Raw genomic sequence first — 144179 nt, forward strand, 5'->3', positions numbered from 1 at the left:
TGTGTCATGTCCCGCACAAAATCCCACTGCCCCAGCGCATATCTGGGGGTTTTATGAAAACACAGACCTCCCCTCTCATGCTCTAAAAATAACACAGAGTAAATGGCTTCTTGAGATTTTGTAAAAATTAAAAGAAACTATACCTGCTTAACCAGAGGTGAGAATTTTGTCCAACATTTCAAGGCTATACTTTCCTTTCATTAGGAGCTAGAAGGAAGCTGCAGTGTTTAAGGCAGGGAAGGAGAGTAAATTCCTCAGTGTCAAAGCAAGGTGATGCTGAGGTTTGGGAACCACTGTGTGCCCGCACAAACACAGGGGTTGGCATTCACCCTGGGCACATGCAGTCCCTACAGAGCAAATACCAGAGCCAGAGCCCTGGGGAAAGAGGCGAGGCACCAGAGCTAATGACTTGTGTGGTGGTTTCACCCAGTTCTAATGTACCAGGCACACTGTGAGACCAGCTGTGGCTTCAGTGTTAAAGGGAAATGTAGGAACTGCTGCTTTTTCTCAAGACGTGAGAAATAATGTCCAGAGTGGTGATTTGGTTTTGGGGAGGGCTATTTTTAGGCTGACAACAAGGAGTTCCACAGGGTGAGGTTGGGTAAGGGGGTGGAGGTGGCCTGAAGCCATCTCAGCTCTCTCCAAATGTGAGGCTGCCCTGGGGATGAAGCAGGGATGGAGGGAAGAAGGGAAGCATGGGTGGAGGGAGGGAGGCTGGACCTTTTCTCTCGCCCAGCCTGAGTGGGGGCCTATGGGAAACAGGACAGCAGTGCTTCAACCCTGGGCCATAGCACTGGTCCAGTTTTCTGGAGGAGCTCTTCCCCTCATCACCATTCCCTACCACCTCTGGGGACTTCTGCACAGAGGCTAGATACAGTTCTGCTAGGCTGGGAAGGGGATATCTTACAGCAGACACAAAAACCCATCACACTGGAAGGAAGAAATGCTTCTCTACCTTCTCCATCTCCACACTGTATTTTACTATTCTTTCCAAATGAAGCAAACATCATTATTTCCCGTTAGGTGTTCCTGGTGCAAGAGTATTTCATTGAAAAATTGTTCTTTAATGTTAATGGGAATTATACTCCTAGAGTGATTTATATTAATAAGGCATGTGCAGTTCCTTAGTACATTCAGACCCAGATGGGAAATGGATTTTTTTCACCATTCCACACAACATCTGATGAAGTGCTCCAAGTGTACAATTTAACAAGCTATTCTCCTCTGGCCCTACAGATGAAAAATAGTCCGTTGTGTCAACTCCTCAGATGCCTATTTTTACACCTTCTGTTTGTTCTTAGTTTGACGTTGTTAATCACGGTCCCACCAAAGCCCCATTGTTCAGCTCTTCAAGAAGAATGTTGTTATATTGACTGTTTGTGCGTCAGCCCAGCTCTCTCTGGAGCTGCACTTGGATGAAATTAGATAATTTCCATTAGGAGAACAGGCATTATTAGTCCCCAATGCCAAATTGAAAAGAGAGCCAAGATTACTATTTCTGGCCGTGTTCACCTCAGGAAGGAACCTTCTCAGCTTTAATGGGATTTTGCTATTGTTGGTTGCCTTCTGTTTGACACTGGGCCAGCAGGGTTGAAAATTGTTTAGAAAGCTGCATGAAATATAATAGAGCCCAAGCCATTTGCTGCAGCACATTCCAGCATGATGTTTATTTTGAAAAAGAAAAAAAAAAAGAGGAAAAAAATTATTGTCCTTGGCAGTGAAAAAAAATCCAACTAACTTGACTTGCAGAACATATGCTTCTTGTTGCTGTTGTGCTTTCACAACGTGCTGCCAGGATTGGCATGTTACACAGAGAAGTGATAAATCTAATATTATTTGTAATGATCTCCAGCACTTGTAGAAGCAGATCACAGGCACAGGCGGCAACTTTATGACAAGAAAACAAGGTGAGGGATGATACCAGGTCAGGCCCAAAGGAAGAAGTCAAGTCCCACATTAGGCAAGAAAACGTGTGTCCTTGTGTTCTGCTGCTCGGTTTTCCCATCTGTAAAATGGGGTCAACATCTCTCCCATAGGAAGAAATTAGGAGGACATGTGCTCCCTGAATGTTGCCTTAGTGGGTGCTGGAGGTCATCTGAGCCAGGCTCAGCTCCTCCCCAGCCTCAGGGGCACAGCTCTGCCCATCCCACTGCCTGCCTCTCCCCAGCAGTGGCCAGGCTCTGCTGTTGCTGCTATTGCTTGAAGGGTGACTCTTTTTTCTCCCCTGTGCCAAACCCCTCACCACCACCTCGTGTGAACACCTCTCCTGCATCTCAGGATGCCGATCCTTAACACCCAGTGTGACAGTGGGGATGGGGGCTGAACTCTCACTCAGCCCCGAATTCCTCATGGGCTTCTTTCTGCTCCCCATAGTAGTTTTGTTCTCTCAGTGCTGTCTTAAAATAATTATTAATGAAAGCAGAGTTGACTTTGGAGTGAAGGTTTCCAATTCCTTGGCATTTCCAATGTGTAAGCTATCTAAAGGTATTCAAATGGAAGACATTTCTGGGATGAGATCAGAATCCAAAAACACATATTCCCTCCAGGCCCCTTCAGAGCCAGACCCACCTTTGCCGCACTTTACCCCTCGTCTATTCAAGCCCTTACGAAGCTGTGCAAATAGAACAAAGCTATCCATCTTTAGAAAAATAAATAGAGCAAGCAATCTTCAAAGCCTTCAGATGAGGATCCACGCAACAATGCCGGCGTTATCCCTGGGCAATAAACCAGAGCACTCCTTTGTTTATATAACCTAGTGTTTACTTCTATTTTAACCAACAAACATTGACTGATTGCATAGTCTTGGCTTGAAACCATCTGACAAATAATTAAAAATACAATTAGGCTAAAAGGAAAAAAAAAAAAACCCAGCAGACGCCAGCCAACACATTTCCTCCACACAGAGCTGCCACTCGCCTGCGTGGAGCTGCTTGGACTCAGCCAGAGCACAGCAGTGATTGTCCCCAGCAGAACCGACTCCCAGGCCCCTGCCTTGACCCGGGGCATTGGCCACCCGCAGGACCTGCCCCCATGGAGGCTCTTGTGGAGCTGAGCTGACAGGTGCTGTTCAGATTTGGCAGATGCTGGGCTAGGATGGTCCATTTCTGTGCTTGCTCATTTCCCACACCAGCTGTCCAGTGGCACTGGCATTTTTAGGAGAGGTCTGAAGCTGACCTCAGGTTGTCCCTGCCCAGAGCATCCTTTGGCATTGATCTGACACAGCAGAGGTTTTGGGCAGGCTGTGGGAGATGTCACCCCTTCCCCACAAGGCTTGGCAGCTGGGCTCCTGCAGGAGGTTTGTCTCCCTGTAGCTCCAAGTGCCTCCACACAGGTCAGCCAATGGTTTTGTAGCCCAGTAGGGAACAAACTGGTCCCAGTGTGACCTGTTGAGGAAAGCCACCCCTGGTAGCTTGCAGAGATACCTCTCCCTGTCAGATCCCTTCATAATTGCCACCCCTGGCAACTACTGGCAGTGAGGTTCTTGGTATTTGGGTACACAAGTGTGAAGTTCATGGGTTCCAAATGGAAGTGTCCAGACATTGCTCAGGTCCCCATTTTCACCCCTCAATTAACAATGGAAGAGACTCAATGAGTGAAATGTCCAGAAACTGTGGGTCAGACCGAAAATAATCTGTGTTTACTAGGCTGGGGGATCTCATCTTCACCTTGGCTATCTCTTCACTTAGTGCATTTGTCTTCTCACCAACTTTTTTATTTTTTTTTCTCTTCATGCTGTGAAATGTTCATTGTCTCCCGCTAAGGAAAGTTTGATAAGGATCTTGCTGAGAGCGGCTTTTAGGAAAACCCATTGCTCCAAAAAGGAACCAACCATTGTAGAACCCAGCACTTCAAAGTTACAGCAGTATCTTGTTTTTTTGCACCAAATAAATAAATAAAATGAAGATGAACAATGTGTTTCCATTTAAGGAGGAGTGTGGGAAAATTCAGGTCTCATCAGACTGGGAAGCGGAGTGGTATATGCTGACTAAGAGACTGGAAATAGCACGGCTGTCTATTGAAGGAATTCAGGCTTGAATAATCACATCAGGCAGGCAATATCAGATGGGAACCATGGCCCCAAACCTGTCCATTTGAACCCCTTGGAATTCACATGAGGAATCACACATTGGCTCCACATGCTGCTTGTTCTTCCTGGGGAACCCAGTGCTGGGCTTTCCCTGCGCCAAGCCTACAGGAACACAGATCCACGCAGACACCCACCACAAATCTATGATTCCAGCACGGGAGAGCATGCAGATCATCTGTGCCACATTCTTTTGCAACCAAAGCTGATGCCAGCCCATCCAAAACCTCTTTCCTTGCCTTCAGAGAGCTTTGAGTGGGAGCTCACTGCCTTATTGTTCAACCTAATCATGCGCCCAGCACTTTTGTTTGTATTTGAGACCCAGACCCTGGGTGACAGAGGTCACTACCTTTGCCCTCACAAAGGCCTTTTCTGCTCTTCACCTGGTGTTGGTTGATGCATGCCCAGGCTCAGCTGGATGCCTCAGGTCTAAGAAAAGTGCAGGTTTTTTTGCAGCATGATCCATTGTCAGGATGGCAGCTGTTTCCTCTTCTCTCGTTTGCACCCCAGGGTGCTGCAACTTGTGCCATGTCTCCATCCTGCACTGCCAGTGCCCCCAGCTCAGCCCAGCCATCAAGGATGGTCCAAGCATCCCTCAGTGTTTTCTTTATTGTCTAATTAACCTTTTTTTTTTTTTTAATTAGCTGTTGAGGAAGGAAGAAAAGAGCAAGAGAGATCCCATCCTTTGGTGCAGTGGGACTTGGTGCTGTTTTAATAACAACAAAATACTGCAAAGGAAAAAAAATTGCAGTATATCAGCATGTTTTTAAGGTTGGTGGGAAAAAAAAGACCTCTAGTCCCAGCGGTATCAGCGAGGAAAATGTCCACTGGATTCTAGTTCTTAAAAAAAATATCTGAGTCATGCAGAAAGCACTGGGCTTGGGTAATGTGTGGTTACTGGAGCGCTCAGTGAGGAGGAAGGGAAACACACGGCCAGCCCAGAGCCTCATCACAGCCTCATGAAAATTAACACGTCTGTGTTCTCTAAGGAGGAGGGTGCTGCCTGCCCAGGGGAAAAGGGAAAAAGAGGGGGAGGAGAAGGACAGATGTTTCACTTCCATCTCACTCCAAGCTTGCTAAATTCAGCCCTTCATTTGCTGAAAAGAAGAACTGGAAATCCCACTCCACCTGGCAGGACAATTTTCCCCTTAGTCATCAAAGTCTGGAAAATGGGTGTCTGCACTGCAGGAATTTTTATGAATAGTGAATGACAGTTAAAACTTTATTCCCTTTCCCGCTATTTTATGGACACTTACATGAGTCTTACAATCTGTACCCACAAGGGAACCTGTTTTCCAATGGTGGGATCAGGCAGAGGCCTTCCATAGCTGCAGAGAGAGGGTGCTAAGTACATACACATGCACATACTTGAGCATGAGCAAAAGGCAGCACCACAACAGAGAGCTCAGAGCACCACACAATCACTTTGCTCGGAGGATGGATTCAGATACTTCACTCTTTTCTGGAAAGAGGCTTCTTTTAAGGTAGGAAAATCACAGAAAGAATCATAGAATCACAGAATCACAACCCACAGCCCCATCCCAGAGAACCAAGGGAAAGCAGCCTGAGCTCAGGGCAGCCTGTTGGTCCTTACAGACTTTTCAGATGGCATCTGGTTCTTCCTGTGGTTTAGGGTCCACCATAGCATAGCTTTTGGTTTGAGGGTTACATGAAAATATGGATTCCCCTGAAGTTGTATGATTTAGGAGCTCATTCCTAAGGTTCAGACTTACTGCTGGTGTCTTAATCCACCCTCCACTACAAGTGAGCTTCTTTATCAAAACCATCCAATTTTTCAGGTTTTCAGTAAAAAAAAAAAAAGGCTTTGTTAAATGTTGTCAAAAGGAAAACCTTTTCTTTTTTATCAACAGTTCCCAAGGACATGCATTTTCTCAACAGCTTCACAGACAAGACATGCCAGTGGGAAAGATATGGGTTTTAATCACTGTCCCTCAGCCATGCCAGGTGGAAGGAGGATGTGTTTTCTGTGGCTTAAACAAAGGTCTTATTTCCAAAAGGAGTTGGTGATCGTGGCTGCTTAGCTAAAGGCAACCCAAAGGGATCTCTCATCAAGGGACTGGGTCCTCCAACTTTCTGAAACATCAGAGCTTCAGGGCACGACAAAAATAACTACCCCAAAATGAACCACACAGAATCACAATCCCCTTAAAAAACCAACCAACCAGAACTAAATAAATGAGTAAGCTTTAGCCTGTCACCCGCATGCAGGCTGAGGAAGGAGTCCTCTGAGATCCAGATCAGCTTTACAACTCCCAGAATGAGCACAACTAGAATATCATGCTGGAAGCATCTCTCTAAACACAAATCCCTTCACTAAGAGAAACACTTTGTAATCCCTCTATTCATGACTGTCCCTCCAAATTTAAACATGCATTTAAAAAATAAATAGGGCAAGGGTGATGTAGAGGAACAGCTTGCTACTTTGCTTTTTTTTTTTTTTTTTTTAATCAATAAAACGGCCTTAAAGAGGCCCCCTTGAAAGAGTTCAGTTCATTTATTTTTCTTGGAAACTTCCAGTCTCCTTAACTCCTTTTAGACACATAAGAGGTGAATGATTAAGCTGAAACTATTATCTTTGCAAAGAACATCTCTGCTGGCTGCCGGCCAAAAGGAGAGGAAAAGTGAAATGAAATAAACAGGCTGGAGCTATTATGTCCCTGACTGGTCCCTGTGGTGAGGTGCTGGGAAGCTTGGAAAAGTTGAAAGGAGGTCCCTGGGTGGGGACTGCTAATGAGGCAGGGCACATTTTGGAAGAGTTTTCTCTGGCCAGAAATATGAGTGTGTGAATAACTTAACGTGAGACAGAGTCAGCCCTTGCATTAACAGGTGCCACTCGGAGCTGCAGCCTGCTGGTGGCCACTCCTGCCAGCTGTGGCTGCCAACTTCCCTTCCTCAGCCACCACTACAGAACATGAAAGCAAAACCTTTGCCAGTGAAGGGTATAGAGTGAATTCAGCTTTACAGTGCCCTACTTCATGAGCAGGCCTAATGTCCACCACTACTTGTGCTGTCTCTGCCCAGCTGCAGCGCTGTAGGCAGGGAGAGGGGCCCCTGCAGTGCTGGGCAGCAGCAAGGCGAGCAGCAGACATGTCCTTTGCCCCCAGATGTGTACCCACTGAACCATATGTGTACCAGATGTGTGCCTAGCTCTGCCACCAGTCAGTAACAGCCTGTGTGACCAGTTTCCAGCTGACAAGTGAGCTTTGGGCAGGCAATAGCAGGCGAGTTTGAGAAGAATGAAGGTCCTGTGCATAAAGGGATGAACAATCTTGGGGTCTGACTCCCGGGGCTCCAGTAGTTACCACTCCCTTTGGGACTCCAAGGCTGGCATGTAGCTCAAGGACAGCACCAAGGCACTGCTGTGCTGGCATCAAGGAAGCTCAAGGACACATCCAGCTTTTGCTGCAGGGAGACACAAGCTCCTGGGCTGCAGCTGTCTGGGGGGAAAATTTGCAGCCCTAGGATGACTTGGACACCAGGCTGCTCAGGGAAGGGGCTTGTGCCAAAGGACCAGTGTGCCAAGGGCCAGATTGCTGGCCTCACCATGGACCCAGAGGGAGATCAAACTTGATGGTCCACTGAGTTTATCCTCATAAAACACCCAGACAAGTGAGCATCTAGAAAGGTTACAAACACTTTGTAACGGCTCCAACTGATACAGCAGAAATTGTCTGATGTCCTTAAAAATGAGGTGATTTAAAAGACCTAAATAGTTAAAACCAGCTTTATTTCCAGACTTCAGGCCATGGATTTAACTTGTCTTGAGAAGAAATATGAGCTGGAAAACAAAGATTTATTACTATAAAGGGATTACAAGCAACATTTCAATACCTTGCTCACAACAGAGACATCAGTCAGTGGACAGAGCAGTGGGATTCATGAAGTCAATTACACAGGATACACATATTGAAGTTGCTCCAAAAATTCCTCTTACTTGCTAATTTTATTTTTAAAACTGGTTGCTAAGGTATTGCAAATTGCCCCTGGATCTGACTGACCTAAGGAAAAGCTTGAAATGACCACCATAGGCCCATGTGTCTCACATACCAGCTGACTTGCTTTAGAATCACCCTATAGGATTAGCAAAAAAAAAAAAAAAAAAAAAGGCACAAAAGGGCCAGAAGTAACATTTACGTCACAAGTCACATCTGCTCCTGTAATTGCTTTCCTGTCGTCTGTTTTCAGTGGAGAAGAAAACCGGTATCCAACAATGGATTACAATTCCCTTCCTTGAAATCTCCAAGTTTTCTTGAGGAAAACCATGGTGCACAGCTGACCCTCAGCGTGCTGCCGTGAGGACAACAGAAAAGTCAAATGCGTGGCTTTGACAGAACGTTTACAGATCCCTCGGCAGGAAAGGAAAACGCAGAAAATCTCCCCTGTGAACTTCTTACGTGCGTACGTAGCCCCACACGGCACAACAATGGCAAAGTCACCTGCCAGGCTGAGCTGCTGGAGGAGAGGAAAACCCATGAGAAAGTAACTGGGCTCATTGAGGCTCAATCTTCCAGCCACATGCAATCAAAAGACAAACAGCCCAGCAGCAATAGCGGCGATAGCACATGTGTGCGGAACAATAGCACAGCAGCCAGGACAAGCTGTTAAGAGTGTGGGTCATTTAGAAAAGAACAGAAAACCTGGCAGACTACAGAGAAAGGGAATAGAAGTTTACCTTAGTGCAAGCCATTTCCAAAGAAAACTTGAAATGTGCACAAATTGTCTTATAGGTGAGAAAGGGTGGGTTCTCTGCAAGAACAAAAGGGGGGCATGATGCAAAGACTCTTACTATGCAGCTTAGCTCAGACAAGCTAATAGATAACTTTCTTTGCCTCTTCCATACCAGAAAGAACAAGAGGGAGCATCTATTCAGTGCTACACCAGAGCCAGGATTTTCTTTGTTTGGATTTCAGAGCTTGATAGGTAAATCCTGAAGCATTTCAGCACTAAGGCACAGAAAATCCTTATTCCACTACTGCTGCAGCATATGCTAGCAGTGGTATAATCTTTCCAGACTGGATGCCCTCCTGCTGCTACAGCAGCATGTCTGGATACCAGGTGCTCTGCAGAGACGTCCTGAGCATGACCGAGCTCACACTGGATTTGCTCAGCCTGTCACCTCACTGCCACCACAGCAGTGATGTACCTCTGCACACTGGAAAAAGCAGTGTTTTCCTTCCCTGCACAGTGAGCATCACACAAGTCTTCAATGTTCAATATTTTTTATAGCATTTGGTCCTGACGGTGGTGGGCACCCACACCCCTTGCTGGCTCAGCCTGCCAGTAAGAAGTTTGGCTGCATCTCCATGTCAGCTGTTGGGAGAGAGCGGCCATGACTTTCCCAAGCAGATGGAAAAATGATCTGCCATGAGCACTGGATCCAGACATTCAGTATGACTGTTAACACCAAATCTGTAGGGACTGATTTCTGTGCTATGCCTGTCAAGCCCAGAGCATCAGTCCCATTTCATTCGTTTTCTTTCTTTTCTAAAAGAAAATCTAAAAATTATTCCAAAACTATTGTTTTAGCAGACATCTGATAAATCAGACATCATAAGAGGAGATCACCACTGTTCCCTGAACCAAACACATTCCCATATTTCCTGGCTGAGGATGGTGACTATCAGGACAAGCATTATGTTTCAGCTTTGCTTGAGCCTGAAGTCAGTGAACAGCAAGAGGGTCTCCATCTGGAGTCATTTTATAGCACTAGAGCAGTCCTCCTCCAGCAGCAGACACTGCCTGCTAATATAAAAATACTTGGGAGAAAAAGCAATACATTTTATTAGGTCGGTAGGAGCGGAAAAAAAGCTATATTCAAGACTTCCATTAACTTTTATGAATATCTCTAAAGACATTTATTTTTACAACAGCATTGAAGCAGAGGAATAAAACCCAAGTTTCTTGACACTCACAATTTCTCACTAGAGACAAGTCCATAGTGTCTGTGTCCAAGCCCTGCTCACATGAGGAGAAGCTCTGAAAGCCTGAGCCTGTGAAAGGAAAGGTGGCCCTGTGGCATATTCTTTGCTCATATTCTTGTGCTGCTGCAGGCTCCCTGATTGAGCTTCTCTGCATCACTGTTTTGTGCTGGGGATGTTCAGGTCTGCTCCTGGAGTCCCACCAAGCACTGAAATAACCTGTTCCTCTACAGACCCCAGCTTGTGATAAACAGAGGTCATTTTTCACCTGAAAGCTTAGTATTTCTACCCAATTAACACCATGTACCCTCTCTTGACTTCGGTAACTCTCAGCAGTTGCCCATCTTGCCGCCCATCCAAATTTCAGCCCTTTCTAAACCCACCACACTGCTGGCCTTTGCTGTCTCTGGAGGCAATGAGATCCTCAGCCTGGAACCACCTCATATAAAAAAAAAAACTTCCTCTGATCTGAATTTACCACCTTCTAACTTCATTGAATGCCCCTTTGTTCCAGTGTCCTAAGACACTGCCCCACTAATCTATTTTCTCTAGACTATTTATTATTTTCCTTCCCCTCTTAAAACCTAAAGTTACGTTACGGAAGGAGAAAAACAAAAAGAAAAGAAAAGCAAGAAAAAAGCTTCCCAGGAAATTGTTCTGATAAAAGCTGGTCATATTTTATGGTGTGGCCTTGCTGCTCTCTACAGCTGTTGCAAACAAAGCCGGTGTGACATTGGGCTGCCGGGACAGAGGCACAGGTGTGGTGCACTGGCATGGGAAGGGCAGGAGCCAGGGAGCAGAGAAATGGAGGCACTGTGCTCATGGGCACCAGCACCAGCAGCATCCTCAGCACTGCCAGCATCACAGCTGGGAATTTGCTTGGATTTGAGGCCGTGATAGGCAAACCCTGAGGCATTTCACCATTGCAGCTCCCACCCAGACACTGCTCCCAGAGAGGGGAAGGTCCCTCACTGCCCAAGCATGTTCTGATTCTCACGAGTTGTGCTTTCATCAACCCAATGGAAAATGATAAAAAAATCCCTTGGATGAGTAAAAGCTCCTCAGCAGGGAGCACTTTCCTAAAGAGACTTCCAACACCAGCTGGGAAGCAGCCAACTGGTTGGGGTGTCTGCAAGGCTACTGTGGCAGGTGGCTCCTGTCCTGTGCAGCTCTGGGGATGTGCTTTACAGTGCAGCCACTGCAAGATGTGAAGCAGAAGACCCTCAGCCCCCTCTGCAGACACAATTCCATCCTGCATCCTTTATGCTTTCAACTGCATTCTTAAAGCAGGTTCTGATTTGTCTGTGATGCACTGCCCAGCAGCTGTGCAGGTTCTACTGGGAAGGTCTGAGAAGCCCACAGAAGCTGAGTGACATGGGACCAGATTTAATTCTGGTGCAAGCAAAGTGGTCCCACTGGTCCCCTGCTGGGCTTTTACAGTCCAGGAGGATGAATGAACACTGCATGCTCAGCCTTGGCAGCAGACATTTGCCCCTGGGTTGGCCTTTGTCTTCTGCCTTCCTTTGAACCAGTTGAACAACAAAAGCTCTGATTCTGCCATGCAGCTTCTGGAGTCATTTCCCAAGAGACCCTTTCCAGTAACTCAAGCAGCTGCATCCTCCCATCACCCAGAGGCTCTCAAATACCTGAGCAAGAAGAAGACCTGATACCACAGGGGCTTATTATTCCCTGTGGAACAGCCCAGCTCTTGTGCCCAGTCTAGGGCCACAAAATACTGGGACAATGCAATAATCACAGCCCCTCTGACTGCTTCACCCAGCAAATCACCAAGCAGCTCTTGGAGAAGAAGGCTGGGGCACAAGGGGCAGAAACAGCAGCTTCTTACCCATCCCTGGCTAGAACAAGGAGCAGGGCTGGCTTTTCTTCAGGGCTCAAACCCAGAAACTTCAGCTCACCCTTCACTTGCTGGCACAAGGGGAGTCCAGCTTTGGCTTCTTATCCAGGCTGACATAATTTAGACCTTCCAAAGGTTCTAAGCAGCTCTGAAGGGTTCATAGTGCAACCACCCTGTTCAGGTACTTGTAATTTAGATGGAAAAAAACCCACAAATGCCTGAGGACATCATCCCCTAAAGTGAGATAAAGCTCCTTTTGCTGGAATGGCAGGCCCTCATGTTTTCCAGGGAAAGAGGCTCTGCCTCCTTGCTTTGCTTCCAGTGATCAATGTCCCAGGGGCAGGACACACCGTGCATGAGAACAGCACACTCTGCTCAGTGCACTGGGACTGTCCCTCATGGCAGGGAGGAAAACAGCTCAAGGCAGGCTCCATTTTAAACTTAAGAAAATTCCTATTTCAGCCAGGATAGTTTTTCAACTGGTTGCTGCATGTCTCTGCAGCTTCTGCTCCCAGTGCAGAGAAGCTCCATGTACTGTCAGCAAATTGTCCTGCTCCAGAGCAATATCAGAGTCTGGGTACAATGAATCCATCTCTCTTTTTCTCCACCTCAGGGAAGTTTATCTGGGGATAGGGGATGCTCTCCATCCCCAGGCCGGAGCAGCAGGCTCAGGCCGGAGCTGGGCTCCCAGCCCCGTGTGCAGTACCCGACTGCCCTCTACCTGAAAGCGTGGGATGCACAGCGCGCAGCTCCTCAGTAGCCGGCCCCTTCCCACCCCGCACAAAGCAACGCTGTTAGCTATAAAAAATTAGAATAAATGCATCCAGTCCTCAGGACATACCCTCTTTAATTTCTCAAGACTCATGCCACAGTGCCCCGAGTAAGGAAAATGTGCCATTGCAAATGTTTATAACATCTGATTTAATGTTACGCAGTTTCTCCCAGCCATAAACCAGAACAAATATTCCTAAGATTTATTACATCCTTCCCTCTAGGGCCTTAAGCAATTGTACTTGATTAATTCAGCAGTTAAACAGCACTGAGCAGAAGCATGATAATTTTGCATCCAGGATTCCTAAGACACACTGTTTTCCACAAGGATTTAAGTCTAAAACCAGAGAGATGAATCTTTACATATGTACTTATCCATATGCACGGGATAATATGCAATGGATGTTTCCGTCTTGCAGAGAGATGCTATGCTAAGTCTCTTCTTGCTCCCTGACATCAAGAGTTCACTTTTGGTAGCACTTTCTGTAGAAGCCACTTTTTGTAGCACTAAATACCTATTCCTCAGCTTACAATGTGAATAGGACAGATAGTTGCAAACTTGCCTTAGTGCAGTGTCATTTTGAGTGGAAGAAACATTTCTCCATTAACAGGAGTTAACAGGAGTTAACAAGTGGGGAGAACTTCTGGTGCATTTCTCCTGTAAACTTAAGCAGTGTGGAGAAACTTCCCTTTACCTGAACCCACACATAACCAAATTTGACTCAATTCTGCTTCCTTGCAAATCTATGAAAGAGTTTTGAAAGTTCACTGCTTCCTTTCTCTGCACGAAAGCCTGACAGCAAAGTCTCCACGAGGGAAGATTCCATTATGTTGGTAACACGCTGGTGTCAGAGTACAGTGACAGGTGGTTCTCCTCCATAAAGGCATTGGAAAAACAAAGGCCAAGAGTTTCTTATACGTTTCCTTGGGACCTCTCAGGGCATGTCTGTGCAGGTAACAGCTCTTCAAACACCAGCTAGGAAATATGAAAGGGAGCTAGAAGAAAGCAGAGAGCCTTTCTGCTTTTCAGCTTCTTCTAGAGTACCATTCTGCCCTGAGAGACCCAAGAAAGGGTGTAAGTGAAGGAACAAAGCCAACTTTTTGCATACAGTTAATTAATTTATGGAAGCAAAACCAGAACAGAGCACTTGTGGTCACTGTATTAGCCTCGAAGTTCTAGAGCAATTGAGAATAACAAACCTACTTTATATCATCACTGCAGTGGGTACTGGATAGGGTGTAATTCAGTTAACTATAATGTACAGAATTTGTTATAAATGAAAGTCTTTACTGTACAAGGCAATTTGCAAATACTGTCAGACTCCAAGGTTTTTTTACAGCTGATTTTTCAAGTATTGAAAAAACATTAAAACAATATTAATCGAATGCTCCCTATGCCCTTCCATATCCTCAAAGACATTTACACATCTTCAAATAATCAAGAAAAAACAGCCTAGATTGTTTGCATCTGATGGGCCATTACTGCTCTACAATACCCCCTGGAAAACCATGTTAACAGTGCTTTGACAATAATGTATTTGAAGCTACACAAAAAAAAATCATGGAGTGCATAGACTAGTGCTTCAAATTCATTTGAAATATAGCCTAGCATTTGTCTTGGCTGCATTAACAAGGTCTGTTTTACCAATACATTTGTATTTATGATGACTAAGGGCAGATTATAGCTGTTAAAATTTGTCCTCCTGACATGAAAACACTACTTTGTCATTAATACATTTTGTAGCATAAACTATGATGTCAGGTCAATGTAAAGGGTAAAAACTTTCCTAAAGTATGCACACATCATTTTTTTAAAGCTATTGAGCCTAATGGAATAACAAAGGTCATAATAACAAACCATTACAGCTTTGGTCTTGGCAACTATGTCCACAGAAGAATCCTCCAAGAAACAATCATCATTTCTCCAATGTTATGGCATTAGGACGACAGGAATGGTTCACAAATGAGTCATGTGAGCCCAGAAACGCAGTAGCTATGTGAAAGCTGAGCAATCAATTATTCATTTGTTTACTGAGAGCTTTCTCAGCTGACATTAACCAGAACTTCTTAAAAAAGAAGAACTTTACAGCTGTCCTTGGCTGTCCCACGAGGCTATGCTCAGAGGTTGGAAATTGCTTAATTTCTTTGTAAGTAATCTGGTATTTTTATTGAAATAAACAACAACATATGGGTTAATTAACCGGGTTCAACCCAAGACCCAGCAGGTGTCAAAATATCAGAGACCCACGGCTGGGTGGATGACAATATGGAAGAGCAGGGCAGGGAAGAGGACCTTCAAGCAATCAAAATTGAGCCCTTGCTCCAAATTCAGTACATGAAATCCCAAGTAAGTTTTCCTGTGTATGACATATTGAGGATACATATACACACCTTTGTGGTAATAATGCATGCAATTAATCTGCTCTGATTGAATTAAATTTTTCTCATTTCTTGTTTACCCTAGACCCTAACAAAGCTGTTAGACTGAAAAAATTTCAACAACAAATTGTTATGATTTAAAGAAGTTTAAATATCACACCTTCAACTCTCTTTAATCTATGTTCTCTTTGCCTTTTTTGGTATGAAAGACCCATCCCATCCAAACCAGGGAAAATTGCCACACAAAAGGAACTGAGAAAATTTGGACATAAACACAGTGCAATGAAATTCAAAGCAAGCTTATAAAAAGAGCTAATTTGAGAGGAACTAAAAAGTTGTTTGGGTTTGTTCATTTGGTTTTTTTTTTTTTTTTCAGTTTCCTCTACATGTAAAACTGATGAGGAACAGTAAAGATTAGGATAAATGCAGACTGCATTTCTGCAGACAGCAGAAAAATGTTTATACATGGGACTCCACCAAATTACATCTTAACTCTGTGAATATTTTAGATTAAGCCAAACTGATAAAGACCTGAAATAGTAATATCTTTCATGCTGACATTCCCGTTATGTTCAGGCTGAATTCTCAAGACGCTTGCTATCTGTGATACCAAAAAAAAAAACAACTATGGAATTGGAGATTTTGTTTTTTTCAAAATTGCCAATTAAAAAAAAAAATCCTACCGTGACCTTTTGGTATTTACCTCGATTAGTCAGCCTCAGTTTAATTCAGTGTTCTTTTCCAGAGTAAATGCAAAATATGTGTGCATATTTTAGGAGACATATCACCCTTTACATTGGCCTGCATCTACTTCTAGAAACAAGGGCAGTAAAAATGACACTGTTTTAACAGTTTAACTTATGGCTGGACTCGATGATCTTAAAGACCTTTTTCCAAGCTAAATGATCCTATGATTCTTTAAAAAGCCTGTAATATTTCTGGGGTTTGTAGAAATAATTCAGATTTTGGCAAGAAGAGAGTCCATCAGGATTTAAGAGGTGATGTGGTACTGCTTTGAGATCCACTTGCAGAAGAAAGAAGGGTCTCACTTTTCATATGTTTTTTTAGCATTTCTAGAGACTTTACCTACCCATCTCATGCATTTTTCCTCCATGGTTTATAAAAACAACTGAGTAAAACTGGCACTTACAGAAGAACAGCTGGGATCGCTGGAGTGCCTTGCCAGCCAGGGAAAGCTTGGAGGAGACCCAGGAGTCCTGTTTTTACTTCTTCCCCTGATCATGCCTAATGATGCTGACACTTCAGGCAGATAATTACTAAGCACAGTTCCATCTTCCTACTTTATGAGGAAAGCAAGTATCAGTCCACCCATGTCAGAGATAAAATACAGGAGGCTCAGAAAGGTTGCGCAGGGTCACGTTAGGCAGAGCTAGGAACAGAATCCCTGTCTAAACAAAAGTCTCATCCATTTCACTCCACCACTCTCCTCTAAATGATTATGCCAGTCCCGTGAGCTATAGGTGTCTGCACATAAAATACTCCCTGTCTACTTTCACTAACAGATAAATGAAGAGATAACCATTACCAAAACAAAGAGCAAATGAGAGAATTGGCTTTTCTGCATTAGACACTGCAAAGAGGAAATTCAGGAGAATTTAGGGAAATCCTAATTCCCATCATGCAGCTACAGCAAGAAAAGAGATAAAATGTGCACTACCACCCTTCCAATACAATTATCTCTATTATCACAGGCTTTTCAAGATACTTAATGATCTAATATAGAAACCTGCATAGAAGGAATCTGGTAATTGTTGCCTTTGATAGACATACCTTTAATCATCTTTTAAGTGTGTTACTCTTGTCTCAGGATTGTTTTGCTTTGTCTGGGGTTCTTTTGTGGCTGCACACATGAATTGGAGGATGGAGTTATACAGAACACGTACAACATAAAGACCAGGAGCTGACCAAAATGAAAGCCCATAACCTTAAGTAATGTATAAATAGACATCACAAAAAAATCTGATTTAAACAAAATTCTCAGCATTTCAGTTGGTTGGAGCTCTTATACATGAAATACATTGTAAATACAAACACTTAGTGGAAACACTATTCATTTGCACAAGGTCTGAGCTGCTTATTCAGATCAAAGAATGCAGCTGTCATTACAAAGTCTAAAAAGTATAAAAAGTGAGACCATGAAAAATGAGAATTTGAATATCTGAGTTACAGTCCTATTTTCAAATAGTATACCATTTTATGAAGTTATTTGGAAAACTGATCCCATATAGTAATTATTTTTCAATGGTAAAAATGACAGGACAATATTATTTCTATACAATTCTAGGTTAAGAAAGCAAATAATGAGTGTTATTAGGAAAGAGAGCCAGGGCAAGGAACCATGAACCTCATGAACACTCCTAAGTAAAGACAAAGTAAACTCACAAGGACAGATTAGCAAAGGGAGAGCAAGCAGGTGGTGAAGAAAGAAAATTAATAAAGACTACTCCAAAACAGATAATGGTGCTCATGGCTAAGTGACTTGCAACAGCTGTTTTACAGCATTCCTTCTGCTTGATAAGTTTTTCAGGTCACTGTCCAAGCTATAATTGCATAGAGAATAAAGCAAAACCATCTCATCCCTCTCATCTAACCTAAGTGCATTCTAGTTACATTGGTCTGTTAGAGAAAGTACAGTAAACAAGAACTGCCTTCCCTGTCACATTCCTTCTGTTTCCTTACTCTGCCAACCAGATAAAACATATGGTCTAAAATATAATTCTATTAATTTCAGGACTGTTGTTCTATTAGATGGAGTAAGCACACATTGTAAAGAAAACCTGAAGATCAAACATCAGTATATCACTTTGTGGCATGAGAGGAAAGAATAAATAAAGTTTAGCCAGTCACAGGATCTGTGTAATATTTTTCCAGAGGTCAATATGATGCAAAACACAACTCAGAAGGGATATGGGAGTGAGAGAGACAGAGAGAGAGAGAGAGAGAGAAAGAATCTTTCTTAAGCTCCCAGCCAAAAGAGTTGCATTTTCCAATATTACCAAACCACCTAAACAGCTAGAGGAGCAAAGTTCCCTGAAACATTCAACCAGGGGTGATCTGACCTCCAGTAATAGCAACAGAGCCCTGACAGGTGAGCAACAGAAACTCTATTCAAATATGAGTTTAAAGAGTATTTATACTTCATCTATGATATAAGATCCTAACTTCTGTATTTATTTAAAAAGCAGCAGCATTATCAAACAGCTGACAGTAAGAATAAAATACAGCTTTACTTCTTGAACATCTGGAAAAGGATAGGAGTAGGAGAAGAGTTTGCTGACAACTGTAGAGCTAGCACAGATTTAGGACACCGTGTTGCCAAATGCGAAGCTCCTTCAGGCATGAGTGAAGGATCCTCAGCTGGATCTGTTCTTTGGGATGCAAAGGATATCAGTCTCTCAAATTAATGATTCCCTTTCCTGGAAACCTACAATTTGTTGTAACTATGGGAGCCTAAAGTTCATGCACAGTCCTAAGACAGGCTAGAGAGGTCATGCTGAATTCTTTTATCTGGAAGAAGTTTATGAGTTTTGTAAGATGAGCAAAAATAGAGAGTTCGGTTTAGTTGCATTGAGGCCCATTATAGACAGAGTTCTCATTTAGCCTTACAGACATCATAGTGAGCAGGTACATGGCAGCAGAACACATCAGGACCTTTTGGACATAGACTTCAGCTGGAACAGGTCTCACAGAGGAAGTGCTGTTTCCAGTGCTGCATTTTTGTATATAAATAACATGGTAACACGAACAGGGATGCTCCAGTGTGATGAATTTATCAGGCTCATCAGCTCAGACAAAAAAAGCAAAAAACCAGAGCTCTGAAGGATGCAAGACAAACCTTTGCAGTTCCACAAAAACATCTTGAAGAAAGGGAAAGACAAAGATCACCTGTAGCACACTGAGATCTCAAGTCAAATCCTACTCACTGAGTAAGCTCAGGTGAAATGATTTTTCAGTTTCAGCTCTAGGTCTTGAAGATGCTGGATATATGGATTTTTAAGGCTTACAAACCCATACCTTTCACAGTTTAAAGGAGATAAGTAAAAAAAAAAGCCAGTGATTAAGGCTATGTGTATTCAAACAAGAGCTACTGAAATGTGAAACATGTCAGTAATCAAAAAAGGAACGAATAAGTCACCCTAAAAGCAATTTTCAGTGGAAATTGAGGGTAAAAAGATACCATATTGCACTGTGAGCTTTGACAAGTATATATAATAACTGAAGAGAAGCCACACAGGTTTGTTGTGCTCACTGGATAAGTGAGGCCAATTCAATGTGCCCACAGATTGCATACAATCTAGATTTTGTTTACTTTGTTTTGTTTTTCCCAGAAGGTGCAGGAAGAATTAAGAGCAATCAAAATTTCTTTTAGCCTGCCTATTTTTTCTATCCAAAGTTATCTATTGCACAATAGGCAGGAATTAGCATTTTTTTTTAATGATTTAAAATGCCATATCTATTATGCAAGTGCTTGAACCCATGGGCTAAAATGTTTTGAACACCTTTCTGCACTTTGACTTCTAGAAAGAATTTACAGAGTAAAGTAGCAATTAAAAAAAAAAAAACCAGCAAAAAAACTACCAAAAAACCCAATCAACCAACAAAAACACCAAAACAACACAACAAGGTGGTGGAAAAGACTGTGACTAACCATTCAATTTTAATCCCTGCTCTAAGGCAGGATCCACTACTCTATTACACAAGGTTTGTCCAACTAGTCCTTAAAAATCTCCACCAGCAAAGTCTCTCCTGATGCCTGCACAGCCTTGTCCACCTTCTCTTTCTCTTGAAAAGGAGGCTCAGGGACAACCTCATTGCTCTCTACAACTCCCTGAAAGGAGCTTGTATCCAAGTGGGGGCTGGTCTCTTCTCCCAGGTAACAAAAGACAAGACACGAGGAAATGACCTCAAGCTGTGCCAAGGGAGGTTCAGGGTGGAAATTAGGAAGGATTTCTTCACAGAAAGGGTTGTTAAACACTGGAATGGATTATCCAGGGAAGTGATGGAGTCATTGTCCCTGGAGACATTAAAGAAACAACTGGACGTGGCACTCGATACCATGGTCTACTTGACAAGGTAGTGTTTGGTCACAGCTTGGACTCAATCTCAGAGATTTTTTTCTAACATAAATGATTTTATCATTCCCCCTTTATCACTCCAGAAGGTTTTCCTAATGCCTAACCTGGACAAGCCCGCTGCTCAGCTATACACAAACTGAGGGCTACCATACATTCATGTCTCTTAAATCCTATCTGTTTATGAGAGCAGACTGTTTGGGCTGCTGTAAAGTTAAGGATACAGGATGCCCTGCAAAGAAACCATTCTGGTTTCTGTTTCAGCAGGAAACATTAAATCCTGAATGAGCCTTTTGCCCTTCCCCACATAGAAATGAAATGCACTTTTGCCACCACTGCAGCTGTGGATCAACACTGACTATCTGTGGTAGTAATACATGATTATCACCAGGCTTTGCTTCAGAAAGGGAGACAACCACAACCTGTACTGCAAGGGAAGAGGAGCTAAAAAGGCTCTGTACCCAAAAAGCCAAGGACAAGACAAATAGTCACCCCTGTAAGCACCAACCCAAGCTCCTCACAGCACAGTGGAGCAGCAAGCAGAGATAGCCCTCAAGCATAAGTTACCTCCATTCTGGATTCAACCTGGCAAAGCCCTGCTGGCTAGCTCTTAGTTCCTTGGCCTGCACCACCATGGGCTTCCAGACCCAGCTAATGTGCAGACTGCCTGCTGGCATACCAAAGGCTCCTGGATGCTGCCAGCTCACTGCAACTGCCCTGCACAGCACACACAGGCGCCTGCCTGTCTTTGAAAAATGCCTGGCACCCCTCCAGGAGCCACCACTTTCTGACTGCAAAATGCTGGCAGGGTCTGACTGTCATTATCAAAGCATTTTACCTCTCATGTTTCATTCTGCTGTTCTCCAAGAAAGAGAAGAGGATTATCCATTCCCCTTGGGGTTTGTAAGGAATCAGGTGAATTAACACACCTGAAGTGCTGCAAACCCTTCACGAGGTAAACAAAGAAGTATTTCACAAGTGACTCCTGGCTCTAATTCAGATATGGTTTCCTGCTCCTCCTCTTGGCTGCAGCAGCAATATTCAACCATGTTTTCACAAGCTTGAGAAAGAGGGTTTGGAGATTCTCGGTGCCCTCCACCACACATGGGTGCCACCTCCTTTGCATGGAGCTGATGCAGCACTGTTGAGCAGCAATGTGAAGCAGATTCCTGTGGCTGAATCACAGCATTCCAGTGCTCAGAGAAGGGATTTCCCCAGTGCTCTTCCAAAATATAGTGGAAATGTACCTGTTTTTTTTGTAATACATGAAAAGTGTTTTCTTCCATTTGTTCTGATCCATCAAAATGACATTAAAAGAATGTTGTTAAAATACCTTATTTTGGCCAAAATGAAAGGGAAAATGGGAGAGTGAGAGAAAGCAATGTGTGGTTTGGGGGAGGGGGCACTGAATTGAGGAGTACCATTCCTAAACCACAACACCACCTCAAAAGCTTCCCAGAGATTTCCTTTCCAGGTGATTGTTTTCCCACTTGTTTAGTCCCTGTTGCAGAATTTGCCAGAGCATCTTAAAGCAGAGAAGAGCAGCTTGCATGGTTTAGTTTAGCATAGTTATTCCTTCTCAGTGACTAACAGCATACACAGCATTTTCAAGAAGCTGATCTATGTCGAAACTTCACATCACCCATGTGTCCCTGCCTGGCATGAGCTTGTTCCATGCAATTTGTGGAAGGCTCCCTGCTATTCAGCCATATCACTGGCAGGGACTGGCCAGTCACATATGCAAATGAAACAAAAAAATATGCACAAAGTTTCACTTGGGACAAGTCTGAAGAGAGAATCTTGGTCAGTTATTTATTTCTTGGCACTGATGAGTGCCAAGACTTTTAATTTCCTTATGGGGTGAAGATTGAAAGCAGAACTTCTGACACCAATGGGATTAGACATAAATAAATTCACTCTAACCAAATCAGCCTGGGACGTCCTATATCCCAAATTGATTTTGCATCTTTCTTTCTTTCTCAGTATATCATCTTCAAGAGGTAGGTATTTGGCATGCAGGTGATGCATTAATCAAAAGCTTCTGTGACAGTACAGGCACAACCAAATGGAAAACCCCACACGTCCCAGCACAGTGCAAAAGACAGCAAAAGATTTACTGGAGTTTCAAAACCAAAATAAGTAACATTATTTTCCAGAGAAGGCCAGCAGCCTGCCCTCAGCAGAAGGGTCACAGCAAAAGCTAAAGCAGGCTGCAGCTGGTCACTGGCACACACAGGGCTGCTCTCCAGTTCCACTGGGGACCTCTGGGGATGCCACCCGGCACCATCCAGCATGTGGAGGCCTCTTTTACCAGGCTGTGAGATGTGCATACATCGGAGTAGGGGGAGGCTGCTGGGTCACCTCGTCACCTCTGTGCACAGTGTCCCCCCCAAGTGCCACTGGGACACCTCAAAGGTGCATAGGTCACCAGGCACCAGGGGTTGGCATTTTCAAGAGGGGACCCCATTTATGACCATACACTCTCCAGAAACCTGCCTGCCATACTGGGGTAAAACAGAAACCCAGGAGGAACAGTGAGGTTTCTATGTTGCCAGTAGAAGTTGCCCTTATCCAGTAGAAACTCATTTTTCATTGGGCTTTGGCAAACAAAAAACCCAAACTATTTTCCATTTTAATGAATTATGATAGTTGTTCTGCCTTTCCTTTCCCTGACCTCACCACAAGTTAAGGTGAGCAGAGAGTCCCAATGCAATCCTGACAGCCCCTTTCCATCTGGCTGCACTACACCCTGAATGGCTACATGGGCAAATGGACTAAGAGCCACTGTAGGTCTAGGAAAGATGTTCAACCTGCAGAAAAGGAGACTGAGCACTCAAAGGCACTAAGAGATGTATGACAGTGAGGGACTTAAAGTGCAGCAGGAAGCACTGAGGCTGGACATTTAGAAGAAACTTCCTTTAAGGTGCCTTACACCAGGTCATTTACCAGTCACTAAATACAGATGAGGAAAGGAGAAAGAAAACTAAGCCAAGAAAAATAATGGAAAGAAAAAAGACAAAAAAACCCTCCAAAACCCAACAACAAATCAATCAACTTTTAAAGCTTCAAAAGCTAATTATCACAACTTCATCTAGGGCTGGGACACTGTGTACCTTCCTGCTTTATTTCACTGATGCCAGGAGACTTTTAGTCCAGAGGATGTACCAAAAGCAATGCCTTTTTAGTGGAAACCTGCCAGGAAAGAAAACAAAAAAAAAAAAAAATCCATGCATGCATCTATAATAGGTTGTGGTGAGCATGAAACAAGAATAGCAAGTCAGGGAACCTTCACATTTTGCAGGAATGGAGCTTCCATTCCCTTCCACAAGTTAAACATGCTATCCCAAAAATATTTTCTCATGGGAAAAAATAAGCAATCAGGAATGGAAACAAACTGGTTAGAACTGATTATGTTGCTAACTCTGAGATGACTTCAGACATTTGTTTGGGGCAACCCTGGGGAACCTGACAAAACAAAGTATTTGAGTATAAGTGCAAAGCACACCATTTTGAAACCAAGGTTGATTTCTTAGATGTTTAACAATAAATATATATGCATGCATATATACACACAGGCACATACACCACAAACAGCTGACTACATTACAGGTTTAAGATGGAAAGAAAAAGATCCATATTGAATTACCTAATAAAAAAAGTGAGAGAGGACAGAAGGAATTGGTTTGCTTTTCAAAACCACATTTGTGTTGTATGATTTTTTTTGCGGTGAATTTCAAGATTTTGCAGTTTTTGGGAGAACATGCAGACTAAACATTGACTGTCCACAAGTAAACCCTAAATAAAACCAAAAGCATTATATGAAGTCTATTTTAAATAATGGACAATCACATTTTATTTTTTAAGAAGGATAAATAAGGTTGGTGTAAATGTGGTTGCTTTCAGACTCACCTGCAGGCATGAATGCACCAAATTTACAAATTTAAAATGGCCTTTAAATCCAGCTCCAAATCCACTTTGACAGCTTCACCTAGATGAACAGATAAAATACACTGACCTCTCCTTTAATTAACAGAGGATATGTTAAATAGCATCTGGGGAGGAGGCCCCTTCAGAACAGGCATGCAAGAGACACATACTCTATCCAAACCTACTCCATTTAAAAAGGGCAAACAATCCCAGGGGTATGGGGGAGGGCAGGAACTATCTGTGATACTGACTAATAGATTTAAATATAGTTTATTTTCTTCAAATGTATCTGATATCAAATGTCTTTCTGTACATAGGAGGTTCAGTGGGATAGGAACAGCTATTTTAGGGTTGAAGGAAGGTCAGCAGAACACAAGACAAACATCGGTGTTCCACGGTTCTCGTAAGGATGCTAAACTTGACAGGGCTTTTTAGGAGAATGCATTTTTTCTAAAGATATGCTGGTAGAGGACTTCATAATTATTAAATGCATTAAATGAAGGACTCCCTTTTTAATCAGCAACATGACTTTTCTACTGCTTGGAGCTGTGCTATCAGGAATCTTTTTCATAATAAGCAGCAGAAGAAAGGGATTTTTAGTTTTAGGGTTTGGAGGTTCTTCTTTCAGGGAGGGAGTATTTTTGGGTTTGTTTTGATTAAATGAAATAATATTTTAACATATTTTGCAAATAAGGTGATAATTTTCTTTTGAAAAGCAGACAAAAAAAAAAAAAAAGCTTTAAATGCAGTGATTTTTGTAGTCAAGCAAAGTAACTAAGGGTTCAGACACACTCTAAATTCCATAGGTGCAGGAGCTAATCTCTTCTGCTCCCCATGCAAGGAGACTATCCAGCCATGCCATCCATAGCTCTAGTTTCTCTACATCTGGTAAGTGCACTACTTACTGTGAAGGTGGTGAGGCCCTGGCACAGGATGCTCAGAGAAGCTGTGGATGTCCCATCCCTGGAAGTGTTCAAGGCCAGGTTGGATGGAGCTCTGAGCAACCTGATCTAGTGGAAGGTGTCCCTGCCCATGGAAGAGGGTTGGAACTATATCATCTTTTAAGTCCCTTCCAACCCAAATCATTCTGTGTTCCATACAGAATAAAAAAGGGGAAAAGCATACTATTTTTAAAAAATTATTTTAGCAGCTTTCCATTGTCTGCTGCACTGCCTGACTTCCCTCAGCTCCAGCTGCATATTCAAACTAAAGAAATCAGATAGATTTTGCTCTTGGCAATCTTAAAATAAGTATGTATGTCACTTACCCCTTCACGGCTGCACACCAGTGATGCCAGCACTGCTGTCACTGCTTTCCAAGAGAGGTTCCACAAGACCAACCTGAGTCCAGGTGATAAACTAAGCCAGGTTGTCAGCAGTGCCACAGAACTCCCAGCAAATTTAAATTTAATCTGCTCTCAGCATCCTCCCAGGGGCTCATAAGGCCCAGCAGCTTCCTGGAGCACAGTTGCTCCCATAATAGGTCCTCTGAAAGCACACAGCCAACACTGCCACTCTACTTAAAAAAGAAGAGTCTTGCTCTTGATCCCAGCTGACCACTTGGACAGGTGTTTGGGTAGCACAGCTCAGTAGAGTTTCTCCAACTAGAGAGCACTAATACACAGCGCTGTCTGCAAGCAAGGTGCAGCACAGACCTTCTGCTCCATCAGACCCAGTGCCCAAGAGCTGCTCTTATTTCAATTGGCTTTTGAAGGGACTCTAGTGTGCACCTTTCCATGTCAAGTAAACTCAACCTTTTCTTAAAGTCACTTCCAGGGCTGAGAAGATACTTTCAGAATTCCATGAAAAACAATGAGTTATTTTTCCAGACTTTTCACAAACAAACCCAAAAATAAACTTAGATTGATGGATTTGTCTTGCTGGTTCTCTTCAAGGATTAATTACACAGTAACCTGCAACCCTAATTAGGTTTGTGACTCACATTCTGAGCACATGTACATGAATTGGAAGAGATTCTGTTCTGCTAAAAGTCACATAGCACAGGATGTGGAAAACTATCATTGGACAGCTGTATTAAACAGAAATAAAGGACAACTGAGGGAAATTAAACTTCATGTTACCTGTTCCTTGAGGTAACGGCAAAGACAATATTCTGCTTTACCTTAAATAAACCCAAGAAATGGAGAGTGAATATGGACCATCAAACTGCACAACTGTAAACACAGTGGAACATAGTTTTTCAGTGAGTGAAGTCTTTATGTTTGAAAGAACCTAGGACATTGCTGGTACTCTTGATCTCTACCATGATATTCGTGCAGTCCAACTATCACCATGGCTTTTGATCTTTTACCAAAAATCTCAAGTTTTCAAAGGATGCAGGAAGTTGGCCCAGTGGTCCATGTTATGTGAAGAGATGATTCAAGTATTTTCCAAGTTGAATTTGATGTCTATTGCTTTGCTTTCTGCAGCCAGAGAAGACTGCATTCTTACCCATGTGTTTTAATTTTTTTAGTCATACATGTCTATGCATGAAATCTTGAAAAAATTAAGAGATTTAGCTGCCACTTTTAACTTACGCCAAAGGGCTTTAGATAGGTCTGCTAAAAATAACTGTCCATGACTTAGTAAAAGTAATTGTGGCTGCTATGACTGAGAAATTGTCATTCTACATAACCTCTCAAATACACACTTCAATTAAGAGTGAATGAAGCTGGTTTTTGGAACTCAACAGTAAAGAGGCTATGAGGGTTAGCACATCAGTGAAGCACAATAATTGTTTCACTGTGCTTATTATCTAGTGCCTAAAGAAAGTCAGAACACTCAGCTGTTAAAACAAACAGTGATAAGCTGTTAGAGCAATTTTGTACACTAGAGAAGATACAATTCTCTACAATACTGCCCCCGGAGGAAAGGCAAATTTCAACCAGCCTAGATGTCTCATGTGTAACAATCCAAGGGCAAAGGGCAAAAATGAGTGGCTCCCACTCAAACTCTTCACTGTGATGTACCACAGGCTGCTCCACATCCTTGTTCTGCACAGGTGGAAGATAGTCTCTACCTGATGTTTAGCTCAAGCTACAATTACCTGTGGTTTGATTTTATCAGTGTCCATAAGTACCCAAAGTGGGTATCAAGAGGAAGGATCCAGGCTCTTTTTGGTGGTGCCAAGCAATAGGACAAGAGGCAATAGGCAGCAGCTGATGCACAGATGTTCCATCTGAATATGAAGAACTTTTTTACTGTGCAGGTGACCATGCACTGGAATAGATTTCCTAGTGAGGCTGTGGAGTCTCCCTCACTGAGGATATTCATGAACCATCTGGACACAATCCTGTGCCCTGTGCCCCAGGGTTACCCTGCTTGAGCTGGGAGGTTGGACAAAATGACACTGTGGTCTCTTCCAGCCACTCTGTGATTTCCAGAAGTCGATGTGATGAGCTGCGGCCCACTGGGGAGAGTGGCATTCCTCAGGCCAGGTTATTGTTGAATACTGGGAATTGATGCTATTCCTCAACCAGGGCTAATTCTCAGTCCATCTGCACAGAAACACCTGGAGAACATGGAAGCACCCCGCATCTTGCCTTTGTTGACAGTCCCATCTCATGCAGCTCCAGCCCTAACACACACCCTCTACACACCTAACCCTTGCTCATCTTCTTTCCCCATCCAACCATTCCTGCTCCCTGGTAATGATGAGTAAGCAGATTTGTTACCAAAAAGGCCCAGTGTGTGAAACCCTTACTGAGTTTACCAATTTCTTCATATAAAATGCAAAGAATTACTAGTAACAGTGATATTCCAAGTTGAGACTGTTAACATTAACACAATAAAGATTAGATACAATATAAACATTTATGAGGTATGAATACTGCCTCTCTTCCAGCTTAAGACTGATACACATGTAGGCTTTATCCCTGCATCACTTTTTAGAATCTTCTGCCCAAAAGAAACAAAGACTTTGAATGTGTAATCCTCAGTCCTGTAGCTACCTAGCACAGGGAATTTCTTATGGATCTTGAATGACAAAAAGGCAATTTAAGTTGCTAGTATAGACCAAAAATCAACACCCTGTGGCAGCCCTTTTTGAAACTTTTGCCATTTGTAGAGGCAAGATCTGTGAATCTCTTGTCTTTTTACAGACCAGCAGAGTGATGCCTTTGGAAGGCTGTTTTTCTCCTTAGGATGCAGAAGCAGATCTTTTTCAGGTTTTCTTGGATGAAAATGTACCCACCACAAATCTTAAGCAATCCAGAAATTTCTGCTTTTAACAACTGTCATTCTCATACATAGTCTTCTGCAATAACTATTGGTACAATAAATGCTGTAAAAAATGTTTTGGTATTATACTCTATGATGTGGATTGACTACAGTAAACTCTCCTATTTTTAAACCCATATTCCCCTATTTTCATATATCTCTGGGGGAAAAAAAGTTAAGTCTGTAAATGTCTTCTTTTCTTCCTCCCTCCTCACCAAATATCAATTAATGCAAAACCAGCACATTTATCTAGATCATAAAGACTGCAAAACTGAGCCTGATGACCACTTAAATCTGATGGTTCTGCTGTCTTACACATATCCTGGTTAACTGCATATATTTCTGAATTCAGAGGTAGGATTAAAAAAGACAATCATCAGTATTAACTATATATGAGATCTTGCCAACAGTAGTCAAAATTAAATGCTGAAACAGAAAACAAAAAAAAATTTCACAAACAAATGTTACACCTTAAGAAAGTTGGATTCATTAGAAGTTTATACTTTTGTTTTCTTCTTCTAGAGTTTAAAAAAATAACAATTGTTTAAGTACACAATTTAAAAAACAGTGGCTTATGAGTGACACGTTTTCAGTCAATTGCCTAAACTGCTTAAACAAAATCAAATGCACTTCCTATAGTTACAGCAAATCAACAGCCATAAGAAGATATTTACAGTGCAATGTTCTAACTCATGTTCTCTAACTCATGCTTCACAAAATGGCCACATAATTGATTTAAGTGTCATCTGTGAACCATGTTGTACTCAGATTCAGACCTGTTTTAGGATTCCAGCCATATTCTGCTAAGAGGCTTAACAGAAGTAAATAGGGGGTTTAGATCTATGGCCTCTTCCAAACAGGGATGCAGATGGCAGTTTCTCCTTGTAAAGACAGCCCCATTTCCAAATCAGCCCAACTGACAGCAGCCTAATGAGAGGCAATGGGATCTATACCACACAATTTGTGTTATGTAAATGCTGATATGCTGCTAAAACAACAGTGGAAAAAAATGTTTGGCCAGAAGCAAAAAAAATGAGCTCTTTTCCCTTCCAGTTCTGTGACTTAATGAAGAGACACACTCTTAACTAATTGCTTTGGCAGGCCAGCAGGCTGCCTGTGCTTAATGACACCATTAGGAATTCCACAAGCTTTCAGCTTCTAACACTAAGAACTTTCAACATGTGCTTTTTAAGAGTGAACCTTGGAAATATTTTTCTTTATCAAATATGCTTTTTCTCTCACTTCTTCCCATTAGCTGCTGCATCAGGCATAACAATACACAAATATGCAACATGCACTTCAAACTGGGCACTTGTATGTCCCAGGAAAACTTAATACTTACAGAACAACCTGCTGACAAAATGGCATTCAGAGCAACTCTGAGTTCACAAATAATAGAAAACTACCTCCCAACACGATTGCTTCAGGCTTGCTACATACACCCACTTGCACTTCCTCAAAGCTCAACGGCTCTTCATTTTACAGGTCTGAGCTGTGAACATGCACCAAAACTCCTTTTTCATATTTACAACAGAAAATGAAGAATCTAAACATCAGATAGGATCATATTTGTCCTTCTTCACACTTAATTTGATTCCTTTTTTAAGCTAGGGCAACAATCTTTTCAAATTTAGAAATCCATAAAAAAGAACCAAGCAGACAAGCATTCAAAAGATGGCTGGCTTTTGTCCTGGAGGCTACTTTTTTTTTAAATAAAAATAATGTAACATTCAAAGAAAAGATAACATTGCTGTAATTCAACTAGTTTTCTCCCTTATTTGTTTTATGCAGTACAAGATATAATTATCAGCTTCCTACAAACAGCTGACATTTTGGTTAGATTGGAGCACGACTGGGGGACAACCAGAGATTTAAATGCAGATCCAGTAAGGATGCTAACATGCTCAAACTGCAGCTTCCCAAATATCTGCTTAGCAGCCTAACTGTCTACACAAAGGGATTCCCTGATCCAGAGAGGAGCTGTGCACAAGCCCTGCAATACTGGCCAGAACAGCAGCTTGAACAGGGCAGGCTCAACATCAGATCACCCCCTACAGCTTTTCTTTCCCTCCAGTGTCCACGAAGTCTGACACAGTGAACATCCAGTTCTTTCAGTCGAACTGGAAATTCTACTGCTATGTTAGCAAATGCACCACTACTCTACAACCTCAGTGTTATGGTATTGTTCACAGGATAAAAAATTGACAGTTCAAACTGTCAAGCAGAGGTCACAAACTAAAGAAGCCCACAGCCTTATACATCATTACCTGGCACCCCTACCTCTAGACCTGACTATTTAGTCAGCTCACAGTCCTCCTTCTGATAATGCTCCAATCTCAAGAGACAGTACACAATAACGGAATTATTTCCAGACAATCTTCAGGAAACAACTGCAAGGAAAGACACACCACTAAAAGCTACCTCTGGAAATAGACAGGACAAGATGATTAGGACCAAAGGAGGGAAGCAGAGCCCTGCCATCTGCACTCCATAATCACTTATAAAGGCAGCTCTGTGACAAATATGCTTTGTGCTTGACATGACTGTTTTTGTGATTCTTTATAGGCACTAAATGTATCTAACACATGATGCAAACTCTTGTACACAAATTTGGATTCCAATGTTGCAGATGACATGAAATTTTATGAGGTGTGATGCTCACAGTAGTGCTGTGAAGTCCGTCATGGATCAGTTTGTTCTACCACAGCCTCCTAAACCACCACAGGACAACTAAAGATGTGGTTTTTACAGGTATGACAGTAGATTCCGTGATCTGAAATGACTGGCACTTCACAGCGTCAAAGAACCTCCTGCACCTTAAAAAGCACAAAAAAATATTGCAAGGAAGAAGAAAAAGTTATGCTGGTGACTGTGTAAATGGAAAAACAATCTGCATATCAAAGTGTAAAAGCATCTTCTGATCAAAGTCTCCTTCATTCCCAGACCATCTTGTACACAGGATCTCCAACTTGAATTGTTCCAGTTTTGTCAACAGCAAAGTATTTCCCAAAGAGAGGGCTGGTTTTGTAAATGTGTTTCTCAGATGGGTCACATAAGCGGTAACTGCAAAGAGAAAGCCCTTCTTTAGAATAAGTGGTAGCAAAACCTACACATCAAAATATCAGTGGTGAAAGAGAAGACATGTAAATAATGATGCCTTGTTTTGGTCATCATACTAGGCTAAAAATGAAATAAATATTTTAGTTAAAAGACCCAAGCAGTTAAAATGGAGAGAAAAAAGCCTGACTGTATTCACATTATCATGTTTAATATATATAAAAAAAAATTTATAAAGAAAAGTCAAAGAACCAAAGTTAGACCTTTAGATACCTTAAATACCTGCTACCCCAAGCTTTCACTGTAGCAGATATGACAGAGACAGGGAATGCGGAGTTTGTAATAAAGAAGAGAACTTCCTGAATTTTCTTACCACATAGAATTGCAAGAAGTAGACTCAAAGCCAATATACACAGACCTTCACATTGCATTATTATGTCCCACACACACTTCAAACCACTTTTAAAACACTAGTCTAACATCTGTTGGAGTCTAGCCTAAATCCTCTCCCACAGTCTAAGAAACAGTGGTATTTTTATAACCTTTTCAATGTTTCCAAGGGCTCCTTCTTGTCGATGACCCCAGTGTCTGGATTAACGGTTGTTAAAATACACCTGCAATGACACACAGTGCCAAATCAGTCAGGGCTTCCTATCACAAACCTCTTTGTTCCTATGTGAAATAAAGGTCTCCAGTGTTTACCTGCCACAACACACGGTCCCTTTCATCTCCACATCACCAATAAGAATTTCCTCCCAGGTGTCCTGAGGGAAGTAAACATTAGGCACGTATTAGACACAAGCACATGTAATTACTTTTCCAGAAGTGGCACAGTCATTCACAAAAAGGTGCACCATTCCAAATGATCACCTTTAGTAGCACCTTCAAAATATGCATAGTTACACTACAGTACTGTAATGAAAACCCTACTGTCACTGCATTTATCCAATTCAGGACACACTAATAATTCTATCCAAAAGGAGAGACACACAAGTAATGAATCCTCTTCTGCAACATACACTTGTCTGAAGCACTGAACCTAAAGCAATTTGTTCTTGCTGTATGGGTGATAATCTGATCTGTGGCCTCTGGTAAATCTACAGTTTTGCAAAAAGGAAATTTTTAGGGGAAGTAAGTTTTTGCTTCTCATCTACACAAGCTTTCTATTGCAAATCCTCCTGGGAGATAAAAATCTATTCCTGCTTTAGGAGCTTCTTCAATTTGAGAAATAATCATCCATAGACCTGTGACCTCCATCAATGTTTCACATGCATTGATGTGAGCTGAAGCTTTATCTCTCTGGAACTGAGCTGTAAAAATCACAGAATAGCAGCTTTCCTTACCCTTGTTGGCACCATCACACAGGGCAACTGAGATATAAAGAAACGTAACAAAGCCTTCAAAAAGACATCTTAAGACAGTTATTTTACCTCCTCAAAAGCACTGCAGTCTGTTACAAAAATATTTGGCCTGAAGTTCTGTATCTTAGCTTTCTTTTCCAGCCTGGTATTTAAATCGTCCATTGAAGCTTCGGAGATGATCAAGACTGGGCTGCAGTCAGGATACGCAACCTACAGAAACAAGCACCACCAAATCCTAAGATTGCTGTAAGAGCATGGGAGGAAAGTCATTGCATGGCAAAAGACAGATATTGGAATCAGTGGCCTTTTAGGCTGCTCCATTCAAGTTTTGATTTTCCTGAAAGTAGGTTAATAAGGAAAACAACATGCTTTTTCCTATTTCAGTCACCATGGCAATTTTTGTGTGCTCAAATTGCCTTATCACAACACAAGAGGGAGTTCTACATCCAGAGCCCATACTCAATTACAGCTGTCCATTCATCAGTCTGGGATGCCTGGGCAGTGGGAGGGCCATATTAGCAAATAAGGCAAATGAACAGTATTTAAAAACCTCTAAACCTCCATGAAGTGGAGTTCTACAAAGGTGAGGGGAGAAAAAAAAGAAAGAGACATTTTGGTAAAAATTTTAGTATATAACCCTCCTGCCTTTCTCTTATATTATTCTTACTCCATTCTTGTATATGCCTTTCAACCACAAGATGATCGGTATCCAAGAAATTCTGCCTTTTCTTTCTTGCTACGATTTCAGAACATCACCCCTCCTTATCTGAGTGTCTTCTGCTGAAACATTGTGTTTGTATTGGTCTCAGTGCCCTTACATAAAAAAATGCATATCTATAGAAGTCTATAATTGAGTATACCTTCTTCTCTTTGTGCAACAACAAGCAAAACACTGAGGTCCTAGAGATAATAACATCACTAAACCAAGGCACTCGTACTTTTAATTTGTTTAAAAACCTTACGTTTGAAACAAGTCAAAGGATCTTCTTCACTTGAGAGAATTCTTCAGAAAAAAAGAAGGGCAGCAGTGGCTAAAATGATATAAGGATGTCTAAGCACAGCATCTCCTTTCCATGACACTTCTCTAATATCATACGTTCAAGCCTCTTCCACAGAAAGAGATAAAACGTCTCAAACTTCCTTGGAATTTTAATTCCTAGGCCCACAACTGTAACCAGCCCGTTTAAACATCATTCCTTTGAACAAAATACAAAGTAACACAACGTGTATCAGTATACTCCCAGACCTAACAAGGGATAGGGAGTGGAATCTTTCTGTGCAACACAGATTACACTAACAAAACATTATTAAAGATGTATTTTTTTTCTATTCACTGAGACACAAAAGGGTAGTGTATTCTGCAATGTAAAAGTTCCTCTTCAAGTATCAGTTTCAGACTCTTTAGCTGTGAATGGTCAATAGTTTAAAACCAATTTGAAGTAAAAAGTAAGCAAGTTGCCTCTTTATGGAAAATAATACTCATGTGGTTTTAGCACACAACTACACACCTTGCTAAACTGGGCTCAATCACCAAAGATGGAAGAGGCAGGTTCTGGTGGGTGGGTGGAAATGGTTAAAAGGACATACTTCTGAGAAAAAGCATTCATTTACCTCATCTGTGTTTCGGAAAAGGGCTATTGCATCCTTTGACTTTCTTGGCACCATGGAGGGCTCAAAATGCACCAGTCGACAGGGCTCTGAGTTCAAGAAGGTGGTGATCCACTGAGCCACTTCATCACCACAGTCTCTGCCTTGGATATCCTGTCCAAACACCCTGAAGAGTCACAACACATCAGCAAGTTAGCTGGAAACATGAAGGTTCAATGAAACTTCTTATTCAAAGGTAAAAAACATGTTTTAATAGTGGTAGCAATATACAGAAAACTAATAATTCCCAAAGGGCAATCTCCTTGTGGCCACTGTGTTTTGAAAGCTAAGGGACACAGACATGACCAGACAATACCAACTGGTGAAAGAATGAGCTCTGAAAGAGTGTTAATGTGCCCAGAGCTGAATGCCCCATCAGTGACAGTAACAAACCTACCTGCTCGCCCTACGTTGAGGGAAAAAGGGGGTGCTCCTGCATTTGCACATGACTGCTACACCAACGACTTCTACTGAGAAATCAGCTGAAAGGTAACTAATTTCAGAAAATGAATGATAGTTTGGAATTATGTGATTAGTTACCACAACTGATATGTACAAATGTTATTAATTAAAAGTGTCCCTAACTGTTAAGGAAACTTTCCTTCAGATACTAGTGCTGTCAAACTTTAGCCAGAGATGAGCGAGACTCTTCAGTTCAGACTTCACATACAAAATAGCTCAGTATTTTAAAGGAGGTTAAAGAGTTGTACTGGAAACAAAGTCCATGGGGCACAAAAAACCACTGCCAATAGAATACAAACAAGTTATGCAAGGAACATTTTCCTGGCAAGAAAAGCTAAACCTTGACTCAACTTTTCAATAAACTTTGACACCAGTCATTAGTAGTTTTGTTACACTTTTGAAGTAGCCATTTTGACCCAAACGCACTGCAGTTTCCTATCTGCAATCAAATCCTGGGCAGATTGAAGCATCGAGATGCCCGTGCAGTTCATCTAGAGTGAGCCCAGCTTCTAGGAGCCCTTCTTTACTCATCTGGGGGAGTGATGATTAGGGTGCTGGCATCAATATCCCTGCTCCATTTGCTGGGATTCCTGTGCCTACCCTGTGACACGGTCTGGAATTAAATGTCATTGCTCCAGACAGCATTCAACTGCCTTTCTCCTCCCTCCATCCCGCAGTTCCTGCATGCCTTCTGACTGGCAGGACAACAGAGGCAAGGCTCTTACAGCTTCCAACACTACTGCTTTCTATTCAGGAAGCAGGTCTATCCTAAGCACTCAGTGCTGCAGGGATCCATGGGAATAGATCACACAATTTAAATGTTACAACACACACTGACAAAGGGCACAGATGAACAGCAGGAGGTTTCTTAGCCACAGGGAAACACTCTAGCATTTGCAGAAGCAGAAAATGTACCTATACAATGGCTTTGGTCCTATATTTGACTCTCCCAAGCACAAGATTTTTAAATACCTATATAAAATTTGCAAGTGGACTTAGCAGTTTTCAAGATCAGCACATGCACAGCCCCATGCAGTCAGAGGGCTCTAAGGCATTGCTTTAGCTCCAGCTTATGGGGCATGAGCTCCCATGAGCACTCATCTGAAGGCAAATTTATTAAGAAAGGAAAAAAACCACCAAGCCAGAAGAACATATCCCTGAGCTCTAAAACTGGAAAATCCAAGAAATCCAAACTAACTTTTCATTACTGCAATGTATTAGGCTATTTGAATATTCTTCTAGTGACACAACTAATTTTAGAAAAATGACATCTCGCAAACTGCATGGTTTTGCAGTGCATGTGCCATTGGCCAACATACAGGCATTATGCACAGGTTTGTAAAAGCCTGTTCCATTTCTCCAGGAAAAATGCTACCATTTGGAACTTGCACCTGCCTTGTATAAACAGAGATACTGAGCTGTGCTGATCAAGGCTTTCCACAGCAACAGACTTATGCTAAAAGCAAGCAAATGCAGTTCCTTGCCAGCACTCTTTTAGTTACTATTACAGCAGCTGTGCATTAACTATCTCTGCTATCCAAAGAACAAACACTTACAGTATCTTTGTAGGGCCTTATGCCACTTACAGTTTCTAAACACTTACATATTAATTGACATTTTAGCAGAGAAAAGGTTTTCCTCTTCCTGCTGGCAGTTTTCCAGCATGGATTTCTATATATAGATAAAATAACTAGGCCTGCAGTCACACAACAAAACTCTAAGCACACAGCTAAATCATTGTTTGTAACCCATCCACCTGAAACTCCTTTGGGGCAGCACCTACAGGGAATGCCCTAAGTCCCTGGGATGCCAGTCTTTCCCCTGTGACCTCAGGGTGAGCCTTGGACTACTAAGTTTTTAACTGAGGCACCTCAGTTAAATGGCTAAAGACAGGGGCCAGTGAGTCTAAACTCCAACATCTCACCAGCTCTGAATGGCCAGCATGCATGCAAAAATACTGACGCACATAGTGATCAAGAAATACTCAAGTGCATGACTGAGGCTCCAAGATGCAGCTGCTCACCCAAGCAAGAACACAAACACTAGAAGTAAAAACAAATAAGCAAATACGACATTCTATAAAGACAGAAGATCACAGTTCATTTGGCAGACGTGTAATGCACATCTTTGATACTGTGTCATCTTTTCCTGAGACGTGTTTTCACCAGTGTTTAGCAGATTAAAAGTAGAGCTTTCGTTATGACAACAATTCCTGGCCTCCTGTGTAACACATAGCAGAGAATTTCACAGAATTACAGAACAGTCTGGATTAGAAGCAATCTTAAAAGACCACCTAGCACAACGCCCCTAGCACAAGCTGAGGCACCTTCCACTAGACCAAGGTGTTCAGAGCCTCATTCAAACTGACCTTGAACACTTTTAGGGATGTGGCACCCACATCTCCTCTGGGCAACCTGTGCCAGTGCCTCACCACCCACACTGTGAAGAATTTCTTCTTAATAGCTAATCTAAACCTACTGACACACTGTGCCTTGTCTTGTCAGTACAGGCTCTGGTTTGAAGTCTATCTCCCTTAAGCAGACAGTGAGAAATACCCACACAGAAAAGACATAGAGGTACTGAACTTTTACACCCCAATTTCTGTATAAGAAAATGCGAAGCATTTCATATTACATACACAATCCTGAAAAGAAAAGCACATGAGAAAGACAGCACTGAGAGAGAGGGAAGGGGGAAAGAAAAATCCTTCTTCAGTACCTGCAGTTGTGGACGGGATTTTTCTTGGGGAGCTTTACAGGCACGCTTATCTTCTCCATGTCCCCGGCCTCCAAGATCAAGTGCCCGTTTTCACAGTTGGCAGAAATAAGGACGAGCCGCGGCTCCTGGCGAGCTGTCACCATGTGCCCGTCCTCCCTGATCACGAGCCAGAACCTGCGGCGGGACGGGGCACAAAGGCGCCCAACAGCGTTAATGCCGGGCTCGGCAGCACCCGCACGGCAGGTGCTCCTCCCCAGGCCCTCAGGAAAACAAACACCCGTCAGCCGCGGAGCCAGCGGAGGCCCCAGGGCCCGGCCGGCCTACCTGTCCCGCATCTCCCCGCTGCGCAGGCCCATCGGCGTCACCTGCGCCCGCCGCACCGACACCCCCCGGCACGACTTCACCGGGTACACGAAGAGCCTGAGCACCGTCCCGACGCGCTGCAGGCGGCGGCGGCGGCGCGGGCCGGCCCAGCGCCAGGCCCCGAGCAGGGCGCCCAGCGCCAGCAGCGCCGCCGCCCCCCAGAGCCAGCCCTGCCGCGCCGGGCCCGCCGCGCCCCACGGGCCGCTCATGGCGGCTGGGCCCCGCTGCGCGCTCGGAGCGGCCGCGGGTGGGTGCGGCCCGGCCCGGCCCCCTCACACCGCCCCTCACACCGCCCCGGCCCCGTCCGGCCTTCCGGGCCCGCAACCTGCCCGGCGCTGCTGCGGGCCCGGAGCCGCGACCTTCGGTGCGAGAAAGGGGGCGGCGCAGCGGGGCAAATACACGGCTGAGCGTCCGGCTTGGCAAGCACCGGTGAATGATGTGTTCCGTCTGATATCCGTGCTTTTAGTGGAAGCAGCGCTACAGGAAGTGTGGGCCGTGTGGGAATACACAAGTGCGTCAAATTCATGCGTTGGGTTTGGCTCGGGGAAGAGGGGAACAGGTGGATGGAGGCATGGAGGGCAGCAAATGGGGTGTCCAGTGCTGTTCGGCTGCCTTGTGACATCTGCACACCCCAGCTGCCTGGTGCCAAACTCCTGAGACCCTTTCCGAGAGCTTCCTGTTTGTTGGCAGGGTCCCAGGGAAGTTGCTTTGTGGGATACCCAGTTGCAAGGCAAATGTGGCATCAAATAAAGGCTGGAGTGGCAAATGTCACTGTTGCCACAGGTCTGTTCTCACAGGCAAAGCAAGAGCTTTGGGATTTGATGGCCAAACTCACAAACTGAAATTTTTATGATAAGTGTGCTGAGAGCAAAGTCCCAGAATGCAGAAGATGGGGAAGCTCAGTGTTGGGCATTTCTGGGAGATTCAGACAGCCCAGCCTCAATGGATTACTGGAAGTACTCCATCAGCAGCATCCTGGTGGAGAGGGACATTGAAGATGAGGCTGTTGTGAACCTTTTTGATAATGGGTACGTACAGGCCAGGAGAGTTCCTCACGTTGACCTCAAGAATCACTTGATCACAGACCAGGATCGGAAAATGTTCCTGTCAGTGGGAATCACCGTAAATTGTAAAAAGTATGGGGGATTTGTGAAAATCTGGTGGATGAAGACAACGTGATGGATGTCAGAAGCAAAGGCAGTGACAGCAGATCTATCCCTACTGGCATGACCCCAAAACCTGATCTTCCTCATGGGCAAGAAGGGAGTTCACAGAGAAGTCCTTAATTGAAAGGACCAGGATATGACCGTGAGCAGGAAATCAAGACACAAATAATGCAAAAGAGACAGACAGCTGCCTGAGCACAGAGAAGGGAATTAAACCTGATTTTGTTGCAAATATCTTTGCCTGCTTCTTTCAGATGAGGGGTACTGGGCAGGCAGCAGTGCTGGGACACCAACAGTCCACCTGAGTAGGTGTGGTACAGAAGGGAATAATGTGTACATTCCTCATCAGGATGCTCTGAATTACTTTTGTGGTTTCCCAGCCATTTTGGGTAGTTGCTCCTTGTTATTCACATTTTACCAGTTGATATTGGGGTAAAGGTCCCTGGCAACATTAGCTTTGTGAAAGTACAAGAAGGAGGGAAGTGCCTTTGCCCTCTGGTTCACCCCTTTGCTGTTTAAACCATGCTCTGATTCCAGTCATGGGTTTGGGACCTTTCCCCTTCTACAAGTACACCACAACATGAAAGATAAACAGAACTTGTGTTTATTTTGAATCTGCCCCCTGAACAAACCCAGAACAGTTCTGGAGATTAACTACTGATCAGTAGAGCCTTATGCTGCTGTTGGATTGTGTGGGGGACATGCAGAGACAGCCTGCTGCCTGCTCACCTTCCATGTCACTTGAAACCCCTTCTTATGCTACTTTACTGGGACACCCTGTCCTCCATATCCCTGGGATCCCCACATTGCTCCAGGTAAATCATAGGTGTGAAACTGCTTAGTCTGGTAAAACCAGACCTGCCCCACCACCTTCAAATCATTGACCCACTGAGTAAAAAATGATTACTTGTGATTGCCTTTATGACTCCTCCACAAACACAAGAGAGGAGCTGACCCCGCTGAGTGGACTGAGAGCCCTTGCACTCTTTGGTAACCATTAATTTTCTGATTTAACATGGAGTCTATATTTTGTTGAATTTAATTGAATTCACACAGAGATCTTTAATCTGCACCTGCATCCACATGAGCAGAAAAATGCTATAAGGGGAACCAGGCATCTTATGTGTTAGCAAATGTTCAACAGAACTGCAGCAACTGTCTCATGTCTGCTAAGCAATGCTTGCAAGCAGGAACCAAAATATATTAACATAAGTACTAAAGAGATAAAAACACTAACTGGTTTTAGAATTTAACTAGGAAAGCAATGCATCATGTGAAGTAAGTGAAAAAACCAAACAAACTACTATATATGCTGGCCACTCCTGACAAACATTAATGCTTATTTTCACGAGCTTAAGGCAAAAATGAGTAACTAACTCCTGTGGTTTCTTGAGCACAGTATTCTCCACTGTGCAAACTGCAAAGTGCAGAACAAATTTGCTCTCCGAATTTCTGCCTATGAGGTATCAAAATAACAGAATTTAACAGAACTTTGAGATAATTTTTTCTGGAAAAAAAAAAAATAAAGGGTGATTTACTGCTTGCTAGCTTCTTCTGGGTGCCAGAGAAAATAGGTCTGAAGCACATATATACTCTACCAGCATGAGAATTTGGAGAAGTAGAGACCTTGATGGTTGTGAAAAGCTACAGCTCCTTCCTAGCTGCACATTACAGGCAGCACAGTGATGTACAGAACCAGATTCTTTTAGTTGGTATTACTTTTTAACTGAATTCAGAAATAGCTCACATTAGCTAACAATTGGGTATTAATTTAGAGAAAAAACATTTTTAAATCCAAGAAGGACCTTAAGCTTTCATTCCCTACATCTACTGACCCAAGAAGCCTAAGGAGATTTTATTTAGACCAGCCCTTCTGTTACATTCAGCCCTAACTTTTCTTGAAGAGTATGGTGAGAAGGAGCTTAAAGAAATAACAGAAGGCAGCAGCATCTGTATTATCTCTCTTCTCCTGCTATGAAACAAGGGACACAAAATCAGAAATAGCTGCAGACAGCACAATTGTGGCTAAATGTTTCAGGTCTGAGTCTGCAGGCTTTGAGGAAAGCCCTCTTCACCCACGCACCAGGTATCTCCCAAACAGCCTCCAGTAAACAGCCTGACCAGCAGGTTTGTTTCATCCTCCATCCCAGGCACACTGGTGCTTACCTAGGAGCCATCAGCTTCTTGTACTCTTAAGCAATGTGAATAGAGCCACTCAGACAAAATAGGTACTGGTTTTGTTGCAATCCAAACACAGCCTCTTGTGTGACAGAGCTGTTTGTTGTAGCCAGAGCAGGCACAGTATTCCTGCCCTTAAAAGCAAATAACCATGTTTTCAATTTAACATAACATCATCAAAGTTCGGGACAGTTGTGCTGACATTCTCTGCACCAGGGTCTTCCCTTGTTTCAGGCTTCCTTAAAATGTGTCTGATCACATGAAAAATTCACAGTGTCAGTCTTGCAGCAAACTGGGGCTGGGCTCCCTCAGTCACGAAAGTGGATGATGCTGACATATCTTTAAAAAGCATGGTGTTAACTCAGTAGCACAAGACAAATTTTCAGGTAAGAAAAAAAACTTATGGAGAACGTAAAAGGCATATCTGCCTTCAAATGTAGTGGGATATTTGAGATAATTCTAGAGACAAACCTAGATACTCTTGTAGCAGCAGCTCAATCAGAGGCCTAAGATGAATGATGAGGAAAGAGTTGAACAATTTTACTTGTTTCTTGTTTCTTTACTTGTTACCAAACAGCTGGGGATCTTCTAGGTCTTCAATATGTACACAGTGCTGTACTTTGGAAAGATATATATTACCACATTGAGGGGAGAGGTTTGAATGGACATTATGAAAAAAAACAGTGACAAAGACAGCAAAATGCTGGCCTCAATTACATGTCATTGTGTTAGGTTGGAACTAAATGTAGCCTGGGCTTGTCTCAGTAAAGGAATTAAATGCACACACCAGGGATATGGCAATTATTTTTTCAGTGACTTTCTGATAATTCAGCAAAAGGCAGGGATGAGGGGATAACATGGCCAAGTATTGATTTCAACAATCAGCCAAGTGCTGATTTCAACAAGATGTGATAAAAATCACATTATACTCACACACACAAAAAATATATCCTTTTTCCAAAGTTAGAACAAACAATAATTTCAAAAAATCCTTTCACAGAGAGGAGGAGAGGATAAAAGCATTGCTGTTTTCTCTTAAAATCTTGAAGGAAATCAGAGTTCAGTGAGTCATGCACTAGAAATGAGCTCATTGAAATTCATGTGGGGAAAAATCTCAGACAAGAAATTGGCAATGATAGAGTCATAAATAGAGTCATTAATGATAGATGCCTTTTAATGAAGCCAGAGCAAACAAATAAAAGGATCTCTCTTTTTTGATGAGGTTTTTCCTATACAGAGAATTATTTATACCCAAAACCTGGGCTGGTTGATCGGCTACTTTGGTAACTATCAGCTGTCATTCCAGACATATAGGAAGATTAATTAAAAAGTATCTTTTTCTTCCAGTCAAAAGCTAAACTTCAGTCTCTCTAAATGCATCAGGACAACACAGAAATTGTTTTTCCTGGCAAATGTTTGGCCCAGTATTAACTAACAGAGGCTGTTAACATTATGAGTTCTCCTAGTGTTCTGTAAATGTTATTTTCCATCTGAATATAACATCCATCGGCAGCTTCAGGAGTCTTCAGGGTAGAGCTGTGTGTCACCTGGGAGAGCAGGTAAGGACCAAAGGAGAGGCTTTGAGGGGACCAGGGCATTTGTTCTGCAGCACAAACATTAACACTTCTGCAGCTCTGGTTTGTCAGCCATCACAGGGCAGGATGGGATTCACCAAGGACAGGAAAGTCCCCACCCTAATTCAGCCACAGCTGAAAAAACAATCTGATGCTAGTTCAGTGTCCCAGGAAAGAAAGGAGCAAAGAATCCTTTAAGGGCAGCAGAAACAGGGGAATACAGAAAGCTTAAGGAGGCAACTACGTGTGGTTTGCTGGAGCTGGGGTCCAAGGCACTCCTGGGGGGGGTGGGTCTCATTCCAGTCTGCCAACCTCCTGTTCAAAATTACACATCCTCTTGTAGGCAGCTGTCATCTCTCCAGAAAAAGATGAGATTTAGAAACAAGAAGTGGCCATGGCTCATCCGCTCACCTCCAGTGAATCTTCCTTAAGGAATGTTTTTGAGATGCAGCAAGAACTTCAAGGCAAAGTGCAATGCATTTTTAGGTGTTGAAGGGAAAAAAAAAAAAAACTACACAAAAACAATGTTCCTATGGCTTTACATTTGAAACACTTGGACAGAGGAGGCTCAGGATTCCACTGGATAGGAAACACCGGTGTACAGAGATGCACATTACACTGCTGAGACCCCACATCCTGAGGATGGCTCTGGACAAACACGGAGGCCAGCCTAGGGAAAGGCAGGAAATCCCTGCAGGAGATGAGGCAGAACAACAGGGCAGGCTGGAAATCTGTGGGTTTTTTCCCAGGAGATGGCAGTAAAGGACAATCGCCTTTCAGCCAGCGGAACGCAGGGAAGTGGAAGCAGTGGTGGAAGCTGAGCTGCTCCTCAGCTTCGCTGCCACCCTCGGCAGCCGCTCCTTGTTACCAGGAGCAAAGCTTTATTCTTCGCGTCAGTGCTTCTAGCAAGGGTGAGGAGCTCAGTCTTCTACATTTCCATACAGTAGGTAAATTAAAAGCTTTCTGCTTACCATGGCAGGATCCCACTCTCAGCCTCATCCAGACTGGAAGAAGCCCAGGAGGTCTCTCCTCCAGCCTCCCGCTCACAGCAGGGTGAATGCTGCATTCGCATTGGGCTGCTTCCCACTTCGTACAGTCGTGCCTTGAGACACTCCACAGACAGACTTCAGCCTCCTGAAGTAACCTCTTCTTATGCTTAATGATCATATTACTGCTTTCCCTGACTTGGCTGAAAACTCCCCAGTTTGGATTTATGACCATGACCTCTTGCTGTCTGGCTCCTTCAGTAAGGAGCCCAGCCCCATCTTGTTGGAAACCCTTTCTTACGTATTGAAAAGTTGTTGTCAAGTTTCTCCTAAGTCTTCCCTCCTCCAGCTGAATGTCCAGAGCCCTGTGTCTCTCCTCATGCACCTTGCAGGATTCAGGAAAGTGCACCACCCTCTCTGAGCCCAGTCTAGACTTCACCCCAAAACAGGCCTGGCAGATTAATACTACTTCCTGAAAGGAGAAGAAAAGGAAGGATTTTATTCCTTTACTTTCTCTTAATTTAATTATCTCCATTAATCTACAAGTTCTTCAGGCTCTCTGCTTTTCCTTGTGTTATAAATGAAAAATGATCCAGCCGAATTAAAAAAATAAAAATAATTCATTTTAGCAATAGGGATCTAATTTAGCCAGCCACAAGGAAAAGGACAGTGCCGAGCCCGGGATCGGCGCTGGGTGCAAGACACAGAGATCAGCCTCAGCAGAGGTTTCACTCTATGCTCCCACACCACCATCCTGGTACAAGCGATTTGTATAGGGAAAATTTTGCCTGAAGCCAGGATTTCGGCATTGAGTCCTTTGTTTCATTCAGAGTCCCATAAGTTGATAAGATTTCCTTCTCGGCGACAAGGCAGAACAATTCGAAGTCTGGAGTTGTTGAAACCCTTGATGAAATTTATGGGAACACGGTATTCACCTGTATCAGCCCGGGGGATGTTCCTGATGTCCATCTCGGGTCGTTCACGCGATGATCAGCGCCTGGGTGTCTCCATATCGCTTCAGATAAGGCCCATCTCCTGGCGAGCCACATCCTTTTGCTTGTAAATCGGGTTTCAACATCCACCTGGTTTTGCCTGAGAAAGGGGGGAGGGCTTCTAATGCAAAAGGGTATATTCTAACAACTATTTAATATTATATATATATCATGCTAAAAATGGCGCGAATTATACCTGTTACATATAACACTTGAAGAAAAAGGGATTTCCAAAGCACACTCTGTACAGGTAACTGCAGCAACTTTGTGCATATTTTAGGATCAGTTTTGTCTCAGAAGAGGCCAGTGTTCAGCTAACAAGGGACTCGGGATACAGAAAAAGAGACAACTGGTTTTACTGCCCCCCAAAACAAAACCTGCCCCTTTCCCAGTCTTACAGACAGGCAGAGGTCAGAAAGGACATTCATTCCTGAAGTGATCTGTGACCTGGGAGGGGCAAAGATCTGGAATTGCCAAAGTGCTGTGGCATGGTACAGCTCCCCTCAATCGCTGCACTTCCAAAGCAAGCTGTGCAAGAGTGCTTCTTTACAGGACAAAGGACAATAGCTCTGAGTCCTCTGCCATTTCCTCAGAGCGTGTATGGTAAGCCAGAGGAGTAATTACTCTGGCAAAACCAGCAGAAATATGCTTTATTCTGCTCTGTGACTCATTGGACAGTTGCCAGGAATAGCTAGGAATTTAAAGTAAAAGTGACTTGCCAAGCTGTCTGGTAAGTGGAGTTTGTTTCTGAGAAAAGCATGGACAAGTTCACCATGTACTTCTTGCCACTCTTACATGTATTCAGCTTCCTGAACGTATTTATCCTGCCATTTGTTATGAAGCACAGTGAAAGGTGTATGGAAAGATGAAGGGAACCAGATAGGCCAGCATCACACCACTGAAGACAAACCTGGCAAATGAAACAATGGATAGAGGTTTCATGCAAGGGGCTGAAGAGAGGAACATATTTTGTCCAGCTCAAACATCAAATCAAACCTTCTCGTGTATTCATCATGGTATCCACTGCATCCCACATTGTTATGAGCGAGTCAAACATCTGTTTTGTTCCTCAGAGGCACTAGGAATTCAGCTGCAGACAAGCCTATTTTAATAAAAAAGCCTGTGTGCACCTGTGGGTTGAAAGCTGTCCCTGCTGGGGTGGCTTCTCCAAGGATCACCTTGCCAAGAATACGCAACATCTGTGCAGAAGCCAAGATTCAGTCCCAGACTGCCCTCATGGCTTGGCACCTGCCAGGGCTGGGAACCCAGGCTCTTCCCCAGTCCCAACCTCCTCCCCATCACCAACGTCTTGCTCTCCCTCATCTCACGTGCAGGCTTCCAGCATGGCAGTTCTGCTTCTGATGGAGGCTGCCCATTTTGTTGGCTGAGCAGATGACCTGCCAACCTGCGCTGAGAGGGTCAGGGAACATTTCCTCATCTCTCATGTCACCGAGACAACACTTAGCAACAGAGCTGCAGGACCTGCCCTGTTCCACCTGCTTGCATCACAGCTAAGCCAGACCTGGCCCAACAGAGATGCTGCCATGACTGACAGGAAGTACAGCCCTCTGTCATCCACCCAGCTGAGAAATGAACCTCACCCTCTGGATTCAGATTTTCTAAGCACTGCTTCCTGAGCTGGGCTAATGAAGAGAGTAGCAAACCCTGAGGCCAAGGCTTGGCCTCACAAGTTCCCTTCAGGAGCTGAGGAGTGAATCACTGCTCAAGGAGAACTGATAAGCAGCACTAATTGGTAACCTCAGTGAGAACCATCAGTTCATTTTGCAGAAGGAAAATGAATCATTAGCTGGCTTAGTGCAGCAGCACAGGTTACAGCTTTCTTTCTCTCTCCTCTTTGTTTTTGGTCTATTTTAGAAACATTGGCCAGCCAAAGTTGACTCACCAATATGCCCGAGGCTTTTCTTTTCTCAGACTCACACAGAAGCACCATGTACATGTCATTCAGGTTCTGTATGGATAGTAACCAGGTAATCCCTTAAAGTTGCACCAGGCTGGATGTCAGCAGGCAAAAGTCCATTGTGCTGAGCAGTTCAGGAGCTAAGGTTCATGTTTACCTGTGTAGAAGGTCTGAATGGGTTGGACTCTGTGTGTTGCAATGAGGGATCAGCCTTACTAGTCAGGGGACATACAGACAAATAGATGGGACACTCACTCCACACAGAAAAATGGAGACACAAATCTCTTCCTGCACGGCTTTAGTAATTTGAAAAAAAGTCTAATGGTTTATACTGTAAGAGCACTGTGAAACAGGGAGTCATGTAACAAAATCTGAAGTTAATCCCAAACTCCACAGGCTGGTGTGGCATGTGGGTGTTAGGACAGCCCTGTTCTTACTGCATTATCAACAGCCCTATGGCATGTTGGTGGGGCAAATAGGAGGGACAGGTCTGTCCCCACAAAAAAGCTCAAGAGAAACAACTGAAGGTATGAAATCAATGAGCAAAATCCCTTTGTGGCTATTCCAGCTTTTGCAACCTTAGATCCTCTGCAGCCTCATCTCCACACCTTGCTGTTCCTGAGCATTTCTACATGGTCTGGGCTACAATCATGTCCTACCAGGGCCAGGAGGCCACAGGCAAAACAACGTGGGGAAGTTTACACTGCAGCTTCCCCTCACTGGCTGGGCTGCTGCTGAGAAACTCCTCCTCTGTGCGCTTACTTATGTGTGTAGGTAAAAACAGACATGGATCTCGTGGCTTTTATTTACAGTCTAGTTAGAAAAGAGCATAACACCCTGCCCCACCCCCGCATCTGATTCATTTGCTGCATTTAAAAGAAATACGGTGTGGTTTGCCAAGACATACAAACTCCTTTGTTCAGAAAAGGCAAAGAAAACAAGTGAACAGCATTTTTTTTTTTCAGTTAAGTCAACTCCTTAATTACAAAAACACCATCAAAACTAGAAAGATATATAATACCAAGAAAGTGCTAGCAGGGAAGTAATTTATGACTACCACAAAAGACTGACAGAAACAAACAAACCCCACAAAATTTTTAAGGCACATCGACCACCTTGTCCTTGTGTCATCAATATACAATTTATGTCCCTGGAGGTGTGACATAGAAGCTGCTGCATCTGCAGCACTGAGCTATCTGATATTGACATCCTCTGTTTACAGCTTCCAGGTGCAGAAATGATGATGGAGCTGGCAGGTTATTTGGCCCTGTTCTCATACATCACACTTGTACATTCTTATACCAAACACTGTATGTATATTTTTTTCCTCAGATGCAGCTGGCAATTAATTGTTTTTCCCCTGGTGAACACCACAGAATTAGGCGTAAAATGGCCCAGCTTCCAGAATCAGGTATATCATACATAAACTCTGTTCCTAGTAAAAAAATATATGCAGATTTCACAGTAGCAGAGGAAAAGTTTAAAATGTTAATCATAGTGAGTCTTTAATCCCCCAAAATCACAAATACACACCTCATTTTGTTTCTGTATTTTTACATCTTTCTCATGATTATTTAAAGGCTCATTATGTCCAGGGTTTGAAATGAACAACTATGATGCAGCAAAGCTCTCCATGTCTCAGGCCACATTCCATTTATGTCCAAGTATATTTTTAAGTACACTCATAAACTTAACCCTTTCAGGTAAAAAAATACACCAAACTCAGAATCTCAGAAAACCAAAGACTTTCCTAATCCTCTGTCATCTGTTTCCTCCACTTCTTTGACATTTCCTCTCACTACCCAAACTCATCTCCATCTCCCCAGCTGCTCACCCATCCTCTGTTTTCCTTCATTTCTCTCTCCCTCAACTACTTGCTTTTCCATCCATCCTTGGCTTCCTTCCACACAGCAGGAAGCTCTGGAAAACCAACTCATGCCCGAAAACAAACTTCAGTTCAATTATTCAAAGATGATTTTCTCATCCTTACACTTCTTTGACCCGATCTGATTTTACAAAGCACTGGAATTTTTTTTCAGAGAAGAGCACTCAGTTTTGGAAAGGGTTTGGTGCAGGGGCTCAGGGCTTGGTCCAAGAGGTTTTTCAGATCCAGGTCTCAAGTTTAATCCTGAGAAAACAGCAATGGCCTCGTGTCCTCTCCCATGGGGCACAGGGAGCTGTGCTAGCGGACGAAGGATGCCACATGTGCTGACACTCCAAAGGGAGCAGAATAGGCTGCTGCTAATCCTTGCAGGCCGACCACCAAGTAGTGACAACCCTTCTGCAGAACCTTCCCGACATTCTGGGGAGAGAGATGAGAAAAAGGGATTAAAAAAAGACAAGGTGAAAGAAAATACCTTCACATAAAATCATTCCGACAGCCAGTGTCACAGCCCCAGAAAATGAAATTCTCCCACAGCTAACAAGGGCTGCAGAGTGGAAAAACATTTTACCATCTATTTTTATATAGGCATACACACCCACGGGGTATAGTTAAACTGAACGGATGCAGCCTCCACAGGAAGCCAGGCTTTTACATGTGATTCTATTCAAGAATAAAATTAGTTTAAATTCACCCTTGTTTGTAGAAGTACGTAATTCCCACATTACATGTTCTATGTTAGCAATTCCTAGAAGTTCATAACGTGCTAAAACTGGAGCTGAACAAGAAGGCAGTAATCACTGAGAATACTTTTATGGAAAGGTCACTGCTTTTTGTCAAAATATGATTTCTTTTGTCAAAATAAGAAAGTTTTGGTCCACATCAGTACACATTCAGGAACTCATCTATGTACTGTACTAGAGATAAACTTGCCATGGATTATTTAACTGAAAACCTTAATTTAATTTTAATTTCACTTTTGATAGTTTTTGCTTATGTGGCCGCTCTCAGCTGGGGAATTAATACAATGTAGTCAGATTTGGAGGAATATCAGAATTAATTGTTAGTAACTCCTAATGGTTGTGCAGGACTAAATTAAAGTGACCTCTTATAACAGGGAAAAAAAAGAATCTGAGTAAGTATTTTTAAATCATGAAATCCAGTCAATATCTATTATATTCTTATGATTTCTTAAAGCTGAATTACAGAGGTTGTGGCACATAAAAACCTTCAGTTGTCACGATGCTACTACACAGTTGAACTTTGCTGGTTTTACTCCCATGAAAACTTACTCAAAAGGACTTAAGATGCCAAAATAAAAAGGTGGCTCAAGCCTGGGGACAGACCCTGAGGCTGGAGGAGGAGATGCAGGGCCTTCCCTTCCCACATCCGCCCCTGACTAACTATGTCACAATGGAGTCTTCTTTCCCCCTTCCTGCCCTTCACTTACACAGACCTCACCTGTTCTTTCATGAGTTGTTCTTTATGCCAGAACCAAACTGGCAACGCTTCCCTGTGGGAATGTCATCTGACCAACACAAAAGGGAATACACAGTGCCCAAGAACTGGCCTGTGCTCTAAAGACCATTAAAGGCATCTTTATACCAACAGTACCACCAGCAAAGTGATGACCTGCTGCAACTATTCTCACAAAACTGCACCGTACAGATTAGGCCTACAGGCTTGAGACAGCTTCCTACAGCATGGGACCTGGAAAACACACACCTGGAAACGCAAAGAATCAAATTCTTTCAAATCAAATTCATCACAAAATAATGAAATATTCTGTTCGATTCTTTTTGAAATAATAGGATTTGAGAGGCAGCTCCTGACAATGTTGACATCTGTAAATTGAATTTCAAAAGTAACTTTGCCAGGCTAATGGCATTTTCTGCGTGTCAGACATAGCAAGCATATCTTTACCAAAATCATGATTTTTAATAGAATGCAGTAGAAAGTCAAGTCTCATGCTGACATCTGTAATCTCAGCAGCAGGAAAGGATTCCTGACAGCAGACAGGTTTCTCCTGCTAACACAGAAACTAGTTTTTGCTATGAACATCCAAGACATACCTGAGATGTACTTAAGTGACATGAACAAGAGAAAAAACAATAGAATTCTTCCACATGGCAGTTTTGTAACCAAAGGCACCCATCTTCCGGTGGGAGGAAAACCAAACCACCAGACTGTAGGACTTGTGACTTCCCATACAGGAAAGCAAAAGGACAATTTTGACCCAAAATTGTTGTTACAGATGAAGAACAAGCTGCTTTTTTTTTCCCCCTGTAACTCACAGCAGTGATTTCTAAGGGTCACCTTAGCCAAGGAATGTCCTGCAGTGTTGTTTACCGTTTCTTTCAGGCACTTCAGTGGAAGGGAGAAAAATGCAGGCCAATTAACTGGAAGTTTAAAGGAATAGTTTTTAAATTATGACGCCGAGGGAAACGCAGAACCAAGCGAGGCAAAGCACCCGTCACATGGATCAGCTCAGTGTCATTTTCACTTCGAACAGACAGATTTTGTGCTCTTTGATCCAGGCGACGGTCGGTGTCCGGCCCTCCCCAGCAGCACCAGCTCCTTCCCGGGCAGGTCCAGAGCAAGCCCTGACCCCACCTCGAAGTCGGGCGCTGGTCCTGAAATGCCTGCGGGATAAGGGGCATTCCAAGAGCCCCTCGGATCTCTCGGAGCCGCGGCCCCGCTGCCCTCTCGGCACCGCAGACCCCGTACCGGGGGTCCCCATGCCGAGGGTCCCCGTGTCGAGGGTCCCCGCTCCGGCCGTCCCGGGCGCGCTGTGCCCTCACCTTTCCATACTTCTTCAGGCGCTTCCCGTAGGGCCGCTTGCCGGGAGCCCGCGGCGGGCGCAGCGGCTCGTAGGAGCCGGGCAGGACGGCGAAGCGCACCTTCCTGCAGCCGGCGCCCTCCTCCTCCTCCTCCTCCTCCTCCTGCAGCGCCGCCGGCCGCGGGGCCCCCGCGCTGCCCCCGGCCCCCGCCGCCTCCTCCTCCTCGCCGGGCAGGATGGAGACCTGGTCGTCGCCGGGCCCGCGGCGGGAGAACCTGCCCCTCACCTTGGCGCCCAGCCGCGCACCCACCGTCATGGTGCCTTCAAGGCGCCAACCCGTCTGCGCCGACCTCGGGCGCTTCCTCCGCCGCAGCGCCACAGGTGTGGCCGGAGGCGGCCGCTGCCCCCTCCCCGGGGCGGGACGGCCACGGGAAGAGGCGCCCCGGCCCGGGGCAGGCGGGCGAGGGCTGGCGGTGCCCTCGGCTGCGGACCCTGGCCCCGCCGCCGCTCTGGTGCGGGAAGCCGGGAGCTGCTGTGGGAGCCCGCGACTGGAGCCCATCAGCTCAGCGGGGACAGGTGAGCGCGTATGGGGTGGCACAGCCCCGCACCGCGCCCGGGCTGCTTCGGCCTCAGCGCCGCGAGCGCCGGCGAGACCTTTGGAAGATCCTTCCGTGGCACCTCACGCACTGCCCCGGCCCACGGCAGCACCGCTGCAGAAGGTCACGCTCTTTCCCCGCCAGAGAAAAACGCCAAGCTCCTCGGACATCCCTCAGTTATAAGTGTTCCTACTAAAGCCACGGGTGAACGGCCTCTTCTGCGTCCTGAGCTGCGTTCGGCTACCTCTGGCCAAAGGGAAAGTGGCGAAGGTTCTCAGTGGCTTTTGCCCAGATGCTGGGGGAGGCTGCTAGCCCCACCTCCGCGGCTGGAGTGCTGCAGTGTAACAGCTGCCTCTCCTAAGCGGCGTTCCTCAGCTGGGGCACATCAAGAAACCCAAAATTGTACAGGGAGGATAGATACAATTTATTAAACCACTTGGTGTATTTATCAACATTTGATGTGCATATGAATGCTCTGGACACGGAGATGCAACACGGGGACAGACTAATCCTTTCGCCTGGATTTTTCTTACCGAGGAACAACCTGCATCTCCCCAAGATGTGTGTGTGATATTTGGAAAGTAAAGTGATTCACCACCTTCATAGCTTCAGAAAGCTGTGTAAAGAACAGTGGGGCCATGGAGGCCTGAAGGGTGGAAAGTGTGGGCTAAGTCTCAGGACTGTCTCTACAGGAGAAGTGCTCTATCCCAATAAATGAGAAGCTCTGAGGTAGATAATTTTTCCCTATCTTCCCAAGAGAGGCAGACCTTTCCCCATGGACTTGGTTTGTACCTCACAAATTTGCTTCCTTTTCCAGAACTCAACTACCAAAAACCTCACAGAATACATCTCTCAGCTGAAATTTAGTGTCTCCATTTGCATAGTGGCAGGGGAATCACAACATATTCTGAGATAAATAGGTCCAAGATACCCTCAGGTGTATGACACCAGATACCAAAACCTCATGTCTGAACAGTTCATGGAATTTTAGCATCATCCATTACCATATGGCATAATGACCCCACTTGGTTCCCCAGCAGTGTCATTCATTCAGTGGACCAGGAATGACTGTTTATTGTATTTTCAGTGATTTATATACATTTTGATGTTTTTAAACTGGACTGTGTGAAAAGGGATGCACTAGTTTTGGAAATATTGGTATACCTCAAAGCAAGAAATAATGCAAAAAAACCCCAACCCTGACTGCTGAACCATGCAGTAACCCCACTCTCACCCTCCACCCATCCCAAACACCCCCTAGAGATGCTGCCAACAATTACATGAGTTCAACAAATTACATGAATTCATGAGGCCTCTGACGATTCGAGGCATCCTGTCTTTACCTTGAGCTGGGAAGTTTCATGTGGTGCTTAAAACTCTTCTAAAGTTAAAGCTGTGCTGATAAAACGCCACACCAGTCCCCTCCCACATGGAAGTTGGGAACATTTGGATCTGAAATGCAGCTTATCCCACTCTTACCTAAAGGGCAACCGATACATAACAGGTCCAGCACAATGCAGCTGTTGAGGGTGCCCAGAACCAGGCACTGAGGTTGGGTAGGCACTGTCTCACTGATCCCAGACTAAGAAGACTCTGCTTGCCAATAAAACCAGAGACATTTTCAGAACTGCTTCCTTCGATCTTCCTGTCTTTCTCCTGCTGGGGCAGCAGATTTGGAAAGCCAAATGCTGCACTTGTGTCCACTTACACCTTTTGCACTCAAACTGTGTCCTTGAGGAAGCTCCAGGTATATTTGCTATGGAGAGCATGAGATGGGTCACAGCTCATCTTCCAGAAAGGCAAAAGGAGGAGGGCACAGGGTTTAGGAATCAGGGCAATTTCACAGTGCTGGCAGCCACTGGACAGTACACCATCTGCAAGCTGGCCTGATATATAAACATTAAATTAGCAGTGCCATGTTTCATGGGAAAGCTGAAGTACAATTTTTCAGCTCTGTCCTCTGGAAAAGCTGTGTGTTTTATGGAACATTGCTACATCTCTGGTTATATGGAGCAGTGAAAACCAGCGGCAATCTAGGGCAAAGTTAGCCATGGAAAAACAGTGCCTATAAAGCGGGAAGCTCTCCTAAGTACTTAATCTACTGTCTCACAGCATGACCTATATTTTTTTCCACTGAACCTTCTGAAATGGCAAAGGGTTTTGTTTCATGACCAAGTTCATACATGACCTTAGATTAGCATCACGGTTACATTACAGTTGTGTATTTTTAAGAAAAATTGACCATTTATGGACATTTATGGGCAAATTGAGCAGACACACAACCCCCTCCTCCCCAGACTGAGTTTTGGTGAATTCCTGTAAAAGCTCCTGGACATCCATTTCTCAGCAATGCTAAACCACTGGTAGTTTCTGAACAGTGCAGGACCACTGAACCCATGCAATGCTAATTCTGAATTCACACGATGCTGAAGATGGAGCCTGTGCACCTTTAAATTGTTTTGCTACGTGCAGTGATGACTGTGCTTTTATAAAGGGCAAACAACAAGTATTTTAGTATGAGAACTGTTCAAGTAAGTTTTAATAGAGTGCACCAGTGAATCAAGATGACTTGCATCAGATTTGGTTCAATGAACATCAGATAAAAAAAAAAAAGAAAAGGGGCTACAGTTCTTTCTTTCCAAACACCACCCTTTTTCTAAGGCAACAATACACGTCCATTTCCGAACATAACTGTTACATAGGAAAGCTACATCACAGTACAGTATGTAAAGTCCATCTTGGTCAAGAAGCCATTAGAGAATGGCACATTTACTACACTTACAGCTTTCTAACTTAGGGTTACAGAGTTTACCACAGCTTTTTTTTAAATTTTTATTTTTTAAAGTGACGATTTCTTAATGAACTTTCTATTCTTCACAAGAGTGTGCAGATGGGGCCCATATGTTGATATTACAGTAATTACGACATTAAATAACATTGCACAACCAACCTCTATGGTTAATTCAGTACAAAAGAACAAGTATTAAAATGTACCAGTACTAGTGGTTTTACATAGTTTATCATCATTAATTATGAAGGAAAAAAAAAAGTGGGGTTGTTTTTTTTTTTTTCTTTTCTGTAGGCAAGTGCCTAATTACAAAGCTGCACATTACAGGCATAATGATGTGGAATAAATACAAGAAATCTGGTAAAATATTAAACACAAACAGGTTACATGGGAACAAACTGTACAACCACAAAAGCATAAATCAACAATTTATCATTATAAACAATGTATGTTTAGCTGTAAAATATTATGTGGAATTGCATGTACTCTTTGGGGGCACATGTTCCAAAAGCCAAGCTAATTCCTGAGGTGGTATTATTAATTTACACAATTGGTCAACACTTCAGATTATCTTGTGCTATTAAACAGTCCCAATGTTAATAGATTTCCATAAAATGGAATTTGTAGTATTCTGAAGGCAGCAAATAAGTGATATTTTACACCAAGATATTCAAATGAAATTATTCCGGTTCTCCATTTTGGTGCTACATTTGTTAATGGGCCATGGGAATAAGCACTGGAATTTGCAGATAGAAATCACTTATGCCTGGTTTCTGTTCCCCCACAGCTCTGAGCTGGCCAAAGGCAGAACAAATTTTCTAAACTGTAAGTGCCAACACTGTAAACATATTTGTCTCTTTTTTTTTCAACTAAACACTGTCCAATAACAAGGATAAGAGCCAAAGATAAGCAGGAACAGTCTCATGTAGAACAAAAGCCAATTACTCATTGACTTTTGGTTCAACTCATGAACAGTTTTTAAATAATTAAAAATGGTCATGCTACAGTTGTGGAAACTAGTTTGTGCATTTGACTTAGGACACAAGTTTTTAAAAAACACATGGTAGAGGTAAGACTTATAAAACCCACCAAAAATGTAAATGATAGGGAAGAACTTTTCCAACTCAAAGCATCAAACATACATTTCTGTGCAGAAATCTAGACAACTATACAAGATCTGAATTTAAGCAGTCATCTTTTTATTATACAACTCTATGAACATAAAATGAACAGAATGCTCTATATACTTACCTGTACATGTGAACATAACTTCTTTAGCTACAGTTATTTAATATAGGTCATACTGGATTTAACTTTACAATTCTGAATAACTATGTATAACCTTATTGCAATAAGGGCAATTTCTACATGGGGAGTTTCACAGGCCAATCACATTAGGCGAAACCAGTACATTCAAAGTGTAGATCATGTATGAATCTTCCCTGATCCCAAAGAATTTAGGTTCTCTTTACAGCTTAAGCTCGTTTGCTATCTTGGATGCAATGTTCTTAAATGCGATAGAAGTCCCAGATATTCTCTTGAAGCGAACTCCATTGAGCGACAATCGTGGCAGTTTGCAGACTTCCATCTCCCACTGAACAAGGCTGTCTTGTCGTGCATCACCGTGGACACAGAAGAGCAAAAACCTCTCTTTTTGTTCGTAATCACAGTTATTGGCATCCAACACTTTCCGAATCTCTCTCATCATATCGTTTGGGTCCATAGAACTCGTGGTCTTCATACTCCATGTGAAGCGCAAGGAGCGTGGCTTCGAATCTTTGCTATCCTCCTTCTCTCTGTCTTTAGGCTCCCCAGAAACACTCCTGGAACAAGTGACACACAGCAAAGTCAAAACCAGAGCAGTGTAGCCGAGAGAGAGACGAGAAATACAGTTCTTGAACAGGGGTTTCTAAACTGCCATTGAGATGCCACAAGTCATGGGCAAGCTAATTCAGGGAGTGGGATGGACACTGCTGGAACAGCCCTGCCCCACACGCCTCGCGCGTGCGCTCAGCACAGCACCGTGCCACTGTAGTGGCACACAGCAAAGCAAGTTTGGAAACCCCTGCTCTACAATGTTCTGATGACAACATGTGCAATGGGAACTGCAGCAGACACACGTTACTCCATACTGCTCCAAAGAAAGTGGAATCTATGTAAAAGCATGACTGAAGTTCTGCTGATTTCATGATCTGGAGCATGCCATACACGAACAAAACTGAAGTTGAGGGACACAACCCTGAAGCAGAAATCATACTGTAAAAGCAGCAGAGGAAGAAATCCCACCCTGCAATTCACAAGTCTTTAGTTAATTCCCTCCCTTCTTTTCTGCCTTCCCCACCTTTTGTATTTGTTCAGATTTTTGACCTCTCTCTGTGTCGAAAGACCTTATAATAACATGTTTTATTTTAACTGATGAGGCAAATTTTGGACTGTAATTTAGTTGTGAACAGCCTGTTGGTCACCATTTGAGTATATGGCCAGCAGCTTTTACAAGTAAGAAACAGTGACGTGTATTTTACAAATACAGACAAACTATTTTATTTGATAAAGGACAAAATTGCAAGGGAGCAATTTCCAATTAATGCTCTTAGTCTGATGCTTCCTTATCAAATAGATTACTTGTTCCATTGCAGAAAACATTTTGAGAGCCAGCACTAATTATTTTAAAGTAATTCCACAGTCAGCTGTTATCTGCTTTTGCCCCAGGTATTTCTGATGCTGATGCCTCCCCATCCATCACTGGGGAAAGGTGCTGCTCTCATTTCAAGTCTATAAACTGTCATCATGATTCAGAGAGGAGTCAAAACAAGCAGTTTTAATTCAACTTTGTGTGATCCCCAGAGAACCACATTGAAATTAAGAGACAGAGCAGGGATAAGATCTCAAATGACTTTTTTTTAGCCCAAAACAGACACTGTAGGATGACAAAAAGCAGAGAAAGCTAGAGAATGAAAGCAAGAGCTGAAAGCAACTTTACACTTAATTTGAACACTCAGTCTCTTTTCCCTTTCCATGACCAAGAATTTTACAGCTAAGAGACTCTGAATTGAAAAGGGCTAACTTAGATAAATGCATTGTGTATTATATACAGTGTATCTGGGTAAGAATGTGCTGTTTATTTTTTTTTTATTGGAGGCTTTCTGTTTTGAAAACTAAATTAATACTTTCTGTAAGTGACCAGTTTAGAATGAATGCAAACTACAATGCCTGTTCATTAGAAAGCAGAAAAATAAAGAGATATGCACTGTGCTTAAGCACACCAAAAGCTGAAACATGGCAAAAGAGCAGATATACTGGAAAAATGAGCATATGAAGGAATGTTTTATTGCTAACAAAGCATCTATAGATTTGTGTACAGTAGTTGCCACGGAAATTCAGTATTTGGCAGTCACCAACCCTTCTGACTGAATGTCACTTGCTTTGCTTCTCAGAGCAAGTGACATTCATTTCTCAGGGACTATAAGGTGTTTACTTATGGCAAGCAGCAGTTTTAGTAATGAGCAGAGTATGTAACTATAGTAAAAATTTAATAGATACATATATACACACAGACACACAAAGTGTTTACACTGTCCACTGAAACCAAAAGTAAACACCGTTAAATATTTGTAAGTCAAATCATGATTCTAAGAGCCTAAAGGATTGCTTAACTCCTGTAGGGGGTGTTATTATTCAAAGGAATATGCTTACATAAAGTTTGGTATTAAATACTTCGCAACAAAGTAGAAATGAGGGATATAAAGGACCTCGACAAGACCCCCTCCCCCCAAATAGAAAACATTTTTGAAATACAGAATACTTAAGCACTATTCTCTTTTACATCCTGATTTAAAAGGCTTTAAGAAATCACTTGATTTGAAAGACCTAGGAGCGAAGTATTAATAGTGACTCCTCACCTTGAGGTGTCAGTTCTGCCACTGGCTTCGCCTTCACTTGGATCCCTCAAAACAAAGTTAAGGTTGAGATTCAATGATAAAGGTGAAAAATAAAAGTTAAGAAAACCTAAACCTAGAACAATGTTAAATAGCTACTGAAGAAAAAAAAGAATCAGTATAATAATGTTAAGCCTAATACTGTTTAATAGAATTTTTTCACAACTGTAATTTTATTTTCCCTTTATGACACCTTCGTATTTTTCTGGCTCTGATGTGCAATTGTTGAAAATTTTCCCAATTGTTGGCAAAATTAACATGTTGTTCTGAACCTACTGCAGACAGAGCAATGGCCACATGTAACTCCAGCAAGCACAGAGGAGCAGTTGGTCAAGGTGGTCCAGGGGGGGCTCCACTCTGCACCCTTGTGGGTCAGGCCTTTGTGTATTCCTGAAAGTACTTTGAGACAAGCCCACGCTTAAGCACACTCAAGCAATTAACAATAAGATGTGCCTAAGAGTTTGTGGGACCAAAAGTTTGAAGCCCAGTTCAGGAAGGTTACTTCAACATCTGCTTAACTTTAAGCAAATCAGCTGTTACACTGACTTCAGTGAGATTACTCAAGATTAAATATATCTTTAACTTGTTGCATTAGAGCTGTGCTTTGCAAGGAATTGTTTTATATTATGTCTTTTTAGTATGAAGCAACTTGAAATATATCCCCAGATTGTGTAAGCCACTTAGGTGTGTTCCTAGTGCTACTGTACCAATATTTAGCACCCAATTCCAATTACCTGATTAAAGTAATACCTTCAAAACACTAATACTTTAGTAACTAACACCAGGGAAGTATAATTTGACAAACTACTGATTCAAAATACTTCAATACCCTATTTACTAAGCATTCTCATTAAGCATTTATTTTATATACTTACCAGAAGAGGCATTTACCCTTGTCAAAAGTTAGTAAAAAAAGTCTTTCATCACACTTTCTAGTAAAAGTATACTTTAAACCATTATTTCCTGAACAGTACAGAAGTTAAAAGTTATGTAATCCAACTCAAAGAACAGCAAAAAAATAACCCCCTGGACCTCCACCCAGGTAATCCCAGCCACTAAGTCATAAACAACTCAAATTAAAAAAAAAATTTAAAAAAACCAACAAAACACCCCACTATCACCAGTAACAAAACAAACACACACCCTGCAAGGCTGTGACAAAATATACTTTTAACATTATAAAGCATACTAGGAAATTGTATAAAATCTTCTATAATAAAGATACATTTAAAATACATAAATTTAGGATATCTTAATTCTAAACACATAGTTTAAAATATTATTTTAATATTTTAAGATAAAGAAAACATTATTTCTTTGATCTAACTCTTAAAAACAAAGTCAAGATACCATTCCTTGCAAAAAACAAGGAGCTATTACACAAAAAAGCAGCCTGTACTCTTGAAGTTGAATAGTTACTCAACAGAAAACACCTTTCTTCCTATTTAGAAATCTACACTGACAACAGTCGGCTAGCTTTGCTGCAATACTTTTTTTCTCTTTGAAGTCAGAGAACAATTCTCTCCTTACAACTACATAAGGGCTGGAGATACTAATAATGGAGGATCACAGTCCTGTATGTTCAGATTTCTGGAAAAAGAAAGTAATTCATACACTTTTTTCTTTTTAGGTCTTCATAGGAGGTATTACTTAGACACACACTGATACACTATCAGCTCACCAGATGAAATGAATAGATAAATCACTAGTAGAAAGAGGCCAAATGAAAATTAAGTCCCCCTTTTGGGAAAGCTCTTGTGACTGCTAAGTCAACAGTCACTTGATCTTGAACAGTGTATTTGAAAACCTCTCTCAGCACCTCTCCTCACAGGATTATTACTGATAGCATCATCACAGGAATGAATGCAGATCGAGGATGTGCGCGTTTTCTTCTTTCAGAAACCTGAACTTACATTTGAAGAAGCTGATGACGTAATAAAACAGGCTGTATGATACTGTAATACTATTATTTCCACACTTCCAGATTTCTGCCTGTTTCTAACTTCTCATTTATTCACAGATTTTAGAATTACCAGAAATAACTTGTGAATACCTACTCCTTTTAAGCACAGCAATAAAATTATTGTAAATATTGCCCTTGCAACAAACAAACTGCATCCAATTAAAAAAGTAAAATATTGTTAATGTTAAATAATGACTTATTTTGAAGTCACTCTTTTCAGTATTTAAATGAATTTGATTTTACTTTAATTGTATCACAGCTGTGAAACAGGAGCAAAAGTCCCTTTTGAGCAGTGCTCTTTTGTTCCTTTAAGGTAAAGAAGCAAATAGCTGGTCAAACAATGGTTACAATATGCACACAGAAGTGAAACAAGGCAGATTCTGGAAGGCACACACAAATCAAGCAACATCCTAACTAAATTTATATTTACTTCAGAGTTAAACTGGAAATTGTCAAAGACTTCTCAATTAAAGTCCTGCTTACAGGCTGGGCTTTTATAATTCTTTTTTCTCTTGAAACTCGAGGTACCAACCTGCGAACAAACTTGGAGGTGATCTTGCTGATGATGCCTGTGGATGTCCCTCTCCTGGCGTGCGCGAATGCCCCGGTCTCGTGGGAGGGCGAGGCGGGCGGGCCGTTGTAGGTGGCGTTGCGCCGCTCCCGCAGCTGCTCCCCGTGGAAAGTGCTGCGGCTGGAGCTGCCCCGGGGAAAGCGGGTCCGGTCTGGAGTGGTGGTGCTAATGCTATGAGCAGATGGGGAGGCAGCAGGCACTCTTTGAGTTGCACTGCTGGGAAAACAGAAGCATAAATAACGAGAAAGACCAGGCTAAAAGCCCTCCTACATGACAACTGTTTCTCAAAGATGGGAAAGAAACCCCGCTCTTGATTCTTTTTAAAAACAGAATGTGCTACTGATTTGCTTTTACAATTCATACTCTGTTTGATTTTACAATGAAAATCTCTCTTGATTATTTCTATTTCAAGTATTAGAGCTGTTTCGACTGGATTACAAACACTTTGATGTCTGTCACAAACTGAACAAGAGCACTTCTGAAGTGCACAGCAATAAAGAAATGCCCATCAATCTGTTACCTTGGTCGGTAAGCTTCAGTACCATCTTTGATGGTTGGCAGTGTGACTTTGATAGGGTGACCAGAGGCAGACATAGACTTTTGATGCCGAGGGCGTGTGGAGACAGAGGCCACTGCAGAGCCTGCGGAGGATGTGCTGCTTGCAGACATTTCCGTCAGGCTTTTCCATGGTAGCAAGGCAGCAGGGATGGACGAATGGGAAAAGAAAGGTTAGTGTAAAACGCCTTACAAAAAAGAGAGAAAAGAACTCATTTGTTCTTTTAGAACTCAGCAGTGCTGCTTAATTAAACATAAGACTGAGTGACCAGGCCCCCTTAGTCAGCTAAAGTAAAGAATACAGAATTCTAAGAAAATTACATTAATCCATAAATGAATTCTCCATATACATTAAGTTAGGCCTTTTCATTCCTCCCAAGATTAAAGCTTACACACACATTATTCAAAGTAATGAAGGAAGACTACAATGAATGCCAGGACATAATAAAAAATACTGAAAAAGAAATTCACAAAGACTTAAATAGATTGATTAAATAGACTCTCCTTTCATGAATACCCTTATTTGCAGTTAAAACAAACATCTATCTAAAACATGAAACATTTGGAACTGCTGTCACATTATCACTTGGAAGTGACTGGTTTTTAAAGGACCAATTTGTCCTCCTCTGGACAGTGCCCTCCAGACACTGCTGGGCTGAGTCAACTCTTTCAAAGTACAGTTCCTTCTATCAGTACTTTTATTTCTCCATCCTTAAGTGGCAAGAAAGATGAAAGTAGTGGCAAAACTATTGTGCCATTAATTTTTAAAACAAAAGTCAAATGAATTAAGGCAAAATACAGCTTTGTCTCTACAAGCATAAGTGAAATTGCATTAATAATGTATTAGCAACTGGAGTCCCACAGCTAAATATCTGTAGCAAAGAGGTAAAGACTTGAGATAAATAATTAGATGACACAAGACATTCAGCTGCGCCAAATCAAAACTGAACTGCAACAGAACACCTTGTGTTCTGAAAAGCAAAGGCAAAGAATATATCTGAAAAGAAAATTCTTCCTAATTTTTCAGAATATGCTCAAAGAATTGAGCACAATATTCACTGCACTCATGAAAGGAACAGGGATTAAGAATCTTTCATCTTTATAGAAAGATTTATTTATAAATTTTTAAAATAATTTTTTAAATTGTATATAGAAAAAGTCAACTGTAAAATGAAAAACTTTGAAAAATACTTTACAGTATTTTATGTATTAAATCTCTTGAAAGAAAAATATCTGTTAGATCAGAAAAAATACTGTAATACGTATTATAAAGCTCTATCTAAAAACCAGCTGTTATCTGCTTTTTTTCAAAAAAGGATTGTTACTACCTTTGTTCAAATATTTGGAACTATACACAAAAATTTGGGAAAACATTTTTGGAAGCACCCATCCAATAATTTGAAAATAAAATGCTTTAAGGAAGTACATTAAAAAGCAGAAAACTAATTTTAAGTGTCTAATTAAATAGTTGTCTTTTATGTGTTCCACACTCATAATTTTACTGTAAATTAACAACCCTGTACTTCTTATTTCCAAAATTTTATGCATCATTAAAAAATTCAAACATTATGACAAAAAACAAAAGAAAACTAGTTTATTAGATTATGCTATTTCATGCTATGAATTGTTTATTTTACAGTAACTATTGTACTTGAATAACTGGAAAAGCATCAGAGTAAGAGCTGTTATTTGAATCAAAATTTTAAAAATCTAGTTTTTATTACTCTCCATTAAAGCCAGTATTTTATTTCTCAGTCAAGTACAGGGGTTAAATAACAATGGGTATCAACAAAAGATTTTTAAAAAGACTAACTGGCAACGTTAAAACACAGTATTACTTAACAAAACATACTAAATTGAGCTTCACTGTCATCCCACAAATAGACACAAACTGGTTAGCAACACTATGAAAATACTATTTAGGCCAAAAACTTATATGAAAACAATCGACAAATTTTAACCATTTCAGCTTTTGGAGTGGTTAGGCAGGAAATGAAAAAGGATCAGGCTACACTGTCAGAGTAATCCATCTGAAGCTCTCCACAGCACAACTGCCCACTTAGCAATTAGTTGTTAGCACAGTTACTTACTCCTGTGTTGGAAGACAACTCTCAGTAATCAATGTGATCCCATAAAAAGAAGCAAAGGCCAACTGACACATTTAGCTTAAAAATTCATCACAAAGAACCAGCAGTGGCAGATAAAAACATACACTTGGACTTTATGTATTTCACACTGTGATTCATAATGGTATTTTGCATAACCTGCTTCTTCTGTGCCTCAGTTCTTGTACCCAAACTAATAAACAAGGAAAGTTGAACAATACCTGTTGTCCTTCCCATTCTGTATTGCAGAATAGCGATCTGAAGAACGTTCACAAACATAAGTGTTCCTCCTTGTCATTCCACTACCAGAAAACACATTATTCTAAAAGAGAATTAATATCAAAGTTAAATTAAATACTTTCTACTGTATATCATGTTGTACAAAAATCGAAGCATTGGGAGAAGCAAATCAAAACAGTGTTTCAGCCACTTATGTATATTGTTAATGCTTCCAAATGTACTAAGTCAAGCTGGCAACACAAATCACTTATATCATCAGCTGTTTTTTCCAATAGCTCACACACCATCTCATTACTGCACTATTGAGAATACACTGAGAGAACACAAGGAAGTTTAATTTTGCTGACACACACTTTACTAAATATTATTATGCAATTCCCACACACTGTGTTCCTGAATTATTTGTCCCTGGGATCAAACAAACTGGGATCCCAGATAACACACCTATGGCTGGCTGAAAGGCTTTCCTGCACAGCATAATTTTCCAACAAGGGCTCCAGTTTGCTGCTCCTGTCAAAAGAGCTTTCAAGAGGAAAATGGAAATACTATCAATCTGGAAATACAATCTACTATGGAAATACAATCAAGTCAGTCAACCCAGAAATTATGATGCAGATAACATGGCAAATATGTCTTGTTGCAAAAATACAGATATTTCTTTCTGTTACTCATTTCAGTTTGGATAAACTTCCTAAAATGAGCCCAAACATACTCTCCATCCCTACCAAGCATAGGTCAGCTGCTGAAGACTTAGCTTTAACACGTGACATACAATTCTCACTTTTTAATACACTACATACTGAATTTGGGGTGGGAGAGGTTGCACTGTGCTAACATTACATTCTAATGCCTGCTGGCAAAAGATTTCAAATACCCTAGACTCAGGTACTGCAGGACATAATGAACTCTGCAAGATTTACTATGTTTAGGTCTCTCTCACCTACAGTTTTTCAGCATTAATATGACCCCACAGAGACCACTTAATAAACTGTTTTAAGGCCAAATTGTAAGGAAGATTAACAACTGCAATAACTGTTTCTGAAATTAAACTCTCCTGAGTTACCCAAATATGACTGAAGGTCGTAAATATGTTTTCAAGAAATTCAGCCTTTCTGAAGGTAACATCACATTACCCGAAGTTCCACAAAAATATTTTTAAATTATCCACATTAAATTAACTTTTTTCCACTTTAAATGTTTGAGTTTTAAAGAAAAATATTTACTATCTGTGTAAGCTGCTCAACCTTGAACTACTGTTGTAAAATCAGACACCAATATTCCCCAATCATGCCCATCACAAAGCCTTTCAAAGTCCCCAAAATAGTAACAGAGCTAAAAATGCACATATATTGAAGTTGCCATTAGCAAATAAATCAATTTCTCATTCTTCACAGCAAAGATACTCCATTTAATTAGTTCCCACAAAGCAGAGAAATGCTTGTGACATATCAGCTTGTACCACACATGACTCTAATCAGCTCTGGGGCAATACAGTTTTGGGAAAGCTCAGATACGAAATCTAATCTTAGAAGACTCAAAGTTCCTGCATGCAATCCACACAACCATAATTTCAAAGACTTTTGCAGGGGTGGGGAGACAACAACCCATTAAAAAAAAAAAAATTAAAGCATGTGCAGATGTATTGCAGACACAGCCTGCAGAACATTAGGAGTTAAATGAACTTCAGCATTTATTTTCCTTTCAGAAAATTCTAATAGAAATGCACATCATCTTTCCAGAATATCCAAGATGGGAGCATGTAGAATCCTAAAGGATAATGAGAATTCCCGCTGCCAGTCTACTGTACTAAAAGACGGCAAGAGTTTTTGTATTTAATAGACTATGTTGCTGAAATAGCATAAAGCATACTTGAATCTTAAATCATGATTCATGCATGTATTTTTCTCCTCACATGAACTCTTGCTCCTAAGTAGCTGTTTAAACACCATGCAGTATTTTTTTCACTGTGAATCCTAAACATCAATCTTACTGCACAGGAATTACCAAAAGGCAAAGCAGATGCTTTCACATTAGAAGAGACAGACTCTCCGATTTGGAACAAAGGTGTTTGAGGCAGTAACATGATAGCAGTTTACAGAACTGTGAATATCATAATAGAAACATTAAGAAATTATTAATTTGCTAGTTCAGTTCCTTAATACAATAGCCAGGTTGTAAATCATATCAGCAGGCACACGCACCAGGGAACAAGTGGGTTGTTCCCCCTCATCTTGCTCCATTTCTGAAGTCCAAAAGGAAGTGGTTTCAGAAAACCAAACAGCCAAATTTACAGAGAAAGTTCATGAGAGATATTATGTAGGATTAATCAGATGAAGTCTCTGAATCAGAAGTCCGTTGACTTCCTTGTAGATAGAAAAGCATTAAAAACCAGAAAAAGAGCATTCCATATTGGCTCCATTCTTATGTTCTTTCCTTAAATATCCAGTATTTTTCTTGACAAAAACCAAAGTTTGCCCAAGTGCAGACATTCTCATGTTTACTGGTATGTTAGTGTTAGAAAAAGTAAAGTTGGGAGAGAAGGGAAAAGTTTATTTTAAAAGGCATCTACTGTAGCCTATTTCTGTCTGCCAGTAAAAGTTACCAGAAATAGACTTAGTGGCTTATTCAGTACCCATTATGTCTATAGTAATCTTGTGCTGCACATTTTGTTTAAATAGGGAAAAATAAATATAACAAACCAAAAGCACACCCAACTCACACTGGTAACTGCACTTGACTTCTTTCTTTCTGGACCCACAAGTGGACTTGCAGCCATCTCTCCTTTGGATCCCACTGTAGTGCTGCCAAGTTTGCGTGAGACATCCTTGTCCCAGTCCTCTTTCTGTTCACTTTCCACACTGTTTGCCTGAGACCTTTTTGTGTATGACACAGCAGGAGGAATCGAGGGGCCAACTGCCAAATAAAAATAGAATTAATAAACACCTAAAAATAATCACTGCATTTTTCTTGGCCAAAGTAGTCTAAATATAATTCCCCGAGTCCAAAAAAAGCATTTGAACAACTCTGACAGCAAACTCAGCACACAGACCAACCTACTAAATCGAGCTGTGACAGCCTGTGTTCTTTTTACCCACTCTCTTTTCACTTCTAATTTGCAGTTCAGAATTACTTCCCATTTCACATCAATATGTAAAACCTAGAAGAACATTTTAATTCTTATTTTAAATCCATGCAATTTGTACAGTATTATGAAAAAGGGAATTAAATTATATTTTTCAATTTTTTTTTAGTACTTTTTGCTGCATACCTTTTCCTCTTAATACTGCAAAATATTATTTTCCCCTGAAAACCCTAGGCCTACTTTGTTTACAAGCATGTTTATACTTGAAAAATATCACAATTCTTTTCCCCTCATCATTCTTTAAATTGTTTTGGTAAAACTCCTCCATCAGTAGACTTTTACATTCCTTTGAAATAAAATCACATCAGCTAACAAAATGCAGAAAACAGTAACGTAAATTAGGCAAAGGGACAAACATTTTAGAAATATTTATAGCAATTTGACAGCTGAGAGAAAGAAAAAAATCTTTCATTTCATGTTTTAAATACATATTCTTTTTTGATAGAAGCATTTTAATCCGAAAACATTTCCTGAATACTTGATAAATTTGTTGTCTCTTGGAAGCAAACAATTTGATCCCACAGCCAAATGTAATGATAAAATCATTGATTTGCTGCCCCTGGGGTTATCCAGAGCAATAGCTGCCATTAGCTCCTAAGCAGAAAACACCCTCAGTGTCTCATCTAGTGAGCCAACCAAGTAGCAAGTCCAAAGAATTAAATCTGCAAGGCGCACAGATCCAGATTTACCACAGAAACTTTCATGTAGACACACATCATGATGAGCTACACAACAAATGCACAGAGTGGGGGGCCCTGCCAGGCTCACAAAACCCTGCCTATTCCCACTAAGCTGTGTCTGTAGCTTCACTTGGAATGCCATCCGCACCGTGGTCGCTGAACCGCCGCTGTTTCTGGTTGGTGGAGATGCTCCGCTGGACCTTCAGGTGAGCGGGGGACTGCACTGAGCTGTTGTTGAGGTCGCTGCTGGGGCGAGACCTTTGACCCAAGTTGCTGCTGGACAAGGAATCACCTGCTTCAAACTACAAGGAAAACAGGTTTTCAAAGCATAAACGAAATTCAACACTACTGGTACTTTTATAGCATTATAAAGCAAAAAGTTCCAATCAAAGGCACTTTTAAAAAATGTAGCATTGTAACCAGAATTGAATATTCTTCAAGATTAATTTTATCACTTCATCTGTGTTTAATGTGCTTTAAAAACATATAGGTAAAGCTACATAGTTAATGAATGCTCAAAACAAAATTAGAAGAATGTTGACAGAAACAAAAATGGTGCTATTTTAAAACTGAAGCCACAGAATGGCTTCCCTTGCCTTTTTAAATTTTATTTTTAAGCCTAAGAGCATTCATAGCTCCAGAACAATTTTAAAATGCACTGGACTGAGTCAGAAGGACTAAAAAAGCAAGTACTGACTAAAGGATCCTTTATGGCTTTCAAAACATCTTTATAAGGTGTGTATTTCAGCCACTGATTTGTTCGTCTTTAAAAAGCATAAGTTCTATGTAAAAGCAGAGGAAAAGACAAATCTCCTCTTCCAAGCTATTTGAGCCAAAATTATTTTAGACAGATTCCCTCCATGCTCTGCCATCAGAAGGGAATTCTGGCTCAGAAATGTGAGAAAATGCACTCAAGGATGCACATATCAGATCTACACTTTCTTGGAACTGAAGGAAGGCTAACAAAGTAGCAGGGAAAAAATTCCTTCAAAAATAAAGCCTTGGTGTCTGTTTTCTTGAAAAATCCATGTGGTCCCAAAAGATGTACAGATCCTTCTAGTTCCAAAATAATCATAAGATTTTCAGCCACAAATTTATTAATGACTACAACGTAATAACTTATTGAATAATTCAATATACTGTAAAACAGTATATGAGCGAGAAAGGATGAGCACATTTCCGAGAAATAAAGCATGTCACATCTGAGTCGCCAGAAAAATAATTTCTATTAACTATTTCAGATTTAAACTGAAAACACACATGACAAGAAGAAAACTCAGCACTTAGAAGTCATGACACTTCAGATTAACAGCCAGCTTTTTAGAAAAGCAATTCAACATATTTACAAGCAAACATGAACATACTGGAGGATTTAATTTATTTCTTCATACAGGAACCAGCAAGATATCCAAGAGGATATGAAAAGAGAAAGACATTCATAAGTTATCAATTACAATTAAAAAAAAAAAGTTACAAAATAATTAATAAAAACATCACTCGACCCAGCAACATATAAAGGCCAAACCAGAAAATGTAAACAGCACTTACTTCAGGTGGTTTTCTACCTAGAAGCAGGTAAGTGGCCATGACTTCATCGTACTTTTGGTTTACTAAAGATTCATGGATTTCTTCTCTTGAAAAGCCCATTGTGACCATAATGTCTAAAAGTAAAAAGAGCCAGATATATCAGCAAAATGTGTTTGGGTTTACTGACAACTTAAGAACAGTGAAAACAGAAAAACAGCCTTATAATTTACAAGTAACTAAGATTCAAATCAACCCACTCAGGTTTTTTTGCTGTGCAAAACCAGAAAATGCTACTAACTCCCCTTTCTTGTTATTTTAATCTTGAAAACTCCCAACTGTATTATACAACTCTTACTAATTTATACAACATTCAATGTTATTCAACAACAAATAAAACACTGGCAAACAGAAACTATGAATAACTCCTGGGTCAAAACAGTAACTTTCTCTAACCACAGCAGGCAAGAAGTATTGCCCTCATAAAATATGCCTCCTTCAGTCTGTTAAATTCTGTAGTCTTCTTTGTCTTTTGCTGTGCTTGTAGATTGATGTCAGCTCAGTGAAGTCACAACAGTAGTTATAAGGAGGCCATTGTAATGGAATTTGTCATTTAAATAAAAAGAATGCATTTACTTGTATGATGAGATTGTAGGTCATATTTGTAAGAGTTTAGTTTGCCTTCCAAGATAAAACTGCCTGTGTGCACCAGATGCAACATCCTTTTTAAAGCCTTACCTATTCTTTTGGTGTCATTGAAATCTGGTTCAGGCTCAGTATATGGCTTTAGTTCTTCTTCTTCATGGCCAACATTCATCCATCGATCCTTCATGATTTGCTAAGAAAATAAAAGAGCTTTAGGCCAACGTGCCCTTTACCATACCCCATTACACTTGTGCTAGTTTGGCTGCTGAAAAGCAATTTGAAGTTCATAATCTGAATGCTGCTCTTTCCCTCATACCTTTTCTCCTCACGTCTTTTTTTTCTTTTATCTTTCACATCCTTATGTTCCCATAAGTTCAATCCTCCTATTTACCATTCTCTATACAATCACCTTGCCTTAAATACCAGAAAAAACCACTGAAAACCAAAATCTTTCATTTTGTACATTTCACTTCCATGTGCTCCTCTTGGTTAACATCCTAAGATGCTAATGCAATACCAGCTCCATCATGATAAAGAGCTCCTTTGAATAACAGCAAAGGAAATGTGTAGAAACTAAGGTATAATTCAGGAATGTGCTAATGCTTCCTACAGTCATTGGTTTCAAGATCATGATGCCAACTGGTCATTTTTTCCTATGGATCTTCTCACTGCACTTGACCTAAATATGTTTCCAAGTTTGGCTGGAGGGACAAATGCCTCTTAACTCTCTCTACACCATGCAGTTATTTACTTCAAAAATTTCTCCTGCCTTCTTTGGAAAATTTCCTTCTGTTGTGGTCTGGATCTTTTTGTAGGCCTCAAGATTGATTGTCCGGAATCCCTAACCATCACAATTTTTCCTTAGACTTTCGTCTTTAAACAGGTAAAATAATTTTCCCTCCTACAGCAACAGGCACACATGTCTCTTCAGGGACAGATGCTAATACTGCTCACTACATGGACACAAGAACAAAACAAGTGCCAGCAAATCTAGTCTCCCACAGGCTCCAAATCTGCCCTGCAAACACTGAATTAAGTTATTTCTCATAAAGAGCCAAAGACTCAATTTTCCATTGATATAACCAAATTCTTTGTATGTAGTGCTGCTGCCAAATTACAGACCCCAATAACTGCACCCTTACAAGAACAATACAGAACTTTGTGCCAATTAGCATTCTGCTGACAATAACACTTAAAAGATTTGTTCTATCATGGAATTGATTTTTTTTTTTGCTTTTGAGACGATAAAGAGGGAGGAATGGTGGACACATACTGCTATATTGTGCTTCTGACATACAGAGCATGAGTTTACTTGACAATAGACTAGGGTTATTTATTTGTAGCCTTGCAGGAACAGGAGAGCATGCCCAAAGAGTACTATGCACTCTCTGCAATCATAATTTTGTAAAGATACTGTTAAATAAATCTGAAGTTTAAGCACGATGAAGTGGATGACAGAAATCACTGCTCAAATTCTACCCCCCTTTCTTTATCCTTCTTGAATTAACCAGCAAGCCTGGAAATTCCCACTTACAGTTTTTCATGTCTCTTCAGTAGGTGGATCTAGAGTTCAACGTAATCTGCTCTCTGTTTCCATCTACATTCCTGCTGGCTTCTGTCTTTTAAATACATGACCTCAGAAGCACACTGAGTTATTGTACAACTCTTAAACAGGCTCTTACAATTAAGCATTTTAAAGAGACACAAACAATCCAATTCCAGGATCAATACTACATTTGTGTAAGTTCTGCTGGGCTTTCAGTCAGCTGATTAAAGAGCAGCAGCCTTGGTGAGAATATTTAGAAATCTGACTCAAACTGTACTTCTTAAACATCAATCCAAACTAAATTTCAACCAACTAGATATTATTGATGAGTTTTCCCTCAATTTTCAGGAAAATTATCTAATAAACATCTGGTCTGGCTCAAGTCTTGTCTGTGTCAAAATTATTTTTTGCTTTATTACACTCTGTAAGCATAAATCTGCTCTAGAGAAATTTCAGAGCAACACTATGCAAAAAAAATTAAAGACTAGGGCAAGAGAGAAAGAGGAATTTTTTGAAAACTTGACAGTTAAAGAGGTATTTTCTGACAGTATATTTTTCCCATCTCTTCCTGGGAAAATTTACTGGTTTATAACAACATTCTCTTGTTTCAAAAATGTTTCTTCTTGGCTGCAACCATGAAAAAGTCTAGAGCAACCATTTAAATTAAGATTTGCCTGGTCTTTACCAGAGGACAAGTGCTAAACCTAACCCATGTGGTGCTGCTCCTGTGTGGATCTCAGCTTTGATGCTGATGTCACTGCCAAACATCCTTTTGGATGGTCTGCCAAAAATATGCATGGGAATTGAGAAACTATAAGGCCAGGACTGAGCAAATAATCAGAAGGCAAAGCACAAAAAAAATCCTCCCCCCCCCCCCCCACCTAAGATGACATAGTTTTTCTACTTTTAGAAGCTTCCAACAAATTTATACTTTCATTCTAAACATGTGTTTTTAGAAGTGTTCAGACGCAAATTTCTTTCCAAACCACATACCACACTTTTTAATTCAGCAAATGTGATTTCAGGAATATTCCTTTGAAAAAAATGGTCATGATGCCTCTCTCTCCTCCCTTCAGGTTAGCATACTGATCAATGTCTGTTATCAGTATTTTGGAACTGGCTCAGGACCCTTGATCACACATAACATTTACTCTCTCTATTCCACACAATCTGACTGCCTTGTCCTTTCAGTAAGGCTGCTATCCAACACCTCTCTCCAGGGCCAGGAAGGAATTTTACAAGAACTGGATAACACTACAATACCTAGAATGAAAGTGAAATTAGATTTGAAGAGAAACTGCTGAAAATCCACACGAAAATTCAGTAAAAGAAAAAAGTACTTCCCTAAAACCTAAACATGACACAGGTAAGCAGGGATCTTTGAACTGACTACACTCTTACCATTATGTCCTTTAGACAGTAATCACAGAACATAATGAGCACATATCAGTAAAGCAGAAGCCATCATTTACTAGTCTCTCCAGAACAGATTTTATTCAACTTAAAACTATTTATAAAAAGCCATAGACCAGCATCAGCTTGGAATCAGTTGCATGCAGGCAGAGCTCAGTGAGTGCATGCTTTCTTGCACAGGTAGCCTCCATGCCAGGAAGCATAAATCATGCCACTATGAACAAAAAGCTGCTTAAATGGGATTTATTCTCTGGAACACATCCACTGCTGCACAAGTGTAGAAAGATGAAACAAAAGTCACTAGTGATTAAGTCATGCAAATACTATTTTAAAAGTATTCTATTTATCTTCTGCTCTACTTTCATCTCTGTGGTAAGCAGATGTTATTTTAAAAAATCCCTCCCTGTTAAAGAATTCACACAATAGAACCAGGCAGCTTTTAGAGTGAACTCTACACCAATTACTTGTTAAATATCAGCTATGCAACAAGTATTATCCAATACATCAATCTTGAACAAAACAGCCCCTTAAAAAACACTGAAGCTTTTAGACATCTTACAAGTTGTGCACAGATATTCTCCACGTCCCATGAAAACAAAACTTAATTTACTAACAACAACAATCATAACTCATTAGAAATCCCCAAAACAGATTCTACCCGAGGGACACAGCAGGAATTATTATATATATAAATTTTCCAGCTACTCAGAAACGAAACTACCAGAAGAGGGAGAAGAAAGGCTCAAACAGAAATAACTAGCCATCATTAGCTTACCATTCACAGAGTTCTTAGTGTTTACATGTATTATGGCACTAAAACAAACAAAAAACTCCATACTCTTTTCCATCACCTAGTTACTCTTCTGGCAGCTACCCTTTTTAAAAAGTCATGAAAACGGTCAGTTGAAAAAGCTTATGGTACTGCCTGCTGCTGGTCTTGTTTTTCTGAAAAACTCCAGGAAGATATTTACAATCTTGTCCCACTTTCCAGAGATTTTGAACTAGCTCCATTATCTGACTGAAACAAGTGGGAAGAGTTCACACTTTGAAATGTTCTTATTTTAGCTGTTAGATAGCTGCAATTAAGGGTAGATTTTCATTGATTAATACTTTCTATTTTCAAGCTGCACTGTTTCGGGGACATTTCCTTTTTTTTTATTTAACAAGACTTTTGCACCCTTAATACAAGAATAAAGTATCTATCCTGAAAAATTAAGAATTCTCAAGCAACTGTTGTACGTATTTTATTCTTTCTTAATTTGAGCCCCCTTTTTTCCAAGAAAAAATGACTTACTTCCAAGCTGCCTCTTTTTATTGGATTCAGTACTAGTAGCTTCTTCAGTAGATTTTCACAGTCTGTGGACATATAGAATGGAATGCGGTACTTCCCCCTCAGTACTCGCTCCCTCAGTTCCTGTAAAATCAGAGTTTTAAAAGAAAGCTCCTGATGACACAGAAGATTTAAAGCCAGCAGAAGCCAAGCTTTCATACTGTAACTGTACCTTTAGATTCTGACCATCAAATGGCAGTGATCCACTCACTAGTGTGTACAAAATCACCCCAAGGCTCCACACATCCACTTCAGGGCCATCGTATTTCTTTCCTTGGAAAAGTTCAGGAGCAGCATAAGGCGGGCTGCCACAAAACGTGTCCAGTTTATTACCAACTGTGAACTCGTTACTAAACCCAAAGTCTGCAATTTTAATGTTCATATCTGAATCAAGTAGAAGATTTTCTGCCTAAGAGGAAAATAGAAGAGGACAATTTTTGTACCAGATTAAGTATAATATATGTATAGTGTAATATATCATTTATCAATAAATACAAAAATACATTTTCTATCTAAAACAGTTCACCATCTGCCTCTTTCTTACAGAATAAAAGAAACTAATACCCTATACATGTTACAAGGACTGAAAATCAGAAATGTTTACTAAAAAAAATATAACTATTAAAAGCAGCTAAACAAACTGAAAAGTCAGCTAGTGAATCAACTATGAACATTTTATACTCTGGAAGAAATAACTTAGTTCAGCTTTAGAGTGAAGTATCTAGACATCTCAGAATAGCAGTTGAAGCTTTTGACAGGTTCATGCCAATTTCTGATGCCAAGGAGAGTAAATCTAATCCTAGACATCATTTACCATTATGGCAGAGTAAATGTTAGAAGGAATTTAAGACTTAAGAAGAAGATATCTTCTGCTTGTAAGATGAAACACTTCAAGCTACATGCTGTACTTTAGCATTCTGTACCAAAAAAATCCTCTCCCTTTTATTATTAGTGTTTGTTTTGACAACACGAAGGTGTCAGCACTCAAGTATTTAATTATTTTCACACAGAATGTATTCTATACATCTAAGATTAATGCCTGTGCAGCAATCATGTGAATGCAGTGCACCACATATACATAGATGCAAGCGTACAGGTACCTGGAGAGTCAGGAAACAGTATCTTACATTTAGCATCACAGGTAGGTAAGAAGATTAAAAAGGTGAAGTTACAGAAATACTAATATATTATTGGGGGAATAAAGTGATTTCTCAAAATGCAAGGATGCTGTGGAAAGAGTGCAGCAGAACTGGGTAATGCTTATTAATCTGAGTCTCAGCTCCTGATCTGCATGCCAGCAACACAAGAGAGCACCAAGGAGAGCAGGAATCCTACTTTTTCAACAGGAGGCCAGATGTTACCAGACTAGAGGGTTCACCTTATTGCCAAACAACAATTTTACAGCAAGGAGACATCTCTCATCAGATGCTGTGCTCAGAATTTAACTCAGAAAGTATAAAAATGCTTCAGTTCACAATCAGAGAAGCAGCAATCTAATTGTCAGCAGATTTGATTGAAAGAGTAAACATGATTCTGTCTGGGTTTGAGCTTATTTTTAATAATTTTGCTTACACTCAGTAAACAGAACAGCAGACAATTAACTACCAGTATATCAAGCCAATAGCTGCACAACAGAATTTAGCCTTTATCAGGAGTAAAATACAGCCCATTTTTACAAACTCTATCCTGGAAAATATTTTATTTTTCCAATTCATGACCTGTAATCCCAGCTGGTTCCAGCTGATGTGCCTGCAGACAGACTCACAGAGCTGTTTTCCAGATCTGACAGCCTTCTACACTACTTCACAAAGACTTCATTTTCCTTGTGGTGAAAACAGTACTGTCAGTGCAGCTGCTCTGTGATTACAATAGTCCTCCTAGTTCAACAGTACTCTGCTACCCAAGTGCCCCATGTTTTCAGGTTCCTTACTTCAAACAAAAACACCAAAAGACCTTTTTAATATGCCAAATAGAAAGACGATGCTCTTGTTGATTACATGTTCAGAGGAAAAACTATGACCTGAAGAGAGAAGTTCTGTGCATCACAGGATGAGCAAAGCTGGAATTGGTTAGAGCCCTTTCTAAACAAGTTGTTTATAATTATAAAGTAAAAAGGAGACAATTTTTCTACCAGAATAGCCTGGACAAACTTGCATATTTTCTTACACATCTCTCCAGTTTAGTCTGAAATAACTTGTAAATAATAGAGTTTACCCTGTTATTAAAACCAAAAAGTCGTATCAAAAATATCCGAAGTGGTGCTAGACCTCTGTCTTGTTGTGCTGCAATATCGATTGCTCAATGTGCTGATACTGTAGAGAGCCAACAGAAGCAGATGAGAAGACAGACACCACTTTAAAGTTGCTTTTCCTTCTCTGCAGCTCCATAAGAAGAGTTTTACATGAGACAGAAATGTCATATCACTTGGAAAGAAGAGATGAAGGAAGTACACCTCCTCAAAGCCACACATTTAGTCTTTTCTCCTCTGGAAAATGTATTTTTCATCAGCTAGGCTGACTGGCTCTCAATCACACTTTACTCTGAACTCTTCAGATGAGTCTAGCGTAACTCCAGCCAAGAGAAGACAGAGGAAAAAAATCAAATAAAAGTTATTTTGGAGCCTGCCTGGATGCCTTGCAAATAGGAAGGAGATCAGAAGCAGACTCCTCGTGGCAGGTAGTTCCTGTGTGAATGCTGCAAAGCTGTGTTGCATAGGCCTGAGAGCATAGCCTGTGAGCTGTGTGTGTGTTATGAAACTAAGAAATGGAGGAGAGGTGGAGGCTCTAAGGGGCTCTGGGAGAAAGAGCAAGACACAGGATGCTGAGTGCAGGGGTTAACATAGCAAGATTCAGTCACATAGCTGGGCTGAAGGAGCCAGAGCTAGATAAGCGTGAGGAGGTGGCTGGCTGCCTACTCCCAGCCAACCTAGAGAACCAGTGAAGGGCTTGTCCTGGCTGGCCAAGAGGTCCCTGGGTGCAGCCTTCTGCAAAGCTCAACAGCAGTGGCTGCAGTAAGCTCCAGGGAGCTTGACAAAACATTCACAGGCTCCAAACCATCAGGCAAGATATAGAGGAATTTTTTTTTAGTCAAGAAATCCAACCCTTTTTTCCTTCCTTGCATTCTGACTTCCGAGTGCTGGGCAGGCACCTCCACCATCAGATGATAACACTTCTGGGGCAGGGACAACTCAGCAGAAAAGGATGTATTTATTTACTATCCATCCTCATGTGCACATGCAGGAGCTGGCAGATTGACAGGTATCAGGGAACAGATTTGTAAGGATGAGGTTGAAAGAGTGCTGCAGTGCATTATAAGACAAAAGATACTGGTGAAGAAAAACCCTTAGGAATTATTCAACCTCAGCTTTTCACAAGTATTCAGACACATTAGTAAGAAAAAACCAACACCGGTGCTTTCTTTGTAAATGTTCAAAGACATCAAAGCAAGAGCACAAGACAGCTTTTAAGTGAGTGAGGATGATGTCCAAGTCCCATGATACCTAAACTTGGCATGAAGACAACATCAGGCAAGGCTTAGGTCGTACCTGCATTTGCTGAACTCTTGATATGGTCTGGTGGTTTACACAGATAGATTACTTAAACGGCTTAAAAAAAATTCAACTAATTTCTGTTTACCCTTAATTGACTTTTTCTGCCCAAATTAAACACTAGAATATAAACCAGAAATTAAAAGAGATTAAAAACCTAATGTATTTCTTATAAATCACTAAGGAAAGTGATTTATAATTGTTTTATATATTGTGATTTATTATTGTTTTATATATCCTTGCAATATACCTTAACTGGAAATATTTTAAATAAGTAGTGATGGCTGGTATCAATTGATCTTCTGCAGCTTCACTGTGTAGATACCAGCATGACTGCAGGTACAATTCTTTGGAGAGTGAGTCTCTTTCTTAAAGCCAAAACTGGAATGAAAGTAACACATTTTCTATTCTTGTCTTTCCCCTGTTCCAAGAGGCAAGCTACATTATTTTTGAGCTTCAGGAAATTGAGAATGAAATACAAGTGATAATTCCTTCATTCACATGTTTGAGGCATTCACAGGCAGTGGCAAGGACTATATATAGAATGAAGTTAAGTCTGTATGATAGGCAGCAAAAAGTAAAATAAGTAACAACCTACCTTAAGATCACGATGAACTATGCATTTTTGATGACAATACTGTACAGCAGATACAATCTGAAACACCAACATAAGTGAAATATTTCATTTCAACTTCACTATAAGTTTTTGCATATAATTTAGTAATTTTGTTTCCTGATATGATTCACTAAAACATAACAAGTAAATAAAATGTTTATCTTAAAAAATATTCATCTAAGTTTCTTTCATTAAAGCTTAAATAGTAAACCTAGAAAGTCCCTATAAGCAGCTCATTTTCCTACTAAAAAGAAGTTTAACACATACCCCTCAAGATAACTGGAGAACCAAATTTTTTAAATGCAAATCACCCAATAGCAGTAACTATTGAAAGGAAATTAATCCACCCTTCAAGACAGTAGCCAGATACATCAGCTCAGATTTTATCTTCTAAAATATCAACTGTGTATCTTTGCAATTCATCCCTAGCAGAACAATTCATTCATTTCCATGTCTTTCACATATACAACAAGAAAAAAAAGTCTAAAACAGCAAGTTAAGAGCAGTTTCTTTAAATGTTAATTATATAACTTAATTCTGAAAAAAAACACCAAACTTGATGTATTTATCTGATTAAAGCTTTTCCAAAACAATCACTAAAACCAGAGTAAGAAAAGGATTGAGATGCGAAAGTCTGTGATAAGAAGATAAAAGCCTATAACAGAATAGCCTTCATATGAAACAGTGTGACATGACACAGCAGTACCTGTTGTCATACCAAAATCTCTAGATAGAACAGCTGTAAAATTCTAAAATATTCAGAAAAGGATTTAAACCTCAAGTGAGTCACAATAAAAGAAGTGACTCTTAGGAACACCGACTAAAAGAAAATGTAAAACAACTTTACTATTTTTAGACAGTATGTAGGAAGCAGGTATTTTTCTCTTCTGGGATTTTTTTTCCACTGCAGCTTTAATAAACATTATCAAAAGAGTTTTTTGTTAAGTAAAAGAAATTTTCTCACACTCATGTCTATCTGAAAATGACATAAATAGAAACAAAAAAAGAAAGAACACGCTAATTTCATACCTGCCTGAATTTTGAACGAGCCTCTTTCTCTTTCATTCTTCCATGTGCAACTAGGTAGTCAAACACTTCCCCTGAGCATGACAAGGACAAAACATCAGTATTAATTTTTTTACTATCACACACAATCAAAACATACTTGAAAACAACACACACCCCATGCTGCTCCTTTTCTTGAAGGGAAAGGAAATAGAAGCAGCCAACAAAAATTCCTTTTCGCATTAGATTTCATTCATTCAAATAATAACTAAGAAGTAAAAATGGAACCCTTCATACTAAGACTTCTTCAATTTTTAAAATAAATTTACTTAACCCCTGTGAAACAAACAATCAATCACGAAAAATATTAATATCGTGTGTAAGACACATTGGGAATCAGGCAACTTATGCACCAGATTTATTTTGCACATCTCTAGTGGCTTCACTTAACACTATTTATAATATTTCTGTTTATACCCTCTTGTTCTTTTCCTAATAAAGCTGCTCAAATGCCTTTCAGATCCTCATCTTTGCACTGTCTGACAGCAGCCTTTCCTAGCTGGTCACTGGTGCTGTGCTGGATTCTCTTCCCACATTCAAACATTTCCCATTCAGATGCTAAGCAGATTCTCAAGCAGGCACTCACTATCCCTCTCACTATGAGCCTGCTGGTTTCCCTTCCTGTGTTACTGATTCCCATCCCCGGATCTGCCTCTTCAAGTGCTTTGGCACACATTTTCAAGATAAAATGAGGCACCAGTGCTTACCTAAATATAGCGGATAAATACCAGTCAAGAGTTTTTGCCAGAATCTGTGCCAGACTATCTCCTGATTCTGCAGCAGGAACCTCAGAATGGGAACTACCCTCAAGCACAAACCTAAGAGGCTGCTTAACAGAATCAAGAAATCCTGCCCTGAGAGGTCTGCTGGGACTTCTCTGAAGGCCAGATTGAAATAACCCATTAAATCCTTAAAGTGTTTCTAGGCATATAACTGGCATTTCAGTTTATCCCTAATGCACGTTTCAGAATCCACTTACCCCCACTGGCATATTCCATTACCAAATACAACGTCTTTTCAGTCTCAATAACTTCAAATAATTTCACTGCAAGAAAAATGAATGAGAGAGAGATTGTAGCCAGGAGTAAAAGCACAGCACAAACAAACAATTATACTCATGGAATGAGTATAATTTATGGCCAGTGATAACACTAAATCATACAGAAACTTTATATCCTTTAGGTTAGCATTCTTTTGAGGGGGAAAAAAGACCAAAAATTAACTTCTAAATCACAGTTGATAATAAAGCATATTAATTCACAATTTTCTCAGTTTATGCACACTGTACAAACGAGTTCATGCTGAAATTAGTGTTTAATTTGACACAGACTTATTTTAAGATCATACAAACCTCCCCTGTTTTGCTAGCAAACTGCTCACAGTCAGAAATCCGAGATTCTGACCAACTAAAAACCAAGTGGATACCAGAAATGTTAAGTCTGACTTTTCTCAGATGGCAGTATAACCACTCATTTAAAACAAACACACCCCCACCACCACCCCCAAGAAAACAGAAAACAGCAGAAGCTATGAATGCTGAAAAAGCAACAAACAATTAAAGGGATGAGAAGGGAGTGCCTAGCATGTAATAACTTGTACACCTCGTCCATACCTTGTATGCAACAAGCCCTCTGGCCAATTCAGGACCATTAACTGTCTCTGGAACAAGACTGTCCAGCCCTCCTCAGCCAGAAGAATTGTCATCACAAAGTAGGGCCCTGAAGCTGTGGGGTAGGTGAAAGAACTAAAGCAGAAAGGGAAAATTACATACTTGGTAATTCTAATTTTCTGGAAATATCAGTCAGCAGGAATCTTTCCTAGACTGAACTAATGGAGTTCTGCTACTCTCACCTAAGAAACTCATGCTTTTGGGTCTCAAGAATAATTTCAATAGAAGAAGGGAGTCAGGGTACTTGATAGACTGGAGAGCTCACATCTCCTACTCTGTGTAAGGCTTTCCTGGACTGAGCAGTTTACCTCCTCTGAGCAAAATTCTTGATGCAAGCAGAGTCAATAAAGGAGGGGAGACAATGAAGCATTTACTGGATGCTTACTGTCCCTATTACCTTCAAAAAAAGTTTAACAGCAGTACATTCAAATACATCCAAATAGAGTAAAATGTAAACAGTATAACAGAAAAAAAAGTCTGCAGAAATGCAGGACTCCTACCAATATTGGGATGATTCAGAATCTTCATTATTCGTACTTCTCGAAACAACTGTCAAGGAAGCAGGACAATTTCCTTAGAATGTGTTTATTAGGGAAAAATTACTCAAGATATGCAATTTTAAATGTCAAGAAGAAGACAGAAAAGGCCATAGAAAGTAGCATTAGCATAAAATATAGAAAAATATAGTGCAGTGAACTCCAGAAAACATAATCTACATATTATGCATTAAATCAATATAATGACTACAAATAACTACATACCAAAACCAGATTAATTTTTAAGCTTTATGCAAACACTAAGTTGCACAGCCCTTTCTGGAGTTCCACACTGACCAAATCCTACAGATTATTCACACAAGTATTCACTCTCTGATTTCTCTGGTGACTGGCAAGCTCTGCCAACTACCCGTGGACACATCAAAACTGCAGGTGCAAGTACAAGGTGCAGCTCTAGAGAAAAGTCACACACAGATGTTCAAATGGAATAAGCTACCAGGAATTCTGACATCCTCTAAGTCCTGCTGTTCTACACAGGTGAAGTAGGCAAGTTTGCTTTTCCCACAACTACTAAACTGTACACTGGTCACAAGCAGCAGTGATTCCCCCTCTCTCCCCCTGCAAGTCCTGAAGATTATCATTGCTGAAAGTCTGCTGTATGACACCAAATCACATAATTATAAACAAATGGACAAACTTAAAGCCCTTAGTATATATATTTCACACAGATTTTTTTTCTTTTTAAGCAGAAACAAGAAATTGTTGGTCTTAAATTTCTACCATTCATGGCTTTATTAATTAGAGGTGCATCAAGATTAACCTAGGGGCTGAAAGGAAAGAAATAAAAAATGCCTATGTAGTTCAGTGCTGTGTAGTTGAGGTTGGCAATACTGATAGGCTTGCACTGTTTAACTGAACAGCATAGCCCCTATTTAATGTGCTGCACACTCTTTGGTCCCTTATTGGGCTAACGTAGGATGCTGAAATAAATGAAGAAATGCTAACTCTTCAGTGTAATGGCTAGACATTTTGGAAACATCTTTAGAAATATCTTACAGTCCTCCTTAGAGAGAAACTGGGCTCAACACACTAAGTGTATTGCTGTTTTGTTTCTCTCATGTCGCAGAGACATCTCACCCTCCATTTTCAAAATTAGTCCCATTTGATCAGATGCAACCATTGCAAAAGTGTACAGTGATGCAAGCCAGAGACTGAACAGCTCCTCAAAGAGTAGCACTTTAGTGTATTTTATGTCTCTAAAATTCTGCATTTATTCTACAAGTTAAAACTACAGAGCAACATCTTATTGGCACTCAGCTTTTGATAAAGTACGATTGCTACAGCTCAAGTAATGTTACAGATGTATACTTGCATTACTTAAGTATTTCACGCTAGTTACTATGCATTTGCCTTATAACTGCCATTAAAACAATTTCAGAGGGAAGCAAAGACTACAAAAGCATTTCTCTGAGCAAATATGAACAGATGCAGTTTGCTTATGTCTAAAACATAAACCAAGGGTATGCAATATTATGCACCAGAATTAACTTGAGCAAGTATCTTTTCATCATAAAATCAGCCATTGTTAAGAAAAAACACCACACCAGGATGCTCTCTGTGTGTTTGTTGTTTTTCCAAGTACTGGAATTTATTGCACAAGAATAAATTTCTCAGCTAAATCAATATAAACTAATCAGAAGCTAACAAATCTAATCTAATGGATGATATAGCATCAGAAGAGATTCTAACCAGGTATGTGGAAAAATCAGTTCCTCCCTAAAAGACTGGAAAGATATTTCATAACTTAAGACTGGTATAAGAGGTACAGCAGTGAACCTTCATACCTTCACAAACTGGATTAAAATATGAGACTTCTATAGAAAATAATTTCAACCCTCACATTTTTATATTTAACGTAAAGTACATGGGAATTGAAAAAAAAAAGAAGTGCATTATTCTATTCAATATTCTCACAAGATTTAGAAGTTTGCTAATTGGTTTAAGACTCTAATTGGTTTAAAATTCAAATTGATTTTACAGCGACAAGAAATTTTGTTCCACAAATATTTCTAAATAAAAGCCTTAACAGTATTCAAGGACATGATTTTATATTGCAACTCTGCATTCCATGAAGCACTACTTTGAGATAAATCTCCTCCCCCACACTTTCCCTGTGCAGAAGCACGCTGGTCATTAACACCTGCAATGCCAATAACCATGTATTTACAAATATAAACACCTTTGAACAATAGCCACTACACCCCTCAGTAACACTCAGGAGACACCTCTTTGCATATAGAGGTATTTAAGCAAAAAGACCACAGTTATTTCCTACAAAGCCAAGTTTGTTAAACTTAAAAAGATCTGGATAAGCGATGTTTGTTTTCCGAGGATAAGGCAACCTGCTGCAGGATTATTATCTATTTTACTGACAAAAAAATAACATTTTCAGAATTCAGACACACTTGTATTTTCCTGAGCAGCAGTGTCCTTCTCTCTCAGAAGGTATAAGTAATGTATCTCTCATCACCCCACCACATATTTACAGGACCACTCTTCATTCTTAAAGGCTACCATTCAAAAAAAGCTCTTGAACAAGCATCTCCTTGTTGGAAAGGTGCTGTAGCCTCAAAAGCTTCACTTATAGAAAGAGACAGCACCGTACTCTGTTTCTAAAATTTGTAGTTAGGAAAAAGCTACAAGACGTGAAAAATTGTTTCCCATGCTTCCAGCTTGATATTCCAAGGCACAAACTGCAGGAAGCAAAGATCTGCCACACCACTGATAACATTTCTACTTGCTGCCAGATTAACACCTATGTTTAAGATATACATTTTTAAGTTACTACAATTAATCTGAAAATACTCAGTTAACCAAGGCTTTGTCTTCTTTGAAAAATGTGCTTGAAAGCTGCTCTACTTTCTAAACTGATACTGAGAAGGGATGTGGCAAAAGGAGCACAGCTCTCAACAGGTAGCAGTGAAATCATTCCAAATCTTTCACGCTACTTTACTTCTGTTTTCCTCAACAACAGAAGAACTTAAGTTAGAGGCTTCAAACATGTTTAAAGAATAAAAAGCTTGCTGACCCTTAGAAGGGGCATATCTGAAATACCCATTTCCTAATTAAACCTATTAGTGAAAAAAAACCACCTTCTGCTCCACGAGCACTTTGCAGAAGAGAACAGAATGCTGTTTCAGAAACATCCCTGGTGAAGCCAGTAGAGGACAAAATTTTCAATGTAGCAGACATGTAAAAAATAGACTGGCTATTTTGATAGAAATTTGTGTTATGACAAAACCCAAATACTTACACTTGGAAAGAAATTACAATAGTGACAGTGGAAAAAGCTAAGCCAGTACAGTAAGTTACTATCAAGACTGCAAGTCAATAATAAAGCCAGCTCTGTTCTAAACAGATGCTCACTGGGTATGGTGGTAACCATATACTGAACAAACTGAAAACAAAATAGAAAGGCAGGACCCTTAATTCAACATAGGTTTTCTATTTAAAGAGGTAGAGGTCCTGGAGTGAGAAATACAATGTAAGCTAAGACATTAACATAAGCTATCACATTGCATGGACAAGAAAGCAAAATTAAAAATTCACAAGGTCAGCTTACTTAAGCCATCAAACGTTAGGCCATGACACAAACTAAAATAACTCTGTCTGAAGTACCCTGTGCATACAACAGAGCATGAAAACCACTGGTGAAGAGCTAAGAAGAAACGAAACACACTTTGCTTTTATACCCGTGACTAACTACAGACCCAGCTTGTGTAACACTTCCAGCAAGTGAAGTATGTGCTCAAATATTTCTGTTTACAAAACAGAATGGTGCATGTGAAGCCATGATGACTCATTTCACTTAATTAGGTCAGTTGCAAGTACTGTAGAAAAACTGACTTGCACTCAGTATCCTTCATACTTTGGTGAATGGAAAGGGGATAGTTTTGTAAATGATCCCACACCCAAGATAACCAGAAATTTGTCTTGAGTAATAATAATCAGTAGTGATTGAAGATCTAAAAGTTTTGCTGAACTGCAAAATTTATCAGCTTTGAAGTTCTAGAGACCATCCTCTCAACCAGGAGAAATTAGACGGGTTCAAACTCAGGAGTGGTATTTTTGTGCCAGTAACATACTCCAGTGTCCTCTATAAACCTTCATTAGATAAACGTCCCTATCAACACAATACTCCTATCACTGCTTCCCATTCCCAACACTGCCTCTTGAAGAAAAAAACCCAACCATTTAACAGCCCTTTGTACAGTATAAGCCTGATAACAAAATCATAAAACTTCACATTGCAGTGATACTAAATAGTATAAGAAGAAACACAAACAAAATGTAATAGTTCAGTGCAGAAAGAAAAAAAGAGAGATTGATTTCATAGAACAGAACAAGAATTTTTATGATTTTACTAACAATCCACAAATGACCCACTAAAATACTAACAGAAATTATCTTAAGCATGCTAATGAACCACCCTCTCGCCCTTATTTGCTTTGTATTTACAATTGCTTTAGTGACTGTGCAAAAATTGTGCTTAAGTTTACTTAAGAGCTTTCAGGCAACCAATGTTCATTCACTCAGTCACAGCTAAAGACATAAAGCTTCAAAACAAAGATTATTTTTTCTGAAAACCATAATCAGTATTTTACAAATGGAAACATGATACCAACAAATTACCCAATTTTTCAGTGTGAGCAGAAGATGCATGGGATCAATACATTTAGAAGTTACTGAAGAATGAAATTCCAGTTAAATCACTAAATTTAAACATCTATCCTTAGTTCTACTATAAGCTGCTTCTAACAGTACCTAACACTGTTTGTCTTGTTGCCAGCTTTCCACTCAACAAAAACAAGTAACAGCAGCAATGTCCTATTGCATCAGTATTTTATGTACTATTTGTGCAGTGTGAGAGCATGTTTTGTATGCTATAGAAGTCTTATTTATACTTGGAATAGTTTATTGAATTATTCTTGAGTATTTTTCTATGAAATACAACTTAACATTTAAACTATTTTCCCAAAGCTGAGTTTTTCTTGCTTAGTTTTCCAGAAAGTTTTAACATATTTTATCTTCTCATTGTTCAACAATGAGACAAACCCAGCCCTTCAAGTGTGAACACCAAGCTAGCTAGGAAATAAGCTACATGAGCAGCACAGGATTTCCACAATATGCTCTGTCACACGCTGCCCCTGTAGGTCCCTCTTCTCTAGCTCAAATATTAGCAAAGAGATTTGCTTAATACAGGATATAGGACTTAACAGCAAAGCTTCTGCATGGACTGCACAGCAGGTTGAATTAAAAAAGAATCCAGAAGAACTCATACTCCAGTACTACAAAGGAGACATTAACGCAAATAAAAGTATAAAAGAGATAAAAGAAAAAAAGAAATTAAAGCAAAGCTGTTTACAACTCCCCATAACCAAAGTTACACAATAAAATAAATTGTAGCAGCAGCCAGAGATAAATGAACAGCAATAAGCCCTGGCCTCTTTCTCTCATTTCTACAGCTACAGACAACAGCAGTCTAGTATTTGTAAACAAAAAATACCCCAAATTTTTATAATGGGCACCCCCCAGTAGGACAATACAACCTTTCTGTGCTTTAGCCACAACAAAACATACAGAGAGTTAAATAGTAAAAATCCAAACCAAACAAAAATCCCCAGGGTTTTGATAAAACCTTTATCACAATGACTATGAAAGACTTCTGAATTTCTATCTACAGGCATAAACAACACTGCTTTGATTATATTCACTCATTTTGTCAATTCTGTGCACAAAAAGTAATTGCCACAGGTCCCCTGAGTTCAGCAAATATTTTATTAAAGTTGAAAGAGTATAAAGACAAGTGTAGAAAAACCCATTAAAGCAATAGAAGTTGATACTCTAAGTCCACAAAAAACCCAATTAGTACATTAAAGAAAAAATCCAAGAAGAATACCATCCTTTACAGCATTAAATCTTGGTTTAGCATGTAGACAAACTGTTTGTATACCTAATTGGAAAGAAATGTTACTGTTGGCGAAGAGGAAAGCTAGAGGAGGAAGGAAGAGCAAAACAACAAAGCTCAGATAGGAACCACATGGAGTCACTGCCCTCAGACAAATGAATGTGCACATTATAGCAGGGAGACCACGCTCTCCCAAGGTCACACACAAAAATGTTGTTTAGCAAGATAAGGGGATCAAATATTTTTGTCAAGTAAATAAAGGATCACAGTTTGACTGTTTACAGAATTTCAGATATTATGGTCTATTCTTACCTTTTGCAGGCTAGTAGGATTCAGCTGGGTTTTATCTATTATTTTCACAGCAACCTTGGGAAAAAAACAAACAGCTATGAATTACTAAACTCAGAAGGTTTGAACAAAACCATACTGCACCTCTGAGAGCAAGAGCACAGATGCACCTCCAAAACATGCATGTGTGTCTACTTCTACACATTTCATCAAGCAAAATTCTCAAACCTATTAAGATTTACCAGCAGGAGCCTGGAACTTTGCCACTGAGGAATCAGTTCTATACATGTCTGCATTTGGACTGAACAAGGTTATCTTGTCCAGGCCCTCCAAACACAAGATTTATCTATTAAAAGATCACCAATATCAATGAAATCTGCCTATCAATACATTTCTCTTGAGTTTCAGAAATGCTTGGGGATGAACAGATATCTTCCCAGCCCCAAAATACCATTTGATGCAGAACAAACATTTTGATCCTTTCACCAAGAAGCTGCATTTTAAAAAAGGGTGGGTGGGTAGGTAGTTAGGTGTAAACTCAGGCATGTCAGGTAACTTCTTCTATATCCTGAAACATCCTCTAGAAGAAATACTTATTGTAAAGAGAGCTAAAGAAAACAAATCAGACTGTCAGTCTTTTTTTTTTTCAAGGCTTACCTCTCTTCCAGTAAGCACATGCCTTGCCAGCTTCACTTTGGCAAAATTTCCTTTTCCTATTGTTTTCAGTAAGCGATAATTTCCAATGTGAGGATGCTCTTCATTTGTGGATGTGATGGAGTTCCTACATCGGGGGATGTTTTGTCTGCTACTTGACTTAATAGGCTGGATGTGTGGTTCAGTGTATCCATCCACAGAGGTATGCTGCAAGGCAGACAAAATAGTTGGGAATTTAGCTACTTGGATTTTAGACAATTGCAACAGACTAGACCACAAGTATAAAAAGATGTAAAGGGGAGTAATTAATTTAGCTTTTACAATATAACTGATAACTCTGGATGGCAGCCTAAGGAGAAAATGCTACCTTTGGGCAGAGTTCGATATGTATCTTATGAAAAAGTCTGCAGAAAGATTTTTACCAGCTCCAAAAGCAAAACTGCATACCTAGGCAGTAATCTACAATCCATTACAGACTTTTTTAAAGATGCCAAACCACACAGTATAGCTCTATGTTGCAGATAAATTTGTCTAATCATAATCAAATTTAGTCTTTTAAAAATACACTGTACAAAATATATTTGTACCTTGGCATATTTGGAAACAAGGTTTCACTCTTTTTTGTTAACTTTCTTCAGTCAAATGATATTACTTTTTGGTTTTTTTCAAGTAAACTTTGTTCCCAAAACATATTTGCATCTTTTAAAGTTCTTGTTCAAGTAGCAACTAACTACATCTTTATTTAAAAATAACTACTCTTTAAAACCCCGTGAGATCGCATAAAATATTTTAAATCTCAAAAGTCTGAAGAACTAAAAGGAAGTTATTTTTAATGCATGCCAACACATCATCCCACGTTAAATGTTAGTCACTGAAATCTGCTTCTGTACTCTAACTTCCAAGTATATAAGGGGCAAGTTACAGATGGGGCTTGGAATTGTTCCAAGGAGAAACCAAAGTAATGAAAAATGTCAAAGGAGTGCTAAGTGTTTCAGTATTTCAAATACTTTCTAAGAGTAGCAGATGGGTACAAATGTTTAACAGGTAAAATTTAGCTTCTAATCTTTTAAGACTTTTACAGACTTTGAAAGCTGGCAAATACTGGAGGTAGAAAGAGTGTCTTCCCAGAGCAGTTTTTAGATTTGTAGCAGAAAGGCATGCTTACTCCCAGCTAAGCATAAAGCACCAACAAACACCTGAATATTACCTGAATATTCTCCAATTACTGACTGCCTCAATTAAAAAGTGGATATCTTTGTACCCAGCCAAATGATGGGTTGTGCTGATCTCATCCGTCATTCCTTATGGAATTATTTTCATATCCAACCAGAATTTAAAGCAGTACTTCCAGTTTCAGTCTGCATTTGTTGGAGACTGAAGTCAACCCCCTCCTGTAAACACTCAGGCTTACAGGCAGTCCCACTGAACCAGGCAAGATTATTTCAGGACATAAGCAGTAGTGGAATTGGGAAAAGGAGCAAACAGCTGCAATGCAACCGGAAAAAACAAGGGGTGTACCACAACCAGAATGTTCTTCCCAAATGTAGCACAACCCTGCTTACATCACCTCCAGCATTATTAATTATTCACTATCGCCAAGAGAACAGCCCTAAATATAATTTTGTTTGTCTTTTCTTTGCATGAGTCCTTCTGCAAAATACTACTGTACTCCCACTGCTAAACTGCTTTCCAAATTACTGGAGAACCAAGCAAGCCAGGCTTGTTTAGATTCTGTGTATCAGACAAATTTATTCAGCTGTGAAATAACACGCTAGTAATAGTATTTATTCTTTAGAAGCACATCATTATAGTATTTTCTGTGGACTTTGAAAAAGAAGATCAGAAGGGCAGCTTCAGACAAAAAAGGCTATGAAACATTCCTTCAGCAACAGACCCCAGCCCCACATGCACAGCCCAAAGAAGTCTCCCCTAAAAATACACCTAAAAGTCCCCCCTATAAATGCAAAACCAGTATCTGTATGGTGCTAACAATGAATACTTCAGCTGCACTTAGAACCCATCCAGGGCTACAGCACCGTGCTACACAAACAAGTTTTAGAAGTCTTTGAGCCTCTTTACTCACTGAATTAGATCTTCACTATTAGGATTAGCAATCCTAATATCAGCTGCCATTCATATACTTCACAGGATTAGACTACTCCCAGCAGATACCTGAAGGGATCTCTTCAAGAAACAGTTGGATAGACTCAACCAATGCCATGGGCAAAGAGGAAGATGCCTTCACAGAATAGATCATTTCAATGCAGACTGAACAGGGAAAGCATTATTTAATCAAAATGACAGTACCAGATCTGAAGAGGAAAAAAGAGTAACAAGGTTCATGGTCAAGATGATTCTGGATTTTGGTCTTTTGTGACAGAAAAACTAAGCCACTCTGGATGGTTCCTAATTATTCCTTCTCAGACAGATTCTCTTCAGAGTCAACCAACCATTCTCTCCAGCTATGCCCAAGGATGATAGAAAACAGGCATAAAGAAGGTCAAATTTCCTAGTTTGTGAGCCACACATAAATATATACAATTTCTGAATTTGAACAGCACTGAATGAAATTAAAATGATGCTTGCAACAGGCCTCTTTTCTGCACATAAACAGCTTGCTATCATTGGAAAGTAAAGAGGAATTTGAAGTAGAAACTGATCAACTTCTAGAAATCAACATTCAGTGAAATTGAAACAAAAGATTAAGAAGTTGAAAAAAATAAAAATCAAGGTCAAATAACAGTATTTCAGAGATTATTTCCAAAGAATACTAAAGCTGAATTTCACAGACATATGCAAGATCCACACTGTCTAGAAGGCCAGGCTACATAGTTTTCAGATCCTTCTGGTCCATTACAATACATTCATTCATTATGCATCAGCTACTATGTGGCTACTTAAAATGCCATTTCAGTAGAACAATCTCTGAATTCTGAGAAATTTTTAAGGGTGCTGGAAACAAGGGGGCTGTAAAAACCAACAGTCTCCTTGAAGTTCACTGTCATGCAAAAACAATTCCAGTCAACAAGCTGCATTTCCCACACAGGATTTTAATGAGAGATTCTGTTATTTCACTAGATACCCTGATATATATATATATATATAAATGTAGTGGGAAACACTACCTTACTAGTACATCATAAACATGACTCAATATATTCAATTTATGTCAGTGTAAAATAAAATCTCTACAAATAAACATAAAATTAGATATTTCTTAAAATAAAATGCAATTTTATACAAAAATAGGGTGAAGCAGTAACAAGCTTAGAGTCGAAGCAGTTTATTAGAGCATTTAGGTATTTTGCACATTAGTCAAGTATTTTAAAATAAGAAAATAACTCATGCAGAACAAAATCCACCTTTTCAAAAACATTCTAAAAACATTCTCAAAAACATTCTAAAATTTCTAACATTCAATTTTAAATTGCAATAGAAGAGAACTTGATTAACACTTATTGCTCCATACTAGGTCTGCTTCTGACATATTTCACCAGGGTTGTTACAGAAATCCAAGGGCAGTAAGACCACAAGAAAGTTATCCTGACCCATTGCTTCTCGAAGCTATCATTTTCTTTGCTTACCCAAGGTAACTTCGCCAAAGCAAGATGACCTGATGGCCACACCATCTTTAAGAAAGTGCAGAAGAACTAACCCCACTAAGTAGGTACAATGTGTGGCTTTCACTACTTTACATAGTCAGCATCCTTTAGCCACTTAGTAGCCAATGGAGTAGAACTCTCAGGGATTATGCACTGTAATCAAACTTACAACATCACGTATATTAACTGCTGCTACAGCTTGGTCTTAAAAATTCCCTCCAAACCATTCCAGTCACCAATCCACAAAGCCTTTCTCAATCAAACAACACTGAAGGCCTCTCTAATCCTTCATAGTAAGAGGGTAATTTCCACACATCTATCTGCCTACAAACACACCTCACTTGATTAAACAAACCTCTTAGTGCTGAATTTTCCCCATCTTGATTTATCACAAGGCAAATTCCTTGGTAGAGCCAGCCCCTGCAAGCAAAGTCTGCACATGCAGTTCTACAAAGGCGCATCATCACACTTTCCTCACTCAGTATTTTCTAAGCTGTCCTGGACAAATGTATCTTGCAGCCAATTTTTATATTCATAACTCCTACCATTTCCAAACAAGTGCCATACACATGAGCATTTATAACAGCTGTCATATTTTGCAAATATGCAAATATTTTTCAAAATAGCTAGCCCAGACAGAGGGTATCTGAAGGATTGAGAAGTCATCTTCTAAATGGCTCTGATCTGCAACAGTTTTGCTCTTAATATATGTATATTGTAGGGGGAAACATTCCTTTAGTCGTACAACATAAACATGACTCCTGATATATTCAGTTTATGCCAGCATAAAATAAAGTCTCTAGAAATAAACACATAAAATTAGATGTTTCTTAAAATACAATGCCAGGAAAGGAAAGGGGACAGAGGTGTGAAATACTGTCCTGGATGTCCAGCTGCTGTCGTATTGCTCTCTGTCACTAGTCCTTAGGACTTAGGTGCTTCTAGCAAGCCACCTCAAGCAAGATTTTTGCTGAAGCAACAGACTGAACTGAAAGAGTCCATTTTTTTTAAAGCTCTTGTTGAACCTCAAAGTAGAAACCATCAAAGATGTTCATATGAGCTTGTTCTGCATCATATGCCAAGAGCATCCAGGTGGTACAGGTATGATACAAACTGTACATGCTTATAGTACCTGATCCCAAAGTCAGAGGCAGAAGAAGGGGATTCCCTCCTTGTCCAGGTAAGCCTCACAAATGCACAAAACCACATTTTACTCCTGCCACACTTACCTATCACATCATACTACAGCTCCTAAAGCACCTCTGCTCTATTAGAGCACTACCTAATTTTTCCTCTCAAACATGCGAAGAAGTGCTTTGGAAGGGGCAATTTAAAAGACTGAATGTATGTACACATGATTTTTTTCATAAGTTCTTAACAGCAATTAAATGCATACTAGATTGTGAATGCATGATAGAAATTGCTTCATTTTATTTTTGTATCTGCTCCTTTTTCCTCCCAGTTGTAAATTGTCTATCTCACAAAAACAAACTTCAATGGTAACAGGGAAACATTTCTACTACAAGGTGAAATAAAATCCCCCAATGCTAATAGACAAAGTGTTCCCTTCACAAAAGCAGACATGTACACGGGTGACAGGTAAATTTATACTGAGCATTGAGTAAATCTTAATCTGTGCTTGTTACTATGGGATCTAAACCCCATGGAAGTTTTGCTGGGATTTTTTTTGTTTTGTTTGCAGTTTTGTTGTTTGTTGTCTTTTAAGTGCTCAACATATGCAAATCTATGTGAGACATACAGAAATAAGTTTGCCAACTTCGAGACAGAATTGTTTTTCTCATCTCAAGCCACACAGGATGCAAAGTTTACAGCTCCATACTTGAAGCAATCTAGGAATGAAAACATTCCATGATCTACCAGTGCAGAACTAGACACAGCTAAAAGGAGTTTCAGAAGTTCATAATAAAGGATCTTCAGAATAATTCTCATTTTCATATGGTTACACCAACCTGTATTAATCCTGTGCATGATACAGTATGCTCATTCCCCTTTTTTTTTTTTACACTGCAGTAACGTCATATGGAAGGGTGGAGTTCATTATCACATGGAATTACAGATCCTTTTTATTTGATGGTTAAAAAAAAACCTTAGAAATGTGCTGGTCCATCCCCAAGATGAGAGCCAAAGCATTTTAGAAAAACAAATACCTTCATAGCATGAAATCAGGTCTTGTAACCCGAGCTCAGCTAACATGTTTCCTCCTCTCCCTGGGCCTGAAGCCCTCAGCCTGGCCAGGCGTGCAGGTGCAGCAGAACAGGACCTTCCTGCCTTTGTTCCACTTCACTCAGAATTGGCACAGTTATTTCAACCTGGCACTTTCCTTCCTGACTCATCCCAAATACACAAACAAGATTTTCCAGGGCTAATTCAGGCCAGCCAGCCCATATCATCTCCATTAATTGCTAGCACAAAACTGAACCCTCCCTGTAGCCCCATGAAAACTGAGACAAGCCAGCTAAAAGCTGCTGCAGTAAACCACAGGTGGAACCCACAAAAGGAGGGAAAAAAAGGATAAAGTTTTTGTAAAGTCCTCATTTACTCATTTTTGTCATTTGGTACAGTACTAGAAACTACCATCAACCCTATCAAGCAAAAGACTAAAACATTTCCTATCTTGTCAAAATGAAAAGTGAAATGTCCCTCACGCATGAAACCTAACACAAAACTATTTTTTTTGAAGGAAAGCACTTACGGAAAGGAAGGAACAAAACTATTCCTGCAGCCTCCTGGACACACCTAAACACAGCCCTTCACAGACGAGTTCTTTCAACATTTCTTGCCAGCCACTGCTCTTTCCTCAGGAGGTGACAGTTTAACCACACCAGTCTTTTTTGACTTATTTAATGAGATCTTCAAACCTGCCAGCACAGAGCTCCCAGTGAGTGTTCCTATCTCTCCCAGGACATCCTGCCAGCACTTGGAGGCACAGGCAGGTGCAGGGCACTACTGATTCTGATCAGCACCCACAGTTTGCTCAAAAATCCCCTGTAAAACAAAAAGAAAACTAAATGCAAATGTTGGTTGTTAATTGAACCAACCAAACAAGAACAGGAACACACCCAGAAAGCGAAACTTCTGGCAAAGGAAACTGGCAGGAGTTTTTATTGCACTTATAAATGATGCAGCCAGGTCATTTTTCAATAGGCCTGATGAAAGGCAAAAGAAGGGAGACATGAAGCAACCTACAGTTCAGGATCATGTCTAGCACATGTAGCTCCTCAAGCATTTGCAGGGCTCAAGAAGCAGAAAATGCTTTAATATCCAACTTCAAAACTGAGAGGAAAGTGCTGTTTCTACAGTCTAGAGACTGCAATCCTGAAACCTGAGGCTTGCCTCCAGACAAGGAAAACAGCAGCAGGAGGCAAGGTTTACTCACAAAAGAGCGACCAGATTAGAGTGTGAAGCATGTCTGACACTCAGGATCAAACAACCACTCTTCTGGGTCAGCTGAGGTTTTCCTACAGAAGAAAAGGATACAGCAGCTAATTGGGACCAGGCTCTGAATTGCAACTCATTCTTTCTCTCAAAGTTTATGAAATGGGCATTTTTTCCTTATCCACTGCATATCTACAACAACTCTGGATGAGTCCCCATGCGGCACAATGGCTACTGAAGCTGATTCAACACTGCTCCCACGCCCACACACACCTACAATCTCACTGCTGCTGGGGCAGCAGGACACACGGACAGCACAGGCAGCTGAGTCAGAGAAACCCTTGCAACTCTGCTGCCAGGGTCACCTCCAGCTCCCTGAGCACAGGCACCCCCTGAGACCTCCCTAGCAGCAGCACATGCAGAAGGACAAGAGGCAATACCCAGCACTGGGAAGACAGGATCACATCAGCTCCACGTTAAACTCTCGTGGAACTGCACTATCAGGACAGGAACATGGAAAAGAAAATTGATCACACTACTTTTCTTGATAATCCAAAGGCAAATTGACACCAGTAGTGAAACTTTAGCTAGGAGATACTTATTCCCATTCCACAACAAGGCAAAAACACACGACTCAGACAAGAACCAAAACCAACACAACAACAAAAATCCCCTAAAACACAAAAAGGCCCAAACCAACAAAAACGATCCCAGAAACAAGTAAACAGGCCTGCTTACTCATGTTGTTTACCCTCAGAAGAGTACACAATGTAAGCTCAAGAAGCTCCCCTTTAGGGATGACATGAATGGGCAAAGCAGCACCTCAACACTTTGCTACACAAAAGAAAAAGTTCCTCCTCCAGCAAGCTGGAGAGTATTTCTGAAGTCTTTATATACCCATTACTGGATTCATCCAGTAGATCCAATGACGAATTCATCAAGACAGATCACCATCTCATTTTAGATGATTTTACCTCAAGGTCTTACTAACTTTCTGAAGCAAAGCCAGCTTCTAAAAAGTGAAGAGATGACCAATTAAATTACCTAACCTGATAGCAGTACATACTAAATGATGCACACATGTCCTAGAAAAGAAACTGTCTTGGGCAATGAAGGACTCTAGAATGTCTGAGGATCACATTAAGCGCTGTTTCAAATGCCATTACCCAATGTTCAGCATGATTTTCCCATATTCTCTTAACGCTCCCCTTTTAGAGATCTTGGAAGTCTAATCTAAAGAGTACAGAGACTCATCTTAACAATTCCCTTCATACAATACAGTACATACAAAATAAATATAACTAGAAGTCATTCTCAAAATTAACTTGTTGCCTAGACAGAAGAGGGGAATAGAAAGCATGGATCTACACAGATTAACAAGGCCTATCTCAAGCCCTTCCACAGAGCCTTCAAGGAAGGGGCAGGGAATCATTCCTGACCTGAAGAGCACTTTCATGGCCTCTTGCACTAGAGCATACCAGTTTACTTTCTCCATGTCCAAGGCTTGATAATATGTGCTGGTCCACCACTCTGCAGCCAAGGACTTCTGGTGTCAATAACAAGTCTTGCCTCAGAAGACAGAGCTGCAGAGGGTCTAATGTACTTCATCTGTCAAGGACATACAGTTTTCATATTTAAGCCAGAATCTCATCAGACCCAGCATTCTGCAGACTTCTTTTTTTTTTCACAAACACAAGGTTGACTCTGAGGAGTAACACGTACTTTAACACAGGAAAACCAGAACACGTTCCTAAGAGGAGGAAGCACCTTAGCTGACACAGACAACAAGCCTGCACTCAAGCAGCATTCAGTTACAAGAGTTTTGTCTCATGAGAACAGACTAGCAGAGTCTACTATCCTGATGGTCTACATCCACCTGATGGTGGGAGATGTAGATACAGTTATAAGGACATCACTAAGTTTATGCTTTCAGAAGACCAACTATGCTTTACAGCAGAGCAAGATTATGACAATGTATCCAAATCTACTGGTTAGGACATGGTGAACTCAAACAGCAAAATGAAGAGAATCTTCTGCTGGGTGCTCTCTACCTTGTTTCTCACTTAAGTGTTAATTAACAGATCAAATAAAATGTCTTCAGTTGAGCAGTAGTAATTATTTACCTTTATCTGGATAATGCTATACCACATTTCAACTTAGCAAATATATTCCCAGCCTTGCAAGATTTATGCTTAACTTTAAGCTGTCCAAACAGCATCTGGCCCTTGTACCTATCTTATGATCAAAGAGTGCGTTTCTCACAGAGCTCAGACTACAACATCCACATAGGCCCTTGTTCCTAAACTTGTGCAACCACCCTGTTTTAACCTTTGGTCTTCAATTATTCATGATCACAAACGACTGCAATGTAGCACTCCAGAAATACATGCAACTAGGAAGTTAAACTGATATGTGGAAAAAAGTGAACAGCAACAATATTCCTCACAGATTTTGCAAAGAATGTAATATAGCTAGAAAAACATGATACATTTCTTTAGCTGTTTTACATTGGAAGACATAGTGATACAGTAGATAATGAATACTGATAACCACACACATACAGCACATAGATGTGCTGAATTCAAACCATGGACAGAAATCACACGTGAGTGTAACTGAGATGTAAAAACCAAGCACAAGGAAAAGAAAGAACAAAACAAATGTAACAAACCATGTAACATAATTTTACTAAGGAAGTAAAAGGAAAAAAAAAAAAAATCACAGGATGCAAAGAAAATATTAAAACCAGCAGATATTGCATTTACCCAGACCATTAAAATAACAAGTTAGGAAAATGTGCAAGAAATAATGTACACATATATATAGGTAAAGCTTAATAAGACAAGCCAGATAATCTTTGATTAGAAGTTTGAACAAACCTAGTATGTATTCAAAATGAATACAGTCATTAAAATAAGCAGTCAAACCAACAGTAAGATAAGATGTATGACCTTCTCTAGAGTCCTTGACAATCTGTGGGTGAGGAAGCCCAGATCCCCAGCTATGGACTTTACACAGGAGCCCAGCCTGCAGGCTGTACAAACTGGGCATTTCAGACTCCTTTATCTAGATGGTGAGACATCAAATAACCAGTAGCAGCAACAGCAGCCTCCAGCCCACTGTCAGCAGGGGCAACTCTCAATTCTGTCCCAAGCTGGACATCAGAACAGTTTGGATAATACTAGAGCAGCATGCCTGGAAATCCCCAGCTGAGGTGCCTTATCCAATCAGATGCTGTCTCATATTAAAACAGGAATTAATTTGATTCAGTCTCAAGGAAGGGAAAGTCAGGGCAATGTCACAGGGGACAGGGATTATACCAACCTCCCTACTGGAAACTGGGAATTTGTCCCGAAACCTTAAAGAAAAGTCTTCCCTAAGCAAATTTCAAATAGACACAACTGAATTTTTCCAGGTCTTAGGATGAACCACTAGCAATGTTTTGTTCTCTCTTCCACCACCAATGTGCCAAAGGTCCCTCTCCCACCCACAGTGCTAAAATGCTCCTTGCCTCTTAAAAGATGAGGAAAGCCACAGCATGATAGAAGAGATGATCACAGATCCCTTTATGCAGCATTGCAATCCCTGAATTATCACAGGCTCATTGGGAACTCTATTTTTTCCCTTAATTTACCAAACTAACTAGAATGCTCCCAACCTCTGGGGATGACAACTATCGTGTTAAATATTTTTCTCTCGTGTTGTTTACCCTCAGAAGAGTACACAATGTAAGCTCAAGAGGTGTTCAATAAACAGTTATAGAATCTATTCATTTTCTACTGCTGTCCTATGCCCCAACAGGTGACCCGGAATCAGGAATAGTGTTGGAGAAAGGGTAGGAAGCCATCTGGAGGTATACTTAACTCCTATATATATATATTAAAAAAAAAAAAAAAAAAAAAAAAAATATATATATATATATATATATATATATGTGTGTGTGTGTGTGTGTGTGTATAACTCCAGGCAATAAACTTTGCGGTCCCCCAGTCTGCTTTCTTCTTTTTCTCTATCTGTCACTCACCAAACTTAATCTTCAATTAAATCAAGACAATATTAGGAAAATGGCTGATGCACCATTAACACTTCCCTTGATCATAACTCCAATCTAATTCTCAAGTGCTGTATTAAATTCAGCTTCTTCATGTTAGAAATTATTTCCTGAAGGTAATGAAAACAAATAGATGGATAGAGGAGTCCACTTTGTCTCTTCTACACTACTCCAGAGAGCTTGACACCTCTCACTTGAAAGTAATTCTATTGAAACGTAATGTTACACACCACTAGGAAATTAATTTAATGAGCAATGGGGAAAAAGCTTGTACACAATACCAAAATACAAAGATTTACAAAAGGTCACACAAAAAAACCTAATAATAACAATAGTAACAATAGCAGCAGTAATAATAATGTTATTGTCTACTTTTTAGGAAACATCAAACTTGACTTTTATATGAATGTTTTACTTCTGCAATCACTGGATGAGCAAGAATACCTTTCTTAAAAAGGACCTTTAAATGCAATTTTATCAGTCTACTTTGCACAGGCTGTGGGATTAGATTTCCCTTAGCCTGACTACAAACACTGCTGGAGGCATACATTCTCTGATAATAATTATGTCTGCCACTGACTAATTCCAGCATCTATATTAGCTCAATCCTCATTGCTCATACCAGGTTTGAGGATAAGATTTCACTGGACTCTGCAGTAGATGGAGCAAGAGTTACACTGTGAAGGGCTTTCATAAATTTTCTTTGTTCATGTGCATCTTATGTGTATCACTGGAAGAAAGAAGTCTAAAAAGCAGCCAGCCTCTTTCATTTAATATCAAATAAAGAAAAACAAAATGGAAAAGCTATTATACTAGGTATGTCTGCTAAAGACTACTCAGAACAGTATTATTAATATTTTCTGTATCAATTTCATTGTATTGAATGATTAAAAATACTATTCCTTTGGGAGTCTGATCTTAAGGAAAAAATCTGCTCTTGAGGAAAAAAATACTATTTTAGTCCTCCAACAAGTAAAGACATTCTTTGATTTTTTTTAACCACCAGTAGATTGTCTTTACTATAATGGCAGGGGGAAGAAAATCAGATTACTGTTGGAAAAAAATTACTAAATAAAACCCCAAATGCTTTAAAGAATTATATTACCTCAAATCAATAATATTATCTGGAACGAGATATGAGTAAATACATTACACATGTAATCCATTTGTGGAAAACAACCATATCCTCTCTAAGAGTTCAGTGTAGCATTTCACAGACTAAGGTAATTTCCATGGCAAAAAACAAGACTCCTCTTAACACATAAGATTCTCTGAATTTCTGAGCTATGCCTCTACTTATTTTAAGTGAAGACAAACATCTAAGAAGTGGAAAGATACTTGCATATGACTGAAGCCAAGCATGCACTCTCAAAAGGAATTTCAGATATTTACTGTTTAAGCACAAGTAATTTACACTGCTGCTACACAGCCTGCAGTACACCCTACCCTCCCCTTCTCCAGCTCTGCAACTCTCACCCATTAAAAATTCCTCACATATCTGAGTGTATAGAGAAAATCTCTTAGAGAACATGATAAAATTGTATGTACTGTCTAAGCAACCACTATGAAGCTTTGGTTACTCTCTGCTGTTATCTGAGAGAAGAAAGCCGAGCCCAGTAACTTTACTGGAGTGGAGGGAAGGAAAGGTAGAATGAGGAAAATATGGTCTAACTGATGAATATTTCAAGCAGTAATAATCACTGTTGCTAAGATTTGAAAGAGCCCCCAACACAGAAACAGGTCTTCCCAGTCCACCAACAGCAACAAATTTTTTCACTCCCTTTAGCTTTACAATTCAGATTATTCCCACATTAAAATGCTCCTTGGGATTCATACAGAACGGTATTACTTGAAGGATAAACAGGCACTACAACTACATGGCTTTTATAAAGCTTTGCATTGGGTTTGCTTATGTCATTAAATGAGCAAAACTGGAAAAGGTCCCAGAAAGAGTGAGAAGCATAAGGAAGCTGGCAATGAGTATGCCAAGCTCCAACACAAAAGCACGTTAGTAAGCAAAATGGGGGAGAAAACAAGGGGGGTGGGGGGAGCCAGAATGAAAGATTATAGCAAATTGCAGGGCTTTAACAGCCAGCAAATTAATCAACAGAGTCAATCAGAATCTTGGAAAGACAGATATTGGACATGTAAGGATAAAGCTGATGTGATGGCAGGTTATAAGACTAGCACCAGGTTTAAAATTAAATTGCTCACATTTTTGAGGGACTAAATAAGAGAAATTATCTGTGTGACAACCTTAAGATTAGAAATAAATGGCCTTGTCCCTTCTGAAAAAAAAATGGGCTGCTTGAAGACAAGTAAAAGATGTTTTACTTTATTTTTCTATTACTTTCTTCTTGAGCATTGGGCTAAGATGAAAAAGATAAGAACCAACAGTGGGGAAGGGAGGAATCCAGGAGCTTCCAGGAGAGCTTAAAATAGTACTCTACCCCAGTGACTAAGGCTGAGCCTCTGCTTACAAGGAGGTGTGTGTTCTACTGCACCATGAGTGAGGCCCTCCTACAGAAGCAGAGCAGAGGCCCTACAGGTTTTACCACAAGTCTCACCTTAGGCAAGAGCCTTTCCAGCAAGCCCTGCTACTATCCAAATCTTATCTATTTTCTTCAACCACATCTGTCTAATGAAAGATATCACTTCTCTCTAACAACCCTGCCTAATTCTGTGTCTGCTTGAGATTTTAAAAGTTACCACGCACTACTTTATTTCATAATACAAAAGCAATTAGACTTTGTCACCAGTAATATTATCATTATCTGCTTTTGTAAAAGATTGCCATGGGCTATCCAGTAACTCTGTATGTTCAGCTACATGAACACTGATGTTCCACACAAGTGCTTTCATCAGAGGTGAAGTTCTGTCTTATTATTCAACATATCACAACCGTGTATGTTTAAAATACAGTTTTGCAACTCAGCTGGACAAGACTCATTATGTTTGATCACTTGAAATACATATTAACTTTGGACATCATTCTCTGCTTTGATTAATATTCAGTTACTTTTGTGAATTCCACAGGTGTTTAAACAAAAACCAGGATAATTATTCTGCTTCTTCCCAGCACATCAGTAGGGTCACAGTGAACAAGGCAGAGGCTGCTCTGAAGTCACAAACCTGATTCATGGTGACCTCAATAAAACTCCATTACATGTAACAACCCTTACCTCAGAAATCATTATGGCTGTGATACACATATCAGTGTGTGGCCATTCAATGCTCCTTCAGGTTGGGTATACATCTGGGACATATAAACAATTACTTTGGCTAAAGCTTACTCTAAGAGTCCTTCTGAGATACTGACAGGCTTTTGAAGAAGCCAAGTGTGAAGAAAAAGAACTCTTTTCTTCACTACACATTGTCTTGCTGTATTTTATATTTAGGTTTCTATAACAAATCATACACTTTTATAAAACACTGCTAACTGAAATAGTTTGCACACAAAGGGACAGAAGCCATTTGTACTGAGCACTTAAATCTTGAATAGCCATGAAGGGTTCTCTATGAATGTCATCTTAATTGTAAGGTACATTGATGCCAACCACACAAGGGGAGTACAGACCACGTCTCATTTTGACATCACAGCCTATACCTAAGGCATCTCACAAGCATAGGAACAGCAAGATAAAAAACGGAAAATTACTTTTTCCTGAAACCATATGCAACAGCAGAAGAGGAGAGCTTGAAAACCCACAAACACATTCATTCCTGAATGACAAGACAGACTGCTTTCCACAAGGATCTAAGCAATGTGAAGTGACTGCTCATCAGCTGTCCTGATAAGATGGAGAATAGTAGAATAACGTAATGTTCTTTCACTCTACAGAGATGCTAAACAAACCTGTGCTTTTGGGTTTCACAGAAGTACAACTATTGATCAATCATTAGACACACTAAGTTGTGGAAGTGCTCCATGAGCATGTATGGCTCCTTGCTTTTAAGGTTAACTGCAGCCCAGCTGAATTTAACTGCATAAGCACCCTACTACAACTATGAATATGTGTCTCTCAGCAGAAGTTGCCGTTTTCTGTGAAAGCACACAAAAAGACATCCCTGAAAAAAATGCTTATGTTAAAAAAAGAAAACAAAAACCCCCAACAAACCAAACCCCACCACCAAAACCAACCAACCAAACTTTTTTTCAACTGCCATCTCAGGTCAAAAAGAAGCAGGATTATGACAAGCACAGTGTGTGGTTTCAGATGCTTTTGCCTTCAACTATTTTCCTACAATAGCAACAGCATGATTGGTCACTACTTAGGAAATAAAAGTTGAAACAGTCACAGGGAAATGTACTTTATAAACAACAGCCATCTTATCATCTTGGAATTTTTAACCTTAGATTCACTAGGATGTTCACCAAAACAATCTAAGCTGAATCATCACACACAGCTATGAAGTCTCAAACTGACCTTGAGATCTCAACAAGCCTTTGATTTTGCTATTTTACTAAGTTATTCACAAAAAACAAAGATGATTCATTCTTACGTGAAACACAACTGGCCCAATTTAAAGCTTGGTTTAGCACTGAGCACAGAGAACACACCAAAGAACAGCTAATTGACAATGTGAAAGAAGTAGAGAAATGCTAACAATTAACCAGGCTTGGTAGCTGATGTGGAGAAAGACCTTTTTATTAAAACTCAGATTGATTTGCATTATATTCATTACACTGAACAATGTGAATGTTTCAATGAAACGTTCCTGTTTTCATAGTCAACTGTGCAAAACATTTCTTCCTAATTTACCACTATCTAGAGCAGAGTAAACCTTCAAGAATCAAGACCCAGAAAAAAAAATTGTGAAATCCTTACAAAATTTTTTTGCCTATTCTGAAATTCCAGAAAGATTAAAAAAACACTACAACAAATCCAACCACAAAAAGCAAGCATTGTGTTTCCAACAACAACAACAAAATAGATGGTGTCATGACCACAACATAAATAAGCTAAATTTGAAACTTGTCACTGTCTGCAGCAGCTTACAAGTAGTATGTTTAACCTGGAGGGCAGCACAGACTGTAAACATGTATTTTAAAATAAAGGACAGGCTGAAGTTACTAAAAGATAAAATCTGAAAAGAAGTGATAAAATGCTTTCTCTCGGAAATTGCAACATATGAAAAGTTTGCTCAAACTCTCAAGTTGTGAGTAGGACAATCTGTAAGAAACCCGTCTTAGGGCTTCAGTTGCACTATAGTTTTCTAGCTCCACATTAATTGTAAAATCATCTCCTTCTTACAGGATAGTTTCTTAATTAATATGCTCTACCGGAACACTGTTTAAGGTTCTCTCAAGCATCAGTAAGATAGTACAGTCAGGTCTATCTAAATTCTGAGAACAAGAAGAAAAACTCCACAAGTACAACAACAAATCACTGATTGAGAATGTAATTTTAGAGAAATCACAGTATCTGCACTTAAAAATTAAGTGACTACTTTTTCTATGTTTAAATTACTGATAACAATTAAAAGTTGGAGAAGATTCCTCTGCTGAGCAACTGCAATTGTGATGGTAGAAACTTAACACATTTATAGTAGAAACATTAGTTTGGAAATGTAATCAGGTGTCATGAGGGAAAAAATCCTGCCTTTACTGATGATTGAAACATTTAAAATGCAGAGATAAAAAAAATTAAAATCTCTCTTTATATAAACAGTAAGTCCATAGGATCAGAAATATACAATAGAAAAGACCCCACTGGTCAGTTTTCTCAGAACATATTCTCCTTGTTCTAGTTCAGTGTTTAAGTCCACTGACCATGTAAGTACAGTTTTCAGAACATCAACCACAAACAATCCAACTTTGTGTTTACCTATGAACCTCAAAACCCCATGAAGTATGAAATGAAACTAGTTCTACAAGCAAACTGCATTAACTCTTTCTGAACCTTAACACTGTACACTCATTTGTGATGCTTAGAAAGAACACCGAACCATGAACATTTTCAGTGCTTAGTACCAAAATATTCCTCTTTACATAAAGAGGAATTGTGTATTGCCTGTCCCATTATTCTCTCTGATCCACACAGAAACTTAACTTCAAAATGAGGCTTGCTCTCTCCATGCATAGTGCTCTAGCTCAGCATGTGTTTTCCCTCCACAACATAGGAGCTCAGTCCAGATGTGAAGCAAAATAACAACAAGAAAAAGTCAGCATAGAGAAAACAAACCGTCAAAACAAGATTAGGAGCACATACCCTCTTCTTACCATTTCAACAAACACAGAACCTAATGGTGTATTTATGATCAAGGAAAATAAACTTGCAAGGAAAAAACTCAGGCATTCTTCACTTTGCTCAAGTCCATCTCCTGTGGATAAGAAAGATACAGCTGTACTCTTGAACCCATAAGGCTTGGAAATTAGGCCATTCTTCTGCTTAAGGCCCTGAAGGAAAGAATTCTTGTCAGCTACTTTCTCCCACGCCCCCTCTGTCCAAATCAAAACCATGTGTTCTTATTGTGCAAAAGAAAATCCAGAAGGAAAAAAAAAGAAATTAAACATGGTATAATCATTATCATCCCAACTTGACCATTTCATTCTATCCTCTTATCTCTTGCCCTGTTCAACTTCTTTCCTCTTTAAAATGCAGCTGTCTCGTAGAAGGGCATCCTTAACCACACCCACTTGAGCTGGCACCTGACATGTCACCGTCCCATAGCTAACCCACAAATGGGTGTAAATGTGTCAAAGTTATAATTATTTGTATGATAATGAAGCAAATCATATGGTCATAGGTCACTGCTTTATCCTTCTTAAAACTTCCCCTGCCACGACATTTCAATCATTCTCATATAGCACTGGCTAGGTAAGACAAACCACAATTCCCACATTCCTCCTCAACTCTGGCGAGAATTATCATCCAGCACTCCTGCCTTGTTCATTTCTTCTTCCACTGTAAACATGTCAGATTGCTCCACCAGAAATAAACAACTTTGAGGTATTTGAAAAATACAAAACAAAATAATACCCTAAAACTTAGCTACATAGGTGAAACCACAGCACAAGTAAACAGCATTACCTTCACAAATAATAGCAATACCTTCAAAAGATTAAATTACACTTACTATAGAAAAAAAAAAGTATTCTTATGCGAGACTAAAAGTATCCTTATGTCAGAAAAAGCAAACTATTTTCAGCGTTCTCATTCTTACTAACTTAAAGTACTATACAGCAAGTAGTATAGAGCCAACTGTTGAATCTCTGAGTCTTTTCTTACACAGAGCTCCCTAAAAAATCTAAGAGAATATATTACCTATGTATTTCTTCTCTTTTGCCTTAATTCAGGAAAACCATTCCTCAATTTAATGACACAATACAAGGCAACATGTTATGAAGGGAAAAACATAAAAGCTCCTCTTTCCTCAATTAATACCAACTCAATGAAAACAGAAGAGATACTCTAGTTCAAAACTTTTGATTCCTGTTCTTCTCTTTTTCCATCAACAGCAGAAATGGGAAGCTCAGCTCACCCAAACTAACCGCAAGCGCAATTGCTTGAATGCCGTGATACACTACCTGTCAGAGTCTACAAAAAATGTATGAAGAGGAGGCTGTAAATAGCTACATGTACAAAATCAAAACACAGGGAAAATTATAATTTTGAATACTGCTCTTACCTCTCACTTGAAAAAATAAATCCAGTAACACACATGAAAATACAGTACTGCCTCCACCCATTAATTTCCCCAAGATTCCAAATAAACTGTTAGTAAGAATAAGTATTTGATCATCATCATCAACTATTTTGCCTCCTTAAACACAGCTTTCATGAATGAGAAATAACATTTCCAGTGAAAAGTATTTACAGACATATGCTAGGGAAGCTAAGCATAGCACTGGGAGATGTCAGGAATAGCAAAAAGGCAAAGAAAAGAAAAAGAGTGTGAAGCTCCACAGGGCAGACCTATCAGTTACACACACACTGATGCTTCCCAGGCCCTGGCTCCCTCCACCTGTTGTCTGTCTCTTGCTGCCGGTTCCTGTTCTTTTCACTCCAGCTTTCTGATAAGACTTTATCAAGTGATATACTGTCTGATCTTATCCTATCTAAAATATTTTCAAAGGGCACTGTGGGACAAAAGGCACAAAGCATTATGGAAACAAGCAAGCTTTTCACCCATCCCATCAGGAACTCCTGTAATTCCTGAAGGAATGTATATTCTTATAATAGGTGCTATACCAAATATTATAATTTCTTTTTTCAAATGATAACACAAATGTTTGCACACTCACTGAGGAAAGCACACATAAAAATTTTATTTGTTTTCTATTTCAAAGTACTGAAAGCAGCTGCCAAGAGACAGGGGGTGATGGTGGCAGGGTAGCTCCCCATGATTTCATGCAACAACCTCACCCCATGTGCAGAGCACAGCTGGACACACACGTAGGGTTGTACTCAGAAGCATCAATCAACTCTCTCCAGACACAGAGCTCTAGTCAGTCCCTTGGGAGTCACACAATGGAGCAACACTGCGAGATGGCCACGCACACCAGGCAGAAGAAAAGAGCCTCTCCTGAAGATCACCATGAGCTGCTCAGGAGAGCTTTGCTAATATACATACTGGAGAACTGGAAATATGCACTACAAAGATGGACTTTTTTTACCAGCTCCTTAATTCCTCACTCTTCCCAATTACTTCTCCCTTTAGTTACAACTTCTCACCACCTCAGTTACTCAGAGCTTACTAGCTCGACTTTGTCCATCATGAGCCACCAGCATAAACAGTTCCCCAGTCCATTAGAGTTTATTAGCAGAAGGAAGCACATTAAAAGTAATTTAAGAGTCTCACCTCACCCTCACAGAATCCATTTTAAATCAAGGAATGCTGCTGATCAGGAAGTCAGCAATGGACCACCACCTACTCCTCCTCCATCCTACATTTGCCGCTTTAGCCAAAACTCTGACGTAAGAGACACCACGGGTGGCCAGGATGGCTCCTGAGGCTGCCCAACAGGCAGAGCTTGAGGTCCCTGCTCCAAAATCCTGCAGACTAATGACAGCACTGGAGTAACTCTGTGCAGACTGGGGAACTTACAACTGCACAGATCTTTGGTGCTTATCTGGCTAGATTATATTCATTAGTATAAGGTCTCAGACTTACACCAAGGTTTTCAGAAGCAAATGTGCAATTTTAAGTATTCTGATACCCTGTAAAAACCTAGGTGTTTCAGAATGCTCAATGCACTCTCTGAAATTACAATAATAAAAAACTAACACTTAGTATTCCTTAGGTGTCAAAACTGAGCACTCACAAATAACAAAATATTTTCTAAATTAATGACCAACACTTTGAAGTTTTCATTCCATAAAAGATTATGATATTTGAAAATATTTCCATTTGCCTTGTGTAAATTTTGCAAGTCTTATGGACTGTATTACCAGATATATACATAAATATTTCTTATCCTTTCCTGTCATCTATCTCTCATCTACATTCCTATACACATTTGAAATAGAGACTCATGAGTAACATGTATCACACAAACCTGGACTTTATCATTTAATTGAATCAAAATTTTCATCCCAAGGACTTGCTTTTGTTCTTACAAACACAGAACTCATCAGTCCATGAAGAGTAAGGACAGACCAAACACATCTATTTGCATTAACTAGTAGTAAGTCTGATATTGCTGTATCAATTAAACTTTCACTGAGTGACTGATACTAAAAGCTCATTATAATAATTCACCACACTGGGGTTTCACTTCTCTAGCTATATTATGTTTTTCTGTTACCTTTGTCTTCCAAATAATCTTCTTACACTCACTTTTCATTTCATATCAGTCAGTAATCTATTCAGGAGGCACTACAGCTAGAGTTTGTACAGTAACAAACCTTAGGAGCTCCTGCTTCTAGCCAGAATGTCTATAGAATAGATTGATGCACTACAAACAATCATCTTCTTCAACCCATTTCAACCCACTAGGCCATATTCCTTCATTTCTTACCAATCACTTTCCACACAAATAGAAGCTGGCTACGACTGCATGTGTCATATTTCTTACTACTCCTTTTCCCCCCTCCTTCTGCCACTCCCCCAGAGGCAATTAAGTATACATATTGCAAACAATAGTGCTTTTAACACTGGTCCCCTCATCCAAGAGGAAAATTTCACAACTCCCACATTACCACCTATGTAAATAATCACCACTGATGGACAGGACCAGACAAGGTCCAGCATTCCTCAGGTACACCGTCCATCGATAGCCAAGACTGATTATTTTCTATGGAAGACCACCACAGCAGAGAACACCACTCCATCGAGTCCGGGTGGAGCAGAGGAGACCGAAAAGATGTTTAAAGGGAGCACAAAGGAAGATACAATGAACTCGGGAAGAACCAAGGACAGGATCACAGCCTCTCTCAGAGGCAACACAAAGCAAAGCAGAGGAAGGGATACAACACCAGGGACCGTCTTGGAGGTGCAAACCGAACAAAGAGCAAGTACCGCTGAACCCCAAAAGGTGAGGCAAGGCCAAGTGCCAGGCTGTCAGACAGCCCACAAGTGGATATCCCAAGGCAGGCGCGGAGGTGCCGTGTGTGGGGGCCGCCCTAAGGCGGGGCACCCCGGCTGCCGCCCGCAGGGGCGACAGGCCTCTCGCCGGCGGGGGCTCGCAGCCAGCAGCCCGACAGCCGAGGACATATAAGGGCAGCCCAGCCCGGCCCGGCCCGGCCCGGCTCGGCCCAACAGCGCTGGAAAGGGCTGCGGGAGGGCTCCCCGCGGGAGGCCCGGGGCCGCGGGCAGGCTGGGGCGACGTGGAGCGCGGCGGGTCGGACCCGCCCCGGCAGCGCCGCATGGAGGAACCAGGGGCTCGGGCAGGCGGCGGTGCCGGCCCGGCGCTCGGCACGGCCGCGGCCCGTCCGCCCCTGGGGCACTTGGCCTGGGCGGGACGACGGGCCGGGCCGCCACCGGGTATCGGGGAGGGGCGGAGGAGGCACGGAGGGAGGGGGGTCCCGGCGCGGCACTCACGTTCTCCGTGTCCCGCTCATTGACGGTGGGCAGCGGCGTGCGGGTGGACATCGTGCGGGCCGCGGCGGTGCCGCGCCCGGCGCTTCGAGGGGAGAGGCCGCTCCTAGGCCTCGGCGGAGCCCGCCGGCCGCCCCCGCCGGCAGCCGGGCGCACACGGCGGGACGCGGGGCCTCCTGCCCGCTACGCCCCCGGCGCCATCGCCTCGCCCGACCGCCTGGCTGCCCCTCCGCCCGCCTCGCTGCCGCCGGGCTCCGCGCAGCTCGGCCGCCGGGCTCCTCCTCCTTCCCCGCCCTCCTGCCCGCTCAGGTGAGCGACCGGCAGCGCAGGGGGGCCGCGACACCGCCTCGCAGCATCCGGCGGCGGCACCAACTCCGCCTCGCTCCCCTCCCCGCTTCTCCCCCCGTCCTCCTCCTCTGCCTCCTCCCTCTGCCCGGCCCCGCCCCGCCGCAGGAAGCGCCGGGCGGTGCGGGCGGGCGCGGCAAGCGCGGGCGGGCGGGCCCTGCTGTGGCGCCAGCGCCGCGGTGTCCGCGGCTCCGTCAAGGGCCCAGCCTGGGTGGGGGCCGGGCGGAAGCGCGCCCTGGGCCCGGGGCTGAAGTGAAGTGGGATCTCATAGTCAGTAAGAGGCAGGAGTGATCTCTTCTCTGTGGTGACCAGTAACAGAACCCGAGAGAATGGCCTGGAGCTCAGTTCAGGGGAGGTTTAGGTTGGAGATGAGGAAACGGTTCGTCACCCAGAGGTGGCTGGGCACTGGAACGGGCTCCCCACGGAAGTGGGCACAGCACCAGCCTGAGAAAGTTAAAAAGCTTTAGGACAACGTTTTCAGACACAAGGCATGATTCTTAGGACTGTCGTGTGCAGAGCCAGGAGTGGGACTCGATGGTCCTTGTGGGTCCCTTCCATCTCGGTAGTGCCTGTGCTGCTGTGGGACAGGTGTGATGCTCCGCCGAGGAGAGGGCTGTCGCAGTGCCCCGGGGCCAGGGCCCGCCGAGGTACCGGGCGTGTCCCTCAGCCTGGCAGGGTGGAGAGGCCTCAGAGAAAGCCAGCGCGGCTCGGCGAGTCCGTGGCCTGGGGAGCCCCAAACCCCCTGCGTGTGTGCTGTGGGACAGAGCCCTTGGGGTGCTGGGGCCGCTGATGTCGGCTAGTGGGTTGCCAGCAGCTCTCCCTCCTTGGCTCTACGTTGTCTCTGGTAACCAGGAGCCTGAGGAAGGGCAGTGGGGCATCCCTTCTGCCTCTTGCACAGCTTCAAGTCTGCAATTCATGGGTTCTCTGGAGGTTTTTAAACCCTGTGTCAGCGCCAGAGCGTCTGTGTAAATCAGACCGTTTATTTGTGCACCCCAGCCAGCCCGCCAGCCTCCTTTACCCACTTGAAGCTGAAATGAGATCAACAAGACTGTGCAGCGCATCCCTCTGCTCATGTCTGACCAGCTCACAGTCCTTGAACACTTAACCAATGACCTCATGGGCTTAAAATTAGAACCATACATGCATTTTTGTCTTTGAGAAGTTGGAAAACCAGCCAAACCCTTCACCAAATTCTAAAAATAATCTGCAAAAAATGCAAGAACCCCCCCCAACTTCCCCTGCACCAGAAGCAAAACAGTGGGTCCGAATTTCCATTGCAATATTTTGATAGATTTGTGTAGCTGAGGCTGTAAACATCTTCATGAATTCTGTAAACACAATCCTTGTTCTGGAAAAGCTTCCTTAGGAAAACACTTGGGAAGGCACTTCACGAGTTGTGTATCTATCTTCAGGAAGCTCTTATGTGCTCATGAAAGAGCATTGACTGTTATACATTACTTATAAATAACACATATATATGCATCTGTATGTATAGGAGTAAGTGTATGTTTAATTCTGGCTATAGTAATTCTGGTGTCATTCAAGAGGTACCCCCAGCTCCTCAGCACTGCTCAGCCCACAGTGGAGTTTTCCACATATTTGGGAAAACAGCTGATGCAGGCGCAGGCAGAGAACATCCCCATGCTGTAGGAGCAGTGTAACTGGACTTGCTCTTTGCGCATTCAGCATCCTGTTGCTCTGAGCATGCATGATTTGACAGTCTGGAAACGAGAGAAGTTCCCAGCACATCCTCAGACCAAAACCTCCCAAACCCTGGCAAGGGCTTCTGTGAATTCCTAGCTGTCTCCTCACATAGCTGGAGCTACCAACTGCAAAGGAAATTTCAGGGTCCTTCATTTTACTGGGAATGAAATAATCCAAGATTGGGTTTATTTGAGGTAAGCAGCCATGGTCTAGCTGGCATGCCAAAACAAGTTTGTTGACAAACTGGATATTAACCCAGTTTAGTTGCTTAGCTCATCAAAATGGACTCACTTTTATCCCAAGTAAGAACAAGACTGTGTCTAGGGCTCTGTGTGGGGCCCGACTCTGCAATCCTTACTTGGTCAAAACTCCCACTGGTGCAAGCCCGTCCTGGTATGGATTTGTGTATACACCTGTGGTCGGGGAAGAAATAAGTGTAAGCTCCAATGTCTTCTAAATGTGTTTAATAGCACCACTAACTAAGGCAAAGCTTAGAGAGACTTCCTGCCTTACAATTTGAATAAGTTTTGGTCAGTATTTCATAGCAAAATTTCATCAGAAATTAAAAGTGTAATAATGTAGTAATTCTTGTTATCTGAAGATCTGCTTTGCAGTTGTTTTTGCCATGGTTGTTACTGTTGTCATCTTCTTTGATGTTACCAAGGTCAGTCATTCATTTAATAGCTCTGTTTAATTTTGTTGTGTTATTACTACACGCTTCATGTTTCCCCCAGGTGGGAAAATGCAGGGACAATGACTGAAGAGCTGCATGGAAGAGAAGGTGACCACAGAGATGGTCCTGTCATAACTCAGTCACTCTCCAAAGAGACAAAGCAGAAGAAAGGCAGTGGTCTGAGCACAAAAATAGCCTGGAAGGAGAAAGCTTCACACTCTCTGAGACCTGCAACTAAAATATGCCAAAAGTTATTGCTGCTTCAAGTAGCATTAAGTCCTGCTTGGTGCCCAGCAGGAGCTATGTAGATTTAGTGAGTGGCTTCAACTTTGGCACTGAAAATGTGGATATTCCACCACCTTACCAGGACCCAAATCCCATCCACTACTCTAGTAGTGATTTCAGACACTGGCTTGAATGAAACCTTTTCCCACGATTTTCAAATTCAGTTCTCAACAGCAAAGGGGTGAGAGGTTCAGAAATAACATGAGAACAGGTGACCACTGAGATGTGAATAAAACGGAGCAAACTCATGCTCTTTATTGCCTTTCATTACACCAGGACATCTAGTGTAGTGTGGAAAACTAAATTAAAGACCTGGCAAATATGAAAGAGTAAAATACCTCCAGCTGCATGCAGTGAAGCTTCAATAGCATTAGGGAGTCCTGAGGTCATTACAAACTGCAGGTACAGGGCTCCGTGGATTGTTTACTTTCATGAGGGACACAGGAAAAAAAATTACATGTACCCTGAATATATGTAGACTTTGTAAATATGTTAATAGTTACAATCAAGGTTCTCATTTTGCTGTAAGAATCATTAGGCAGTACAATCTTAGTGGGAAGTTAAGTAACTTATAATTTGTTTTAATACTTTAAACCTGCAAACAAATGAGGGGTTTTTTTTAATAGCAAGCTATACCTTTTGGGAGTACTCTCATCATGTATGTGCAAAATAACTCCCAAAAATGTTTAAAGACATTTAACAGGCCAGAATTTGTCTCAAAGTCAGTTGTACTGAAATTTAGTAGCTAAGTTTGTGTCTTCACTTTTTCTGGGTAACTGAAGGTTTTTATTGTTTCTATGCCATTACAAAAAACTGCCCTACAAATATCCATGTAAGAACTTTATATGAAAATGTTAAATAAAAGAAGCATTTGTCACTGATTTGCCTGGACATCTGGGAGAAGGATAATAAAATCACAGTACAACTTTGTAGTTTCAGAAATTTCTTGCACATCCCCAAGGCCTCTAAAATGGTATCAGAAAATCTACTCCAGAGAAGAGAGAATTACTTCTTAAACATATGGGTTGACAGTGGTCTGAAGAAACTTGTAAGGGCAGTTGCTCTGTCCCTGGGCATGTCTCTGATGGCCTAAAAAACCAGAAGGGTCTTGTAAACTGGTCCCACTATGTTAAAGATCTCTGTGCTGTCTCTTAATAATCATAGCTAAAAATAGCTAGTTTTGATTGTTTCCTTCAGCTTTGATATCTCATCTTTCTTTTGATGCCCCCAGTCTCTTCAGCCATACAGCCAACATCTTCCCACATCTGAAGAGTTTCAAAAGGAAACTAGCAAGCCACCATAGCACTGAGGTAGAACCACAATGAAACCTAGGGCAATGGCAACTCTGTGAATTTCACCTCTTGTTTTCTTTTGCTGCAGCATTTTTGACTGTTGTGGCTTTTAGTAGTGGTTTCAAACTTACTTTTAAAATAAGTTTTTTTTTCTTTCCCCTTTTTTTTTTTTTTTGTAGCTTGAATTTTGATTAGTATCTTGGCAGAGGAGGTAAGGCTTGAATAATTTTCATGTATCAGCACTGGCAACAACTCTTTTGTTATTCATTTTTTGGGAAACATTAACATTCTTAGAAAAGACTATCAGAGAGTAATAATGAAAACCATGTAGTATGTTGGAAGTATCTGTAATGAATATGCAATATCTTGGCATTCCTTTTATCTGAAAATATTTATTTGTTATGAAAGCATGTTAAAGAGTAAAAGAACCATTTAAATCTTCGTGATTCCTATCATAGTTGTATCTGAGCTATCAAATAAATCATAATGCACCTCTACATTTGAGCTGGGAAGCTTCCTGAGCTGTTGTGAAGCTGTAGATCTGTGGAGCAGAGGGTCTAAATGGTGTGTCCAGGAGCAGAGAGAAAGCTAGGGAACAAAGGAGACAGCAGACTTGCTAGAAGTAGTCCTCGGGGAACCTCTGGATACAGTTTTAAACCCAGCTTTAGATAATCCCAGGAGATGGGACAGGATGGCAGAAAGCCTGCAACAAGATGCCTGGTGATCTGCCATTGATCTTCAGAGGGCCACCAGAGACCAGAAGTGGGGGAAGAGTTGGGAAAGGCAATTAACCTAAGTGGTCACAGATGTTCTCACTCCACATCTGCCCTCTGCAGACATCGGTGGTGTGGTTTCTGTGGAAACAGAAACTCTGTGCTAAATGGAGCTGCTATGCCTGGCAGGATCTAATTTTTCTGAAGATGTATTCTACAGTAGCACAGCAAGCACACCTTGATGCAAAAAGATGCAGAGCTATTCTGCAGCAGTATTGCATATTCTGATCCAAGGAAGAACAGCTTTTGATCCAGGGACAGTTACAGGATTTGTTATGAGTTGATCCAATAAATGATTCTGTAAAAGGAAGGTCTCTGACTGTGGCAAAGACTCTATGTAATCCTCAGGGAGCATGGGGTCAGTTTGAAGTCTTTTCTCTGCCCATTTTAAGGTGAGCAAGGAAAGAAAGCTTTGAGCTAAACCCCTGACTACAGCATTTAAGCATGTCTGTGTATGTCTCTCTGTGTATTTTTTTACTTATTTAGGACTTATTTTTGTAATACCTTATTTGGTTAAAATACCTTGTTGAGTGTACTAGGTTTCATTTTTTATTGAGTCACTCTACCACTTTAGAGGCTTAAAATGACGTGGGTTGTGTGGTACTTTTTTTTCCATCTTTCCCCTAGCCCCTCCTCCACCCCCCCAAAAGAAGCAGTTGCCTTGTTTTGTTTTCTGCTGACTGCACTGAACTGGCAGAATAGCCTTAATTGACAAAATGACAGGATAGAATAAAATGTTGGAAGGAAAGAACTGACACAGGCATTCCTGAACTTTTTAACAGTTCAACCACAATGGCCTGTTCAAATGAATTCATTACTTCCACAAGAGAAAGTAAATTTTATCCCTCCCAGAATTTGCATACAGAACAAAATGGCCAACAGCTGCTGACTGCATGAATCGTCCTGACCATGTTTTACAGTGGATTGAAGGCTAAGCTGAGATCCATCCCACCTTCTCCAAGGTTATCAGGAGCAAAGGAAGGCCATCTGGACCTCCTGTAACAGCTGCCGAGACAGAGCTGGCAGTAACCTTGACTGCAATAACTTCAGCCATGGATGTAAAGGAGGACGGATTCTAGAAGTCTTCTTTAAAGATCCCAAGAGAGTGTAAAACAACCAGATGAGAACGATAGGCATCAGGGTTCACTTTGAATTGACTCAATCTCTGCACAAAAGCAGCACCCCAAAGTCGGGTACAGAGAGAGGGAAGGGAACCTTACTCCGAATTACCTGGCCACTCCTGAGGTGGGATAACTGGCTGTACAGGGCCTTAGTTTGTCACCAGAACCATCCCCTTGCAAAACCACATCATCTTGCTTTCCCAGCTGGGAAAGAAGTGTGTCTGGAAACAGATAGGAGAACACAGCAAACCGGAAAATAAGCACGTTGTCAGATTCTACTTTTTAGGTTAGCCAGAGAAGTAAGAAACAATGTGAACCTGATTTCCAAAACGAGATAAAAATAAACCAAAGGGGTTATTTTTAGATGTACCAAGCTATCCAATAACAATTCAGCTTTATGGCATGCACAAATAGGATCCAGATTCTGATTTTGGTCATATTGCTGGAAGTTTTCCATCGGCTTCAATGATAATTAGTAGTTTCACCAAAGTAATTTGATCAGAATTTGGCCATAGATCTATTGTTCCATGATGTGATACACTTACTCAATAAGTTTTAGGGGAAAAATAATTATTAAAAAAATAAAAAGAAGCAACACACTGCTCTACCTCACAGTTTTATTGAGGTCTAAATGATTGTGTTTTGAGAATGAACAGTGCTCTATGTCTGCTAAGCATTATTATGCATTATATAAATGCATAGTATCAGGCATGCTATTTTCATCTTTGCCCACAGCATGATAATGACGTCTCTGCAGTGGGATGAAATGCAACACTATATTTAATAAAGGTTATGGATTTTGTTTCTATTTCATGTTGTTAGGTGCTGTGCTGCTTCTGGTATCTAGGTCACTGTTCAAATCTGTCAGGGGTTAATCATGGCCAGTCATTCCTATCTGGCCCTCTGCTGCTACAGGGAAAGTTGTTCCCCTCTATAACTCATCAGCTTAGTTTAAAGTTAGCGAAAATGCTCTGTGATGGTGCCAGTGCTTACAGGGATGGGAGAAAATGCCAGACTTTATTCTGGGATATTCATAACTTAGTGTTGTTGATAGTGATGTAAAATGAATTAAGGACATTTAGCTGAAACACTGAAGTCCAGCATCTTTTAGGAGTACTAAAAATCTAAGTAAAATATCTGACAAGTTTAGTAAGCTAATGGTTTGCTTAGAACAGTTTCAATTTTTACACGGGTCTGATGTGATTGTAATGAAATATAGGACAGAAGATCTCACTGGGGTCAAAGAACATTTTCTAGTATGGTTTGCAAGTCTGTCTTTGACAACGACAAAGTTTATTTCCATTGCAAAACTATGTATATATATATATATATATATAGTACAATGACATATATATATATATATATATATATATATATATATATATATAAATTTAGTTTTGATTTGTGTCTCAATGTCTCAATCCTTACTTTTGGCACTGCTCCTGTATTGCCACTATTTACCCTGAAGAAGTGTATAAAAATCCACTGTTACAAATCCTAAGGTCTTCTGATCAGTTTTTATTTGAGCTTTTACTAGAAAAGGACTCGCAGTAGTTCAAATCCTGATGGATAAAAAACAGCTGAGCCCACACCCTTCCCTCTGATTTCCATAGCAGTTGTTGCTGAGTAAGAACTGGATGCATCTCCTGCTCCTGCGTCAGGACTGCTGACATGAGCAAGTGGGAGGAAGATCAAGCTCCGGCAAGGACGGACTTCAGGAGCTGCTTCGTTCTTTCACACGGATGGGAGTGTCACAGCGCACTTTCCTGTCTAATCAGTCTCAACACAGCCTTGCACAACTCAGCCTGCTTTAAGCTTTTAACCAGGGTGTAGGAGTTCAGAAAAAAAAACAAAAAAACACCTCCCTTCCCCCAAGAAAAATGTAATTGCAAAGATTTGTTTCGATGTAGCATGTGCAGTAAACTTGAATCACTGAAAGGCAACCACACATTTGTGCAAGTATTTTTTCTTTCCCCCATTTTCATTCCGAGTTAGTTATTAATTTTATTTGCCTCCTAGAGAAAATGCACTAGAGACTGGATCTGACTTCCAGTGAGGCTCGTGGTGGAGCTGCCAGGGCCATAATCCTCGGGGCTGTAAGACAGCTCCTCTCTGGTGACCCTGCTGGGGCTATCCCAGTATATACCAGCAGACAAGCTGGTCCCCATCATCATTTATGCAGTGACTCATCTTGTGAGCCAAAGCAAATGCTAATGCTTAGTAATTATATCAAAATAGTGCATGCTGATAGATTCCACTCTCGTTGTAATTGTGTTACTAATTACAAGTTCTACTCACTCTTTGTAAGACTCATTTGTTTTAGTACTCTGACAGAAATCATGAGGTTAATGAATTTAAGGCTTCATACAAAAGCCTTGATGTTGCAACAAAAGCACCAATGTGCAATTTCAGTGTAAAATCATGGTGCTTGTAAGCTCTATAGACCTCTGGTGAAGCCTACACAGAAGTTTTCGAATTTATTCTTCCGTTAATAAGCTCAGAATATGGATCTTGGTTGTTATTATTACCAGTGCATAGCATGCTGAGATGTGGAGGACAAATGACAGAGCAGACTAAAATTCAAATTAAGCAATAAGTGAGCATAGTAAATAGCAGGGTGAGAATGGAATATCAAGGGACAGAGCCAATAAAATATTGTTCTGTTTAGGGAAGATGATCCAACAAAATTAACTAATATTTAACAACCACATACTCTCTGTAGAGTAATTTATTGTGACAGCAATAAGAAAACCACTAAAGAATGGCTACAGAAATGTACAGATTGGGATACTTAAGATAGATCTAAACCAATGCCAGCAATGGAAATGGGAATTCCTTGACAAGACAAAAAGACAGGCTGGGAATTGAGGCTGTTCAGCCTGGAGAAGAGAAGGACACCTTAGAGCACCTTCCAGTACCTAAAGGGGGCCTGCAAGAAAGTTAAAGAGGGACTTTTCACAAGAGTGTCCTAGTGATAGGACAAGGGGGAATGGCTTCAAACTGACAGAGAGTAGGTTTAGATGAGATACTAGGAAGAAATTCTTGACTGTGAGGGTCATGGAGTACTGGCAATGTCAGGTTGGATGGGGCTCTGAGCAATCTGGTCAAGTGGAAAGTGTCCCTGCCCACAGCAAGGGGGGGTGGAATGAGATTATCTTTGAGGTCCCTTCCAACCCAAACCATTCTATGATTCTGTGATATTTCCATCTCTGTTACTTATAAAACTTGTTTTACCATGGCACCTGAGCATCTTTCTCATTACAGTCCTCATATCCCCTGCAATTGGGAAGCTTTGGAGCAGGTCCTCAACAGCTGGCATCCCTGAGAGGGTGGCAGGCTTCTGGGGATGGCACAGCCAGCCTGGGCTGTCCTAGCCTAGCCTGAATACCTGAGCCCTACCTCCTGATGGCACAGCTGCTGGCACCACCATCTAGCAGTAGCCCTCCAAGCCTTCCCTATCCTGACCCATCCCATCCCGTCCCATCCCATCCCATCCCATCCCATCCCATCCCATCCCATCCCATCCCATCCCATCCCATCCCATCCCATCCTTTTCTTCACCCTTGCTCTTGCTTTTCCTGCAGCATGACTGTGCCACTATGTCAATCTTCTTCCCCTCTGCTCCCAGCAGCCTGTGAGATGCAGGAGAGAAGGCTGGGACTGCTGCTTCTCAGAGGAAAGGAGGGATCTGTTGCTTTTGGGAGAGGGGAAAAAAAGTAAATTATTACTCTTCCTATCTTCATTTGTATTTCACAGATCTTACCAGTCTTCCTCCCTTCAGACTTGTTCAGTGTAACTACAAAATTCACTTTTACCCATCTGTCTTGGGATTCTTGGGGAATCTTATGCCCTTCATACCAATGGCAGTAGAAGCATGGAAAGAATAAATTAGTCTATCCAGAAAGTCTGCAGTAGGGAGAGATCCCCAAAATTAATCTCATATGTAGTCTGTTACCCTGGCTAATTTCTTTATGTGGAACCATATTTTTACGTATTAACTCATGCTTCTCTCCTTTGTCTCACATTTTTGGGTCCTCTGAATTCAATAAAAATGCAGTTTTGCTTCTTCTGACAATGCTGATAAACAGAATTTCCCTTGCAATCATATCTAGGTAGCAAGAAAGTTTTGCAGATATTTGTGGAAGTGTTCACCTAGTTGATAAACTACATGAATTAACCATGATGAAATCCTCCTATGGGTTGGAGAGCTGCACAGACAGGGGTCAGAAACGGTGCCATCTAGCAAACCAGGCCAAGCTTTAGGCAGCTGGCCTAAGCAGTTGTCCTAATGCATAGTTCATGAACGAGCCATTGGCTGCAATATGTTGGTGTTGGTCATGTATCAAATAATAATGAGCACTGAAGAGTAGATTCTGCAAATGAACAAATGGGGCTGACTCCCTCACCTTCGTATGAGGAATGTGTCTTGAGGCCCATGTTTATGGAGCTACAAATTTGTTCTTTGATCTCTTCCCAATAATAAGGCTAAAGGAATGCAATTTTTGTTGTTAATATTTTTCTTAACGTTAGTCTAGGGAAAGGTCGCTAGTATTCTGTAGCTATCTCCTCAGTCTCAAGGAACATGTCATATAGATTAAAGGAGACATATCAATAATTAACATAAACCCCTTCTAATCCTAAAGTCAAATATTAACATCCTCCCTTACCTTTTTCTTTTCTTCTTTTTATTTTTTTTTTTTTTTTTTTTTTTTTTTTTTTTTTTTTTTGGCTTCTGGCAAATTCCTAAAGAACCCAAGGCTCAGAGTGGTAGAATTTTACCCAGAGATTATGAAAATAATGAGACAGCCATGTGCCTGCCTGTCTGTGGCAGATTTCAGGCATGGAAGTCTGGAGTAATCTCAAAAGTTAAGTATGCAGACAAGTGCTTTATAATGTGTCATAATCTTGCAGTTAGCTCTAATTAAGTGAAGCTTTAATACCTATAAAACAATAAATTTTGGGACCAAAAGGCATTCTTTTCTAGATTGCAGCTGCTTCTTTCTAAAAGTCTATTGAAAACTAATTGCTATAATAAAAATAATATTTTTAGATATGCACATTTAGTTATAGTCAAAATTAAATATAGTTAGATGTTTCTAAAACTGACTTATGAACCTGTACATAAATCCTTGTATTAAAAGCTCCATTTTCATCCTGTAACATTAGCATTTAGAGCATTTACAAAGGTGCAATAGGGCCAATATTCAAATCAGTTCCAAATTCCTATTAAAGAGTATCATCATGTTAAACAGCTATAAAGTTAAACGTATGTGCACTATTTATTAAGTATAGGCATAAAGATCTTTTTCAAATGTCCATGTACATCTGAAAATGGTGTCTATCCCTACATATATTATACCTGTATGCATAATAAACTGCAGACCCATAGATTCACTAGGTAGAGGCACATAGATAGTTCAGATATATTCCCAAGGCATCTTCAATCACTAACTTTTTTGTCAGTGGGAAGGAACATGATCTTTCATAACAATGAACTACTTGTTTGTTTTCTTCTTGCCATTTTCTTGCAAGAATTAGACATTTTGGGTTACTTATTACCATGAGATAATTCCTGCCGTTCTGCTGAAGGCTCAAGCAAGGCAAAGTGTTTCCTAATTCCCAGAAGGCATGTGTTATCTCATGGTAACACACACACACATTGCAGTGTGACATTTCTCCTTGATACAGGTAAATGGACCATACTGTATCCAGGATACAGCTTTTTGCTTCCATTAAAATCTCACTTGTATTTTCCTGCTTGCGAAATACTTTGTCAAGCTGTACAGTACAGAATATAAATTTCACTGAGTTCTTTTACCACTGTGATTTTAATAAAATACAGAGAAAGGCTAAACAGAAACATCCTGCTGCTAAAAACCTACAGGACTGGCATTTAGGTGGAAGTTGATGTCTCTGCTCTTGTACATGTAGGAAAGGATATTATTCATAATCTCATGCCGACAATGTGTGGATAGCTGTCTTAGAATATATTGTGAATATAAGGGAAATGTTATTGTTCAGTGTTTTTAGGATGTTGCTGTTGAAGCCTGACTATAACAAGGTTTCCTAACTTCAGTCAGCAAACCAGGTGGGGAGCCTTCTGCCAATCTTCTCCCTGGCTGCCTGCATTTCTCCACATTCTCAGGAAATTTATCCAGGATGCATCCCAGATTTCTGACTGTTCCTTGTGCTGTCAGTTCTGCAGTTAGTCACTTAGAAAGATGGCCAAGTCTGTGCAGTGGGCAGCCACCTCATGTCACCTCAATCACCCTCAGGGCCAGCTCTGGCTTATTTTTCCACACATTGGATGCTCTGAGGCAGATACTCTCCATGCTGCTCAGGGGAGACATAAAAACTCCGTTGTACAGGAGGCAGGGGAAGGAAATAGAGCAAGGCAAGCCCCCAAATCCAATATTAGTTTCTGATTGCAGCGTATTTTCCTCCTTTCCCTGTGGCAGAGTGTCATTGTGCCACTCTCAGCTCCTTGAGTTCTAAGTCCAAGATCAATATCCAACAAATGCGGCTGTGAGAGGACACATTCATGATAGGACAGGGAGAGGACAGTGAAAGCAGCCTATTCACTATTGCACTTGGGGATTTGCCTCCAGAAACTAAGGTCCTTCCAGGTTCCCTCTAGAAGGAAATTTGCAGCCAGTGGGCACATACCCTTTCTGTCAATAATTTATTGTATATTGCCAATGAGGTAATGCAGCCCTTTCTTCATGTACAATGAGCTACTACCCTGGCAGATAAAGACACACATGGCATATTGTAAATGTGATCTTTAAACCCCAAGTTCTTCTGTGTTACCAAATCACCAACAGAGAAATCTTTCTTCTGTTGAACAGGGACTTGGATATGGGAAAATTTTCTATGGGGAACTCCCATATGCCATAAATAACTACCATATGCCATAAAATGATAATGAACCTAATTATCAGCTAAATAGAGCCATATATAATATTTTCCGTTTTGTTAGTAATAATCCACCTGTTTAGTTTGGGACATTAACAGGCAAATTTTTAGCAATAGCTTTTCATGCTCCAAATGCTTTCCTTCAAGAGAAAGGGGAAAAAAATCCTGGACTGGAGAGGCACACTGACTGAAGCACAGCTGCAGTAGCTAGACCAACATGAAAAACAGATTTTTTGGGGGTTTGGTTTTCTTTTTTCACAAAATTGTCTGTGGGATTAGCTCCCCTGCAGATGTATTTCTGAAGATGACAGCCTCTGCTTTGCATCTGTTACATACAGAGCTGAACATGGGCTCTGCAGTTTGAAACTGGATTTCCAGTTCATCAGAGTTCAAGGAACACTTGGGATTCTTTTGGCTTGGTTTCCATAGCTCATTAAATGGGGTAAAATCCTAGCTGTCTTGAAGTCAATGGCACAAATTCCACTGCTTTCAGTGGGGCAAGATTGTCACCTCTTGTATTTTAGAGGTCAACTACAGAAAAAACACCCCACAACAGCTCTGATTCTGACCATACAGTACTTTTAGCATCTTTATTCATGCACATGCCTCTCATGCTTTTAGTCTACTGATCTATCCATTTCCCTCACTACATATTTATAAATGTTTCCCTGCCTGCATTTCTGGAGTTCTGTGATCCAGCCAAGGGGTGTGATCTTCAAATCTAAGAGACAGAAAGACCCCTAGGAAGTGCATAAGCATAAAATGCTGATAGCTTTCTGGCACTTAAATTCCAGTTCCCAATGGGGTCACAAAACAGATTCCATTTATTTTAATTGTCTCTACATCAGTTCTTTTTAGTGCCTGAGAAGTACTGGACACCATCAGACAAGACATGCTGAAAGTGTTTGTCAGAACAAATTGGCAATAATCTTCTGTTTAGCTATAATATTCTTTTTTTTTTTTTTCTATAATCAGGACATCTTCCTCAAATATTCCTAGCCATATATGGTATGAATTTCTTGCCTTTATTCAGGAATGTCCTTTTCAATTTCTCTCTCTCTTTTTTTTTTTTTTTTTTTTTTAAGTCAGCCTATACTGAGAAAACATGAAAAAATTCTTGAATATGATCTGGTCTCTTGCATTCATGTCTGATAAGCTGATGGCTCTATGAGCCTCAGGCACTGGGAGAACATCATCACATTTACAGGGTTTTAATGATAGCTCCTATAGTTACTCCAAACATAGCATGTTACACCAATATTTTGCGCTGACTGGAGGGTTCTGCCAAGGCTCCTCAGTGTGCTTTCTCACAGCTGTGCTGCTGTCAGCCTGGAGACAATGCCTGCAGTGAAGAGCCCAGCATTCCCGCAGATGCTCAGCTGACTCGAGGCTGGACCTCAGCCAAACGGCTCCTGAGCCATTTCCATGGGCTGTGTTCTAATGCATGTTGCCTGTGCATTCACACAGCTCTTTCTAATGGGAGGACGATTTGCAGGAGAGCTGCTGGCATGGCTCAGAATCCCCTCTGGAAGCACATAAAGCAGAGAGATCCCCTCTGCAGAACTAACATTGTATTATATTCCATGACAGCTATGAGTTCACACACGGATATTGTCCTTTGTTACTTTGTTTGCCAAAACATCATCAAACTAGATGATAGACCAGGCCACGCTGGTTTGTAGTACCTTCCTTATTGGTGGCTGTGGTGATGATGATCCCATCTGATGGGATAGTGTGGTATTTTGGGAAGACAGCCCTTCTTGTGATGCTGTGCCCCTTTGTTCTGCACCTGGTGGCTTCTCTGGCAGTACACCTTGGGATGGCCACCACGAAGTACAGGGGGCTTGGAAATCAACATCACATCCCTGCTTCTTCTTGGGTATTGATGATGATGAGGAAAATTAGTACTTCAGCAGAAAATTCATCTGTCATAGCTCTGCTCAGTGCAGCAGCACTTTGGTTGTGGCATCCTGGGGCCATCCTGGGGCCACCAACCTCTGATGACCGAGGTTCCACTCCTGTCTGCATCAGCAGCAGGTTCACACACAGAGCTTCTCTCCAGATCCAGTTTTGCAATGACTGCCTGTGGAGGCTGCTGTGCCACAGGCATTTGTGATTTTTGTGATGCTGCTGTATCACTTAATAGGATACAGCAATGCAAAGGGGTTTATTAGTTGCACTGCATTTCTAACAGTTTAGAAAAGGTCCCTTCTGACAAATGGGCTTTCTCAGGTATCTGCACCAGCTGACACATTAATGCTTTGATTACTTATAATAGCATAAAAAATAAGATAACGATACAAAAATTAAATCACATGCCCCAAGTCACAGGTTCCTGCTTTGGTGCAGAGGTAATTTATGCAAACTGAAATTCCTTTCATGCCCTTCATGCAAGGACATCAGCAGTGAGAACACTTACTCTGAGAGGATTTTGACATATGTCAATTCAGTGCTCCATACCATTATAGAAAAAACACCTTGCCTGATGCTTCTCTGCTTTCTAAAACCTTTCATCATGTTGTACAGAAGAAAGCAGTGGTCTAATTCTGAACTATGGGTATGCAGAATGCTCTGAATATTCTCCAGAATAGCTGAACTCAGTAGCAGTGCCTGTGTAAAAGCTGATGGTTCTTAGCATTGTGAGTTTTTCATGCTAAGTGTCTGATGGCTTTTGCACATTTGTGAGTGTATGAGAAAGATGCTGAAGCACTGTGGGGATCAGGAGGTCAAGAGATCCTCTGGACATGTGTAAGCCAAAGAGGATACACTGGCAGGCTGCCTCGTGTGGTCAGGGAAACAGGATCAGGGAGGCATTTAGAGACCAGAAAATAGTTGTGGGGAAGGAATGTCCTGAAAACCAAGAATATGTGCTTGCATTTACTCACACTTGGAGTTAACAGCATGGAAGGATATTATGCTTTCAATAGGTGATACTCCAATGAAATTTGGCAGCTGGGTGGCATCAGAATAAGTTTATTTTGTGATAAGCAATAATAGAAAATAAATGCAAAACCAGAGGTATCACATTGTTTCTTGAATAGCAAGCCCCTGGTGAACTGACCTTTTGGTCATGAGGCAGGTAAACAACAAAGCAAGGAGACTGGAAGTTAATTTGATACAAATTAGGACCTCCACTGGAAAAGTGCTAGGGATCTGCAAAGTGCACACCACAGCTTAAGAATGACCAGTGTAAGTAATGCCTTTGTTCTCATCCATCTTCTGGTGGTGAGATTACACACTGCATGCTGTGGGGTGGCCCTCCAATCACCCCTGAATGTGTATCTTCTCCAGAGTGCAGTGCTCCAGGGTGCAGTCATTCGAGTCAATCACAAAGGAAGTTAATCCATGACATTCCTCCCTGCAATGCCTGTGTCAGGGCTCTTTCCAGGGCAATGAGCTCCATTTCAGTCCTCTGAGGATTCTTCGGGAAATGCTTTAGGGCCTTCTCTTGGATTAGGTCCAGTAGTTGCTGGAACAGATCCCTCTCTTGCTCCTTTTTCTTTTTGAAGTACATGTTGGTCATTCTGTCTGTGTGCACTACTTACTGCTTCAGGGGAGCTGTGGAATCAAAAAGCCTAAAACAGATTTTAGACAAGAGGAAACGGTTAAAGTTATACTTTTTTAAAATCAGTCCTCATGCTAAATGAAACAAAACTGCTCCCTCAACACTGCCCCATTTCAGTTCGTGCTCTGGGTTCTAGATGAGGCAGCAGAGTGTAATCCAAATTGCTTTTGCTTGCTGTCAGTCTTCATGTAGCAATCATGAGATGCTCTGGAGCATGGCAAGATGGGAGGAAATTAGCTGGAGGACTAGTGGTGGCACATATAAATAGAGCACATCAGTTAGGATATCAGCAATCCCACTGTACCCCCAGTTCTATTTGCACAGGAGGGTACTACAGCCTCGGGGATCAGAAAGAGCTTTGTAAGAGTCCTGTGCAAGAGAAAGGACTTTGTCACAGCAGTGGCCCAGTGGGTTCTTCAGTATTCCTCTCTGTGCTGGGTTCTTGTGCAATTTTCAGCCCTGCTGATTTGTGCAGCACTGGCTGCTCTCATAAATCTCCTGACTGAATCCTAATTCATACACAAGATCAAAGGAGCTTGCAGAGGGGTTTATGCTGTTTGTTTGGTTGCCTTCAGTGCCTGTGCTGCAGCCTTGGGCACTTTGCAAATACACAACCACCCTGGAACATTCAGAGCCTCTGCCTGCAATACCTGCAATAAGGTGGTCCAGCTGGTCCTTTGCTAATTAATTCACCTGGAGCTCTCCAGCTTTGTCTTGGTAGAGAGGTCAGTGTGGTGTGTTTGGTATTCCCTGTTTGTCTTGAAAATATTCTCTAAAGGTGTCTGCATTCTGGGGCTTCTTCTGGGAGAGACTGGAAAAGTCTGTACGAGTGCCAGTGAAACTTTCTCTCTCAGAAAAAGCACACAGTGCAGGTAGCTACTCCTCTTTAAAATTTTGAGTAGTAGCAAGTTCACGTGTAATGTTCCAGCCTGGGGTCTTCATAGACCCCAAAACTAGCCTCATATGAAGTGCTGACCCCAAACCTTCTGGCTCCTAATCTAAGCCTAGTCTAGGAAACTTGGCAAGTCCCAGCACTAAACTCAGCTTGCCAACACTTAGCACATAGAGCTGCATGGTGTGAGGTGACAGTGACCACGGCCTGTATTTGAGCCCTCAAGCTGCAGCAACAGTTGTAGGGACCAGAGATATGGTGCATGTGGTTCTAAATACCGAAATTCTGCAAGACCATTAAGATTTCCTTTCTTTTGCTAAGTTGCTCCTGACAGTAACCTTCTTAGAAACCTTGCATGCTACATCTGGTTGCTGTTCCACTGGTTTTCATTTTATGTCTAAAAATTGATTTCAAAGACATTGTGACACAATTCAGCCTTGCTCCTTAGCACCATTGCAAGACTGCAACCTAAGAAATTAAGACAAATATAAGCAGTTACTGATAGAGGTGAGCAACATATCAGTTTTTTAAATATGCTACTGGCTGACTTCACATTCCAGAGAGTCCACACAGATAATTCCCTGGATAGTGTGGTGAATCATTTGCCCATCCCAATGTTTTGTTAGAACAGCAACTCTACCAGTCATCTGATTTGTCAGACAACTGGATGATGTCAGATTTCTCCTCTATGTCTCACTTTGTGCCCCCAAGGCTTAGAAAATGGATTGATTTTAAATGGGACCTCTCGTGCCAAATTTCCTAAGAACTTCAAATGAATACGCTCACTCAGTCATGACAAATGCCTTCTCAGATTCCAAGAACACGTCCATGGTCTGCGTGCTCCTCTTTGGGTTGAATAACAAAAAACCTCCACTCATAAAGGGATCTTTCAAGAAACTTCTTGTAAATCAATCACTGACAAGTGCAGAGTCAGTCTTCTTGGCCTTGTCAGTTTTTAATTAAAAAGTTGCACCAACAAGTGATGACAGACACAAGCAGCACAGCCTTCTTCAGAAAGTCCAAATATGCCTAAAGGTGAACACACAGGACAGGTTACTGTGCTGCTCACGGAATAACAGCTGAAAATGACCTGCCACATGGAAACAAAAGCCAAACTTTAAAAGATAGATTTCTGATCTGTGTATGTCCAAAATGTGCTTTCTAATGTTTTGCCCTAATCCAGGCCTGGATGTAGCCCCAGAATAAAGAAGGTGTCTGGGTTTACCCTGCATCCTTTGATGACATGACAACATTCACTCACCAGTGGTAGCTTACAAGGAGTCAGGAAATGATAGCTCTGTGTTTCCATCCATATACTCTCCTAAAAAGCACTTGGCTGTTTGGATTTTAAATGAATTAATGTGCTGGAAGAAGGAAATCTCTGTTCCAAAGCTATCCAGCACTAAGTGTCTTTCCCTTCACTTCACCACCTCCTGGTGATTTCAACCAGCACCTGAGATGTATTGACACACACCCTTACAGGATGCCAGCAGATGTTCATGCAAAAATAGTGAAGACCCAGAACTGGCAATCCAGATGATATGAGGTGAAAGGAAAGCAAGGCAATATTTTTTAGAGGTTTAGTCTACTCAGGATGACTTTCAACATCATAGAGAGGGCAAGACAGGGCAACTCCATTTAAAAGTATTTCTTTCAAGACAGATAACCTTAAAAATAGAGAGAAGAAACCTGCTGGTTTGGGGCTTGTGAAATCTTCTGTTCATAGATTTCTATGAAACCTCTGTAGTTTTGTGCTTGGTCAGGAAGCACAGATTAAGAAAACTGGACCTGATTCACAAGAAAACTTGAGACTCATTTGAAGACTTCTTTATCTTTGACCCCAAATATGAAAGTTTGCATTTTTATCATTCAGTCAGTCAACTGCAGATTGCCTAAGATATAGGGACTTACTGAGGATTTGTAGAAGTCTTTTCAAAAAACTTTTGTTTCTACACTATCAAGTAATTCTGGCTGCAACTTCAGATTTCCCCACTGGCTTTGTTTTTGTTTTATGTAGCATGGTCTGGGAATAAAGTAACACAGAGAGAGTAGAACAACGACAAAAAAGGACCATTTCTCTTAACTTTGTCTGAGCACATTACACAGCCTTTTTTTCTCACTTCTTATGGTGTTTCATTTGCATTTTTAGTTAGGGCTCATTTCTGCCTGTGGGTCCAGCAGTATTGATGACTGCACTTATGTGGCATTGTATTCTCTGAGCCCTGTTTTCCTTGCATTCTAAGTAAACAAGGCAGATCATGGGTAAAACGTAGTCCCCTCCTCCGAATAAATTATTTTCCCCTCTTTAAAGAGCCAGTACCTTCCCATAAGTTATTTTCCTGAGGTTTGCATTACTGCTTTGAAAACCCAAAAGAAACCCTTTGGCTTGACCTGTAGCTTCTAGACTTTTCTGTAACTTCTATAATTAAGAGTAAAGGATAGTACTGTAGTTAAGGTATTGCATTTGGACTCAAAAATATAGGGAAGCAATCCCCTAAAAGTGATTCCAGTCCTCCTTTTGCAGAGAGCTATAAGGCTTGTTTTCAAAACTGGTTTCTGATTTTTGTTGTGTTTGGTTTTGCTTGTCCAGTTGGAGGCCTGGCCTTTAATGCCTCCAGCTTGATGAGAAGTCAGTGGGACCTGCAGATTTTGCCATGTGTTAGTCAAGGTCAAGGTGCTCCCAGAACAACCAGGAGCGGCATATTCCCAAATTAGAAGCCATGCTTGAAAGTCAGATTTTTAATCTCTTGTGATAATTCAGACTACCTAATTTAGGTGGCAGGGGATTTAACTGACTCTATAAGGAGCCTAAGGCTCCTATGTGCCAAGCCAGAAGCTTAAAGGTTGGCAGAGTGAATATGTAATCCTCTGTGAATTGGGATGCTGTCCCATCACAGCAGGCCACTGTGAGGCTTTGGAAGTGCTCAGAGACTCTCAGGTGCCCATCAAAGGCAATATATGGAAAAAGCAGAGTAGGGCACTGATGAGCCTTCAGTAGTGCTGACTGCAGGCACAGAGCTATCAATTCCCCCCCCAAAAAAATCCCTTCAGTAGGGTCCTGTTTAAGTGTATCCAGAAATCACACCAGCATCCATGTCTTCACAGCAAGGATAAGGAATGATGATAGGTAGCCAAGCAGAAGGTTAAAATATTAATATTAGGAGCTTGATTCTCATTCTTTTTTTATACTCATTCAAACCAAGAGCATCTCTTCTAAAACGGATGGATTTGCCTCTGTGAAATTCCTTCACTGGAAATGAAAAACAGGCTCTGATTGACAGAGACTCCTCAGTTTCAGGTGCTATTAGGTAGACGATACATATTGACAGCAAGAAAGAGCTTAAGTTTGTTTTAATCCTCATAATGACTTCTTATATGTTCTAGTGAGTTTGATGTCACATCGGGATATCATCCAAGACTAATAATAATTATGATACTATCACATGAAGGCTGACTTTTACCCTTACCAGAGCCCAGCACAGCAGCATGGAGAAAAGAAAGGATAGAGGAGACAGAGACCCTTAGCTTTTCCCTGTCCAGGCACAGGCATTCAAGAAAAAACTCAGTGTCTTCTGCAACACAAACATGCTTTGGATGATGGACAAAGAAAAGAATAATGGCAACACCAGCAGCTATAACTCTGCCAAATCCCCTCCTGATGTGGGATTTACAAAGGTTATCATGGACTGGGGAATAATTTCAAAGGACTTCTTTATTGCTGTGGCCTGGGGCCAGGGGAATAAACCTTCTGAAGCAGAGGAGGATTCCCTTTACCTCAGGCTATTTGTTCTATCTATGAACACAGTGCAGAATTGGACTTACCAGTCTGTCCCCTCCAGAGGATCCCCAAAGTCTCTTCTTACAGCACCTAAGGAAAATCAGCTGCTTCTGGAGATGAAAACATTAGAGCTGAATTTGCCACTACCCAAAGCACATTGGGTAACACTGTAAAGGGAAAAGGATGGGCCAATGTCAGGGGAAATTTGTGCTCCTATAGAAGCTACACCAGGAGAGAGAAGCCAGGAACTGATTTCCAAAACATCATGTGAAACTCTGAGACCAGACTAGAGAGATCTATTTTTAAAAACTTAACAGATAAACGGAGCAGTTAAAAAGGGGATTTTTTTTTGTTTGTTTCTCTGAAGTCTTTGGTCTGAGGCAAACACCCCTTCCACTCTTTTGAAAGTCCCAGCCCTGCTTTTTAAAAATGCTTTGTATTTCTCAGCAGATGGTTATTACTTTCTCTGAGTCAGACAGACATCATCTCAAGATCAGACAGGGGAGTTAAACACGAACTTTCCTCTTCCTAAAATGTAGGTATGGATGCTCCAGACTATGTGCAGTTGTACTGGGGCAACAAATGGGAAATTCCTCAAGATGATGTTCCATGCATGGACACTGCCATTGCCATCAGGACTTCTTCAAGGGGTTCAGCCTCAACAGAGTATCTCTATTCTTTTAGTATCTCTATTCCTTTTTTTCTCTCCAGTCCCTTATTTCACTGAATGCAGGAGGCTGCTGGATCCCCAAAGCTGGTAGAACTCAGCACATACCTTTTTTGCTTTCTAGTGGAGATGCTCTAAGCTTGTACAATCTTTGTGTCCCAGGTAGGTTGACACAGTTGTGGTTTGCAAATGAAAGAAGGATAGAAACTTTCACTCTTTGCTGTTGTTAGTCACAAGGCTACGGCACAGTCACCCTGTTTTGATTGTGCCCTGTAGTGTGACAGAGGTGCTCAGACACTGATTGCTGGTTTACTGTGGAAAATACTGAAGCCCTATTTTTTTCTCCCCCTTTATTCATTTTCCCAGCCTCTTCTTTCCACAACAATCAGAGCTGCCATTGTTCTTTGCCTAAAGAGAAATCCCCAGCCAGTCATGAAGCAGACTGAAACGCTGGGAGTGGCCGTACGCTGCTGTCAGTTTTAGTGCACATCCTTTTCATTGGCATTAAAGCTTGGGATCACGTGGAGCTGATCATCACAGGCTGAGGGCAGGGTAAGAATGTGCATGTGCAATCACAGCACTTATCCCACAGTCAGTGGGAACACGAAGCCCATCCCCAGGCCATTATTCATTCAATGTCCTGCCTTTGGATCAGTTAATTAGGACCTACTTTTGGATGATTCTGAATACATCTAAACTCCAGGTAACTTCAAGGAAGCTAAGAGCAAGGTTTCCAAGCACTGAGCACAAAAGAATAGCAAGAAAACCTAACCCTGACCAGGTCTTATAGCTCAGTTGGTTCCTTGCTCAGAAGTGAGCCTCCGAGCAGGTTGTCTTCTTCTCTTACATGGTCAGACTAATGCTGAAGAAGGTTTATGCTGCAGATTCCACCCTGAGAAGCTCCTTCCTGGAATCACTCCTGAAAATGAATTTACAGCTTCAAGACTACACCTGCACAGGAGATGCCTGTGGCAGTCAGTAGGGAATGTGCCTAATTAAATACAAACAGATTTTCAAAGATTGCTTCATCCAAGAAGCAAAAGCTAAATAATTATATGGAACAAGATGATTACCTGGAACAAGATGATAAAACTCCTAATGTTCCTGTTTATGATATGACTGTGAAGCTTCTCTGTTAAAGCTGGGATGCAATGCATTATAGTTTATTATCTAATAATACAAGAAATAATGCTGCTGAGAAATAATGTCTGTGAGAATTGTGCTTTTCTTCCAAATAAAATTCCACCTGGACCTGACCCATCCAAGTAACTCCCACATTTTTTTTCTGGTTTATCCTCACCTGGGAGGAAGGAAGGCTTAGGAAGGGAGAATTGTGCCTTTGTATCATATATCAAATACATCTGGAAACCTTAGTAGTATTGAAGGAATGTTCGCTTCTTCACAGGAAAGAAAAAAAACCCAAAGCACATTTCTACGAGATGGCAAATTGCACTGAGAGGGTAGATTTGTGACCCTGTGCCACCTCTTTTGTGTGATGAAAATGTGCTGATGCCATGGCCCCAGCTACCCCTCTCTCCTGGATTTTGTTATAAAAAGGAGAGCTTTGCCACTGTGTACGCCTGGTCAAAAGCTACCGGAGATCTTTTGTTCCCCATCAGCCGGGGGTGTGATCGCAGGGTGTGCCTAGTCCATGCATCCCGCCCCTACACAAACAAACCCAGCAGTTAAAATGTTGATATTCATGATGATTTAACTCCTCTGACCTCTCTGTGGCTGAGTTCCAAACTCTGTGCAGGCTCTGCTCTGCTCTCCACCCTGCCTCTATGCATTTTTATTTATATCCAGTTTTTTTCCCCTACCTTTCTCTATTTCTTTTAAAGAAACTTGGAATTTCTGGAGAATAAAATAGCAGTTCACAAGAGGCACCAGTGTGTTATACCATGAGTATAGCTCAGTACAAGTGCTGTCTAAACTCAACCTCAGTGCTCACCATATTTCACCGATGACCCTTTACAAGACATTAAATTACTGCTCGTCTCAAAAGCAGCCCTTCCTCCTCATTGACTGTCTCTCACATCTTCCCTAAAGACATTTATAATGACCTCTGCACCTTGGCTTCAAAAATGTCGAAATACTTTGGCATCTGCTGCTGTAACTGGTCTTCATGCTGTAACTCCACACCCCTGTGAAACTCTCCCTGAAATGAATCTTGACAATGGGGACCAGCTCCACTGGGGTTTTAATGCACCACTTAGTTCTTTGAAAATTTAAAAATTTCTGTTGGACTGTTCACATCTTTACAGCTAAGTATGAGTTGAAAAGTCTGCTTGGGTCAGGACTCATGGTTTTATCTCAGAATTGGGACCTGCATTTCCCTATGGCCTTTACTGTATCTGCCTAAAATTTCCTACAGGCAGGGATCCTGGAGTCTCGGTGTTATAGGGCTGAGCAGTCCATTTCAAGTTAAAAAAAAAACAACAACTTTGATTAATAAAGTCTCTGTTTTAGTTGCTGTTTGTTTTTAACCATTTGTGCAACACCTCAAGCCAATTGGTAGGATTAATTGGTTTACAATACTATATTAATTAATATTGTAAAATCGTTTTCAAGGAAGGAAGAGCTAATTAACTACAAAGCATTAATACTCTGACTGGGAGAGAACCCAAGGGAAAAAGTCTACAGCGTAATTAATACAGAACACATTTTTTCTTCCTACCCTACAATCTCCCCATAGTCCCATGCACTAATGACTTTCATTTGGCTTTCTGAAAGGTTTTCTGCTCTCTATCAACCTGTCCCATGCTTAAAAATATCCAGAGATAATTTGTATTTTTTTTTCTTTCTTGACCTTTTCTTTCTGGCGATTCCCTCAATGCAAGGTATGAACTCAACTCTTGCCCTTGCTCCTGTGAAGTGCTTGTGAGGCAGGTTCTTTCTGATATGGCTGTGCTGGCTAAGATCCAATCTCCAGCAGTCAGTAACACAGGCACGACAGGAGAATAGGGCAGCAACCCTTTCCATTCTATACTTTCCCCTCCTACTGCACATCCCACATTTTTCCTGTGAATGTCAGATGACTCACTGATTTATTACAACCTTTTTAAAAAATCTAGTTGGCAGTCAATCTGCTTCAAACCACACTATATTTTATTTGTTTACTGTTCTCTAGTAAGAATTCTCAAAAAAAAAAAGCTAAACAATATTACAAATTATAGACAATTAAGGGGAGAAAAATTAACAAATATGTGCTTGTTTCTGTAAAATTCCAACTGAAAGCATACTGCCCTGGTTTTTTTTTGTGCTTGGACTTCAACCACTTCCACAGAAATGCTTGTGAAGGTGCCCCCAAGTGAGGAGTTGGGCAAGGGCACACAGAGAATTGTCATAATAAAAACATACAGTGAAAATAGCTACATTCTCACTATAAAAATATCTCCCTGCTAGAGTTTGGGCTGAGTTAACTGATGGCATCCAGGAAATAAATGTTTACAAATGTCTTAACCAGAATTTATAAACATGCGATAGGCAGCTTCAGTGAACTAGCCATCAAATCCTAAAACCTTTGTCCATATGAAAATGCTTGAACTACTTCAGTAAAACTGAAAGAGTAGAACAAACAAACCAATAAAAAACAACTGTAATACTGAAGCATTTCCACAGCATATGGCTTATTCCCTGGTAAGAAACATCTGCAGCAGTGATTATGCCTAATTATTCAATTTAAGGAAAAAAAAAATTAAAAAGCCCAGGACTCCAATTTACACAGTTCTTAGGAGTTATGACACAGTTAGCACAGCCCATATGCCCAAGTCAGGTCTAAGTCCAACATGGGAAATACAGCTGTGTGGTATTGCCAGGAGAGCACTGTGTCATTAAGGAGTCTGCTTCTTCAAAGGAAAGGTTAAATCAAACTCCCTAATCTCTGGATGAATAATCTCATTATTTTCCTGAGAAAACATCTCACCTAGCAAATACAGTGGAGTCTTGCCCAGACATGTTTTCTATAGGTGGGAATTGGTAATACGTGGATGAGGGCGTGGAATGGCCCTGCTTGGTGAAGTCTCTCTCCATTAATCATTGCATGTCTCATACCCGACAAAAAGTGTTGATGGAATGGGTTTAGACACACTTTTGAGTTAGAACAAAATCCATGTCACACCAGCTCGGCTAACATTGGGTATTGTGTTTGTAGCCTGGTGTGATGCAATGGAAAATTGCGAATAAAACTCTGATGCGCTGTCAGCTCCCGTGAGCTTTATCTGTAGGCAAGAGGGTGTCACAGAAACAGAGCAGCTCCCCAGGTCTTGCCACAGACACCTCCCTGGGACAGGAGGAGGAGGGGAAGACTGAGATTACTGTTGTGATAGGTGGTTTTTCTCACAAAAGGGAGTTTGGTTTTGAGAGGTTTGCATCTTTATTTTGTTTATCTAGGGTTAAATTTCCTTTATTACCTTCTGTAAGTCTTCTTAATCCACATGGGCTGAATTCACCTGCCAGTTTATAGAGCTAGACAGTGCATTGTGATGCCTTTCACTGGCACTTCATGTAGTGAAAGGTTCCTGATACCTCTTTTGAGAAGTTCTAACACCTTCATTAATTGTTTCATGTTTATTAATTGTTTCATGTTTGTTAATTGTTTCACCCTCATTCTTTCAGTAATTGTTTTCATGCTGAGAATAAAAATCTGGCAGCTTTGAAATCTGGCAGGAAGCAAGTGATCAGCACAGAAAATACCTCATTTTTCTTCTGTGAATTTCTCTTCAGGTGTTGCCATAATAGAAATGATTGAAAATTTGCCATTTCCACACTCCTGGAGGAATTGCTGAAAGAAAAAGTTTTGGCAGCACATCACATTGTAGCTGATAGCTAATATTCTTAAGAGAGGGATTCATGTACCACAGAGGCAGCTGCAAAAATCAATGTGGCACTAGCAGTACTTGGAAACTGCTGGAGCAGATGGAGCTGCAGGTCTGGGAAGCAGGAGCAAGTCCAAGCTTCTCTGGCCATCACCTGGTGGTGCTCCCTGTCTGAAAGACACACAGGATTCTCCAAGCCATTTCCCCCACCATCCTCTCCCCACATTATTCCTTACCACATCCCCTGGGTGACCTGGAATAGGGTTTTCCTGGGTATACCCTACAAGCTGCAGACTCTCCTGCCTGATAACATGTCCTTATTCCTTTTTAGAGATTCTAGCCTATTCTATGAGTCAAAAAAAAAAACCAAAAACCCAACCACCCCCAGCCCAGCCCCAAGTTTCTCATCCTTTTTACCCTGGGTTGACTGGTTGCTGCCTGAGGGAAAAGCATTGCAATGTGGCACTCACCACTTATCCTGGCTGTCAGCCCAAGCAGCAGGTCACCCACAGCAGCCTCGGGAGAGAGCTAGGATAGGTTTGGGACTGGTGCCAGCTTTCCCAGCTAGAGCCAGGGAGGTGGAAATAGCCATGTTTGTTGAAGGAGCTGAAGGTGGAGCTGAGGGTCCCCTCCACTGGGCTGAACAATTGTCTGTCCTAGATAAGGAGTATCCACAGCTCACTGGGATGTTTGCATCTTCCAGCTCAAGCTGCCTTCACACATGGCTCAGAGGTGCTGCTCTGCTCTCTGACAGGAGGAAGGCAGCTCTTGGAAATACCTTTGCAATGCAAATCCTCATGAGAGCAGTTTCAAAAACCAAACCTTTTGACAAATCCTTACAACACCATTATTACCACACACCATCACCAGTAAATTATTTAACTGGAGTCCTTGCAAAGTGGAAATACAAAATGGGCAGAAACATATTTAAAGCAAACTAAACCAGTGGGATAACAGGGTTCATCTGGACCTTTGGTGGTGGAAATAGAGGAGAGCCCATGCTCAGCTACGAGTGGTACAAAAGCCATTGCTCACTTTTCCTTCACAACTCACCTCCTGGGCTTCTCCAGCTTGTCAAGTTTAGTGCAGGTGCATGTTCAGCAGCTGTGTCTGGAGCATGTTCAGTTAAACATTCAAACTGGAAAATATTTATGCAAGAAAGTTCTTGCCTTATTCACACAATTCCAGGGTCATTTTTCTCTATTTATTACAAGGGAACAAAATTAGGTAGAAAAGCCTGTTGTGTATAATGTTCAATATAGTTTTTAAAATGTGGGGTTTGAACCTAAGGAAGCAAGTGACATCTTCTGCTTCTCTTGCATTTTTGTAGGGTCTGCATGAGTCAAGTTTGAATGTATGGCCAAAAAAATAATGCAGATTCATGAGCCAAAGGCAATATCTCTGACTTACTGGCACAAAACACCTTTTCCCTGCAGATAGTCTACATTGCTTCAATCATTTGGCTCTTTCCTTTTTAGCAGCTTCCAAAAGTGATAAAATGTATATTGCTATAATATACATTTTGGATGTACACTTTCAAGGCCTCAAGACCGTGAAGTCATGCCTGTGTGTGTCATTCTTTCCATTAGTGATGAGCCTGAGGTGCTGAGTTTATTCCCGAATCCAGATGGGTATTTGGGGCCTGTTTTTTCATCTGGATATATGATCAGATACCTTTCCTGAGTGAACACATTTCTATATATCTATTGTTTGATTATCCAGAGAAAAATATAGTCAGCTTTGTGTTACTACTGTATGTGACAATCAGTATTTCTTCTCATGCTGAGAATAAAATAAGGTGGAACTGTAGTGACTGAACAATAAGTGGAATCCTCACAATCTTCTGAAAAATTTAGTCTGTTACATGTCTGTCTGGATTCAGAATCTTTTCACACTTGTTTATTTTTAGCTTGGGAATGAAAGAGAAAGTGTTGTCTAGACTCATCCCTATTGATGATTAACTGTTCAAGGGGAAGCATACAGCAGGCACAGATACAAAGATTTGGATGGGAAAATTGCTATATGTTTGCACACTGTATCCTGCTGGATAATTCTTTCCTTTGGGGAGATGCCTAAGTACAGACTGCTATACTGTGCTACAAAGTCGCACTGAAGTTGATATTTAGGAGTGTTGACACTGCCCAGGCTCTGCAAGATTCTGGGCAGTCTCTTGGGGTTTGTCCTTGAGGCAAAAGTTGCTGTTCCTTAAGGCAAGAAAATGAATGCACAAGGTATTTTCTCTGTTTGCTGTATACAGACCAGCAAAGCTCCCTTTGCCCTGAGCCCCAAGGTTTGTTCCTTGTGCAGAGTGCTAATTTTGACAGCTATCCATTTCAGTGTCATGGTAAAGAGCAAATTGGGTACCCAGAAAGGGCACAGAGGATTTTACGTGTACCCCTGGCAGGCAGCACACAGGCCTTCCAAGGAACATGGCAACAACGTCTGTAAAATGGGCATAATAATCCTTAATTGTCTCCAGTGTAGGAAGCTTAATTAGGAATTTCAAATCATCTTGAGCTCCTCAGAGGGATGGCGCATATGCTGATACAGTGAGTAATTTGGCACAAATTTATTATCACACCTACAACTTTATTACCATGTGGATATGCCAGGGCAAATAGAGCAGTGAATGCCCCAAATGCCATGGGGACAAACAGCTCTGGAATTGCCTGAAAACCTCTACCAGAAGAGAGGGATACACCTTCTGTGCAGAGGCTTTATTATAACACATACTGATATATCAGCAGCCCACAACTTTTCATCCCCATACAAAGACATCCACAACCACATTCTTTCTGGCAGCACAGAGATACACCTACAGTTCAAAACCTTCTGGGACCCCTTGGGGACAGAGTCACAGCCACAACTTACTGGCAGTGCACAAAAGATCTGTCTATAGTATGCAGACTTTCTGGCAACACAGCTGCATCCCCAGAGCCTGGCTTCCTAGGAGCAGTGATACACCAATCAGACAACATCCCTTAAGGCAGAGAGATGATACAGAACCATCTCACATTGCAAAGGGAGATGCCTTTGAAAAACACTTAAAAAACAACAACAACAAAAAAACCCCACTAGATAACGGGGGCTTTATTGTTAAGTGCCAACAATGCTAAAAGCTATCTGTGCATGAAGTGGATGCTCAGTGTTAATAAAATATATTCCAACTGAACAGTTTGTGTGTTCTACTGAGCTGTACAAACCACGAGAGCTCTCTGCTCTCCTGGTTTGTGTTCCCACCATGAACCCCTAATAATGAAAGCACTGACCCAGCAATCAGCGTTTTGAGGGCAGACCCTGAGATTGCTCAGCTGGGTGTAGTTTCCCTCTCTAGAAGAGAGCATGTAATGCAATTAATCCAGCAAGTGGTACAGTGTGTTAGGGGCTGACCACTCTTCTGTGTGAACAGAACAGCTGGCATTCTAGTATTTCCTTATTTCTCAGCACTTGACTGTCAAAGCTTATGATGTTCTTTGACACAGGGAAGACAAAAAGTAAGGGGGGAGTTATTTAATATTATACAGCAGATCCAGATTTGTTGTTATTTAGGATTATAGCTAGAATGAAATACTGTGGGATTTACTTTAATCTCCAGAAGGGACCAGGTCTGGTTGGAAATGTCAGTGTGTATGCTATGGCTGATCTACTGGGAATGTCTTAGACCCAGAGCTTTTTTTTTTTTTTCTTTTTTTTTTCTTTTTTTTTTTTGTGGTGGTTGTGCCCATGTTATGCTCAGGAACTGTTCAAAATGGGGTCTCAGTTTCCAGGTGTTTTGCTGGCTGCAGCTGAGTGAGGTATTGGGAACGTAAAAGAGTTTTCTGTTACCTTGTGGCTTCTGTTTTCAGCTGGGAGGGCAGCCAGGAGAGCTGGAGGCAAGTGGCTGCCAGGCTGCTTTTTATCATCTTGCTCAATCCAGGGCAGCCATGCCTTTCCCCCAGCACCACGTCCTTCAAGGACTTCAGGAATGGACAGACCAGGACATCTCTGCCACTTCCACACTGCCAGAGGAGGAGGAGAGTGGAGCTAGCACTTCCTGTGCAAAGGAGAAAATTATCAAAAGTCATTTTTAACAGCCTGATAAGTAATAAATCTATCACTTGTGTTTTGTCTTTCATGCAGCAATAAAAAGTGCCCATTACCCTGCCGGATGTGATACAGGAGGGTCCTGGAGAAACTCAGATTAGTATTTGGAGTTGCCTGCTCAGAATTGCCTCCAGCAGACATAGCTCCCCCCAAGTGACTCTGCCTTCGCTCCAGCTCATTGCTATAGCCCAGTGGTCGACCGGCTGCACTGCACGGGTTGGTGAGAAGCCACTTTGGCTGGAATGTGCCTTCGGGTGTGGGACTGTGTGTAAGGATGGTAGGCACTTGCAATTGATGTTCATTCACCTTCCCCTGCGGACTGAAAGGCAGGAAAAAGCCCAATCCATAGGCATTGAATAGCCACAATAGCAGAAGCCACTATGGCAGAAGCCATGTCCCATGGAGCCTCCAGCACTGGACATTGAGGGTCAGACTCAAAGGTGTTGCTTCCCTCAAGAGCCTGAGTCAATATATATGGCTGGAAACATGAGATGAACTCCTGAGAATATCTGGCAGGTCTGGAGAATGGGACTTGGCAGAGCTGCTTGCAGCAACTGTAGCTTGCAAGAGAGGTGCTACACAAAGATGGAAATAGGGATGGATGAAAGATGAGTCTGCTGATTCATTTACATGCCACCACCTTCTCTTGGGCCTTTATTCAGCTGTTTGCTGCACCATGGTTTGGTGGCAGGAATGACAGCATTCTCCATGTGTAGAGAAGCTGGTAAACTGCGCTGTTCTGCTGTATGATAAAGCACCATCGACAGTGTTTCTAAAAAGAAAATATAGTCCATATGTTTAGGGAAAACTTGTAAAAGGAGTTGCCAGCACAGCTTGTGCTTAATGGGAGTGAGAACCAAAATGGACAATAAAAACAATAATCTAAAAATACAAAAAGGCTTATATCTTGGACAGGAAATTGAAAGTGAAATATTTCCAGTTTGTTGGGTTATGCCTAAGTACAGTAGGTCTTGCTAAGCTATGTCAGGCTCCATTCCTACTTCAAAGTTTACTTTGATCTTCCTTTATTTACATTAGCCTTTGCCACAAAATTCACAAAGAGTTTTCAATGACTGTTCCAAGTCATATATTACACTCTGCTAAGACAAGTTTTAAGTCAGTGTTGTGATGGTGCACATTATCTGGTGTAACAGCAATACCCCCAGCAGTATGAAGAGTTACCCTTATTCCTTTAGCATATGCACACCAGAATGTATACAACCTCAGTGGTGATTGCACATAGTTAGGAACAGGGTCTAATAAACCCTCCCAAAAGTTCTGTGAATGTTCCCTTACAGACCCAAACCTTGTTCTCAGCATGCTTTTTCACAGAGTGTGCTCCCTGAGAATGGTACATTGTGGTACGTAATGGTCCATGAGCAGGCTTGCACGGACACAAACAATTGCACAAGGACAAGCAGCCAAGGAAGCATCAAGCCAGACAACAAGTGTGGCAGTAGAAAGTGACTCTGCATCTCACCCATATATACAGGGTTTTTACCTCTTTTGCTTAGGTATAAGCAATTGGCATGTTTGAGTACAACAGAAAATCCAGCCCAAAGCATAAAGTCTCTTCTGCATCTCTTAGCACTCCCTTGCCTGATGCCACAGACCTGGGCAGGCAGGATGGTGGCTGGCTTGGTTATTCTCATGGAAATCACAAGGAGATGTGGTTTCTCCATATTTCTAAACATCCCAAGGATGAGACAGGAAGTGTCACAGCATTGCTTCCTGACTATTTTGTCTATTTAGGAAGTATTGTAACAATAGCTTTGTTACAAGTGTCATGATAAATTCATTAGCATGCTAAATCCTAGATTTTCCCCCTCCCGTTGGCTTTGGTCAGGTAATTGGAAGGATGACGTAGTGGAGAGACTGGTGAGATGATCAAAGCATCAGGCCAAGAGTTTAATTTTCATTAAGGCCACCTTAGGCTCCTGTAGAGCCAGGGAATCCTAAACCAAGCAGATATTCCAGCAGTGACAGACAGTGTGAGAGCACTGTGAATGACTTTGAATGCAGATCTTATTCTGTAATTTACACTAGTCAAAAGGCTACAATAACTATATCACTCACAGAGGGTGGGGAGTATGAATATTCCACCACATTTTCCAGAAGCCAGACAGTTGGTACAGGAGACATTATGCAAACACCAAGCTTCTCACTCCCATTAAGAATCTGTTACAATCCAAGTAATGTTCCAAATTTGAATGTGCTTAGGAAAACACATAATTCTTAAGATTAGAAATTTAGTTTTATTTATGTAGCAATCTACCACGTTTCCATTGTCTTTTAGAATAACAATAAGAAACCAAGTAATGCATTCTGCCATCCACACTGAGGGGTAAAGGGAAGAAATCCAACCTCACACCCTGCAACCCATGCACAGCAGAATGCCTGGGAAAAGATACTATTTATTTACCATAATGCCATTTTAGGAACACTTGTATTCTTACCAGTATTTCTGGTTGCAGTAAGTCTAACTGATACTGCATTTACATAACTGATCTTTTAAAACAAAAAAATGTTGCATTAATTAATGAAAAATTACC

At 41.1% G+C, this 144179-nt stretch overlaps 5 protein-coding genes and 1 long non-coding RNA gene across 20 annotated transcripts; 2 read left to right on the forward strand and 4 right to left on the reverse strand.

The window, feature by feature from the left end:
• Positions 1-27750: 27750 nt before the first annotated feature.
• MTARC2 (mitochondrial amidoxime reducing component 2) lies at positions 27751-38097 on the reverse strand. Its single transcript, XM_053972445.1, has 7 exons — positions 37835-38097; positions 37511-37684; positions 34295-34457; positions 32753-32893; positions 32025-32086; positions 31865-31936; positions 27751-31328 (listed from the first exon to the last, which is right to left on the reverse strand). The coding sequence occupies exons 1-7, from the start codon at positions 38080-38082 to the stop codon at positions 31199-31201; spliced, it is 990 nt and encodes a 329-aa protein (XP_053828420.1). The 5' UTR covers positions 38083-38097; the 3' UTR covers positions 27751-31198.
• Positions 38098-38147: 50 nt separating this feature from the next.
• LOC128804578 (profilin-3-like) lies at positions 38148-39271 on the forward strand. Its single transcript, XM_053972446.1, is given in 3 exon segments — positions 38148-39014; positions 39017-39104; positions 39106-39271. Coding segments are annotated over 3 exon segments (438 nt in total). The 5' UTR covers positions 38148-38722; the 3' UTR covers positions 39164-39271.
• Positions 39272-42393: 3122 nt separating this feature from the next.
• On the reverse strand, positions 42394-47393 carry LOC128805032 (uncharacterized). 10 transcript variants are annotated; one of them, XM_053973461.1, is made up of 6 exons: positions 46098-47390; positions 45948-45968; positions 44966-45859; positions 44713-44869; positions 43763-44249; positions 43314-43482 (listed from the first exon to the last, which is right to left on the reverse strand). In XM_053973461.1, the coding sequence occupies exons 3-6, from the start codon at positions 45040-45042 to the stop codon at positions 43322-43324; spliced, it is 882 nt and encodes a 293-aa protein (XP_053829436.1). In that variant the 5' UTR covers positions 45043-45859; positions 45948-45968; positions 46098-47390; the 3' UTR covers positions 43314-43321. The 10 variants fall into 10 exon arrangements, 9 of the variants coding, with proteins under 9 accessions (XP_053829440.1, XP_053829436.1, XP_053829434.1 ...); XM_053973459.1 differs by having other exon boundaries at positions 44966-45679; positions 45900-45968; XM_053973460.1 differs by having other exon boundaries at positions 44966-45216; positions 45565-45968.
• Positions 47394-47474: 81 nt separating this feature from the next.
• On the reverse strand, positions 47475-52138 carry C3H1orf115 (chromosome 3 C1orf115 homolog). Its single transcript, XM_053973494.1, has 2 exons — positions 51371-52138; positions 47475-48989 (listed from the first exon to the last, which is right to left on the reverse strand). The coding sequence occupies exons 1-2, from the start codon at positions 51905-51907 to the stop codon at positions 48870-48872; spliced, it is 657 nt and encodes a 218-aa protein (XP_053829469.1). The 5' UTR covers positions 51908-52138; the 3' UTR covers positions 47475-48869.
• A 2327-nt stretch (positions 52139-54465) lies between these two features.
• Positions 54466-110900, reverse strand: MARK1 (microtubule affinity regulating kinase 1). Of its 6 annotated transcripts, none has more exons than XM_053973361.1 (18): positions 110721-110900; positions 88689-88892; positions 88056-88109; positions 81779-81827; positions 80589-80654; positions 79574-79644; positions 78527-78583; positions 74554-74790; positions 74346-74465; positions 70186-70285; positions 69472-69584; positions 68072-68225; positions 66821-67014; positions 64083-64183; positions 61722-61880; positions 61163-61372; positions 58632-58676; positions 54466-56555 (listed from the first exon to the last, which is right to left on the reverse strand). In XM_053973361.1, exons 1-18 carry the CDS (start codon positions 110769-110771, stop codon positions 56201-56203), a joined length of 2340 nt encoding a protein of 779 aa, XP_053829336.1. In that variant the 5' UTR covers positions 110772-110900; the 3' UTR covers positions 54466-56200. The 6 variants fall into 6 exon arrangements, with proteins under 6 accessions (XP_053829336.1, XP_053829335.1, XP_053829334.1 ...); XM_053973360.1 differs by having other exon boundaries at positions 61163-61414; XM_053973359.1 differs by having other exon boundaries at positions 61163-61417.
• Positions 110901-110970: 70 nt separating this feature from the next.
• On the forward strand, positions 110971-114649 carry LOC128804982 (uncharacterized). The gene is made up of 2 exons (XR_008436234.1): positions 110971-111026; positions 113501-114649. It is a non-coding gene; the product is annotated as an uncharacterized LOC128804982 (long non-coding RNA).
• Positions 114650-144179: the final 29530 nt, after the last annotated feature.

This window comes from Vidua macroura, chromosome 3 (genome assembly GCF_024509145.1).
Source record: "Vidua macroura isolate BioBank_ID:100142 chromosome 3, ASM2450914v1, whole genome shotgun sequence".
NCBI lineage: Eukaryota > Metazoa > Chordata > Aves > Passeriformes > Viduidae > Vidua > Vidua macroura.

What these genes read in the sequence shown, in the direction of transcription:
- LOC128805032 (XM_053973457.1), bottom strand. Translation starts at nt 46,207, where the DNA reads ATGAGGAAATGTTCCCTGACCCTCTCAGCGCAGGTTGGCAGGTCATCT. An exon ending in GCCATGCTGGAAGCCTGCAC is followed by an intron (nt 44,870 to 46,097) that starts GTGAGATGAGGG and finishes CCCCTTTCTCAG; the next exon opens with GCAAAACCAGGTGGATGTTG. An exon ending in CATCCCCCGGGCTGATACAG is followed by an intron (nt 44,250 to 44,712) that starts GTGAATACCGTG and finishes TTCTCCTTTCAG; the next exon opens with GAAGTAGTATTAATCTGCCA.
- MTARC2 (XM_053972445.1), bottom strand. Translation starts at nt 38,082, where the DNA reads ATGAGCGGCCCGTGGGGCGCGGCGGGCCCGGCGCGGCAGGGCTGGCTC. An exon ending in GGGACCGTGTGTTGTGGCAG is followed by an intron (nt 31,937 to 32,024) that starts GTAAACACTGGA and finishes GTGTCATTGCAG; the next exon opens with GTGTATTTTAACAACCGTTA. An exon ending in CCCTTGGAAACATTGAAAAG is followed by an intron (nt 31,329 to 31,864) that starts GTTATAAAAATA and finishes TTCTCTTTGCAG; the next exon opens with TTACCGCTTATGTGACCCAT.
- C3H1orf115 (XM_053973494.1), bottom strand. Translation starts at nt 51,907, where the DNA reads ATGGGCTCCAGTCGCGGGCTCCCACAGCAGCTCCCGGCTTCCCGCACC. An exon ending in GCCTGAAGAAGTATGGAAAG is followed by an intron (nt 48,990 to 51,370) that starts GTGAGGGCACAG and finishes CTCTCTCCCCAG; the next exon opens with AATGTCGGGAAGGTTCTGCA.
- MARK1 (XM_053973359.1), bottom strand. Translation starts at nt 110,771, where the DNA reads ATGTCCACCCGCACGCCGCTGCCCACCGTCAATGAGCGGGACACGGAG. An exon ending in TAAAAAGAGGCAGCTTGGAA is followed by an intron (nt 70,286 to 74,345) that starts GTAAGTCATTTT and finishes TTATTTTCTTAG; the next exon opens with CAAATCATGAAGGATCGATG. An exon ending in CAATGACACCAAAAGAATAG is followed by an intron (nt 69,585 to 70,185) that starts GTAAGGCTTTAA and finishes TTTTACTTTTAG; the next exon opens with ACATTATGGTCACAATGGGC.